Below are 144,179 nucleotides of genomic sequence, written 5' to 3' on the forward strand. Positions count from 1 at the left end.
TATAGCAAATGTGAATTAGACATGCTGGCACATATCCAGACAAGTCTGGAAGAAAAACCACACTTGCTATTAAGGAATGGTCATTTTTAAGGGGTTGGGACTCTGAATTTTCTAGATAATTCTGATGAGCTAGAACCTTGTTAAACTAAATACATTACTTAAGTTTTTTTATTTCTTATTGAAGTATAGTTGATTTACAATGTTTCAGGTGTACAGCCAAGTTATTCAGTTTCATTTATACGTACGTGTGTGTGTGTGTGTGCACACTCAGTCATGGCTGACTCTTTGCGATCTGATGGACTGTAGCCCACCAGGCTCCTCTGTCTGTGGGATTTTCTAGGCAAGAATATTGGAGAAAGTTGCCATTTCCTTCTCCAGGGGATCTTTCCAACCCAGGGATTGAACCCACATCCCTTGTGTCTCCTGCATTGGCAGGTGAATTCTTTACCAAGGTGCCACCTGGGAAACGCTTATATATGTATTGTTTTCAGTTATTATTAAAAAATGTTTATTTATGTATTTTTGGCTGTGCTGGGTCTTTGTTGCTGCATGGGCTTTTCTCTAGTTGTGGTGAGAGGGGGCTATTTCTACTTGCAGTGCACAAGCTTCTCATTGCTGTAGATTTTCTTGCTGCAGAGCACAGGTTCTAGGGTTCATGGGCTCCAGTATTTGCTGGCACATGGGCTCAGTAGTTGAGGCTCCCAGGCTCTAGAGCACAGGCTCAATAGTTGTGGTGCATGGGCCTGTTTCCCTGCATCATTTGGGATCTTCCCAGATCAGGGATCGAACTCGTGTCTCCTGCATTGGAAGGCTGATTCCTTACCACTAAGCCACCAGAGAAGCCCAACACATTACTTCTTAAACACAGGTTGAAGTTCCTTTTTCCCTTTTAAAAGTGTCATTTGATAAGCTCTTACCCTTGATGTTTTAAAATGGTAATTCATTAGCCACAAGTTTCCAAAAATGGCTATTCATTTGCTTTGTGTATATAGGCTCTCAGGCTTTAAAAACTTAGCTAAATGTACATTTTATAAATATTTTTATATTCCTTGTCATTTTAAGGATCTGAAATTTAAATTCAATAGAAAAGAATTAGAGCTACTGAACTATAAAGATATTCTACTTATTCATTCATACATTCATTAATTGGGCAAATATTTATTGAGCTTCTATTATGTCCAAGGTGCTTGGAAACAGTTAAAAAAACATGCCATCTGTTTTTGGCATGGCACAAACATGTCTCTGTGAGGTTTCTTTTCCAGCTGTGACAGCCATTAAATAAAAGAATCAAAATTAATCAAATTTGGAACCAGACTTGTGAATTGCTGTATCACAGAGTGTTAAACTAAGATTTTAAAAATAAAATATACTCAATAGAATTTATCTTACTAAAATGTTAATATTGTAATAATAATTAGAAATACATTTTAGTAATACAAAAAATAACAAATAAGTATAAGCTCCTGCTATTTAACTTTTTTGTGAATGTTTTTATGTATATGATAAATAGGACAATAATAGGGAGGGGCGGTCCTAAGATGGCAAAGGAATAGGACGGTGAGACCACTTTCTCTCCCACAAATTCATCAAAAGAACACTTAAATGCTGAGTAAATTCCACAAAACAACTTCTGAATGCCGACAGAGGACATCAGGCACCCAGAAAAGCAGCCCATTGTCTTCGAAACAAGGTAGGGAAAAAATATAAAAGATAAAAAATAGAGACAAAAGAGGTAGGGACGGAGCTCCGTCCTGGGAAGGGAGTCTTAAAAAGAGGGAAGTTTCCAAACACCAGGAAACACTCTCACTGCCAAGTCTGTGGTGAGCCTTGGAAGCACAGAGGGCAACATAACAGGGAGGAAAAATAAATAAATAATTAAAACCCACAGATTACAAGCCCAACGGTAACTCCTCCAGCAGGGAAGCAGTGCAGATGCCTGCACCCGCCACCAGCAAGCGGGGGCTGGGCAGGGAGGCGCGGGCTGCATTGCTTAGAGTAAGGACCAGGCCTGAATGCCCCGAGGGCAATCTGAGGGAACTAACTTGAGCTAGCAAACCAGATTGCGGGATGGCTACCTCGCGCAAAGCCAGCCCTAACCTAAGACTCCGACAGGCCCGCGCACAGAACAAAGGACTGAACACAGATAGCCAGCTGCAGACCATCCCCCTCCGGTGACAGGCAGCCAGAGCCGGAAGGGGGCAATCGCAGCCCCAGAGAGATGTTATCTACCAAACTGCAAGCAGGCTTCTTTGCTAACTAAGACTTCTTGGGATTCTGGACAGTCAACATCCGCCTGAGAAGGTGCGCTGGTTGTACACCCAGAAAACCGAGTGGCAGAGATGGGGGAGGCAGTAAGTCGCAGCGACCGCGCTCGCCAAACACATCACCTGAGCTGCTCGGACCTGGGAAGGGCACAAAATGCAGGCCCAACCAAGTCTGCACCTCTGAGGACTACCCGAGCGCCTGACCTGAGAGGCTTAGACCTAGGAGGTGCATGCAGCCCAGGGCTGGCCTCAGATGGTTCCCGGTGGAGCAACCTAGAGCCTGAGCAGTGTGGGCAGGGAGGGTACACGCACCGTGAGCAGGGGCAGGCCCAGTGTGGCTGAGGCACTGCGAGCACACGCCAGTGTTATTTGTTTGCAGCGTCCCTCCCTCCCCACAGCACGACTGACCAAGTGAGCCTAAAAGTGTCCACCACCGCCCCCTTTGTGTCAGGGCAGAAATCAGACACTGAAGAGACCAGCAAACAGAAGAAGCTAAAACAGAAGGAACTGCCTTGGAAGTGACAGGTGCAATAGATTAAAACCCTGTCATTAGTATCAACTACATGGGAAGGGGCCTATAGATCTTGAGAAATATAAGCCGGACCAAGGAACTATCTGAAAATGAACTGACCCCGCAATACCCACAACACCACCAGAGAAAGCCCTAGATATATTTTTACTATTTTTACGATGATTCTTTTTTTTTAATTTTTTAAAAAAAATTTTAAGTCCTCTATTACTCCTTTAAATTTCACTTTTATAACCTACTATTACTTTGCAAAAAAAAAAAAAAAAAAGACCCTATTTTTTAAAAGCAAACTACATATATATATATATATATTCATAATTTTTGTGACTTTGGTTTTTTTTTCTTCTTTTCTTTAATATTGTATTTTTGAAATTCCAAACTCTACTCTAGATTTTTAATCTGTGCTTTTTGGTATTTGTTATCAATTTTGTACCTTTAAGAACCCAATCTTCAGCACCCAATTTTACTTGGGAGTGAGATTACTGGCTTGACTGCTCTCTCCCCCTTTGGAATCTCCTTTTTCTCCACCAGGTTGCCTCTGTCTCCTCCCTATCCCCTCTCTTCTCTACCCAACTCTGTGAATCTCTGTGTGTTCCAGACGGTGGAGAACACTTAGGGAACTGATTACTGGCTGGGTCTGTCTCTCTCCTTTTCATTCCCCCCTTTTATCCTCCTGGCCACCTCTGTCTCCTTCCTCCCTCTTCTCTTCTCTGTATAACACCATGAATATCTCTAAGCGGTCCAGTTGTGCAGTGCACATAAGGAAGTGATTACTGGCTAGCTTGCTCTCTCCTCTATTGATTCTACCTCATCTCATTCGGGTCACCTCTAACTCCCTCCTCCCTCTTCTCTTCTCCATGTAACTCTGTGAACCTCTCTGGGTGTCTCTCACTGTGGAGAAACTTTTCATCTTTAACCTAGATATTTTATCAACGGTGCTGTATAGAAGGAGAAGTCTTGAGACTACTGTAAAAATAAGACTGAAAACCAAAAGCAGGAGGCTTAAGTCAAAACCCTGAGAACACCAGAGAACTCCTGACTCCAGGGAACATTAATTGACAGGAGCTTATCAAATGCCTCCATACCTACACTGAAACCAAGCACCACCCAGAGGCCAACAAGTTCCAGAGCAAGACATACTACTCAAATTCTCCAACAACACAGGAACACAGCCCTGAGTTCCAATATACAGGCTGCCCAAAGTTATTCCAAAACCGTTGACATCTCATAACTCATTACTGGACACTTCATTGCACTCCAGAGAGAAGAAATCCAGCTACACCCACCAGAACACCGACACAAGCTTCCCTAACCAAGAAACCTTGATAAGCCACCTGTACAACCCCACCCACAGTGAGGAAACTCCACAATGAAGAGAACTCCACAAACTTCCAGAATACAGAAAGGCCACCCCAAACTCAGCAGTATAAACAAGATGAAGAGACAGAGGAATACCCAGCAGGTAAAGGAACAGGATAAATGCCCACCAAACCAAAGAGGAAGAGATAGGGAATCTACCTGATAACGAATTCCAAATAATGATAGTGAAAATGGTCCAAAATCTTGAAAGCAAAATGGAATCACAGATAAATAGGCTAGAGACAAGGACTGAGAAGACGCAAGAAAGGTTTAACAAGGACCTAGAAGAAATAAAAAAGAGTCAATATATAATGAATAATGCAATAAATGAGATAAAAAACACTCTGGAGGCAACAAATAGTAGAATAACAGAGGCAGAAGATAGGATTAGTGAATTAGAAGATAGAATGGTAGAAATAAATGAATCAGAGAGGAAAAAAGAAAAACAAATTATAAGAAATGAGGATAATCTCAGAGGCCTCCAGGACAGTGTTAAATGCCCCAACATTCAAATCATAGGAGTCCCAGAAGAAGAAGACAAAAAGAAAGACCATGAGAAAATACTTGAGGAGACAATAGTTGAAAACTTCCGTAAAATGGGGAAGGAAATAATCACCCAAGTCCAAGAAACCCAGAGAGTCCCAAACACTCAAGGCGAAACACCCCAAGACACATATTAATCAAATTAACAAAGATCAAACACAAAGAACAAATATTAAAAGCAGCAAGGGAAAAACAACAAATAACACACAAGGGGATTCCCATAAGGAATAGCTGATCTTTCAATAGAAACTTTTCAGGCCAGAAGGGAATGGCAAGACATACTTAGAGTAATGAAAGAAAATAACCTACAGCCCAGATTACTGTACCCAGCAAGAATCTCATTCAAATATGAAGGAGAAATCAAAAGCTTTACAGACAAGCAAAAACTAAGAGAATTCAGCACCACCAAACCAGCTCTCCAACAAATGCTAAAGGAGATTCTCTAGACAGAAAACACAAAAAGGGTGTATAAACTTGAACCCAAAACAATAAAGTAAATGGCAATGGGATCATACTTATCAATAATTACCTTAAATATAAATGGGTCGAATGCCCCAACCAAAGGACAAAGACTGGCTGAATGGATACAAAAACAAGACCCCTATATATGTTGTCTTCAAGAGACCCACCTCTAAACAGGGGACACATACAGACTGAAAGTGAAGGGCTGGAAAAAGGTATTCCATGCAAATAGAGACCAAAAGAAAGCAGGAGTAGCAATGCTCATATAAGATAAAATAGACTTTAAAACAAAGGCTGTGAAAAGAGACAAAGAAGGACACTACATAATGATCAAAGGATCAATCCAAGAAGATATAACAATTATAAATATATATGCACCCAATATAGGAGCACCACAATAGCTAAGACAAATGCTAACAAGTATGAAAGGGGAAATTAACAATAACACAATAATAGTGGGAGACTTTAATATCCCACTCACACCTATGGATAGATCAACTAAACAGAAAATTAACAAGGAAACACAAACTTTAAATGATACAATTGACCAGTTAGACCTAATTGATATCTATAGGACATTTCATCCCAAAACAATGAATTTCACCTTTTTCTCAAGAGCACATGGAACCTTCTCCAGGATAGATCACATCCTGGGCCATAAATCTAGCCTTGGTAAATTAAAAAAAATTGAAATCACTCCAAGCATCCTTTCTGACCACAATGCAGTAAGATTGGATCTCAATTATAGGAGAAAAACTATTAAAAATTCCAACATATGGAGGCTGAACAACATGCTGCTGAATAACCCACAAATCACAGAAGAAATAAAAAAAGAAATCAAAATATGCATAGAAACGAATGAAAATGAAAACACAACAACCCAAAACCTGTGGGACACTGTAAAAGCAGTGCTAAGGGGAAAGTTCACAGCAATACAAGCATACCTCAAGAAACAAGAAAAAAGTCAAATAAATAACCTAACTCTACACCTAAAACAACTGGAAAAGGAAGAAATGAAGAATCCCAGGGTTAGTAGAAGGAAAGAAATCTTTAAAATTAGGGCAGAAATAAATGCAAAAGAAACAAAAGAGACCATAGCAAAAATCAACAAAGCCAAAAACTGGTTCTTTGAAAGGGTAAATAAAATTGACAAACCATTAGCCAGACTCATCAAGAAACAAAGGGAGAAAAATCAAATCAATAAAATTAGAAATGAAAATGGAGAGATCACAACAGACAACACAGAAATACAAAGGATCATAAGAGACTACTATCAGCAACTATATGCCAATAAAATGGACAACGCGGAAGAAATAGACAAATTCTTAGAAAAGTACAACTTTCCAAAACTGAACCAGGAAGAAAATCTTAACAGACCCATCACAAGCACAGAAATTGAAACTGTAATCAGAAATCTTCCAGCAAACAAAAGCCCAGGTCCAGACGGCTTCACAGCTGAATTCTACCAAAAATTTAGAGAAGAGCTAACATCCATCCTACTCAAACTCTTCCATAAAATTGCAGAGGAAGGCAAACTTCCAAACTCATTCTATGAGGCCACCATCACCCTAATATCAAAACCTGACAAAGATCCCACAAAAAAAGAAAACTACAGGCCAATATCACTGATGAACATAGATGCAAAAATCCTTCACAAAATTCTAGCAATCAGAATCCAATAACACATTAAAAAGATCATACATCATGACCAAGTGGGCTTTATCCCAGGGATGCAAGGATCTTCAATATCTGCAAATCAATCAATGTAATACACCACATTAACAAATTGAAAAATAAAAGCCATATGATTATCTCAATAGATGCAGAGAAAGCCTTTGACAAAATTCAACATCCATTTATGATAAAAACTCTCCAGAAAGCAGGAATAGAAGGAAAATACCTCAACATAATAAATGCTATATATGACAAACCCACAGCAAACATTATCCTCAGTGGTGAAAAATTGAAACCATTTCCCCTGAAGTCAGGAACAAGACAAGGGTGCCCACTTTCACCACTACTATTCAACATAGTTTTGGAAGTTTTGGCCACAGCAATCAGAGCAGAAGAAGAAATAAAAGGAATCCAAATTGGAAACGAAGAAGTAAAAAATCTCACTGTTTGCAGATGACATGATCCTCTACCTAGAAAACCCTAAAGACTCCACTAGAAAATTACTAGAGCTAATCAATGAATATAGTAAAGTTGCAGGATATAAAATCAACACTCAGAAATCCCTTGCATTCCTATACACTAATAATGAGAAAATAGAAAGAGAAATTAAGGAAACAATTTCATTTACCATTGCAATGAAAAGACTAAAATACTTAGGAATATATCTACCTAAAGAAACTAAAGACCTATATATAGAAAACTAAAAAACACTGGTGAAAGAAATCAAAGAGGACACTAATAGATGGAGAAATATACCGTGTTCATGGATTGGAAGAATCAATATAGTGAAAATGAGTATACTACCCAAAGCAATTTATAGATTCAATGCAATCCCTATCAAGCTACCAACAGTATTTTTCACAGAACTAGAACAAATAATTTCACAATTTGTATGGAAATACAAAAAACCCCGAATAGCCAAAGCAATCTTGAGAAAGAAGAATGGAACTGGAGGAATCAACCTGCCTGACTTCAGGCTCTACTACAAAGCCACAGTCATCAAGACAGTATGGTACTGGCACAAAGACAGAAATATAGATCAATGGAACAAAATAGAAAGCCCAGAGATAAATCCACACACCTATGGACACCTTATCTTTGACAAAGGAGGCAAGAATATACAATGGATTTAAGACAATCTCTTTAACAAGTGGTACTGGGAAAACTGGTCAACCACCTGTAAAAGAATGAAACTAGAACACTTTCTAACATCATACACAAAAATAAACTCAAAATGGATTAAAGATCTAAATGTAAGACCAGAAACTATAAAACTCCTAGAGGACAACATAGGCAAAACACTCTCCGACATAAATCATAGCAGGATCCTCTATGACCCACCTCCCAGAATATTGGAAATAAAAGCAAAAATAAACAAATGGGACCTAATTAAACTTAAAAGCTTCTGCACAACAAAGGAAATTATAAGCAAGGTGAAAAGACAGCCTTCAGAATGGGAGAAAATAATAGTAAATGAAGCAACTGACAAACAACTAATATCAAAAATACACAAGCAACTCCTGCAGCTCAATTCCAGAAAAATAAACGACCCAATCAAAAAATGGGTCAAAGAACTAAACAGACATTTCTCCAAAGAAAACATACAGATGGCTAACAAACACATGAAAAGATGCTCAACATCACTCATGATCAGAAAAATGCAAATCAAAACCACAATGAGGTACCATTTCACGCCAGTCAGAATGGCTGCGATCCAAAAGTCTACAAGCAATAAATGCTGGAGAGGGTGTGGAGAAAATGGAACCCTCTTACATTGTTGGTGGGAATGCAAACTTGTACAGCCATTATGGAGAAAAGTGTGGAAATTCCTTAAAAAACTGGAAATAGAACTGCTTTATGACCCAGCAATCCCACTGCTGGGCATACACACTGAGGAAACCAGAATTGAAAGAGACATGTGTACCCCAATGTTCATCGCAGCACTGTTTATAATAGCCAGGACATGGAAGCAACCTAGATGCCCATCAGCAGATGAATGGATAAGAAAGCTATGGTACATATACACAATGGAGTATTACTCAGCCATTAAAAAGAATACATTTGAATCAGTTCTAATGAGGTGGATGAAACTGGAGCCAATTACACAGAGTGAAGTAAGCCAGAAAGAAAACCACCAATACAGTATACTAATGCATATATGTGGAATTTAGAAAGATGGTAACGATAACCCTGTATGCGAGACAGCAAAAGAGACACTGATGTATAGAACAGTCTTTTGGACTCTGTGGGAGAGGGAGAGGGTGAGATGATTTGGGAGAATGGCATTGAAACATGTATAATATCATATATGAAACGAATCACCAGTCCAAGTTCAATGCATGATACTGGTTGCTTGGGGCTGGTGCATTGGGATGATCCAGAGGGATGGTACGGGGAGGGAGGAGGGAGAGGGGTTCGGGATGGGGAACACGTGTATACCTGTGGCAGATTCATGTTGATGTATGGCAAAACCAATACAATATTGTAAAGTAATTAACCTCCAATTAAAATAAATAAATTTATATTAAAAAAATAGGACAATAACACAGATATATTAGTGACAAATATATTGAGGTACATATTATGTTGCAGAAGTAAAATCAAGGTGTCTTTAGCTTCAGTTCAGTTCGGTCGCTCAGTCGTGTCCAACTCTTTGCGACCCCATGAATCGCAGCACGCCAGGCCTCCCTGTCCATCACCAACTCCCGGAGTTCACTCAGACTCAAGTCCATCGAGTCAGTGATGCCATCCAGCCATCTCATTCTCTGTCGTCCCCTTCTCCTCTTGCCACCAATCCCTCCCAGCAGTAGAGTCTTTTCCAATGAGTCAACTCTTCGCATGAGGTGGCCAAAGTACTGGAGTTTCAGCTTTAGCATCATTCCTTCCAAAGAACACCCAGGGCTGATCTCCTTCAGAATGGACTGGTTGGATCTCCGTGCAGTCCCAGGGACTCTCAAGAGTCTTCTCCAACACCACAGTTCAAAAGCATCAAGTCTTTAGGTTACATTAATTAAAAAAATTTTTTTAATATATGTTTTCAGGATGACATATGTTATCAATGCCCTTTGATGAGAACTTTTCCAGAAGTGTGTTATTGGAGGCTCATGCCATCTACGGTCATAAGGAAGAAGGAAAAGGAACAAATGCCATAAGTATTTAGGAGGCGGAGTGACAGGACTGGTGATTATTCCTTTGAAAATGTTTACTGGATCATGTCCATCACTGCTCCTTACTAAAATCCTCCACATGAAGAGGATAGCATCCAAGCAAGGCTCATGTCTTCAGGGGAGCCTCCCCAGATTCCCAGCCCAGTGCGTGTCCCTCTGTTACCCCCAGAGAGTCATGCTGAGGCCTCTCCCTCACAGCACTTCTCTCTATTTACAAACTTCATTCATTGGTGAGATCATTTGCAGAATGTTGGTCCTTCCAAGCTCCATGAAAGACTAGCAGAATGCCTGGCATTTAGTAAATGTTAGTGCAAAGAATGCATCAGTTGGATCTGAAAGGTGAAGGAGACACTAAGATACCCCCCTACCTCTAGCCTGAACAGTTGTGACCATGATGGTACAGTTTCACGAGATGGGGTCTATGGGGGAAGAGGAGGGTTTGGGCTTGGGGGAAAAAGGATGAGTTCAATTTTGGACATGTTACATCTGAATTAAAAACTTGTGGAGTATTTTACTTTAGAAGCACATACATATGTGTGTGTATAGTTAACTAGAAACATATCAATAAACCTCTCAGTAAAATTATCCCATTTGTCATTATGAAATAGCATTGGATGTCTAAAATAAAACTGAATACATAGTCCTTCAAAATCAAGCACACTGAAAATTACTGGGTATTTCCTATTTTAAGAACAATTACTTAAAATAGAAATTTATTTTAGTAAAGTGTGTTACTCTACTCAAGTAATGAATAGGGCTCTTCCCCTTTTATTGCTTGCCAGAAGGAATAGAAAAAAAAGAGACAAAAAAAAAACCCCTTCCTCCCCAAAGCTAACTTCTCAGCAGAAAAGGCAAAACCTATATGGCACCCCACTCCAGTACTTTTGCCTGGAAAATCCCATGGATGGAGGAGCCTGGTAGGCTGCAGTCCATGGGGTCGCTAAGAGTCGGACACGACTGAGCGACTTTGCTTTCACTTTTCACTTTCATGCATTGGAGAAGGAAATGGCAACCCACTCCAGTGTTCTTGCCTGAGAATCCCAGGGACGGGGGAGCCTGACGGCTGCCGTCTATGGGGTCACACAGAGTCAGACACGACTGAAGTGACTTAGCATAGCATATTTCTGCCCAATAAGATTTTAGCATCATATATCCTCCCTCTAACTTCCCGAGATGACCTTGCCCTTGTTCTCACCTGAACTAGCTCATGCTATGCATCTGGGGCTTGTTTCACATTTTCACGCCTTCTGATTTTGTCATTCATTTCCCCATTTTCTTATCTCTATCCTCACTTCCCTTGATACCTCTCATCACTTCCCTACTATTGCTTTCATTTCTCTGGCTCTTGGATGAAGATTCTTTCTCCATTGTATTGCTTTTGGACACCCAAACTGATAAGAAAGTAAGAATGATCATACTGGTTCAGAACTAAGGAACAGTCAGCCCTGTATTCCATTTCTAAAACTATCTCTAAGGGTTTGAGGGTTTAAAGATCTCCCTGAGTCTAGCCACCTGAATATTTAATTTGGACCTATCATTTAAATTTATGTTATCCTTACTTTGAATGAATGCTTTTCAACATGCCTTTTACCTTTACTTGCCTGATTCCAAACCCTGTGCTCTTATCATCTGTGCTATTTGTGAACATCTCTGTGTATTATTTTTAGGATGCAGATTCCCAGAAGTGACACCAATGGGATCTAAGTTCTTCCTATTTATTGCCAAATTATTTTCCAGTAACTAATATTGTTATTAAATACCTAAGATACATTATGACTTACTCGAAATGTTTACACATATTAACAAACATATTTCATATTACCATGTGAGGTAGGTGTTATTATTTCCACTTTAAAGATGAGGAAATTGAGGAACAGAGATGTTAAGCAACTCACCCACGGTCGCAGAGTTATTAGGGTGGAATCAGAATTGGAATTCAGAAAATTTCACTTCAGAGCCCACATTTTTATCACTAAATTAAATGTGATTAAATTTAATTTTATCACAAAAAAGTTATAGTAACTTATACTGGCACCATTAACAAGTGTAGATAATATTCTCAACTTTGGAACACTTCTACTTTTTGATTAGCACATTCATATGTAGAGCTTAACTTCCCTTTGTCACTTTAAAATTAAGGTTTGGAGTGGACATGGAGGACTATTTTCTAATAAATACGTTGTCTCCTTACTCCCATAGTGGGAGAACAGGATCAGAGGTGTTGGTCCGACAGCTATTTCAGTATAGAATGAGCATAATGAAGTACTCATGCCTGTAAGCTGGGGCTTTGAAAATTCATTGCCCTGTGCTTATTTCTGCAAAGCATGCAAGAAAGTAACAGATACCACTTATTGTGCACTTACTGTGTGCCAAGCATTGTGGTGAAGATTCTGGAGACACAGAGTCATTTAAACATCAGACGGGTATCATTACCTCATTCAGTAAGAAGCTAGGGAGATCCAGGCATGTTGATCTGCATAACAATGCACAAAGGTCAGGTAAACAAACCCCTGGGACTGTTCACTGGCTCTGGTTCTTTAGTTTAGCTTCAGTGAATGAGACCATTTTGCCATCCAGTCACAATATGGAACAAACCCTACTGTCTGCTCCCCTAACAGATGAAAATTAAGTGACCCTACAAAGCTAACCTGGGCCAAAATCAGGAACAATAGACATTTTTAAAGAGGACTGCACTGTGATTTTATTTTAAATTCGGTTTAGATTCAGTAGAATTTGTTGACCTCCTGCCAGAGCCAGTTACAGATCTGGAGAGGTAGATTGTCTATTGAGATGCTGGAAGAGATGACAGCAGACCCTGTCAGGCCCAGACGACTGGGACTCTTTTAGGTTACAAAGTTATTCTTTGCTGTGGCTCCTTTGACTAACTCCTATTGTCAAAATACTGTCATCTATGAATGAGATCCAAAGAACATTTTACCAACAGAAGTTGGTAAAATGGGTTAATTAGGCAAAGAAATGTGATTACATCCATCAAAAGAAAAACTAGGTAATTTTAAAGACCATCTGATGTTTTAGACCATATTAGTTGGAGTAAAAGACTGATTTCAGAATAAATAACTTACTTTCTAATGAGGTAAGTTTTTTTTTTCCCATAGATGGCCATATTACTTCTGTTATAAATTGAAGATAATCAGGACACTTATTCTGCAAAAACTGTACCTACTGATCTTTCTATTTTTCATCATTGTCAAAATTCAGACTGTCCTATAACTGATTAAAAAGAGAAAACTATACACATTCAGGAGATAGTTTTGATCCCATTTCAAAATTCACCCACAAGAAATATATATATAGATAGATCTACATACCAATGTATTTGGACAGCTTTGAAAACCCATGGGGGAAAGCACCTTTTCTTTGTAAGTGCACAGCTCTCCTACTAGGCACCCAGACGGGAAGCATGTGCAACCCAGGTGAGTACAGGGTGAAGCTGCGGTGAGGGCAGGTGTTGCTCAAGTTTAGGCTGAATCTTGTTGGGGATGTGATTAATCTTTCTTCAAAAAGCTGCCCCTCCTTCCTGGACCCTTCCAGAAAGGGCCCATGGGAGCTACTAGAAAACTCCCAGGTGACCTGAGGTGATTCAATTCTCTTTTCACACTACAGATTCCTTCTCCAGCCTCACTTTCAGATACAGAAATGTTTATTTTCTCAGTACCATAGGGCAGCCCACTGCATAACCCACTAATATGTCCTGACTACACGAGTATCATTTGGGGAATCTACTCAGTTGCAAAGGTCCACAGTAATTTTAGATACAATCAACAATGCCCTTGGGGCTCATAACTCTGTTACAAAGCAAACTGATTCCTGGGCTGCCTGGAAATAGGGCAGTGATCCCCATGTGAAGGCAGGGGGTCCTTCATCCTCTTGGTCCTCCAAAGGGGTTGTTTCAGCATCAGGGAACATCTTAGAGCCAGGCACAGTAAACTGACTTTGGAATCAGTGCTGGATATAAGACCTAGATATGCCAGTTAGAGCTGAGTGAACTTGGAATAAATTCATTAGACTCTGAATCAGGGGTTATAATGGACTGTACCTTCTAGGAATGATGTGAGGATTAAACGAGAGACCATCTATTAGGTGCTTATGTTGTTGCTTGTCTCTCGAGAGGCACACAGCAAAGAGCAGAGTCATCATCACGATACCCCCTGCTTCCATTTGAGACCACAGCAATTGGGTTTAAATGCTGAGCTACTGAAAGGACCTCTGACAGGAAGTTTCACCTACAAGTGGTGTTGGAGGAAAAGCCACACTGAAGCCACTGGGCACTCTTCCTGAATACCATCCCCATCCTCCTTCCCGGCAATCGTCTCCACAGCAGCTTCTTCACTTCAGCCTCCAAGGGGACATCTACACTGCATTTTCAGATTGCCAACTAAAATCCAGATGAGGGGTGAAGTCTTTCCACACTCAAAGCCCAAGGGTGTCTAGTTGTAAACAGTTGTAGAATCATGGTTAAGTCTGAGCATGGACTTTGAATTAGGGCCTGAACAAGAATTCAAGCCCCCTTTCACCACTTACTGTCTTAATGTGAACTTAGCCTCTTCAAACCTGTTTTCTTGTTTACACACAGGCTAATATGATATTGAGTAATTAAAAGGATAACATGTAATAATATTTACATGTAAAGTGCTTAGCACGGTAGTTGCCAAGGAGTGAAGCCCAGTTCGACTACTGAATTGAGTTTGTAAAATGCTACCTTGATTACTGTGGCCTTGTAGTATAGCCTGAAGTCAAGGAACCTGTTTCCTCCAGCTCTGCTTTTCGTTCTCAAGATTGCCTTGGCTGTTCAGGGTCTTGTGTTTCTAAACAAATTGAAAATTTTTTTGCTTTACTTCTGTGAAAAATGCCATTGGTAATTTAATAGGATTGCACTGAATCTGTAAATTGCCTTGGATAGGATAGTCATTTTCACAGTATTGATCCTTCCAAACCAAGAACATGGTATATCTCTCCATCTGTTTGTGTCCTCTTTATTTCAGTATCTGAACAGTTTTCTGAGTCGAGGTCTTTTGCCTCCTTAGGTAGGTTTGTTCCTAAGTATTTGATTCTTTTTGTTAAAATGGTGAATGGGATTGTTTTCTTAATTTCTCTTTCCAGTCTTTTGTTGCTAGTGTATAAGAATACAAGAGATTTCTGTCCATTAATGTTGTATCCTGCAACTTTACCAAATTCATTGATTGGCACCAGTAGTTATTACTCAGCCATAAAAAGTAATGAAATTGTGCCATTTGCAGAGATGTGGATGGACGTAGAGACTATCATTCAGAGTGAAGTCAAAAAGAAAAAAACAAACATTGAATATTAACACACATATCTAGAAAAATGGTACAGATGAACCTGTTTACAAAGCAGAAATACAGACACAGATGCAGAGGAGACAGAAGTATGGACAGAAAGGGGGAAAAGGGGAAGTGGGATCAATTGCGAGATTGAGACTGACATATATACACTGCTGCTGCTGCTGCTAAGTTGCTTGAGTCGTGTCTGACTCTGTGCGACCCCATAGACAGCAGCCCACCAGGCTCCCCCATCCCTGGGATTCTCCAGGCAAGAACACTGGAGTGGGTTGCCATTTCCTTCTCCAATGCATGAAAGTGAAGAGTGAAAGCCAAGTAGCTCAGTCATGTCCGACTCTTAGCGACCCCATGGACTGCAGCCTACCAGGCTCCTCCGTCCATGGGATTTTCCAGGCAAAAGTACTGGAGTGGGGTGCCGTTGCCTTCTCCACTATGTATAAAATAGATAACTAATGAGAGTCACTGGGAGAACAGGGAGGGGGAAAAAAAGGTACAATCTGTTTATAGGACATAAATTAACCTTAAAAAATGCGTTACAATATATATTAAGAGCAGACAAATACTGCTTGATTCCACTTATACAAGGTAGCTACAACAGCTGTCAGAAAGTACTTTGGGGGTGGGGTGGAAAGGGAATGGGGAATTAAGTGTTTAAGGGGAACAGAGTTTCAGTATAGGAAGCTGAAAAATTCAGAAGATGGATGATGGTGAGAGTCGAAAAACAATATGAATGTACTTAGTGTCACTGAACTATACAGTTAAATAGTTAAAATAGTATGTTTATATTATATGATTTTTACCACAATTTAAAAAAAAATTTAAATGCTACCTAACTGCAGCCTTAGGTGCACAGAAATAAGTTAAAACCCTAATCAAAAGATAAGCTTTCCATCAGACAATCAGACATGCTCTCTAAACACTGGGGAATATACCAGTGATGATAAGGTAACCAGCTGATGGAGCCATGCTCCGTCTATCATTTTGCATGTTCAGATTTCCTACCTTATTCATAAGCATTATCCCTGCCAGGCAAAGGGCACACTACTTATAATTAGCAATTTCATTCTAAATTAGCTTCCTCTAGAAAGGGAGGGGGGAGAAAAACCAACTTTTTGGCGACGTGTATAATATTATTATGATATGGGTACTACTAACTGTCTTGTTGTTGTTGTTGTTTTTACAAACTTGGGAACAAAACTAAGGACAAACGTTAAGCAGGCGAGGGAAGCAGTGTCAGAGGCAGAATTTGATCGCAGGTCTGTTTGAGCGAGGCTCCCCATCCATCATCTTCCCCTTTCTGTTTGCACTGCCTTTCAGTTTCTCCGGTTTATTCAAGAGCTGGCCTTCTGAACAGGATTCTCAGACAGCCATTACTAACCAAGACCGATTTCTGCCACTCGACGGAACAAATATTCTAGTTATGAGGCGTTTGGTTTTCCTCTCGCTTTTCCAGCAGTGACTAAAAAGCCATAGCCACTCCATCAGAGGCTATTCCGTCTGCCCTTTTGAAATGCGCCTGGTAGATTAATTTTTGAAAGATGATTCACCTTCCTTTTCCTGTTTTGATGGAACACGGAGACGCAACCATTCCTGTCAATAGAAGGCTCGAGTTTCCACCGCGCAAATTCGCGCGCCGCTGACTGTCTCATTGGCTGACGCGCAGGTGGGATTTCCTGTCGCCATTTTAAGGAAACACACTGCCCGGCAAGGAAGTGCCCAGTCAGTTCAGAGGGTCTGTGCCCGGAACAAAGAGAGAGCAAAAGAAAGGGAAACGGGCCCAGCGGCCCCAGACCCCTCCATCCTGTGCCCTCGCTCCCCGCTGACCCCAGATTTCGAGCGCCCGGCTTCTTGATCCCCGACGCGCCACGCCCGGGGCTCGATCACGTGGGGTCTCCTCCCAGCCCAGAGCGCGCCCCAGCTCAGCAAAACCACCCAGTTCCCCCAACGGAGCCCCTCAGCATAGATCTCGGGGTGCGGGTTGGCCGGGACTGCGGGTGCTGTGGATCCGGAAGAGGGGAGGCACCTCCCACTGCGGGTGACGGACAAAGGCTTTCCAGAGGTGCTCGCGCTCCGGCCGATCCCGGCCTCCTCCGCGCCGTCCCTAGGGAGCCTCCACGCCGCTCCCTTGCTGCCAGCGGCTCCCACGCTGTTTGCAGGGTTGTGAGCTGACCAGCCACTCCGGCGGCCATCCTCACTCGGCGCCCTTCCCACAATGCAACTCCCCTCGCTCACGCGCCCCGGTCCGGCTCCGGCGTACCCTCAATGCACCCCCAGCTCCCCATCGCACAGTCCTCCTCGCCTCCTTCCGTGCCCTCCAAGCCACCTCCCCTCTCCATCTCCGAGGGCTCTCAGTCTCCGGCCACCGCTGCAGCTGGGCTCTGGGCTCGTCGCAGGGCACCAGGAGGGCGTGGGGCAGGTGTCCAGGCTGCGCGCACACTCCGCTCCCGGTGCCACCGCCGGCGCTCCCGGCACACAAGCGCCCCGCAACCCCTCCCTCGCTCCCTCTCTCTTTCCGATGCTCAACGTTCGCCGGCCGCGGTCGCCGCATCCTCGGCGGACGGCGACACGGAGGCAGCCAGGGGCGGCCGCCTAGGCAAGAGACACCATGTGACGGGCACCGCTCAGTGACACGCAGCTTCGGTTAAAGAGCGGACGCGCAGGAGGGGAGGCGACGGCACGCGAGACGCGGATAAATAGCCTGAACAGCTAAACCATCGCGAGCCATGGATGCGCAAGGGCGACGCGTCCCCTAGTAGGAGAATGACTGTGATTTGATTCGAGACCCTCTGCGGCCGAGCGAGCGGATGTGAGTGCGAGGCTGGCGAGCACCGTGTGGGTAAGGGTTGCTGGTGGGGGGAGCTTCTGATGCAATCGGCCCCGAAAGGAGGAGGAGAGCCAGGAGTGCGCGGGCTGGGGCGGCACGCCGCTCCGCCTGAAGGTCGCCGCCCTTCACCTTCCTCGGAAATCCGCCACGCCACGCCGAGCCTTCCCGCCCAGTCCTCGCTGACGGAGGGCACCTTTCATCCGCCAAGGCAGCCAGACCTTGACACAAAGGACATCGCAAGGCTGGGGGAAAATCCGGGAAGGGCGGATACCACTTTCCCCCCCTTTTTTTTGGCCCAAGGTAAGAGGATTTCCCTTTCCCAGGGAGAGCTGAGGGAGCAGCGGTGGGGAGGAAAGGGACGTTTTAGATGTGAGAGGAGGCGGTAACGCAGAAGTCATCCATGCGAGCGTAAAAGGAAGGAGTGCGCGGCTGAGCCGGATGCGTTCGCATTTTGCTTTTACCAAGAGAAAAGTCAGATCCACGGTTCTGCTGACCGCCTGCGGCAGTGTAAAGAGGCGCGGAGCCCCTGGTTTTAGCGTTGCGTGGGCTGCGGCTTACTTTTGGGGTCTGTTTTCTTAGTGGCAGATTGTGGTGCCAGATCTGGTTAAATCATTCGTGGGTTAGGGACCACGCGGGTCTAGAGAGCGCGCCGAGGTGAGGGCTCCACTGCATTCCCGAGGAGTGGTTGAGTGCTGGGCATTTGCGGGGAATTTCCTGTGTCTTAGGAGCCCCAAGAAAGGCATGTGATGTGCCCGGGGTTGAGTATGCGGCCGGCTGGGTCTCGAGGACTGGCCACGAAGCCCGAGTAAACAGGAACACGCTCGCCGGCCCTTCTCGAGCTCTGCCCGGCTCTCAGTAACGGAGAGGATGCGGGCTATGAGGTTGGGGGACGAGGGGTGAGGGGGATTATTAAGCGATGCTGGCAGTGACTCACTGCCCTTTCCCTCCCCGAAGAGGTTCTTTCCCAAAGGAAGGAGAGAAAGAGAGAAGTGCCGTTCTGAAAGCTAGGAACCGGTGGAGCTGGCGAACAAAAGGGCACCGATTGCGCGGGGCCCGAGCGCCGAGTGTCCTCCCCAGCACTCCCACATCTTCCCCCCACCCCCGAATCACCCTCGCGTCCCTAAATGTTACCACAATAGGCCTTTAACCTCGCCGGGCGGGTGCCCGGAGGAAAGTGCTCCTTCGCCCCGGTGCACGCCCCCACCACCGTCATTCCCCTCCCGGAGCTTCGGGGTCCTCAGCACCCACTGGTACCCCCAGGCTACAGGGCTGACTGGGCGCCACTTCCCTGTTGAAGTGCCCAGCCCTGGGTTTGGACTGAACTGTAGTTAGAAGGTACAAGTACATATGGCGGCAAAAGGAATTTCGCGGTAACCGCGTCCCGGCGTTTCGGCGGTGCCTTTCACAGGCTGTCTTCGGCTTGGGAAGGTGGTGCTGCAATTGTGAATCCTTTGTGTCTGACCTGGTTTTTCTTGCTCTGGTTCTCTGGTGAAAACCTAATTGCCACCAGTATCACATACTTTTGCGGACGAATCCCTGGTGATGTATTTCATGAGTTGAAAAAGACCCGAGAGCTAGGAAACCGTATTTATTTGCGTTTGGAAAAGGATCTGACATCTCTGCCGTGGGTTTAAGACTTTTTAATATAAGGGGAAGGAAAGAATAAATCATCGTTTGCAGACTCCAGGGCCCAACAAGACTGTAATTTGTCACCTTGATAGAAGAAACTGCGGCAACTCGTGCTTTTTCTGACGTCAGAACGACGACGGAAAATAAAACCTGAGCTAGGTGGCTGGCTGGCCTCATTGTTAAATGAATCTCTCACCGGCTGGGTATTGCTGAAATTTTTCAGACAAGTCAGGGCTCTGATGATGGTAGGATTTCAGTTTGGGCCCCAACCTCAAATTGGCTTTACTCCTCAGAGTTACTCAGTTCTCAGTAGTTCCTTAGACACCACTAAACTCACCTGGTTTGGCTTAAGGTCTTAACCTTGATGAGATGAATTCACTTTTTTCCCCCTAAACATATTCAATGAGTGTTTCCTACTGAGAGTTTATGTGGCAGTTAGCAACTACAAGATAAAAGTCCTATTTCTGTGAGCTGTCCCTCCTCCTGGGGGGAAACAGACAATAAATACACCTATAAATGAATGTTGGAGATTTGTTCTTGCAGTGAACGAATAAAACCAGGTCAATCTTGTGAGGAAGGCTGATGCCTGAGATAGATGACCTTCTAGGTGGGTCTTGTAAGAGGGTACATTTGTCCTGAGACTAAGAGACCAGACACCTGATTATTGCTAGACTGCCTTTTTCTTTCCCTGGGTGATGCATGAGCGCAAAATTAGTTTTACTTACCATTGTTTCCCTAATGCCCAGCACAGAATAACTGCTTAATAAATGCCTGTTGGATTGAGATCTTAGTCAAAACATCTTGTTCACCACTTAGTGCTACTGTTGACCATCCCTTTCTCTAGATCTCATTATTTGTTCCTCTGCTAAGTTGAAGCATCGGAGTCTCTTTCTACTCTGCTTCTTCTCTCGCCTTCTCTCCATTTTTGAGCAGTTACCAGGAACCTGCAAATGATGCATAAACCTGTTTTTTCATCTCCATTCCCACTGCCCAGGTTCAGGTCTCTATCACTTGATTTAGACAGGGCAATTTAAGGAGTTTATTGGGATTCAAAAATGGTGAAACAGACATGGAGGTGCCCTGAAGAAACCAGCACTCACGGGAGCAGATGCAAGCACGGTGAAGGGTAAAGAGTAAAGTAGCCAGCAAAGGAGGCGTAATGGGCTTCTAGTTGGTCTCCTGGGTATCAAGTTCTGCTCCCCTAATTCAGTCTCAACACTTCCATGGGATCTGCATTTTTTTAACTAATTTTTAACTAATCTTTCTTTTGAAAACCTTCAGTGGTTTTCAAAAACCACTGTTTTTCAAAATCAGTTGCCTACAATTAAAGTCTAAATTCCTTAGTCAGGCACCTGGGACCTTCCACAACCTGTTCCTCACCTCTTTCCATCACTTTCTCCCAGTTCACCCTATGTCCTCCCTGTCACTTTCTGCCTCAATATTGATGCTGATTCCAAACTGGAATGCCTGCTGAAATCCTATATATTTGTAAAAGACTTAGCCCAAATACTACTTTCTGCCTCTTCAAGTAAGTGTTCACTGATTACCTCCTAGCCTTTTCATATTGATCTTTCACATTTTGCACCATCAGTCCAGGTGATGGAAGGTGAAGTAAGGACAGATACTTTGAGTCAAATGTAAATGCCCAGTCTCAACTTATCAGCCTAGACATCTTGGGTAAGTTGTTTAGCATCTCTGAGCCTCAGTTCCCCACCCCCCACCTTTGTTAAATGATAGTGATGGTGGTGATGATAGTGGTACTTACTGAGTTATCCTGAAGGGTTAGTGAGGATAATAGATGTGAAGAGCTTGGCACACTGTTAGTACTCCATAGGTACTGAATTAAGAGAGACTTCAGGTTTCTCATCTATCAGAGGAGGTGGGGGAAGTTGATCAGGAAAGTTCCCCTTACCTCTAATGTTCAATGAATATTTAATCATTTAAAAATATTTTTCTGAAAATGTCTTAATGGAAACTACCAGAAACTTTTCAGTCCCTGGGCGAATGTGCATCTGTGAAAGGTAGTATGGAGGTGGGGGAAGCAAGTGCATAGAAGGAAGTGAAATCCAAATAGCATCATAGACTTTAGAGAAGGACATCTTAGAACACTGGCCCTAAATTGAATCTTTTTAAAAAAACTTATATCTGGAAGTTGATCACATTTTAGTCATTGGTTTTCAGCTCACCACCTGTGTGTTAGGGTTACTTACTAAGCATAAAGGAATCCAGTCATAGGAAAGCACCATGGTTTGGGTAAACTTTGCAAGCACCCAGGTTGCTGTCACGGAACTCTGCCTCAGGTAATGCTATAGTGTATCTTTGCCTGTAACTAACTGGGTCCCCTTGGGTAACTCAGCTAGCATTTTTAATGCCTCCTTTTCTCATCCGTATGATGCTAATGACAGTGTCTGAGCTGTGAAGGTACAATGAGAACAGAGCTGAGAATATGCTTGAACAAGTTCAGACTCTTGGTAATCTGCAGGTTTAGGAGATAGATCAAGATTAATGATTCTCAAAGCAGGCTTCACACCAGATTCACCAAAAGTCTCTTAAAAGCTACCAATGCCCAGACTCTGTTTCCAGAGATTCAGATTTAGTTGGCCTGGCATAGAGCTCAGACAGGGGAATTTTTTAAAAACAATACTGGGGTAATTTTTATAAGTGATTTAGATTTAAAAACAAAACAAAAACAGAAATTAAATGACGACTTCCATATATTGTTTGTTTGATAAACCTTTTGGTAATATGAAGTTATGAGCTTGATTGGCTTTTCCCCCGACTTCACGAAACCAACTGGTTGTTGACATCATGGAGTCACAGCCTCAGGTTACAGTTTATAACTTGAATTTTCCCAGGTAGAGAAGCCCGTCAGAGTGATGCAGCCAGGGCCACATAAAGATTTAATGTGTGGATCTCAGTTTCCATCTCTTAGGAGTGATGGAAGACAAAGAAGATGGGAAAAGAAGGGAGCAATGGAAAGGAAAAGGAAAGGGAGAGTTTATGGCCCGAGGTCTCGGAGGAGGGGGCTTTGAGTTGGGAGAATGTCAGGACAGAACACAGAGGAAAAGTTGGGCTTGATTTATTGAACTGGTTTTGTTATGTTGGTGACTATAGAACCAAATGAAACCTGTGGGTGTATTTTGTAGGACTTGTTCTCTTAAAATTGTTTGGAATTAGCTGTCAACATTTAAGTATCTGAATTTCACTTAAAACTTGATTTCTGGCATTTCTTGAAAAGAAATAAAAAGATTTGTCTTATTTTTACTGAAATAGATGAGACACATGTTCTCCAGTTTCTTGTATCCAATCTGCTTTGCTTATTTGTCTTACCTACTTGGGCTCCAGCTACATTTGTTTTTAGCTTTTAATATAATCTGCAGATCTTACTATTGGCAACACATTAGAATCTTCTCAAAGCATTTAAAACATCCATGCTTAGATTCCATTCTAGATGAACTGAATCAGAAACTGGTGTGTGTTAGGGGGCATGTTATCACTATTATTTTTCCAAACCTCCCAAGGTGATTTCTATGTGTAGTTAGAACTGAGGACTACTAGTGTGAGTCGGACATGACTGAAGTGACTTAGCAGTAGCAGCAGTCTGAGTCACCTATTGCAACCCACTCCAGTACTCTTGCCTGGAAAATCCCATGGACGGAGGAGCCTGGTAGGCTGCAGTCCATGGGGTCGCTAAGAGTCGAGCACTGAGCGACTTCACTTTCACTTTTCACTTTCATGCATTGGAGAAGGAAATGGCAACCCACTCCAGTATTCTTGCCTGGAGAATCCCAGGGACAGAGGAGCCTAGTGGGCTGGCGTCTATGGGGTCGCACAGAGTTGGACACGACTGAAGTGTCTTAGCAGTAGCAGCAGTCTGAGTCACCTATTCAAAAGACTTGTCTACAAGCCCATCTTATCTCTGCAAATGATTCATCAAGAAACGGTATATAGAATCATAAATTCAGAGGATTTTAGAACCAGGAGAGATCTTTGAGAGCGCATCTGTTAATCTGAACTTCAGATTCTGCCTGAGAAAAAGTCCAAAAAGAAAAAAAGCTTGTTCAAAGACTGTAAACATCATTTAGTATGAATTATGGTGTTTTATTATATTTTCTCTTTTCAAATAAAGGTATATTTTTAAATGTTTATAAGTGATCCTCTTTACATGCACTAAAAAGCCTCTTGATGAAAGTGAAAGTGGAGAGTGAAAATGTTGGCTTAAAGCTCAACATTCAGAAAATGAAGATCATGGCATCTGGTCCCATCACTTCATGGGAAATAGATGGGGAAACAGTGGAAACAGTGTCAGACTTTATTTTTTGGGGCTCCAAAATCACTGCAGGTGGTGATTGTAGCCATGAAATTAAAAGACGCTTACTCCTTGGAAGGAAAGCTATGTCCAACCTAGATAGCATATTCAAAAGCAGAGACATTACTCTGCCAACAAAGATTCGTCTAGTCAAGGCTATGGTTTTTCCAGTGGTCATGTATGGATGTGAGAGTTGGACTGTGAAGAAAGCTGAGCGCTGAAGAATCGATGCTTTTGAACTGTGGTGTTGGAGAAGACTCTTGAGAGTCCCTTGGACTGCAAGGAGATCCAACCAGTCCATTCTGAAGGAGATCAGTCCTGGGATTTCTTTGGAAAGAATAATGCTAAAGCTGAAACTCCAGTACTTTGGCCACCTCATGCGAAGAGTTGACTCATTGGAAAAGACCCTAATGCTAGGAGGGATTGGGGACAGGAGGAGAAGGGGATGACAGAGGATGAGATGGCTGGATGGCATCACTGAATCAATGGACGTGAGTCTCAGTGAACTCCGGGGCTTGGTGATGGACAGGGAGGCCTGGCGTGCTGTGATTTGTAGGGTCGCAAAGAGTTGGACACGACTGAGTGACTGAACTGAACTGAACTGAACTGAACTTACATACACCACTCTGTTGTGCTTTCAATTTGTCATGATTTCTATTTTTCCTAGAGTATTTTGTTTGGAGTTAGCTAGAACTTAAAAAAAAAAAAAAGTTGCCATTCACTGTTTTTAGTCCAGCAGTAATTCTTGATCAGAGGTATTGCTAGAGCAAAAAGTACATGTGCAGAGAAAGAGACTTTTTCAAAGGCTATAGGAATATATTTTGGGTTGTTTTTGAACTCTGTACATAATTATTTAAATCTATTAATTTTCAGTTGATGAGAAAGATTTTTACTTTTGTGTATTCACACTGCTCAAAGACACTCACTGTTTAAAGTTAAATTTTTAAATGTAATATACAATACAATCTGTCCTCCTGTATCCAGAGTTGCAGGTTAACTTCATTAACTTCTAAAGTTTATTAGTATTTTCTCTCTTTGAGAAATCAGAATAATTGCAAAACATCTCAATGGGAAGGTTAACTCCTAGACATCTTAGGCTGGGCATGTTAATAAGAACATTTGAAAAATTCAGCTAGATGAGTCAAAGATTTTAATGTAAAAAATAAAATTGTGAAAGTTATAGAATAAAACATGGGAGGGAGCTTTTGGGGAGATAGGCAGTGAAGGCTCTGGAGTAGGAAATGGGAGCCACTCCAGTATTCTTGCCTGGAAAATTCCATGGACAGAGGAGCCTGGCGGGCTACCGTCCATGGAGTCGCAGAGTTTGACGAAACTGAGCACACAGCACAGCAATGAAGGAGGCTTTTCTCACTGTAGACGCTTTCGTACTGTATGAATGGTGTACTGTGTATATGTATTACCTAGTCAAATATTTTATAATAAAATGAAATAGTTAAATACAAAAATAAAAATAAAACATCATCTAGGAACCTGAACAAAGTTCTTGTGGAGCAGGTGTCAGGATACTGTAAACAAGACAGGACCAGGGGTCCATCATTTCAAGGCAGTGAGCTGTTCCTCTCTGCCCCCCGCAGGAGTGGTCAGTCCTTACTCCCCTGTGAGCTTCCTGTAGCACAGGGCTTCTCATCCCCAGTGCTCCTGGCCTTTGGACCAGATAAAGCTTTGATGTGAATACCTGTCCTGTGTATTGTATGATGTTTAGCAGCACCTCTGACCTCTCTCTGCTAGAAGCCTACAATACCCCCTCACTTGTGACAGCCAAAAATGCCTCCAGGCATGGCCAATGTCCACTGAGGGCGGGGGCCAAAATGGTCCCTAGTTGAGAACCACTACTTTAATATAACCCTTTCTGTGGGCTTGTAGAAATCATACCAAGAATTCTTAAACATTCCAGCCATAGTGACTGTGTTGTTAATGATAGATACCTTTCATTAATAGAGTACTTTACAATTTTAAACATATTATCACATACTTTGTGCATGCTCAGATCAAAAGTAAAATACAGTGGCAGAGTTAATGAAAACTATGTGGAGCAGCTGTACATGTTGCTTCTTTTAACTTCTAATCTTTGTTTTGTTTTCCTAAGAAATTGTGTTTGTGAGAATTATGCTGTATTGTCTGCAGGCAGATGATCAGTTGAGTCATCATTATTGTTAACGTTTTTACTATCACTGTGTATTGAGCTAAGAGGTCTGTGCTCCCTGTCCTCGAGAAGTTGAGAATGTACTTAGGAAGGAGGATAACTCCATAAAGAGATCATGAAAACATATAAGACCCCTTCCTATAATCCAATGAGTATACAAAAGTGCTATGAGAAGTCATCACAGGTAAATAATCACAATTGGTCACTGGAGGAAGACCTTATAGAGAAGATTGGCTTGAAATAATCTTTTTTTTTAAAAACCACACAAGCCAGCAAGCTGGGCTTTTTGAAAGAAATGTACTTAGTGGGCACTGGCTCAATGGGAAAGGAAGTGGCTGAGAAGTATGTTCAGGGCCAAGGTGGGGGGCGGTGGGAGGAAAGCCGAAAACTGCAAAGCAGATCCATTACAGAAGTGAAAGGTTCAGAAGGAACATCCTGGGAGAGAAATTTAAAGCGTTAAGAGGGGACTTCCCTGATGATCCAGTGGCTAAGACTCCACGCTCCCAAGGAGGCCTGAATTCTATACCTGGTCAGGGGTCCCACATGCCGCAACTAAGGCCCAGCACAGCCAAATAACTAAGTAAATATTCAGGGGAAAAGAGGAGTTAAGGGCAATCTTGGCTTTGAATTTGCTGTTCCAGGGGTTCGACTAGTAGAAACACTTAGGACTGGCAAGGGGAAAAGAGGAATACGCCAAGACATGGATTTTCAGGAAGAATCTGCCTCTGTAAATGGAGTGGGCTGGGCTCAGTAGGCAGCACGGGGGGAAGCGACCAGCCAGGCTACGATTGTGGAGCCAGAAGGAACAAGAGGAAGGAAGGGATGGTATGAAGTGTTGATAGGACTCAGAGACTGATTAGATACCCGAGTTCCAAGTCTGAGTGATGAGGGGAACCAACATTATCGTGAACAGAAATAGAAAAGCTGATGTGTGAGGTCAGATGGTATGTTCAGTGGGGCACGTTGAGTTGGAGGTCACGACAAACATTCACGTGAAGAGGTCTCCCAGGCAGCTGGGATCTGAAAAGAATTTGTGAAAATTTTTCTGAGCAGGAGGAGGGAACCTGAGAGATTGTCTCTCCCCTCCAGCTTTCTCACTTTACAGATAAAGAAATACGTGGCATGTTAAGTGACGTGATCATCAGCAAGTAGGAAGTATGACAGAGATCCTGTCTCCTAATTTCTAGAGGAATTCTAGTTTTGTAAAACGAAAAGCCCTGGGGAAAAGAGATCTGAAAGGCACCCTTGTGGGATGAAGACTGACACTTCAGGCTTGAAACTTACAAAGGAAAGAGTTTGGAGTGTATGAAGGGAAGCGGGGTGGGGGTAGGGCTGCCCCCACACAGAGCACAGAGGATGGGAGGAGAACAGGAGTTGGCAGTGGAGGCTGAAAACAGTTCCTCTGAGAATGCGGATGCTTGCAGATGCAGTGAGAAGCAAGGTGGTGGGGTTCAGGAAACAGTGTCCCTCCTTCGTGGGGAGGTGAAAGGTTGAGAACTGAGAAAAGGCCACTTGCCTTGATTAGGAAGAGGCAGCAATAGTAGCTGTGACAGTCGCCCTCGCTTACCAGAACCAGGGCAGGTACGGACCCAGTTGTAGAAGCTTTATAGCGACTCTGTGAGGTAGATACTGCTTCATCTCCTTTTTACAGATGACAAAACTGAGACAAAGAGATATTAACCTACTTGCCCAGAGTCAGCACAGCTCCTGAGGGGTGGAGCCAGGATTTGCCAGTGGAACTAGGGTTCAAGGGAGTGATGAGAACAGGGGTAAGCTGTTTAGATTGTTGGCCATAGAGACAGGAGCAGGCTGATTGTTCAAAGTCACTTTGCAAATATGGAGCTGAGCGGGATTGACAGAAGTTGGGGGAGCCACCAGAGGGAGAGTGGGAGGCCAGGTCCTAGCAGAGCTGAGACCAGGAGCACTGGCTAAGTCATGAGTTTTGAGTAAGAAGAGAGAAAACACCGTCTCTTCTGAGACTGCTTACTGGATCCCAGTCTTTCATTACCCAAGGTCATTCCCCACTTCCCAAGGACCCTGGGTTTTCAAAGATTGTATCCACTCTAAGTTTTTATTTTAGTTGAAGTATAATTTATATGCAGTGCAACAGCTGGATCTTAAGCATACTGTTTAGAGAGTTTTGACTATAACTTGAATTATATTAATTCACTTCCCACTTTTGGTACTCTAAGATATATTACACTGCCAGTCAGAATCTAGGATTATCACACCAAGTTAAGGCAATCTTGCCAAAACTAAGGACTCATGACATTTTAATTAACCTGTTTAGCCTGTTTGAGGCCTTTCGAAATATAGTGAAGCAGCTCACAGATCATATTATTACCATCTGAGAGTCCGGTGAGCCAGGGACCTCCAGTATGTAAATAGACTCAGTTGGTTGTGGGAAGAGATGTCGTGGGAAGAGTTATCAGGAAGACAGAACCATAACTGGCCTTATACCTAACACATTCTCAAAACCACTGACCTAGCTGTCATAATTCATTCCCAGGAGCTGAACTAGGAGAGGTAGATCTTATTCTTAATCACCAATAATCATTCATAGCAGTTTTGAAGTTATGTGTACCTGACTGGATATTTGGCTTGCCAGGTGGTGCTAGTGGTAAAGAACCTGCCTGCCAATGCAGGAGATGTAAGACTCAGGTTTGATCCCCAAGTCAGGGAAGATCTCCTGGAGGAAGGCATGGCAACCCACTTCAGTATTCTTGCTTGGAGAATCCCATGAACAAAGGAGCCTGGCAGGCTACAGTACATAGTGTTCCAGAATCGGACATGACTGAAGTGACTTAGCACACGTGCATGACTGGCTATTTAATGTCATTTAGGGATTCTTGTTAGGAGAAGGCAATGGCAACCCACTCCAGTACTCTTGCCTGAAAAATTCCATGGACAGAGGAGCCTGGTAGGTTGCAGTCCATGGGGTCGAAAAGAGTCGGACACGACTGAGTGACTTTGCTTTCACATTTCACTTTCATGCATTGGAGAAGGAAATGGCAATCCACTCCAGTGTTCTTGCCTGGAGAATCCCAAGGACGATGGAGCCTGGTGGGCTGCGGTCTATGGGGTCACACACAGTCAGACACGACTGAAGTGACTTAGCAGCAGCAGCAGGGATTCTTGTTATGTTTTAGATGTGATTGTGATATGGTGGTATTGTTTTAAAAATGGATCTGACTTTTTAGAAATATGTATTGAAGTATTTACAGGTGATATCTGGAATGTCTTGTAAAATAATTCTAGGTAATACTGGGAGTAAAACTTCAACAAGACTGGCCTGAAATGATCATTATTGAAGTTGGTACATGGGGGTTCATTATTATGTTATGTTCACTTTTGTATATGTTTAAAAGTTCTCATAATAAAAATTTTCAGAGGTTGAAAAAAATAAAATTAAGAATATCAGTCAGGGTTTAACTGCATATAAACAGAGATCTCTTGTATGTTAAGCAAAAGGGATTGAATACAGGGAATTAAAGCCTGTAAAATTGCTAGAAAAGATGGCAGACCAGGCTTTGGGCTCAGTCTCTAGGAATAAACACAGAGTACCACCACTCAGCTCGCCTAAGGGTCTTCTCTTATGCCTTCATCAGGAAGCCAGCTTCTCATTGTTTGAACTGCATCCTCTGCGAACACATCACTGAGGCCAAATCTGATGGTCAGGAATTCACCACCACAGTTGTTGGCTGCACTGTAGCACCTGCTAAAATTGTACCAGTGAAATGGATGTTTGGTCCCCACCACTTTGCTCTCTATTGCGTGAGTGCTAAGTCGCTTCAGTTGTGTCCAATTTTTGTGACCCTATAGGCTGTAGTCCACCAGGCTCCTCTGTCCATGGGATTTCCCAAGCAAGAATACTGGAGTGGGTTGCCAATTCCTACTCCAGGGAATCTTCCTGACCTAGGGATTGAACCTGGATCTCCCACATTTACAGGCAAATTCTTTATTGTTTAAGCCACCTGGAAATCCCACCCTGCTAATCAGTAGATTGGGGGATTAGTTCAGTTCAGTTCAGTCACTCAGTCGTGTCCGACTTTTTGCAACCCCATGGACTGTAGCACGCCAGGATTTCTTGTCCATCACCAACTCCCAGAGTTCACTCAAACTCATGTTCATTGAGTCAGTGATGCCATCCAGTCATCTCATCCTCTGTCATCCCCGTCTCCTCCTGCCTTCAATCTTTCCCAGCATCAGAGTCTTTTCAAATGAGTCAGTTCTTTGCATCAGGTGGCCAGAGTATTGGAGTTTCAGCTTCAACATCTGTCCTTCCAATGAACACTCAGGACTGATCTCCTTTAGGATGGACTGGCTGGATCTCCCTGCAGTCCAAGGGACTCTCAAGAGTCTTCTCCAACACCACAGTTCAAAAGCATCAGTTCTTTGGTGCTCAGCTTTCTTTATGGTCCAACTCTCACGTCTATACATGACCACTGGAAAAACTGTAGCCTTGAATAGACGGACCTTTGTTGGCAAAGTAACGTCTCTGCTTTTTAATATGTTGTCTATTGGTCATAACTTTCTTTCCAATTTGGGGGATTAATTAACAAACTACAATTTCAGTTGCTAAGAAACTTTGTGACAGATTGGCCCAGTCAGTGTTTGTTCCCACTTCTTTCTAGTCCAGTTCTGCAAGGATGAAAAATTGAAAACTACATTTCCCACATTCATTTGCAGCTACGCTTCTAGAGAGGATTTAGATTCTACCAATTTTTCTTTCTGTTAGTGGAATCTAAGTGTATTTTTGCTTATTTATCCCCCAAAGTAATTTTGGACAATGTTTAAATTATAGTATATTCTTTGGTTTGGGTTCCTCTCTACAGTTTTTAACCAGCTTCTACCAAACCAGTATAAACTCTTCCTACTCAAGAATGTGTTCTTTGATCTCTCTGCTTCGGCTAGATTCATCTGAATGGGTGTTCTATGCACACTTGGCCACCATGTCTTTGCCTGTGCTGTTTCTAGTGCAAGGAATGCCTTCCCTGCTGCTGCTACTGCTGCTGCTAAGCCTGTGCGACCCCATAAACGGCAGCCCACCAGGCTCCTCCGTCCCTGGGATTCTCCAGGCAAGAACACTGGAGTGGGTTGCCATTTCCTTCTCCAATGCATGAAAGTGAAAAGTGAAAGTGAAGTCTCTCAGTCGTGTCTGACTCCTAGTGACCCCATGGACTGCAGCCTACCAGGCTCCTCCGTCCATGGGACTTTCCAGACAAGAGTACTGGAGTAGGGTGCCATTGCCTTCTCCGAATGCCTTCCCTACTCCAGTCTAAATCCTATTTTTAAGCATAGTTCATATCCTAACTATTTGTAAAATCTTACCTGATTTCTCCAGGCTCCAACTTCCTTCCTTCCCTCTTTCCTTCCCATGTGTACATATGTATGTCTCTGAAATCTTTCTGGACTTATCTTTGTTTTACTATACAGTTGGTCTCTATCATGCAAGTGTTTTATTGTTGTTACTTTATATGAAAAGGTCTTGCTTGTTTCAGTAGGCTGTATGTGCTTAGTCCTCATTCATGTCCAACTTTTTGTGACCCCATGGACTGCAGCCTTCTAGGCTCCTCTGTCCATGGGCATTCTCCAGGCAAGAATACTGGAGTGGGTTGCCATGCCCTTCTCCAGGGAATCTTCCTAATCCAGGGATCAAACCCAGGTCTCCCACATTGCAGGTGTATTCTTTACCATCTAAGCCACCAGGGAAGCCCAAGAATACTGGAGTGGGTAGCCTATCCCTTTTCTAGGGGATCTTCCTGACCCAGGAATCAAACCGAGATTTCCTGCATCACAGGCAGATTCTTTACCAGCTGAGCTACCAAGGAAGCCTGTAAGCAATGTTAAATTCTCTGTATAACCTCTTTTTTGATCTGTATCACCATGAAGAGTTAGAGAAGTTTGTGTTTTTTACATGGGTACTGTTAGTAAAATGTACCAATAAGCATACCAAGATAATACTGCTTCTTAAGAATATCTCTGAATTTTGTAGTGAAGGATCAGAAATGTTCTGTGCTTAGTAAACTGTCATTTGTAACCTGTTATAGACGCTGGGGGATAGTCATTGTTGTTGGGTTAACATCAAGATCTTCACATGATGATCTCATTCAATCTTGTAATTAACTGTACAGTTTGATAATTGCTTCTGTCCTTCAGTGAAACTATAATTCTTTTGTTTCTTAAACTTGACCTGCACTTCCTGTCTCTTTGTCATGGGCCATGTTCCCCTTCATTGAGAAGTCTCAGCTTAGGGCCCGTCTCCACCTATTGTCTCCCATCCCCCGGGCACTGCGACTGGCCTGCTGTAGCAGGCTGGATGTCAATTTATGGCAAGTCAAGAAGTTAAGGAGCATTTTCAGTAATGATGTAGAACTGTGTTATGGACATAACTCAGGATGGGAGACTATATCTTGTTAAGTGAAAAAATACGTCTTAAAAACTCTGTGGTATGATTTCCATTTTTGTAAATGTATACATATTTTTTAAAAATCTATACTTATTCCTTTCATTTAACAGATACTTATCAAGTGTCTACTGTGTGCCAGGCACTGTATCTGTGTGCATAGAAAAACCCCTGAAGCTGATACTCCAATATACATATACAGTGATCATCTCTGCTTGCTGAGATAACAGGTGACTTTTTTCTTTTTATTTGTTTTTTCCTTCATTTGCAAGCTTGTGTTTTCTAATTTTTCTACACTTATATTATTTGTTAATATGGAACTAACACATTTTTTAAAAAACATGTCTGTTCTTCAAACGTGTACTGTGTAGTATTACATGAAAAACAATAGACTAAAAACACTAAAATTCCAAAGTTAATAAAAGAGAGCTAAAAAGGAAGACAGAAAGGAAAAGAAAAAGGAGAAAAGAAGGGAAGAAGAAGCACGTTAAACTTTAACACTGGCCCATTTTGGGTGTTGGGTTTCTTGTACAATGTTTGTTCTAAAGATTCTGCAATGGGTATGTATTAGCTTTAGAACCAGAACTTTTTTTTTCCCCTTTTTAAATAGCCAGTTCAAATGTGACTTTTCTGTGAAACTGCCTCAGATCCCTGAATTTGACCTTTTCAAGCTTTTAAAGTCCTTTTATCACCTAGCACTCAATAAATATATGACAAATTGAATGGGTAGTATTTTCTAAGTATGGCCTTAACTTTCATAGTGATGAATGTCACTAATTTTGTTACTTTTCCGCATTTTTCCAGTTTTTGTTTTCAAGAAAAAGTTAGATTTCAGATAGGCTATTTCACAACAATAAAAATGTATTCTTTAAAAAAAAAAATAGGAGATTACAACCTAGACAAAACAGAGACTGACAAAAAGCCATGTGAGGCGAGAACAAGAAGATGCGATCTGTAAGGCAAGGAGAGAGGCCTCAGAAGAAACAAAACTTGCCAGCATCTGATTTTGCACTTCTGGAACTGTGAAAAAATGAATTTCTCTTTAAGCCAAAGGCAAAAATAAATGTATCCTATGTGATTAACTTAGTAGTGGCATTTGCCTAATACTGACATAATTTTAATGGCCAGAACTTCATCTATTCTTTCTGTTCTTTTCCTCTTTTGTCCATTGCATGTGTGTGTGTGTGTGTGTGTGTGTACATAGTATATATTTGTATACACACTTGTATATTAATATAAAAGTTTGAATACAAACAGTAGACTCAAATCTGTTGTTAGTCACCTTTTCCTCTCCTTAGAAATTTTTTGTCTAGTACCCTATTTCCTACAAGTTTATGGAGAGAAAAGGACTCCTTAGCTCAGATTGGAAATGCCATCCACTGAGTGAACTTTCTAGAAGCTCTGCAGGATCGCTTCAGTAGCCTCTGAGGGAGTCATTTAGGTGAAAGCCAGGGTGGCAAGACTCCTAGGAATGACCCAGTCTGGTCCACTTGTGTGGCTTTCTTTAGAGGGGGCCAAAAGGTGATGGGGGCTTCAGCCTTTTTAATGCACTTCAACTTTTGCAAAGAAAACACAGGCTGTAGACATTGCTGCTGTGTGAAGGCACTAAAAGCAATTAGTCATGGCCCAAGCTCCAGCACTGCCACCCTGGCTGGAAGAATCAGCTTGGAGCTGCCAGGTTGGCTTTAGATCAGGAGTTCAAGGAGCTTCGGTCTCTTGTCCCTGCTTCCTGGTTTCCAGAAGAGGCCTTGCTCTGCAGAAAGGGTGAGCCTTCTGGAACCTGAGATAGTAGACAGTATTTATCTTGTGGAAGCTTTAAAGGATCATGGAACCAGGGAAGTCTCGTTCTAAATGTGTGAATGAAAAGGAGTAACGTGTGGCCTAGCTGTTGGGAAAAGAAGAAAGAAATTATTGAAGAATTATCATTCCAGAGTACTTTCTGAGGGTCCAGAAAATATTATCATATTTTTACTGTTTTAAATATTACATATTTTAAATATTACTTCCTGGGTATTGTAGGATGTTTACATTGGCACATTGGAGTTTTCACTCTTAACTAGGTTACAGTTGTGGAATTCAGGGTCAGACAAAACATCAAAACATCATCCAAGGGGGTTTACCATTGGAGGTGAAAAAAAAAATCTTAATGACATTCTGCTTCATCCCTTGGTCCTGAGACTCACTGAGGACTCCCTTGGTCCTGAGACATCACCTCACTGAGATTATCCAAGTGAGGCTCCCATACCTTTATAGGCCTGACTTTGAAAGTTGCATTTCCCTCTTGAAAGGATTCCTGGACCCAGTACCAACATGTGCATGTGCGTGGGTGTGCGTGTGTGTAGGCTTCCCCATACCAACAATTGTCGACCCAATTCTGACATTATCTACCAGTAGCTAGAATGAGATTCTACAGGTCAAGGTCTTCATCCCATGAAACTGCCCTCCACTTCAGATGCCATCACAAGTCCGAGTTGTTACCTGTGCTGCTGACTGACTGGCCATAAATCAGAGGTTTTCATGACCTCCTCATTGGGTTCCAATAATCTTCCAGAAGAGCTCACAGAACTCATGAAAACCTGTTTACTCACTTGGTTACCCATTTATTACAAAGGATATCAAAGGATACAAGTGAAGTGAAAGTGAAGGTCACTCAGTGGTGTCTGACTCTTTGGGACCCATGGACTATACAGTCCATGGAATTCTCCAGGCCAGAATACTGGAGTGAGTAGCCTTTCCCTTCTCCAGGGGATCTTCCCAACCCAGGGATCGAACCCAGGTCTCCCACAATGCAGGCAGATTCTTTACTAGCTGAGCCACCAGGGAAGCCCAAAAAGATACAGACCAACAGCCAAATGTAGCAGTACAGTGGCGAGGTCCTCAACAAAAGAGCTTCTGTCCTTGTGAAGTGTGGGGTTCAGGATGTGGGGAGTTCTGGGTCCCTAGTACGAATACTCTCCGAATCTCCTTTATTAATTTTTTTTCGCGGCTTCATTATATAGGCATCACTGATGAACTCATAGGCCATGAGTGATTGACTGAAGTTCTCTCCTCTTCCCGGAAATCATGGATAGGACGGAAAATTCCAGTCCTCTAATCAAGTGTTTGACTCCACTGGCAACCAGCCCCCATCCTTAGGTGCTTTCCCAGAGTTGGGTCATTAACATAACAAAAGACATTTATCACTCTTACAGTGTGTGTAAGTCGCTCAGTCATGGCCAACTCTTTGCAACCGCATGGGGTTTGTAGCCCACCAAGCTCCTCTGTCCATGGAATTCTCCAGGCAAGAATACTGGAGTGAGTTGCCATTCACTTCTCCAGGAGATCTTGCCGACCCAGGGATCGAACCTGGGTCTCCCTCATTACAGGCAGATTCTTAACTATATAAGCTCTAAGGGTTTGGTGAGCTGTGAGCCAGAAGTAGGAACGAAGACCAAGTATGTATTCTTTATAACAAATCGGGGCTTCCCTGATAGCTTAGTTGGTAAAGAATCCATTTGCAATGAAGGAGACCCTGGTTTGATTCCTGGGTTGGGAAGATCCACTGAAGAAGGGATAGGCTACCCATTCTAGTATTCTTGGGCTTCCCTTATGGCTCAGCTGGTAAAGAATCTGCCTGCAATGTGGGAGACCTGAGTTCAATCCCTGGGTTGGGAAGATCCCCTGGAGAAGGGAAAGTGACAGTCATAAAATGAAAGTCACTCAGTCATGTGTGACTGTGACCCATGGACTATCGAGTCAGACATGATTGAGTGACTTTCACTTTATGATAAATCACAGTACCACACCTCTGTGGCCACCTGCTTTTTGATTTGTGATGCTGTGTGTCTAAAACTCTGTAGTGATAGTGCTCAGTTGCTAAGCCTAACTTGTGTCTGACTCTTTGCAACCCTATGAACTATAGCCTGTCAGGCTCCCCTGTCCATGGAATTGCCCAGGCAAGTATACTAGAGTGAGCTGCCATTTCCTCCTCCAGGGGATCTTCCCAACTGAGGCATGGAACTCTCATCCTCTGTGTCTTCTTCACTGGCAGGTCTTTACCACTGAGCCACCTGGGAAGCCTGAAACTCTTATATATTAATGGTGACCCCTTTGAAATTTAAATCACAATCATCCATGTAGGGGAAAATGTGAACTCGGCAAGTCTTTCATTTCTGTGAGGAAATATAGTTTCAGGTGGATTAACCTAAATCCCCAGAGTATGAGTTTTTAATTCCCTAATTCCCTGACATGGAGTGATTTCATTGAAGAGATTGATTTAATCTCTTGCAGTTGATGGATAAACTGCTAAATTTCAAAACACAGATTTGTCCTTTGCTGCTTGACCTCCAGGTTGGGTGGTTGATCCTGCATGATGCCATTTATTGAGGATTTGCATTTTTATTAAATGGGGATTGCTAAATCAGAGGTGCTTTTGTGTCCGTTCAATCTGTACCCAGCTATGTGTGTGCCCTGTGGTCTGACGCATTAAAACAACTGAATCGCTTTCCTTTTAAACTTACTGCTTCATAAAAGGGCATCTCTATTGACTAAAGATGACATGGTATTTCTATAAACGTGGACATAAAGATTATGGGACATGACTCCTTTTATAGTTAAAAGTGTAGGGAGATTTATGAAAGACATAAAATGTACAGTCTCTATAATTTGATGTACCAAGATTGCTTTAATACATTGAATAACAAAATGTAAAAGTTATCAGTAAATTGTTTGTGTGTAATAGTTTATTTTTAATCAGTGGTATTTGTATGTTTAATTATTTTTCCTTGTGTTGTATTTTAGGGGTGTCAACCTTATATTTTTGCTGCTATCCTTTTGTAAATACTCTCAGAAAAAGAGAATTTGGACCCATTTTTTGACGACAGGTAGTTTCTAAACATGATGCATTTCAAAAGTGGACTTGAGCTAACTGAGTTGCAGAACATGACAGTGCCCGAAGATGATAACATCAGCAATGATTCCAATGATTTCACTGAAGTGGAAAATGGTCAGATAAATAGGTGAGTATTTTTCCACTAACACTTTCTCTCCAATGAAAGAAAGGTCTCTAAAATATTATTCTGGTTTTTCAGTTATTCTCTTGAATTATTCATTACTAAAGTTATGCTCCATTTGAAGATGTAATTTGAATTTCATATGTGACATCTGTTGGGCATAGTCTGCAATAGCAGATGAAGCAAATAGGAAAGGAATTTATTCATCCTTTCGCATCTTTCAATTGAGTCTAATAAAAATGTATAAATACATTGGACCCCAACCAGCCCTAACTTTTCAAAAGCTTTATGCTTATGAATTAGACCAACTGTTGGAATTTAGCTGCACGCCATATCTGAATGTGTACTACAGTCATCTGGCTTCGCCCACATTTTAATCAAGAAATGGTCAAAGTCGCGCTTGCCGACGTTCACATGTTAAAACGACAAATACGTCATTATAAGCATCATTTGTAACATGGATTTTGAGTAATAATAACATAGGGCTAAATGCCTCTGTGAGAAACTAGAGAAATAGTACATGAAACAGAGAGAAATGAAGAGATACTGTGAGTGAGGGAAGGTAGGGGGCAGATAGGAAGAATGCTGGCCTGGCAGCTCTCAGCCTCAGCTGTGACCACAAGTCCTTCCAACCCTTGGGTCCTGTGTTTCTTAAGTTACAAGAATAGGACTAAACTTAAATATATATATGTATGTATATTTTAATGATTCGGGGCATTATCTGACCTGATTTTATTTTTTTTAATTTATTGAAGTGTAGTTGATTTATATATTGTGTTAGTTTCTGGTGTATGACAGAGTGATTCAGTTTTGCATGTATATACACTCTTTTTCATATTGTCTTCTAGTATGGTTTATCATAGGATAAATTGAATATATTGATATTGAGTATATTGATAATTCCCTGTGCTATCCAGTAGGACCTTGTGTTTATCCATGCTATGTATAGTAGCTTGCACTTGCTAACTTAAAACTCCCAGTCCTCCTCTCCCCCACCCCCTTCCCACTGACAGCCACAAGTCTGTTCTCTATGTCTGTGAGTCTGTTTCCATCTCATAGATAAGTTCGCTTGTGTCATATTTTTAGATTCCACACATAAGCGATATCGTATGGAATTTATCTTTCTCTGCCTGACTTACTTCACTTAGTATGATTATCTCTAGGTTCATCCACATGGCTGCCAACTTACGTAGATCCCTATCGGAAAGTTTTTCAGCTTGGGAGTTTGTGTGTGGTTTGTTTGGAGTTGAGGCCTCCTAAAAGGCTGGGAGAAAAGTGAAATATGTGGGGACTACTTATTAGAACATAGACATGCTGCACTTGGGAGGGCAGGGTCAAAAGGAAATTGGGAGGAAGGAGGATGAAAACATTTGGTCAGCTAACCAGGCATCTCTGCAGCAATCCTTTCTGATAATCTCTGCATTCTGATACAATGTGTAATTGAAAGTCAGGGGTAGGATTGGGCTGCCCTCATTTACATACACTCAGAAGTTTCAGCCCCCTCTCCTCCTTATTCTCTTCCTTAAATGTTCTCAGAGATTAAGTCTCCAACCCAAATACTTCCTCACTACCATCCAAGTATCATTTACCGTGTGGTGATATTTCTTATTGTTGGACCCAAGTTTGCTTCTTTGACCTTTCCTGTGTAATTATTAAGAATAACTGCCATTTCTTGAGTGCCAGTTGTGATTTTATATTACATATATCCTTATAACAATCCTTAAAATATCATGCAATGTATTCTTTTGCAAATAAGGAAATTTAAAAATTTAGTATACCAATAAGAACGTGGAAGCTCAGAGAAATAAATAACTTGCTCAAGGGCACATACAGGTCTGTAAGAAATCTGTGTCTTTCTACCCTCTTCTGCTACCTCTGTTTAAAATGCTCCAGCATGAATGAAAAGGATAGTTCCTACTCTCAGTTTGAACCCTGCTAAACTCTACTAGTGCTGTTTTCTGCTCTGGGTTCCTGGGGTGTTCTGTAGTCACTACTGATTTCCACTGAACAATGGATGGGACATCCATCAGCTGTTTCACAAGTGCAAATTTTGGGTTTGTAACAACTTCATTCCCAAATCAGTGTAAGCCTTGAGGACCTTAAAACTAGAGTCCTTTATAATATTCAGTTCAGGCTCTGAACTTGATCTTTAAGGGTTTTACTATGAAAAAGTATTGTTTTGGAGGCGATAACCCCTTGCAATAAGAGAAGGCACTGCTTCTCACCCCTTTGGGTGCCTGCCAAGAGAGCCCACTTGCTTACTAGGCATGGGCTGTACAGCCTCATATTTTTTGGAATTTTATTCCACTGTTGCAGATGCAGTGTGATGCATTTATTTGTCCCCTCTTTGGTTGACATGGTTTATGAATCTTGCTTCACTTCTGGCTCTAGACCAATAAAAATTAAAAATAACATATTACAGCATGAAGCCCAAAAGGTAAATAATAATCAGAAAAGAGCCCCCACCCCCATGATTTCTGCAAAGCTACACCTGAGTACCTCTGACTCTTCTGGTAGCTTTTTCACATTCGTGGGAAGAAGGTAGGCCTGATTATATGAATCTAAGAGAATCCTCTCCCAGAGCAGTGAACTTCTAGGTAACAGTGCATCTTTGTAAGGAAGCTAGAGAAAATGTTGAAAGCAAATGTTGAACCCTGATTACCTGGCGTCCAGCTGATAGCCTTGCCTGGAAACTTCTCCCCCTAGGATACTTTAAGAAGCATTTTTTAAAGTTTAGTTAAAAAACAGAGTAGAGCCCTTTGGGTATTAGGACTCCTGCCCATCTTCCAGTTCAGTTGTTTTATTTCATGCCCTAATTTTTTGGGTGGTAGTCATAGAAATCGTGCCTAACTCTCTTATGATCCCATGGACTGTAGCCTTCCAGGCTCCACTGTCCACGGAATTCTTCAGGCAAGAGTACTGGAGTGGGTAGCCATTCCTTTCTCCAGGGGATCTCCCCTACTCAGGAATGGAACCTGGGTTCTCTGCCTTACAGGAGAGTTCTTTACTGTCTGAGCCAGACAGCAGAAGCCCTGCAGTCATAGAAGCCTACCCCTGGAACAGCAAAACCTTTTGAAATGTCCACTGGGCCAGTATTGCTGACATTTTAATGTGCATTTGAAACACCTGGAGAACTTGTTAACATGCAGATTCTGACTCAGTAGCTCTGGAACTGGGCTTGAAATTCTGACTTCCTGCAAGCTCCCAGGTGATGCTGGACCTCATTTTGGGTAAGGAGCTCTAGACACTCCTCTAGATGTGATCTTCTGGAGAGGAGGAACCATCCTAACCGTCTTTATATCTCTTATACCTTGTTATCATACTATAATGGTGCCCGGTACAGGGCAAACATCTCAAAGCATTTGTTAACTGAAAGTGACAGAGACAGAGAGAGCTCTTACGTACATGGTTTGAATTTCAACTTGTATTGAACGCTGGCTCTATCCACAGGTCTTGTGTGATCTTGTGCTTTGAGCCTTAGTCCCATCTCTATAACACAAGCATGAAAATAATACCTGACCTCCTGGGATTGCTGGGGAGTATTAAACACAACGCTGCTTGTAGGTTAAGGACTCAAGCTGTACTATCAGCCAGCTTCAGTTCAAATCCTGGCTCAATGGGTTAGTTATTAGTAATCTAACTTTAGTCAAATTACTTAATTTCCCTAAAATGGAGCTAATTATTGTGAAAAGAGATGAGAAAACTCATATAAAGTACTTGGCACAGGGTCTGGCAAGATATGGGAAAGTCTCTAACAAAAGTACAGACCTCTTTCTTTGGCAAGCACATCTTTCTTCTCCACCCAAGGACTAACAAAACTGTTTTAGGTTTGGGGTGATTGTTGGTTATTGTTATCCTAAAGTTGTTGAAATATTCATAGATGATACTAACTGTGTCCAGGCAAATATTCACATATTTTCATATTTATATACTGTTCTCATCTCCATGTATAGTTATTGTTGTTATGACCCAGGAAGCTTGTAACAAAATCTGAGAGTCTCCTTAAGATTTTCCTTAATGAGAAACTCGTCACTACACACTCGAGTCAGCCTTTTTCCTCTCGGTCCCTTATCTTTCAGAGTTGATGAACTACGTTTGTATCATTGGGAGGACTCTTGAAAAGTCATCACTTCTTTTCTTCTAATGTCTTTTCTGTACCTTTGGGAAGAAGAGGCCGTAACTTTTTCTTACATTCAGTTTTAATGTTGGAAAATTCTTCCCTCGCTTTAATCGCTCCTGCTCCAACAGAAGTCTGTTTTCTCCTATTTTCAGTAGAGTTTATCCACCAAATAAGGCTTTGTTCACCTCTCAGTATTCTCTTTAAATACCTACTGTTTCTTTAATTCATTCATGTTTTCCAGTCTCTTTCATAGATGCTTTTTGCTCCTTTTCTCTTTCCTTCATATAGAATGTAGTGTTTCAGGGGAGGAGCTAGGAAAGGTTATTTAAGTTCAGCTATTCATCTCTTTTGTGTTATAAATCCTCCAGTGAAACACTATAATCTAGTAAGTAACCTGATTGGTGGAGATTAAAATAGGAAGATATTTTCCCATTGTACAACCCATCCTTAATTGGATTGTTGTTGTTGGTTTATTTTTGGTTTTAAATAACTGCTCTATATTGCTTGCCTCCTTCACATACCTCAGTATAATGCCTCCTTTTTTAAGGCTTTGTCTATTGAAGGTCAGCATGACAGCCACTGTAGATTTTTGTTTTGTTTTGTTCACAGAACAGTTGTCTACCTAAGAGTTGATCGAATTCTGCTTTATGGGTACAGACCGACCCAGCGAAAACTCTTTCTTAATAATACTCTTATCATCCTGAGACCACATGTCAAAGACATCTTCTCCAATAGCCCATTTTTAAGTCAATAAAGAGGTCTTTGCCAGAGGTCAGTGCTTTTTTAACAGGCAACTGCATTTTTAAAATGGTGAGATTACAGAAACTTGTGATAAGCTGCTGACCTAGTTACTGTAAACGGACTTTTCCATCACACAAAAAAGATTGTTTTTGTTGTATGCGTGTGTGTGTTTAAGTTTGCAGCAATATAAAGCAAAGATTGAAAAATAAAAGAGAAGAAAATGTGGAAACACCATAAAGAAAACACAGAGGCTTTCTTTGAGTACTTCATTCTTACCGAGCAAGATTTCCCTGTAGCCTAGGCCAGTCTAGTTCCTCAATGGAAGAGGAGCCTTAGGTTTATGAAGGGTTCCTCTGAGTTGCTGATGAGAAGGGCAGGTACATAGAAGGAGTGAGAACATGACGCCACCACTCTGAATGCAAGATTAGTGCTTAGTGCCACAGTTGGAGCCACAGAAAAATCGTAAATAGGTCAGAGTCAGAAGAGTCTGTTCAATCTAGAGTATCCAGCACACACACGGAGGATGAGGGTCGTGCACCAGGCAGGAAAGCACTGGCTTAGAGGAGAATGGAGGGTCTCTTGAGGGGAGAGTGCATTCCTAGTAGCACTGTTTTTCAGTCCCTGTTCTCCGAATGCCCTGGTCTTATCTCCGTCCTCACCGCCTCTTGGGAAGACCATTCGGAAGAGCAGGGGGAGCTAAGGTTGAACGAGGCCAAATCAAATTCAGCGGTACCTGGAATTTGCAGGCCAAGCAATTTGTACTGAAAACTTTTTCATTAGGAGCGCTAGTAAAGATTTTTGGGAAAACCTATTAAGCTTGGCTGCATAAAGTAGACGGAAAGAGGCAGAATCGGGAGGCACTTGAGGCACAGTGTGTTTTAATAAGCTTTTTATGGTTACTCATCACAGCAGCTCTGCAAGTCCCTTGCATTATTTTCCTCCTATGGAAGCGTTGCAGCAGGGAGCCAGCAGGCATGCAGGGGTTGTCTTCCTCCCCTCCCATTGCAGCCTCTGATCCTGCGAAATGCCCCTGCATCCTGGTGCCTTGATCCATTTTTCTCTGTCAGCTTTCTTCCCCAAGTCTGGGGTGCACTGGCAGGCCAGGAGCTTAGAACTGCCATAACAGGAGGCTTATGGTGTTTGGTTTAGTTGATTTGAAAATGTTGGGGATTTTCCCCTTTATTTAAAAATAATGAAAATTCTCTTTGGAAAGCAAGTCCCTCCACAAGAAAGGCAAATGGGACTTTCTGGATAATGATTTGGCTCACTTAAGTTGGTTGTTAAAATTAATCTAATTCCATACAGTCTTTTATTTAACAGCAGCACTCAGTATGAGTCCATTTCATTTTGGCAAGTGCAGCACCCCCGTTTCCTTGGGCTGCCAGGATGAAAAGGAAGGTTGCGCTCCCTGGTCCCTCTCCAGCCAGATCTGTAAACCTCAGTTCTGTGGAAAGATTTAAAATGTTAAGGGTAAAAGAAGGGCCAGGGTTAGAGTACTGTCAGATGGGTCTCCAGAGAAGTGGCTTTCATTATGTCATTCTCTTGCTAAGACCCTGCCATGCTATTTCCCAGACCTCAGCCTTTAAGATTCCTCTGGCTAATCCCACCCAATAATGGTTTTTCCTTTTCTGGCTTCCTTATCTCATCTCCGTTTTGCATGGTCTGATGTTCCTATTCTGGTGTTTTGGTTTGTTGTCGTTCAGTCGCTATGTTGTCGTTAAGTTGTTTCCAACTCTTTGTGACCCATGGACTGCAGCACGCTAGGCTTCCCTGTCCTTTACTGTCAGAGTTGACTCAGACTCACGTCCACTGAGTCAGTGATGCCATCCAGCATTCTCATCCTCTGCCTCTCCCTTCTCCTGCCTCAATCTTTCCCAGTATCAGGGTCTTTTCCAATGGGTTGGCTCTTTGCATCAGGTAACCAAAGTGTTGGAGCTTCAGCTTCAGCATCAGTCCCTCCACTGAACTGGTTTGATCTCCTTGCTGTCCAAGGGACTCTCAAGGGTCTTCTGCAGCACCGCAACTTGAAATCATCAATTCTTCATCACTCAGCCTTCTTTATGGTCTCACATCCGTACAGGACTACAAGAAATGCTCCTCAACTGGAAAGTCACCTCCTGTGTTTCAGGAGACCAAGGTTTTCTTCACTTCCTTTTCATTTCTGACAGTCACTGGAAAGGTTCTAGGCAAATGCAGATGCTGAAGGAAATAAACCACAGATTGTGTTGCTCACACCAGGTGGTGGCCTTAGGGGAGGTTCGTAGTTCATATGTTGCCTGCCTTTGGTTTATCCAGGTGAAAAAAAGCAAACCTGAAGAATATGGATTCAAGATGAAAGAGGTAGATAAATAAAACCAACATTGATGATGTGTATCTTTCATTAAAAAATGGTTTATTGTGAAATACAGCTTCGTTCAGAAAAGCATCTGAAAATGTATAGTTCAAAAATACGTGCTTCTTTAAAATAGTCTAGTTCAAGTGTCTTTATATTTATTAGGGAAAAATTTATGAATTAGTTCTTACTAAAACCAGATAATTAAATTTCCAGAAAAGCCAAAAAGAATTCCTATTTTACTATTACATGTAGCAGTTTACTTATGGATGGACTTTTCCTTGTCAATAGAACTTCTTTTTTTAATGGGAAATTTTTTAAATTAGAAATTTAGGCCATAAAGTTCTAATGTTAATCCCAATAATATATTTACTGGTTCTTAGAGCATTCTGATTGCCTCCTTCGGTATGTTTTGTATATACTTGACTCTACTCAGCCTGTCTGAATCTTCCCCAGATTCAGAAAGTGTTCCTTTCATTTTGTGCCTGGAGCTGTATTGGTATTTTACATGTGCTCTTATTTAACTGTCCCAGTAACACTGTGAGATAATGCAATAGCATCATTCCCATTTCACAGATGAGGAAACTGGGGTCGCATACTCATGCCCTCAGAATAAGTAAGAATTGAGCCCAAGTTCTGAATCCCTTTAAGCCCTAGCTCTGCCCCTGACCATGGACCATATGCCCCTCCTCCTCTACCATAATTTCCTCATCTGAACTCCTATGGGCTAGTGTCTACATCACTTATGACACACTTCCATGCCTCCCACGTTGCCCATATATAAGCAGGTGCTAAAGTAATATTTCATGGGGAGAGAGTTATTTTCCATTTTTGCAGGGGTGAGAAGAGGGTAAACCTATGTAATAACTTTGTACTCCAAGAATGTGAGCTTATAAAGAGTCCTGTCTCCAGTATTCTTTTTAAATGCCAGCCTTATAGTATTTTTGACCTTATCTAATGTTCCATTAGAGAAAAATCTATATAAAAGTTAACTTGCATTGCATATAGTGTTTTAATTCATTGGTATTAAAATTACTCAAAATCTATAGCTCTTTTTGACATAGAGTTGTCTTTTGTTTCCTCTCAAGATGAGCATTGTTTGGTACTAAGTAGCAATACATGACCCTTGAACTTTCAGATGTTCAAGCTGGTTTTAGAAAAGGCAGAGGAACCAGAGATCAAAATGCCAACGTCCAATGGGTCATCGAAAAAGCAAGAGAGTTCCAGAAAAACATCTATTTCTGCTTTATTGACTATGCCAAAGCCTTTGACTGTGTGGATCACAATAAACTGTGGAAAATTCTGAAAGAGATGGGAATACCAGACCACCTGACCTGCCTTTTGAGAAACCTATATGCAGGTCAGGAAGCAACAGTTAAAACTGGACATGGAACAACAGACTGGTTCCAAATAGGAAAAGGAGTACGTCAAGGCTGTATATTGTCACCTTGCTTATTTAACTTCTATGCAGAGTACATCATGAGAAACCCTGGGCTGGAAGAAGCACAAGCTGGAATCAAGATTGCTGGAAGAAATATCAATAACCTCAGATATGCAGATGACACCACCCTTATGGCAGAAAGTGAAGAAGAACAAAAGAGCCTCTTGATGAAAGTGAAAGAGGAGAGTGAAAAAGTTGACTTAAAGCTCAACATTCAGAAAACTAAGATCATGGCATCTGGTCCCATCACTTTATGGGAAATAGATGGGGAAACAGTGGAAACAGTGGAAACAGTGTCAGACTTTATTTTTGGGGGCTCCAAAATCACTGCAGATGGTGACTGCAGTCATGAAATTAAAAGACGCTTCCTCCTTGGAAGGAAAATTATGACCAACCTAGATAGCATATTCAAAAGCAGAGCTATTACTTTGCCAACAAAGGTCCGTCTAGTCAAGGCTATGGTTTTTCCAGTGGTCATGTATGGATGTGAGAGTTGGACTGTGAAGAAGGCTGAGCGCCGAAGAATCGATGCTTTTAAACTGTGGTGTTGGAGAAGACTCTTGAGAGTTCCTTGGACTGCAAGGAGATCCAACCAGTCCATCCTAAAGGAGATCAGTCCTGGGTGTTCATTGGAAGGACTGATGCTGAAGCTGAAACTCCAGAACTTTGGCCACCTCATGCGAAGAGTTGACTCATTGGAAAAGACCCTGATGCTGGGAGGGATTGGGGACAGGAGGAGAAGGGGACGACAGAGGATGAGATGGCTGGATGGCATCACCATCTTGATGGATATGCGTTTGAGTGAACTCCGGGAGTTGGTGATGGACAGGAGGCCTGGTGTGCTGCGATTCATGGGGTCGCAAAGAGTCGGACATGACTGAACAACTGAACTGAACTGAGAGTGAGGGATGTAAAAAGGAATAAGGCAAAGTGTCTGCCCTTGGAGCACTTTTAGTTTATTAGGTAAAACAAGAATATGAGCAACTAATCCTGACAAAAATTAAAAGCAGCCATGAAATTAAAAGATGCTTGCTCCTTGGAAGAAAAGCTATGACAAATCTAGACAGCGTATTAAAAAGCAGAGACATCACTTTACTGACAAAGACCATAATGTCAAAGCTATGGTTTTTCCAGTAGTCATATACAGATGTGAAAGTTGGACCATAAAGAAGGCTGAGCACTGAAGAATTGATGCTTTTGAATTGTGGTGCTGGAAAAGACTCTTGAGTGTCCCTCGGGCAGCAAAGAGATCAAGCCAGTCAATACTAAAGGAAATCAAGCCTGAATATTCATTGGAAGGACTGATGCTGAAGCTGAAGCTCCAGTACTTTGGCCACCTTATATGAAGAGCTGACTTATTGGAAAAGACTCTGATGCTGGGAAAGATTGAGTGCAGGAGGAGAAAGGAACAACAGAGGATGAAATGGTTAGATGGCATCAACAACTCAATGGGTATGAGTTTGAGCAAACTCCAGGAGATAGTGAAGAACAGGGAAGCCTAGTGTGCTGCAGTCCATGGGGTCACAAAGAATGGACACAACTTAGTGACTGAACAACAAGAACAGTCGTGACTGAAAAAAAACGAAAATAAGTCAGTGAGAGCAGCTGGGTAGGACTATAAACTCTTAGCTAACTGATTGATAACTTTTCATGCATGATGTTTTGGTAAATAATAAATCATTCAGTCATGATGTTAAGCTCCAAGTCATTATAATGAGATTAAATCATTATGCCTCTCTTTACAGCAAGTTTATTTCTGATCGTGAAAGTAGAAGAAGTCTCACCAACAGCCACTTGGAAAAAAAGAAATGTGATGACTATGTAAGTGTCATTTTAATAAAGTTTGCTTATTTTTTAAATTACAATAATTGCAACAGATGTTTTTAATTCATCCAGCATGGTACCAAAAGCATAGCTGTTTACTCACCAAGACTTTCCTTGGAACCTGTGTATTGTCTCCTGAAACCGCTTTGAAAAAATAAGTAGACCACGAAGAAAGAATTCATTGAGTTTCATTTCCCTGTTGGTTCCTGATAGTGCTTTAAAGGCTTTGGAGTGATGATCTTTATGGAGGACTGTTTTGTTTAGTGTGACTGTGTCTCTGTTCAGATTCCAGGAACAACCTCCTTGGGGATGTCTGTTTTTAACCTAAGCAACGCCATTATGGGCAGTGGGATTTTAGGACTCGCCTTCGCCCTGGCAAACACTGGAATCCTACTTTTTCTGTGAGTGTTGACACAGCCATACTTTCCATTTAAAAACTGTATTTTCTGTATGTTTCTGTTCATACCCAGAAGACACTGGAAATACTTTTAAATGGTTCTTACTTCTTTTTATGTTTTACTAGTGTGACTATTTTATAGTGCATACTTTTGTATTGTTTGTTTGAATGGTTTTTTTCCAAGGAGCACCTAATGTTTGTACAGCTAAAAAAATAGAAAATCATTTTATTAATCAAAAATACCAAAATAAGTACTTGTGAAAAGGATAAAAGATTTGAAAATAGCACTTGTATTTTTGGACTCTTGACTTGTCACTTTAAATCTCAGCTAAATGGTGAAAATATTAAGAGGTGTTTAATCCATCCAGTCACCACTTTGGTATTTGAATTGCTGTGGGATATAAACTATATCCAAAGGTAACTGCAAATTTGTTTGTAAGAAACGTTCAAGAAGCAAAGAAGTTTTCAGTGTTTTAAAGATGAGAAAATAGGGTGTACTTTCTCCCTGAGATTCAGTGAAAAGAAAATGGGCAGTTTTCTTTCACAATAAGTTCATCTCAAACTGTTGAAGAAGACTTTCTGCAAATGTACAGAGGGCTTAATTTCAGTTGGAATGAGATGGCAGATCATTGCAGTCATCGTTCATACGAGGAAAATTCCTACCCAGTCTGATTCCCCTCTCACACCTCAAAGGAGTATCAGTGGTGCTTTGCCTGATGAGGCTGGTACAAAATGCCCTTCTCCTGGGATCTTGCCTTTTTGCCCCTGATGACACTCCCACTCTTCACTGGGTTTGCCCAGTAGTCCTCATTGTTGTATCCATCATTTCTTTGGAAGCAGTTCTGAAAAGACTACTAACCCTGCAAATTGTGTTTATTTCTTTAGAAAGACTTAGAAAACTGACAGAAGTACATTGCTACCCATCCCACACTACTCAGGCATCAGAAATTTCCATCCAGGCTGTGCTGTAGGGATTAATATTCTTACTTTTGTGTGTAAACCCATTAGAGGTGTCCTTCCTAGAATCAGAGAAACTCTGTGTAGGACAGTGAATCTAATATGTTGCCTTCCTTTTGTCAGCCTCTTCTCTTTATTGCCCAGATCGAATCTTTCTGGGTGGTCTTTCTGTGTATGTATATCCTGAGCCAAGTGCTAGGTTTTAAAATGACGGAAGTTGAACAAAATATTTCTATGGTGATATTTTTTTTGTATATGTGAAACTCTGACCCTGTGAGGATGCCATGGATGGAGTTTGAGTAGCTGTTACTTGTGATTTTCAGTGCGTTGGCATGAAACACCTGACTGCTAGTCTCTGCTTCTAAATGGTTATGTAGTCCAGCAAGTAACTTAGCTACTGTGAGCTGGAATTCCCTGTGCTTTGAAGCAAGAAAATTGCACTAGAAAAAAAATCTCACAACCCTATTTACCTCCAGAACCCTATAGTTCTGTGACAATTTTCAGTTATTCCAAAGCTGGAAGTAAGTTTGGTTCAGATGTAAGTGTTTCACATTGATTTCTTTCTTTTTAGCTATTGTAATATACAAAGTGTCAATTCTTTAAGGAGGATAATGAGAAAACTCTTGTGGCTTATACTCTATGCCAGGAACTACTCAGAGTGTTTTAAGCTGAGTCCTGACGAGTCTATGAGGCAGGTACTACTGTCCGTTCCCAGTTTCAGAGATAATGCAACTGGTGCTTGGAGAGTAGACCTTTACTCTGGAATCTCTCTTTGCCACCATCCTGGTAATTCCCTCCTCCTTTCTTCTCTGCTAGATCCTTTGTTCCCTGCATTTTCATTTCTTGCTGTTTCTGGATTTACTTCCTTTTTGCTGCTGAGAAAGGGTAAATAAAAATAAAATTTCTGAGCCCTTCATATCTGAAAAATATTTTTATTCTGCCTTCATCGTTGATTGGTAGTTTGGCTAGATATAAACTCTCTATTGGCAGTCATTTTCCTTCATAACTTGGAAGGCATTGCTTCATTCCTTCCTAGTTTTTTTTCTGTTATGAAGTCAAAATGCTTCTGATTCCGGATCTTTTATATATAGCCAGGGTTTTTGTTTTTACTTTGTCTTTCCTGGAAACTTGCCAAATCTCTTTGTTCCCAATGTTCTGAAGTTTCACAATGATGTATCTTGCTATGTATCTCTTTTCATCCATTGTCTCAGGCAACTGGTACAGCTTTTCTTTTAGAAATTTATGCTCTTCAGTTCTGGAACATCTTCTTACATTGTTGTCTTGATGAATTTCTTCCTGCTCTTTCTCTTTTTCTCTCTTTCTAAAACTGTTACCAAGATTTTAGACCTTCTGGACTAGCCCTCTAACTTTTTATTCTTTTCTTTATTTAATTTGTATACTTTTTCACTGTACTTTCTGGGATATGCCATCAAGTTTTTCTCCAACTCTTTACTGAATGTTTTATTTTTTCTTATTTTTTATTTACAGGAGGTTTTAAACATTCTTTGAATGTTCCTTTTTTTATATTATTTTATTTCTGTTTTATGATTTCATTGTTTTCCCTGAGGATTCTAGTGATCATTTTTCTCAGTTATGGAAAATTTCAAACACCAAGTTCAGTTCAGTTTAGTCGCTCAGTCATGTCCGACTCTTTGTAACCCCATGAATCGCAGCACGCCAGGCCTCCCTGTCCATCACCAACTCCCGGAGTTCACTCAGACTCACATCCATCGAGTCAGTGATGCCATCCAGCCATCTCATCCTCTGTCGTCCCCTTCTCCTCCTGCCCCTAATCCCTCCCAGCATCAGAGTCTTTTCCAATGAGTCACCTCTTCCAATGAGGTGGCCAAACTACTGGAGTTTCAGCTTTAGTATCATTCCTTCCAAAGAACACCCAGGGCTGATCTCCTTCAGAATGGACTGGTTGGATCTCCTTGCAGTCCAAGGGACTCTCAAGAGTCTGCTCCAACACCACAGTTCAAAAGCATCAATTCTTCGGTGCTCAGCCTTCTTCACAGTTCAACTCTCACATCCATACATGACCATAGGAAAAACCATAGCCTTGACTAGATGGACCTTTGTTGGCAAAGTAATGTCTCTGCTTTTCAATATGCTATCTAGGTTGGTCATAACTTTCCTTCCAAGGAGTAAGCGTCTTTTAATTTCATGGCTGCAGTCACCATCTGCAGTGATTTTGGAGCCCCCAAAAATAAAGTCTGACACTGTTTCCACTGTTACCCCATCTATTTCCCATGAAGTGATGGGACCGGATGCCATGATCTTCGTTTAGAGAATCTAAAAGCTTCCCTTCTTCCCTTTATCTCATGACCTTGCTTGTTTAGTCAGCCCCTTTCCCAGGTTGTCTTGAAGCAAATCCAAGACATCATTTCATTCAAAAATATTTCAGTGTATTTCACTAATATATAAGGGCTGTAAAACATAACCATAATATGTCATACCCCCAAAATTAACCATAGTTCCTTAATATCATCAAATATCGAAACTATATTTAAATTGCTCTGATTATCTCATTTTAAAAAAACAATTGGATTGTTCACATCAATACTCAAATAAGGTCCATACAGTATGAGTGTTTGGTATGTGGTTTAAGTCTCTTGAGTCTGTAGGCCCCCCATTCTCTTGTATTCTCTTCTGTGCAATTTATTTGTTCAAGAAACTAGGCCATTTGTCCTACAGAGTTTCTATAATCTGAGTTCTGCTGATGATTGTACTCTTGTGATGCAAGTTGACTTTTCTGTTTTGGACGCTTTCATTTTAGAACCTTTCCTTAGATGTCAGGTTGTCCCTCTCTGTCTGCTGTATTCAAGAATTGCCAGGGGGTGGGGGGAGAACGAGGCTAATTGAAATCTGGTATACATGAGTGGGGCTTGTTGGAAATAGCTTAACTAAAGATGCTGTCAGTAGCCCTTTTCTTGGGGAACCAGCCATGTCAGTTTCTCCTTGGCTGTTCACATCACCCAGAGATCTTCCTGTAAGGCCTGGACGTTGCTGCCGTCTTTCTTGGGACCAAGTAGACGGAAATGGCTTGGGGGAATATCTCTGTGCATGTGCACCCAATCCTGGTTTTCATTGCAGTACCCCTCCCCGACAAGTTGTGCTGGGTCTCTCACTTGGAGACTTACAGTTTATACTCTTCAGAGAATATTTTTTTTGCCTATATGGGAGAGGAACAGTCAGCTCAATTTACAGAGTAGATACCTGGTCTGAGGAATTTGGCTATTTCTTGAAGTTTGACAGATCCTCTTTATTGAAGCTCATCGTGTTCATTGTTGCCCACTTCCAGTAATGCCCCCAGGGCCTTTTGGGAATTCTCTGGTGTAAACTGGCTTGGCTTTCTCCACTGCAAATTTAGCTTTCAGATCTGTCTGCTTTCCAGCTTCTGAAACTTTGTAATTGTCTCTTCTCTCCTATTCTTACTATCCTAGCAGTTTTGTGCCTTTAAAAAAAATCCCTTTACAGGTTTATTGAAGCAGGGGAAGCCTTAGTAAATTCCAGCATTCCATCAACCATTCCTGAAACGTGGTTGATTTTTAGTTACACTGGTTCAGGGAGAAGTCTTGTCTTATGACTCTTCAGTTTCTTATTGAGGCGAAGACTTAGATAACGGTGACTTTTATAGTTGTAGGAAGATCTCCTCTGGATAAAACCATCATAGGTTGGTTGGTTCTTTGCAAGATCCATGAATAGCCAGCACCACACACCAAATCTTCAGGGTAAAGCCCTTGAAGGTAGTTGTATAGAGACCCAAACTTACAAGTTTTTCACAGAAGGCAGAACTCTCCTACCTCAGAACAAGGGTTCACTCTGTGTTGTAAAACCAGCTGCTCCCACAGCTGCTCAAAGCCAAGAAGCAGTTGGCAGGATGAAGATAATTCATGTGGTACAGGGCCCTGTTCCAGACTCTTATTGGCCAACACCGAGAAGGAGTCCAAGCCTGCCCAGGCTTCTTTAGAAAAGCAGCTGGGAAGGCTCCTCTGTGTCTCACTGAGGCTGGGTGCCGGACTCTTCACTGGGGTCATCTGGAAACTTGCTGGGGTGCTTGCTTTTTCTTGGATGAGACTAGGGCTTATTTGGGGGACCTGACTATAATGGCTATCATTCATGTTTAAAGCACATCTGATTCAGTGAATTCTGCCCTATTATAAGAATACTGTGAGGATTTGTGTTATCCAGAGCCTTTCTGAGGCCTTATATTGGCATCTTAAGAAACAGGAAATACGGTCATGGGGACTCTCAGCTTACAGTTGTTCTGAATGTATATGTTCTTTGTTAAAAAAAATAAATAAATAATGGGGCTGTTCCCTGAAGCAGCAATTTGGGGATGTGCTGAGGCACAGCGTCAAAGTGTTAGTTGCTCAGTCGTATCCAACTTTTTGCAACTCCGTGGACTGTAGCCTCTGTCTGTGGAATTCTCCTGGCAAGAATACTGGAGTCATGGCCATTCCCTTCTCCAGGGAATCTTCCCTACTCAGGGACTGAACCCAGAACTCCTACATTGCAGGCAGAATCTTTACCATATGAGCCACCAGGGAAGCCCATCAAAGTAAGGGTGAGATGCTCCTATCTAATCGAGTTTTCCTAAGAGTGGGGTCCAAGGGAAAGGCAATGGATGCTGAAGAAATCTCTCTGCACTGTATCCTCCTCCTCTCTTGCTAATCTCTTTGCACAGCTTCCCCATAAATTCATTATAGCAAAACTAGGAATTAAAAGTAAATATTAGCATGGAAGAATGATGGCTTTTGTTTTGTTTGTTATTTCACATTCAGTTCAGTTCAGTCACTCAGTTGTGTCCAACTCTTTGCGACCCCATGAATTGCAACACACCAGGCCTCCCTGCCCATCCCCAACTCCTCGAGTTTACTCAAACTCACATCCATCCAGTCGGTGATGCCATCCAGCCATCTCATCCTCTGTCATTTCCTCCTGCCCCCAACCTCTCCCACCATCAGAGTCTTTTCCAATGAGTCAACTCTTCCAATGAGGTGGCCAAAGTACTGGAGTTTCAGCTTTAGCATCATTCCTTCCAAAGAAATCCCAGGGCTGATCTCCTTCAGAATGGACTGGTTGGATCTCCTTGCAGTCCAAGGGACTCTCAAGAGTCTTCTCCAACACCACAGTTCAAAAGCATCAATTCTTCAGTGCTCAGCTTTCTTCACAGTCCAACTCTCACATCCATACATGACCACAGGAAAAACCATAGCCTTGACTAGACGGATCTTTGTTGGCAAAGTAGTGTCTCTGCTTTTCAATGTGCTATCTAGGTTGGTCATAACTTTCCTTCCAAGGAGTAAGCACCTTTTAATTTCATGGCTGCAGTCACCATCTGCAGTGATTTTGGAGCCCCAAAAAATGAAGTCTGACACTGTTCCACTGTTTGCCCATCTATTTCCCATGAAATGATGGGACCAGGTGCCATGATCTTTGTTTCTGAATGTTGATCTTTAAGCCAACTTTTTCACTCTTCTCCTTCACTTTCATCAAGAGGCTTTTTAGTTCCTCTTCACTTTCTGCCATAAGGCTGGTGTCATCTGCATATCTGAGGTTACTGAGATTTCTCCCAGCAATCTTGATTCCAGCTTGTGCTTCTTCCAGCCTAGCGTTTCTCATTACCATTTCCCAAAACAGGAAAGTTGCATTTTCTGAAGATTTCTATTAAAGGCCTACATTTTATAGAAAATTAATCTCTAAAGAACATGTCATCTCACTGTGCCAGGTTAATGAGAAGTTAATTACACTATATAGAAGCTGATAAAGTAATAAATGCTTTATATTTTTCCTTAACTTCTTAGCATGTATTATTATTTTAATCATGTAACCTTTAAGTTTAAAACCATGAAAAAGAAGAATGTAATTCATGATATTCCTAGGAGCTCAAAGAGATATCACAGTTTATTGTAAACACTGAGTTTGTAAACTATCTGTTCAAAATGATCGTTGTGAAATAACATTATAATCTGTGTGGAGTAATAATTTAAATTTTATTTTGGTTGATTATTACTCCTGCCTATTTTTGGTGTTTTCCATTTTCTGTCTCACTTAGGTAGTGGTGATGAGAATAAAAAGGATAATGTCTAAAAGCACACTTTGAAAAGTGACATGCAATAAAACATGTATTAATTAGTAATGACCCCATCAGGCTCCTTTAAGAAACTAATGAGTGTGTGTATAGACGAGCAGGAAAGAGAGAGAGAGGGAGATGGAGAGATAACCAGGAGTGGCTGGTACATAGTAACACTATGTACTAAGCATTTGCTAAAGTATTAACTAGGTAGCTACTAAATAGTAGGTAACATTTGTTGAACGGTAACTATATATACCATATTATCTCATCTAATCCCCACAGCAACACTATGAAGTAAATATTACCCCCATTTTAATGATGAAGTAACTGATGTTTAATAACACCTTAGAAAGTAGGGGAGCCAGAGTTGCATTCAGAATCTCTTGACTCTAGAACCTGAGTGACCTAAAACACTGTACTGCCTTTTAGTGATGCCTTCAGAAGCCAAACTTACATTATTAATGTACTTCTTGAGACAAATCTTATTCTTATCAATGGGTACTTGCAAGTTAATCCCTTATCTCTTGAAAAATCAGTAATACAAAAAATCAGTAATACAAAATACCTTGTAAAATCAGTCAGTATTCTTGAACTACTTTACTGCTGTTCCACCAAGAACCATCACCCACCTTTTTTGTAATGGAAATAGTTCAGGAATACCAAGGATACCAAATTGTGTATCAGGGGTGGTCAAGTTCCTGGTCTCAGCAAGTATAATACATGCCTCATGTGTTCAGTCACCTAGTCATATCTGACTCTTTGTGACCCTGTGGACTGTAGGCTGCTAGGCTCCTCTGTCCATGGGATTTCCCAGGCAAGAATTCTGAAATGGGTTACCATTTCCTCCTCCTGGGGATTTTCCCAGTCCTAAGCTGGGTCTCCTGTGGCTCTGTACTGGCAGGGGGATTCTTTACCACATGAGCCGCCTGGGACACCCTATACAAGCCTCAAGTATATTGTAAAACCAGTAGGCTTTGTGAACTGCTTCATATTTGTCTTTATGTGTACTTGCCTTTGCCTCATGTACTATTTAAGATTGCTCACTGCCCTTGAACCTAATTCCTTCCAGGACTTTAACTAAATTTTTTGTAATTAAGAATTGAAAACCAAGAAATAGCAAAGTCAAATAACATCAAGTTCATTATTAGGGAATTGGTTAAATAACCATAATAGTTCCATGAAATGGAATATTCAGTTCAGTTCAGTTCAGTCACTCAGTCGTGTCCGACTCTTTGCGACCCCATGAATCGCAGCACGCCAGGCCTCCCTGTCCATCACCAACTCCTGGAGTTCATCCAGACTCACGTCCATTGAGTCAGTGATGCCATCCAGCCATCTCATCCTCTGTCGTCCCCTTCTCCTCCTGCCCCCAATCCCTCCCAGAATCAGAGTCTTTTCCAATGAATCAACTCTTCGCATGAGGTGGCCAAAGTACTGGAGTTTCAGCTTTAGCATCATTCCTTCCAAAGAAATCCCAGGGCTGATCTCCTTCAGAATGGACTGGTTGGATCTCCTTGCAGTCCAAGGGACTCTCAAGAGTCTTCTCCAACACCACAGTTCAAAAGCATCAATTTTTTGGCACTCAGCCTTCTTCACAGTCCAACTCTCACATCTATACATGACTACAGGAAAAACCATAGCCTTGACTAGACAAACCTTTGTTGGCAAAGTAATGTCTCTGCTTTTGAATATGCTCTCTAGGTTGGACATAACTTTCCTTCCAAGGAGTAAGTGTCTTTTAATTTCATGGCTGCAGTCACTATCTGCAGTGATTTTGGAGCCCCCCAAAATAAAGTCTGACACTGTTTCCACTGTTTGCCCATCTATTTCCCATTAGACTACTATTTATAAGAGTGAAATAGACTTATATGTCCTGCTATGGAGAAATTTTCCAGGGATGTTATTATGTAGAAGCAAACTGAATATTGGGTGGAAGTGAGCATGGGGATAGATTGAGTATATGTACGTATATTACATAGACTTTGTGGGGAAGGTTCACAAGAAAACTGTTGACAGTGGCTACTTTGGGAGTGTGACACAGGGCCTAGGGGTGGAATGGGAGTGGAAAGTTTACACTCCTTAACGTATCTTTTTCACCATATACTTTAGGGGAAGAAATTAGTTAAGAAATTGTTTTTTAAAGAACTTAAAACTACTGCAATGAGACTTTTTCTCTTACCTTCAGAAAACTTGAGAAAAAAAAAAAATTCAGTGTGATTATTTAGACCACAAGAGCTAGAATGAGCCATCAGTACAGTGCCACCTGCTCCAATCTGCATTTTCCCTTCATCTCCCTGCAGACTGCCTCTGCATCAGCCACAGAGGCCACCGGGACTGTGCGTATCATCTCGGCCTTTCCACTACCCAGTGGGGGCCACCCCACTCCCGTACCATCCCTGTGCTTCTGAATCCTGACATTCCTCTAAGACCCAGGCCAGATGCCATCTCCAAAAAGGTTTCTCTGATCCTCCAAGATAGAGGGAAGGATCTCCCTTTCTTCTTTTTTTGGTGTAGCCTTTATAGCAAATAGCACTTCCATTATTTAGGGCTTCTCAGGTGACGCAGTGGTAAAGAGTCTGCCTGCCAGTGTTAGAGACACAAGAAATATGGGTTCAATCCCTGGATTGAGAAGATCCCCTGGAGTAGAAAATGGAAGCTCACTCCAGTATTGCCTAGAAAATGGACAGAGGAGCCTGGTGGGCTACCATCCATGGGCTCTCCCAAGAGTTGGACATGACTTAGCAACTCAGCACAGCACACATACTTCCATTATTTAGGCATATACTGTTTCCTGTTGAGCACTGATCCCTACAAGGGCAGGATTAATGTCTAATTCTTCCTTATTCTCCCCCTCACCACAAAATCCAAAACAGTGCTTGCCTATAGCTGATCTCAATAAAGTTTTCCTGAAATGAATGAATGACTATGTGAGAATTAGCTTAGTCTTACAAAGGCTTTAGGGCAAACAATGTCCCTTATAATTTTGCAAACTTATCAGAAGGAAAAAAGTCAACTATGAGATTTAGTTCACCCTCCAATTTTAAGTAGGCTGTGGAGATGTAATGAAAATTAGAGAAGGTTAGCAAGGGACTCACCACCCTTTGGTTACTTTCCTGGGAATGCCTCTTTCATTTGAAAAATCAAAATAGAGACTGTTAAGAATTACTATGAGGTTAGCACTGCATTGCTAAAAGGGCATTTATTGCTAAATTGCTGTTTGCAGAAAGGACAGTAATTTTCATTGTTAGTTTACAGCAATTACCTTCACTTTGTGGTGGATTGTTTGTTCCAATTGTAGGTAAAGTCCCTCTCTTAATATTTACCTTTGTAGATGGTTATCACTATCCTACCACCAAAAAGATGCAATACCGTATTGCCTATAATCACAGTGTTTGCAAACAAATCAGTAAATAGCCATTCAGTAAAGATAAATCTAAAAAATGAGGAATGCTATAAGCCAAGATCAGACTACCAGATGCCTTCTCTAGTGTTTTACAATTCAGCCTGCATAAGGGGTAGGCAGAAATGGAATTAGAACAACAGACTCATCAACACATTGCCCTAAATCCTGTTCATATATTACGGTTATTTGATCATTACTGTCGTGTCACAAATATGGGCTTCTTGTTCTATCAGGAGATTTGCTGTCTTAAACAACTGCCTCAGCATAGCTCTCTGGAGTCTCTCAATCTTTTTCTGCAAATTTTACCAAATTGGAGTGAGGTTGCAGTGTACCTTTGCAAATATTCTGCATGGTCTCGAACTTTCATTGCTTTATTACTTTAGATACATTCCTAAAAGTTTGAATCATACCCACCAAAGATGATAATTTTCCTCTTAGCCATAACAAAGAGGGTCTGTGTGATATTTATCAAATCATTCCTGGTAAATGTTGAGTTGTCTTCTCTAGGGGCTCTGAAGCAGGCAGTTCTTGGCCTCCTAAGGAAAGACCAAATTGGATGTTGTGATATCAAAACAGGCACAATAAAGAGGAAGTCAATAGGAAATGCTGCTCTTCTGATGATCCTAGGAGGTCCCTGGGTAGAGGCTCACTCATCTTCCATCTTGTCAGTCACTTACTTGTTTTCAAAATTCTTTGAGTTATGGTCTCCGTTCCTTGGAAATGATTTGAAGAGAAAATTGTTATCCTTCAGCTGGCAGCAAATATCATTGGCCTCAGAGTCTCTTGTTTGGGAATAATGATACTGGAAGGGGAGCAGTGGTACATTCAGGCTTGCCAGCATTTGGAATACATGTAGAAAGGACAGTAGTAGTGCCCTTGAACTCTATTGAAATTCACTGGATGAGGAAGCTTTTCAGAAATGGGGAAATAGGAAAGGGGTTAGTGTTGTGCTAAAAATGAGTGCCTATTTTGTAAACAGAAGGAGTTGGCAAGTGTAAGAGATCGGTCCCACCCACTGTTTTTAAAAATTGAGCAGTTATGCTTCGTTGATGAATCATCTGAGATGTGTCTGATAAGGGCTTCCAAGAAGTCGATGCTCTTGGCCCCAGAGGTATAGGAGTGGTGTGCGTGTGAGTGTGCACGTGTGCATAAACACGCAGTACGTACACTGAGTCTTCACTCAGGTCTTCCTATGCTGAGTTGCATCCAGGGCCCTGGTGCTACCCAAGGGCAGCAGTGTGGCCCCATTTTGGAGCCCTGTGTTTTTCTTAGTCTGCATGAAGCAGCTTAACTAAACTGTCTGAGGTTTTAACAGTACTATTCATGGCCATGATGCATAGAATGCCTTTAACGTTTACTCTTCTGGGTTACAGTAAGACAGATGTGTCACACAGTAGGTCCACACAGTCCAGAAATTTGGATTTTCCAGAGTAGCTTGAACTCACAGAGTAGCAGGCAGTTTAGTAGATTGGAAAACTGCCCTGGCGTGGGCCAGTTAGTCTGGCTTTGTTCTATGGCCCCAGGCTTCACCTTTGGTCAGGCACACTGTATCAGTGATCTACATCTGTATCAGGGTCAGCAAACTATAGTCCACAGACAAAAGCCACCTGCAGCCTCTATTTGTATGGCTTGCTAGACGAGAATGGCTTAAATTTTTTTTTTAAGGGTTAAAAAATGAAGATACCTATAAAGTATGCATTGTTTCATGGAGTCTTTATAACAATTCTATTTAGCATCCCATTTTACAAATAAAGAAGCTAAGAGTTACAGAGGCTAAGTAACTTGCCCAGGATGACACCAGTTGGGAGTGGGAGAGGGGACGGGAGGGCAATGATGATGTATTCCTCTTAACTCACCTTAAGTGTATGGGTTGTTACCTTGGAAACAGAAAAAGTGTGAATTGAGCCTGTATTCCACTATTCCTACTGGAATGGAAGTCCACACAGCCCATCAAGTATAGCAGATTCCTTTACCTAATGGTTATATGGAATTCTTTTGTCACTCAGGGGTCACATCTTTAGAGTGTAATAAAGGAGGCATCATTTTGAAAGGTAAGGATATAGTTTTGAGGAGAAGGGAAGCCACAAGGAAGTGATCCTTGTGGAATGGAAGGAGGCCATTTCTCAAGTTAAAAATGGAGCGCTCACAAAACCCACAACCTTCTATCAATAACTATAGTCAAAAAACAGGAAGTGGTGGCACATGGCTTTCTTGCTGATACAACTTCCTCATTTAAACTCAGACCTCCTCCTAACTTTCTTAGCTTCTCAAAAGCATCAACTAAACTGATAAACTCTATTTCTATCTACGTAAAAACTTCTCTCTCTTTAGGATTATATTAGATATTGTTTGATTTGATCACCGGTGAAATACATTCCTTGCCTTAGACAAAACAAATGACCTAATCAACAGTGACCAGTACTTTGTTTTGTCTAAGGCAAGGAGTGTATATCACTGGTGATCAAATCAAACAATATCTAATATAATCCTAAAGAGAAAGAAGTTTTTAAAAGAGATACACAGATAGAAATAGAGTTTATCAGTTTAGTTGATGCTTTTGAGAAGCTAAGAAACTTAGGAGGAGGTCTGAGTTTAAATGAGGAAGTTGTATCCACAAGAAAGAAAGCCTGTGTCGCCACTTCGTGTTTTTTTTGCCTATAGTTGTAACCAGTCCATTCTGAAGGAGGTCAGCCCAGGATTTCTTTGGAAGGAATGATGCTGAAGCTGAAACTCCAGTACTTTGACCACCTCATGTGAAGAGTTGACTCATTGGAAAAAACTCTGATGCTGGGAGGGATTAGGGGCAGGAGGAGAAGGGGACGACAAAGGATGAGATGGCTGGATGGCATCACTGACTTGATGGACGTGAGTCTGAGTGAACTCCAGGAGTTGGTGATGGACAGGGAGGCCTGGCGTGCTGTGGTTCATGGGGTCGCAAAGAGTCGGACACGACTGAGCGACTGAACTGAACTGAATCAACAGTGAGGCTAGTTTAAGAGAATCTTTGCACCACAGAATTTAGATTTGCCTACAAGAGAAGTAATGGAATTGTACAAATAATTGATCCTCACCTGTTCCCTGTCCAGCCTTTAAAAACCATCCCTTTAATTCTCTTGTTCACTTTGTAAATATTACAAATAATCACATGCTACTAGATCCTAGTGTGCTGGTCTTCTGACCCTCAGAATGTTGAAATTTAATCAGGGTGTAGTGACTAAGAAGTCCATTTTGGGACTGAATAACTAGATGTTTCTGCTCTTTTCCATAAGTATTTCATGAGTTCCTTAAATTAAATGGGAATTATATTAATAAGCTTTGGGCTTAAACAGATACATACCTCCCAAAAAAGGGTTTGGAATAATGATGCTGGCATTTGAAAGATTCTTTATATTTTTTGTTTTAATACTACTATTGTAAAAGTAAGATAATCATTAAGGCCATTTTGAAAATGTATAAAATATTAAAAAATCACTCAAAGTCTGTTAAAACAAGCTCAATTACTAATACTTGGATATATTTTAATCTAAGTTTTTTGTCTTCTGTTAGGCTCTTGCTTTTCACACTGGTATTCTTCTGTGGACATTTGACTTTGGCAGACAGTAAAGTACGGTGGATAAAGACTCTGGAGTTCAACTGCCAGAGTTTGAGGGCTACGATGCTGGCTTTGTGACCTTGGATAAAATATTCAACCTCTCTGAACTTTAGTTTCCTTATCTGTAAAATAGGTAGTAATAGTACTATTCATAAGTAAAATACTGTTAAAAGTGTTTAGTGTGGGCCTGACAGAGTGAATATTTAAATTTATTGTTCTGTTCAGTTCAGTTGCTCAGTCGTATCCGACTCTGTGACCCCATGGACTGTAGCACACCAGGCCTCCCTGTCCATCACCAACTGCCAGAGCTTGCTCAAACTCATGTCCATTGAATTGGTGATGCCATCCAACCATCTCATCCTCTGTCATCCCCTTCTCCTCCTGCCTTTAATCTTTCCCAGCATCAGGGTCTTATTGTTAATATAAATTTATTGTTAGCAGTGATCAACAAAGTGCTTAATTATACCGAATTCTCATTGAAGTAAATGAAAGCTCTAGGAGGTGCATTTGTTATGTAAAAAATAATTTTGAATTTTTCAAAATATTTAAAATTTCCTCATGAATTAGAACAGCTTGTCCCTCTCTCCTAATTTTCAGGCGTGTGTTCTTCCATTTAAGCTCTCATCAAAAAATACTTCTTCTGTGTGCCCTTTCCTCTCCACTTAAGCCTCTCCCACTGGCATCACTACCCAGACCAGAAACTATACTGCACCACCCACTTTGCACGTACCCGCTAGACACCCTGCTCCAGACCACAGCCTCCTCTACTTCCCTCCAAGGGCTTCCCTTTGGATACTCCCAACTGTGCCTTGTATGTCTTTTAAAACCTCTGTGCTTCCTTCCCTGTCCAGCTTAGATGTCACAGCCCTTCACTTAAACTCCTCACTTCCCCACACCTGAAATTCCCTTCCTCCACTGGTGCTGTATCACAGTATCCTGGAAAAGCCCTGAACCTGAGCTCCCTGACCACACAGATGAATGACATTTCAAATTCACCTCATTGGGCTCTCCAGCCCTTCCTTCATCCCCAGCAGGCACTCTGCTCTCTTCAGCAGTATTTTAAAATATGGATGTGAGAGTTGGACTATAAAGAAAGCTGAGCACAGAAGAATTGATGCTTTTGAACTGTGGTGTTAGAGAAGACTCTTGAGAGTCCCTTGGACTGCAAGGAGATCCAACCAGTCCATCCTAAAGGAGATCAGTCCTGGGTGTTCATTGGAGGGACTGATGTTGAAGCTGAAAGTCCAATACTTTGGCCACCTGATCTGGAGAGCTGACTCATTTGAAAAGACCCTGATTGTTGGGAAAGATTGAGGGCAGGAGGAGAAGGGGACGACAGAGAATGAGATGGTTGGATGGCATCACCGACACAATGGACATGAGTTTGGGTGGACTCCGGGAGTTGGTGGTGGACAGGGAGGCCTGGCATGGTGCTGTTCATGGGGTCGCAAAGAGTCGGACAGGACTGAGTGACTGAACTGAATTCACGTCATAGAGAGATTTCTTATATGAAGAGTTGAGGGTGGAGTGAAAGAGTGGGGAGAGTCAGTGGAGATGAGAGGTGAATGAGAAAATGGGGAAGGTGGAGACAGCCTGGAAATGTGGAAGAAAGGTGGGAGGTAGAAGAGAGCTTGGCAGAGGCCAGCATCACAGGGAAGGACTGGAGAAAGATGATTGGCCAGGAGACAGAGCTTTTCCTACACTTTGTTCAATTCCCTTGTCCTCGGGTTTTACATTTTCTTGCACATATTCTGCCTCAATCAGCATCTCTGTCTATGAGTCCACATAGACAGTGGACTGTCTATGATAGTGAGGGGCTGCAGTTTGGGGGGACACGATGTTAGATAAAAGCAGGATGAGTAATAAAGACCACTTTCTCTCCAGCGAAGGAGTTTTCATGTGGACTATTCTAATGATGAGGATGGCAAAAGTTTTATATTTTTTAAGGAAATAATTCATTTATTCATCAAATATTTATTGGTATATTTTATGTGCCAGACACTCTCCCAGGCACTGGGGATATCAAAGGATATAGAAACAGAGATATCTGCATGATAAAATAACGTTAGCATGTCAGAGTATTTTTCAATTCAAGAAAGCTTTTGTGAGCACCAAGCCACAGAGCACTGGTGCTCTCGCTGCACCTCAGGTGCCAGCACTCTTGCACAGAGCCCCACGGCTCAGAGACACATGCAGGCAGAGCAGAGAGGCGTCCGCAGCCGCCTGAGGCCTTAGCATAGGGATGCTAGTAAGATCATTCTTTCCTGAGTGACTTGGTCTGAGAGAAAAACACCAGCTTGTCATTCGGTTCTTAGGCAGGGGCTCTCCAGATCTCACAGGAAGCTGGTGTTCTTTTCTGGTGAGGAAAGAAGAGGAGCTACAGTAATGATTCAACTAGTAATTGCTTACTTTCACGGCCTCCCTTGTGGTAAGAAAGAGCTGTTCATTCCTCCCTTCTAGCTCTTCTTCCTTGACCTTGATGTTCTCCCAGCCTCTGCCTTCTCAGATGAACAGCCCCTACTAGTGTAGAATGTGGTTAGTGAATTCTTCCTCTTGGACACCCTTCCAGGAAGGTGCCCTGGCCCTGTGTTCCCAGAGGAGCACTTCGGGCCAATGCAGACACGACTCTGCGTGGCTCTGGGCCTTGGGCCGCCGGAGCTCTGCCGAGATGCCTGTGTCCACCCTTGGTTACCCCTATGTTCCCTTTTCTTCTCAAAGCAGAACTGAAAAGAGACAGGAGATTACCAGAAACCTAGCTTTTTCCTAAGAATCTGCAGAAAGGGCAATGCCCTAAGGTTGGGAGTGCAGGCGGAGGACAGGTCAGCTGAAAATAGGCCCCAGATCCACTTTCCTAGGACCAGCTCAGCTCCTTGTTTGGGCTGAAGTGACTACAAAAAGGAAGATAGTAACTGTGCTCTTAAGGTTTGGGTTGGAGGACTGGGCCTAGGAATTGACAGGCTGATAACAGGGTTTCAGCCTGTCTCAGCCAGGTGTCAGGGTCTCTCAAACAATCTCAGGCCTAGCCCTTGTCTCCAGTCACAGCACCCTGACAGCCAAGACCTTTACTTGGAAAATCCAGCTTCGCACCCCCATCCCCGATCCCCACACCCACACCCACCCCCCACAGTTAGGTGTGGACACCACTGCTCCTTGCTGAGCTGGCTTGTGGATTTGTACTTCAGAGGTACAAAAGTAGTTGATATAATAGGTCACCAGCCTGAAATGCCATCACTTGGTAAGAAATAAAACAGGCATCTCTGGACATTATTTTTTTAAAAGGTTTTATACTCTCATCCAGGTTTAGATAGAAGAGGGGGGATTATATAGTATGGTCAACCTCGGGGCCCCTTTGGAGGAAAGGACATGGCAGTTGGGGAGGGGTGTGAAGTTAAAAATAATTTAAAATATATGTATCCTAGTGAAGTAAGTCATGCCCTAATACCCTTAGGAAGTCAACCAAAGGAAACAGACAGGACTCACTTTCACACTGAGAGTCGGTCAGGGTCCCACAGGAATGGCATTGGTTCAGCTGTAAATGCTTCCCTTCAGCCCAGTCTCACCTGGACAGTGGTGGGGTCTGTGTCCCAGGTAATCACCCTGAACACCTGCAGACAGTGTGGAAGGTGATGTGGTGGCGCTGGTCCAGAGGTTGTGAGACATAAACACTGAGACGGACATGCCAGGGGACCAGAGCTCGTAGCTTTACATCCTGGCTACTCTAGGTGCAGTTCATGGACCAGCGGCATCAGCTTACCTGGGAGCTTGGGAAACATACAGAATCTGACGTCCCATCCCAGACCTGCTGACTGAGAATCTTCATTTTAACAAGAACCTAAGGAAATTCAGCGGAGAAGGCAATGGCACCCCACTCCAGTACTCTTGCCTGGAAAATCCCATGGATGGAGGAGCCTGGTAGGCTGCAGTCCATGGGGTGGCAAAGAGTTGGACACAACTGAGCGACTTCACTTTCACTTTTCGCTTTCCTGCATTGGAGAAGGAAATGGCAACCCACTCCAATATTCTTGCCTTGAGAATCCCAGGGACGGGGGAGTCTGGTGGGCTGCCGTCTATGGGGTCGCACAGAGTCGGACATGACTGAAGCGACTTAGCAGCAGCAGCAGCAGCAGCAAGGAGATTCAGATAGACTCAAAGCTTGAGAATAATTGCTTTAAACTCAGGCAAGGGAGAGGACAGGGAGAGTCATGCTGGGAGGGTCAGTAAGGGTTCTGTCTTTTTTGAGAGAAGTGGGGCCTGGATGAGTTGAAAGCCCTCACCTGTGTGGCAGCCTTGAACACCCCCATCTGAGCTATTTCTAGATCCACAGTGGTGATGGCTGCTTCATCTTCACCTCTTTCAAGGGCTCTGATGCTCGGTTGGAGGATGTCATATGATTTCTTGTTATATAGCTGGGCTGTTAAAAAGATAGTTTCATCTGCCTTAAAGTGTTGTTAGGTTGGGTTTTATTCTTTTTTCTTTTTTTTGAAGGTATAACTTATAAAATTCCTAATTCAAGTTAAAGGATGTAGGATTGGATGAATTTACTCAAATACAGTTGTGAAATCACCACTACAGCCATGGTATAGAACATTTCAATCATCTTAAGTGTTGGTTCCATTTATTGTCACAGCTTTCTATTTCATTAGCATAACATACTTTTAAAAATGAAAAATTTTAAAACATTAGCCATATAATCTTTGTATATATTATAGAAGAATAAAGAATCACAGTCCTATAAATGTTTCAAACAATGACAGATAAATGTTTTTAAAATAGACGTTTAGGTGTTCATTGTTTAATGTATGAGACAAAATTTTCTTGCAGCAAATAGAGGAAAAACGTCTCTGAATATATTGCCAGAGGACTGAAAATGGACAAATGTCATCCCAGGTTTCAAAAGTGGTAAAAAGTAGAGCCCAAACATCATTCCAGTACTCTTGCCTGGAAAATCCCATGGACGGAGGAGCCTGGTGGGCTGCAGTCCATAGGGTCGCTGAGGGTTGGACACGACTGAGCGACTTCACTTTCACTTTTCACTTTCCTGCATTGGAGAAGGAGGTGGCGGCCCACTCCAGTTTTCTTGCCTGGAGAATCCCAGGGACGGGGGAGCCTGGTGGGCTGCCGTCTGTGGGATCACACAGAGTAGGACACGACTGAAGCGACTTAGCAGCAGCAGCAAACATCATTCCAGAGCAGATTACTAAATAGCTTATTTATGTGCAATTACTGCAGAAAATATTGCTCCTTGGGCCAAATAAGTATGTCCTAAATAGTCATGCTTAACTAACTTATCTTTTGAAGAATGAACTGGTAACACAGGGAATACTTCTCAGTACTCTGTAATGACTTACAAGGAAAAGAATCTTAAAGAGTGGATATATGTATATGTATAACTGATTCACTTTGCTGTACAGTGGAAATTAACACAGCATTGTAAATCAACTATACGCCAATAAAAATTTTCAGAAGAGTGAACTGGCAGGTCACAGGACTGGCTTAAACAGAGTGTACTTTGATTTTTGTAAGATATTTGGCAGAATCTCATGTGACTTAAAAATGAGATTCTAACCTTTGTAAAGTCACTTTTTCTTAGGTAAGAGTCTGCTATGTCCTGTGTTTGATATTATAAGTATAGGAAATAGGACAGGCCATGAGTGCATGCTTAGTCACTCACTCGTGTCTGACTCTTAGTGACCCCATGGATTGTGGTCTGTCGTGCTTCTCTGTCCATGGAATTATCCAGGCAAGAATACTGGAGTGGATAGCCATTCCCTTCGCCAGAGGATCTTCCCAACCCAGGGATTGAACCCATGTCTCCAGCATTGCAGGTGAATTCTTTACCATCTGAGCCACCAGGGAAGCCCTAGGACAGGCCATGGCTGTGAATTAAACCATCAAGGCCTGTCCTGCAGTCCAGGAGTGGAGACATATAGTAAAGCAATAAAACAGATTCCTCTGGCTGCTGGGTCCAAGAAAATCAAGAAAAAAGAGACATAGAGATTATCCCAGCTGCCCAGAAATTAAAGAAGATAGTGGCTTGGATTTGAGTAGTGGATGTGGAGATAGGAAAAAAAAAAAAAAAAAAGAAGTGTATGGATTGGGGTTATATTTTGGAGGCATAAATGATCAGACACTTGCCAATAAATTAGACATGAGGGACGAGAGAGTTAACGAGAAGTCAGAGGTGATGTCTACTTGGAGCAGTTGTCTGGACAAGGGGCCACTTTCCAGACGGTCTTGTTCCATTCAGCGTTAGACCCACACTCAGGATGAAGCTTGAGTCTTCTTGGGTGAAGACTTGGATGAAGGTAGACTCAAGATAGGAAGCTGGATGAGGTAATTGATACATAAGTAAAAAGGATCAGCAATTAAAAAAATATTGGGAGACTGGAAAGATAAAAGGTAATGAAAATAAGTGCAGACCCTTATACTTGACTTTTCAAAAAGTGCACAGGATGGAACCAGGAAGATTGGCCTAACAGCAGTTCCTACCAGAAACTCAATAAGAATGAAAAGTGTGACCCGCTCCATGAAAATGAAAACCAAAATAGGTCGCCTTAAAAGAAGCAGGGTGTACAACACAAATTAATCATCTTATTGTGCTTTGCACTTTTTGAACCAAAACTAATGTGAGACCATCATGCACACAGCCATTAAAAGGGATGGATGAACAGCTGAAAGTACTAGAGATGTTCAAGTCAACGAGCACCGTCTTAAAATGAGCATTGTAAAATGAGCACCATCAGATGGACTTTGAGGTGGAAGAGGGGATAGATTTCAAGTAGATTCAAGTCGGTCCGGAGGGTAAAATAAGGACCCAGGATGAAAATAGCAGCACTGCTTTCAGCTCAGCCTCAGTTCCACTGCACAGCACTTTCCAGAATCAGGATGGGTTGTACTTGTGTCTCCTGACAGGAGACCTGGCAGACCTACAAGCCTTTGTGTTGGCACAGAGCAGAGAGGTTTCCCATCCTGCCTGAAAAGCTGGGCAGGGTAGTCTCTCAAGGTCTCTCCCGAGTCCAGGAGTCTAGAATTCTGTTTCCTAACCAGAGTTCCAGGAAAATATCTATTTCTGCTTTATTGACTATGCCAAAGCCTTTGACTGTGTGGATCACAATAAACTGTGCAAAATTCTGAAAGAGATGGGAATACCAGACCACCTGACCTGCCTTTTGAGAAATCTGTACGCAGGTCAGGAAGCAACAGTTAGAACTGAACATGGAACAACAGACTGGTTCCAAATAGGAAAAGGAGTACGTCAAGGCTGTATATTGTCACCCTGCTTATTTAACTGCTATGCAGAGTACATCATGAGAAACGCTGGGCTGGAAGAAGCACAAGCTGGAATCAAGATTGCTGGAAGAAATATCAATAACCTCAGATATGCAGATGACACCACCCTTATGGCAGAAAGTGAAGAGGAACTCAAAAGCCTCTTAATGAAAGAGAGAGTGAAAATGTTGGCTTAAAGCTCAACATTCAGAAAACGAAGATTATAGCATCTGGTCCCATCACTTCATGGGAAATAGATGGGGAAACAGTGGAAATAGTCTCAGACTTTATTTTTCTGGGCTCCAAAATCACTGCAGATGGTGATTGCAGCCATGAAATTAAAAGATGCTTACTCCTTGAAAGAAAAGTTATGACCAACCTAGATAGCATATTGAAAAGCAGAGACATTACTTTGCCAACAAAGGTCTGTCTAGTCAAGGCTATGGTTTTTCCAGTGGTCATGTATGGATGTGAGAGTTGGACTGTAAAGAAAGCTGAGCGCCAAAGAATTGATGCTTTTGAACTGTGGTGTTGGAGAAGACTCTTGAGAGTCCCTTGGACTGCAAGGAGATCCAACCAGTCCATTCTGAAGGGGATCAGCCCTGGGATTTCTTTGGAAGGACTGATGTTAAAGCTGAAACTCCAGTACTTTGGCCACCTCATTGGAAGAGTTGACTCATTGGAAAAGACTCTGATGCTGGGAGGGATTGGGGGCAGGAGGAGAAGCGGACGACAGAGGATGAGATGGTCGGATGGCATCACTGACTCGATGGACGTGAGTCTGAGTGAACTCCGGGAGTTGGTGATGGACAGGGAGACCTGGCATGCCACGGTTCATGGGGTCGCAAAGAGTCGGACACGACTGAGCGACTTATCTGATCTGAACCAGCCTCTTGGTTCTCAGGGGACACAAAATCTAGTGGAATGTCCCTGCACCGTGTTTACAAAGTATGGCTGATGCATGAGGGTTCTCAGAATTCCTGACCACATTCTTCACAAGACTGACCTTGCTCCACTGCTTCCCCAGGGCCTGTGTCCAGTCATGTTCTAGATCCTCTCCTCTTCAAGGCTGAACATCAGTTTGGACTATTCATACCTTGACAGCTGCCTGGTGCTGAGGTTTGCTTCCCATTGAACAGGCCTTTTTCAGTGATTGGCTTTTGCCCCAGCCATATGAAAACTTTTGGTCAGTGGTTAGCAATGTGAAAGGTTTCCCAGGAAGAGCAATGGTAAAGAATCCACCTGCCAGTGCAGGAGATGCAAAAAAACGCAGGTTCAATCCCTGGGTCGGAAAGATTCCCTGGAGTAGGAAATGGCAACCCACTCCAGTATTCTTGCCTGGAAAATTCCATGGGCAGAGGAGCCTTGTGGACTGTAGTCCACAGGGTCTCAAATAGTTGAACACTATTTGAGCGACTGAGCATGCACACACACAGCAGCACGAAAGCTTATATGACAGCCAGATGAAACTGAAGACGTGAGTCATTTCTGTTGCTCTTAGTTCAGGAATACCAGCTTATGTTTCTCCTCCAGGAAACCTAACTATATGTCCAGATGTTTACTTGGACAAATAAGGGCACAGTTATGCTCAAAATAAATGTTCAAATAAGTCATTTTTGTATCTCAAGTCATTCTTCCTGGTCTGTCTTTTAGACGTCAACTCCCACTGGAGCCTCTTAAACTATTCTGGGATCTGTGATAACTAATTAGATACCTTATCACTTCTTCTAAGAATCTAAATAGGGAGGTGAATTTTTCTAAATCTTAGTCCCGTTAGTGCTAGATTCTGTTACAGGCTAAAGCAGTCTTAGAGTTTTAATATACACAGAAGGTACCTCTTAGTGACAACTTAGAAACAGCTTTTTGCTTTATATTAGCTTTCAGTCTTGGAAGGGAAGATGTATGCATTGGAAGGGATGGAGAAAAGGGTCTTCAGGGATTGGCTGTCAGACTTACTATGGGGTCATTTGGTTGGGGGTGTGGCCTGATGGCTCTCAGACATGGGAGCAAGGGGCTTGTCATCACTGTAGGATGACCTCAGTTTGCCATTGTTAAGTGTGGGGAAGAAGATAGCTGAGTTTCCTGCTAAAATCTTCTGTGATCAACCCTTTCCTCCCACTTGGAAAAGAAAAGGAAATGATATGCATGCGTGCATGCTGAGTCACTTCAGTGGTATCTACTCTTTACGACTCTGTGGACTGTAGCCCTCTAGGCTCCTCTGTCCATGGGATTTCCCAGGCAAGAATACTACAGTGGGTTGCCATTTCCTTCTCCAGGGGATCTTCCCGACTCAGGGATCGAACCCAAGACTCTTGAATGTCCTACACTGGCAGATGGGTTCTTTACCACTGGTGCCACCAGGGGAAGCCCTGATACAAGTGCATCATCTCCAAAGAAAGTCCACCCAAAAGAAAGGCAAAGAGGCTTCTGGTACGAGAATACCACGTGGTCCTAGCTGGGGGAAAGATGTTTCCTTAGAATCTTTCTTTTGCTACTGAAGACCCAGTTCTTCCGGGCTGAGGGCCTTTGGTTAACCATTAGGTTCAGTTCAGTTCAGTCGCTCAGTCGTGTCCGACTCTTTGCGACCCCATGAATCGCAGCACACCAGGCCTCCCTGTCCATCACCAACCCCAGGAGTTCACTCAGACTCACATCCATCGAGTCAGTGATGCCATCCAACCATCTCATCCTCTGTCGTCCGCTTCTCCTCCTGCCCCTAATCCCTCCCAGAATCAGAGTCTTTTCCAATGAGTCACCTCTTCGCATGAGGTGGCCAAAGTACTGGAGTTTCAGCTTTAGCATCAGTCCTTCCAAAGAAATCCCAGGGCTGATCCCCTTCAGAATGGACTGGTTGGATCTCCTTGCAGTCCAAGGGACTCTCAAGAGTCTTCTCCAACATCACAGTTCAAAAGCATCAATTTTTTGGCACTCAGCCTTCTTCACAGTCCAACTCTCACATCCATACATGACCACAGGAAAAACCATAGCCTTGACTAGATGGACCTTTGTTGACAAAGTAATGTCTCTGCTTTTCAATATGCTATCTAGGTTGGTCATAACTTTCCTTCCAAGGAGGAAGCGTCTTTTAATTTCATGGCTGCAATCACCCTCTGCAGTGATTTTGGAGCCCAAAAAAATAAAGTCTGACACTGTTTCCACTGTTTCCCCATCTATTTCCCATGAAGCGATGGGACCAGATGGCATGATCTTTGTTTTCCGAATGTTGAGCTTTAAGCCAACTTTTTCACTCTCCACTTTTACTTTCATCAAGAGGCTTTTTAGTTCCTCTTCACTTTCTGCCATAAGGGTGGTGTCATCTGCATGTCTGAGGTTATTGATATTTCTCCCTGCAATCTTGATTCCAGCTTGTGCTTCTTCCAGTCCAACATTTCTCATGATGTACTCTGCATAGAAGTTAAATAAGCAAGGTGACAATATACAGCCTTGACGTACTCCTTTTCCTATTTGGAACCAGTCTGTTGTTCCATGTCCAGTTCTAACTGTTGCTTCCTGACCTGCATACAGATTTCTCAAAAGGCAGGTCAGGTGGTCTGGTATTCCCCTCTCTTTCAGAATTTTGCACAGTTTATTGTGATCCACACAGTCAAAGGCTTTGGCATAGTCAATAAAGCAGAAATAGATTTTTTTCTGGAACTCTCTTGCTTTTTCCATGATCCAGTGGATGTTGGCAATTAGGTAGACATTAGTAATTATCCCTCCTACAAGGTATGTATTTTGAAAGGTCATACTCTTTACTCAATAGCTCGGGGCCAGTGGTAATATGCACTCTTCTCCCCAGCTCAGTCCCAAGAGAGTCAATTGAGCAGAGAACAAAGTTGCTCCAGAAGAGCACATGGCTAATCCTCAAGTTCCGCCCACTCAGCCCCCAGTTGGGAAGCCCAAGCTGTCCGTGCCACACAGAAATAAATCCCCTGTGGCCTGGCACAGGCACATGTGGAAATTGCCGTTTAGGCTTCAGTGTCACCGTGAGTGAACTCTGAGTGAAACTCAAAGCCTGCTTCCTCAACATAAATATTATCTTACAAGATGAAAGAGAAATCATTGCACAGTTGTGTCCTGTGTCTTACTCTGTGGCATATCAAGTCATGTTCCACTGCTTATCTCAGAACTGCTCCATTGCTTAATAAAAGCTTGCTCTCAGCTTTTCATGTCCCTCAACCAGAATAAGTAATAAGGGACTTACCCTCTTATTCACCCTCTTCCTCCGAGATCTGAGTCAATACATATCCAGATGCCCTTCCTTACAGTCATACATACATTCCCCTTTATTAGCTGGTCAGTTGTAACTTCACCCAAAGGGTTAGGTTTTCTGATCTTTCTCCCAGTATTTGTTTTACCTCTTCTGAGCCCTGTCACTCTCTTATGTTTCCTGGCCAGTCTCTGGCCATTCATCTTCTCTGCCCTTGACTGTCTTTGCTCCCCCATTTATCTCCCCGTGGTTGAAACATAGGCGAAACAAAATGCTGCAAGACAGGGGAAAGCTAAGAAGCTGTCTTTCTGCCTGGGGCAAGGGAAGGCCCCTGAGGAGATGGCAGTTGAGCAGGGGTTCAGCAGGCGCGTGGGATGTGGGGAGGTCTGGGAGGAGCCCCTTGCAGAGAGAACTGCACAAGGTGCCAAGCACTGCCCAACAGTCCTTGCCAGAAAAATAATTGCCTTAACTACTCAGACATGGAATCAATTGCACAAATGCCTTGTTTCCGGGACATTTTTCCCAACATCAGGAAGTGAATGGTTTCATCTAGGAGACTGGAATTTTGTTCTTATTAATAAATAAGCTTTATTTTCAATTCTTATGTCTGTTTTAACCAAATGATTCCGAACTGTGTCATCTCCCCCATCGTTTTTAACTGTGCTTTTTCTTGAGGAAGGTTCGGCAATGGGCCAGATGTACTAAAACAAAAACATGAGTTCATCATTCAACAAAGTCTTTTCATTACAGATGATTGTCAGAATTTTCCCATCCATTAAAGGAGGTTCTTTTAAGAGACACTGGGAGCAAAAAAAAAAAAGTGAATTATCTCAGTGGTTTAATTTATTTATTCAAAAATAGCCATAGAATAAATAGATGGAAAGAACCCTAGACACCATTTGCCTTTATATTATAGGCAAGGAGTCTAGGAATGAGAGACCTCAAGAAAGGTGCCCAAAGTCATGTGACTGACCTAAAGGTCGCTTCATGCCTTCCTGTCCCAGCCCCCACCGCTCCCTTCTCACACCTCCTCACTCAGATGTCACAGAACGTGTACCATAGACCACAAAAGCTTTCTTTCACAGTGTTGTTTTAAAAGTCGCCTCAATTGAAATGATTCCAGAGTGCCATTTATATTTAAGCTTAGAATTACGTAAAAGATTTGAATTCTTGGAGTTACAGTCCAATGAGCAATTCTTTACTCGGTAGAACATTTTTATTGAAGATGTTAAGGAGGGTGTGACTAGTAGGTTCCAGTATTTGGATTCTATCACTGAGTAGTGTTAACCTATTAATCAGCCTTGGCCTTTCTACATTTTAAGGTCAGAGTCTTTATAGTTATCACAAGACTTATTTTCTTTGCTTTAGGGTACTTTTGACTTCAGTAACACTGCTGTCTATATATTCAATCAACCTGCTGTTGATCTGTTCAAAGGAAACAGGTAAGCTGTTTGTAAAGCCAAAGTGATAAATTCTCACAGTGACATTTTGAACAAATGATACTCTCCCTGTTCAACAACTTGTTTATTAAAGAAAAGCAGTACTTTGACCTGTTGTCGCTGGAAGACCTATAGTGGTATTTACTTAGTAGATACAGGAACATATAAATGAGCTTGTTATGAATAGTAAGCAAATAACATTGCAATTTAAAGAGAACCCTCAAATATACTTGCTTTTCTAGTTTAAGATGACTTCATTTTAAAGACCTTGGTTTTTCCTCAAGTGTTTATAAATTCAGACCAAGGATCCCATGCTTTTATATTATAGGCTCCGAGGTTTTAAAAGTAAACAGAGCTTTCATTCTCTTTTGTGCATATTCCAAGGAGAAAATGTGACTCCCAAGCGATGTGGGCGTCAGTGCGCTGTGAAAAGACCTTAAGTTCTCTGGGCAGTGTAATACCTGACGTGTTTATTTTCTATTCCTGGGACACTGGATTATGTTTGTAATACTTTGACTTTTACGTTAGCTAAAACCACATTGGCCAACCATTACTGTATATAGATGACTCCATTTAACTGGAACATTTTGTAATAAACTGTGGATCTAACCATTGTCTAGTTTAAACATCAGTCTTATGAAAGAATAAACAGAAGTTTAATTATAGTCTAGCCCAATTTCTTTCTGTGAACCTTTTGAAAAATGTGAGCTGAACTGTTACAAAAGAAGCATAAACCCATTTTTTTAATGAATGGTTTAACATTTTAGTATTTGTTGAGATGAGCCAGTTGAAGACTTTAGAATTTTGCTATAGCCAAATTATTCTCTCGAAAGAATTATCTGCTGCTTTTTTTTGTGAGTGTCAAATCTCTGAAATAAAGATCAAAATTCTAATGTCGTGGTTATTACATGTTTTTATGTTATTATATTTAGAACCCACAAGGCATTGTTGGAATATTATTATTCCTTGTTAGCCTCATCAGTTCAGGTAATTCATTCAAAAGAAACCTTTCTTCCCAGCCATCAGGGTTTTTATTTTTAAAACAAATTTTTATTTTAATGATATACACCAGACCTGAGAATAAAATTAGAGTGGGACTTTCCCCCCAAGTAAAGTAGGGAAATTTTTGAGATAATTAAAATAAAAATAAGGCTTATGACCTAATCATTTACTTGTAATGTTTTGTAGCCAACCTGAAAAAAAAAATGGTGCTCATGTCTGACATTTTTAAAAGTCAACAAGTTGTTTTTGTTTTGTAATGAGAATGCCTTAATCCTTACAAAGCCAAGAAGACTATGTATATGATTTTTGATAAAGACACAGTAACTTGGGGAATATTCAAGAGAATGGTGAAATCTTGGCTATTTTTAATGTAGGGAACTCATCACTTTTTCTTTTCTCAACTATGGTTTTTTAAACAGGCTGCATGGTTTATGAAAAGCTGGGAGAACAGGTCTTTGGTACCACAGGGAAACTTGTCATCTTTGGAGCCACCTCCCTACAGAACACTGGAGGTAAAAAGATTGTTTTTTCTATACATTAAAGTTGTGAATGTTATTACTATTTTTTCTAATCTTAGTGGTTGGGTGGCCACATGAATTTTAACACAATTCAATTTTAACACAATTTAGCAATTCTCATTGCTAAAATTGTGCAATGAAAGTGAAGCAGAGACAGTAGTCACTTACAACCAGTTACACTTACAACCAGGGTACTTGGACAGTGTCTACAGCCATCTTTATGTCCTACTGAAGGTTAGTCTAGAGACAGTCTGGTCACCTTTGTATAGCTTGCAACATGAGCCTCGGTATCTCCTTTCTAAAAATGTTCTCATTTTCTTCTAGCAATGCTGAGCTACCTCTTCATAGTAAAAAATGAGCTACCTTCTGCCATAAAATTTCTAATGGGAAAAGAAGAGGAATTTTCGTAAGTTAGACTGTTGTTTAAAAGATAACTAAAATGTTTTTAATTGAAATGAGGGCTAATAACCTAAGTTTTTGTTTTATGAAGACTGCAGGAACAGAATTTTCCCTAGGCTGTTTTTTCTTGGTTTGTTGTTTCTAGGGGTTTATAAATGAAGGAAGCAAGGAGAACCGTTTGAATCTGAGCATTTAAAAGATAGATTCATCAGCCGTGCTACAGACGCTAAGTCCTGCAACTTCCCAAGAGCTTGAAATCGACATCTAGTTTCTCTGAAATAGAACAGATACGGAGTATTTCTAATGCAGAAATAGAACATGCAAAATTAAGACCCAAAATTCTTCCTTAAAGAAGAGACAGAACATTTTGGGAGCAGAATTGACATGAGCCAACCTCGTTAAAGATGTAGCCAACCTTGGAAAATGTTGCCTCTGCATTTGGCACACTGCTGTGTTTTGACTACCTCTTGTTCAACAGTTCTTGTTAGTCTTAGTTTCTCTGTCTTCTTTCAAGGGAGAATTGTAGAAACCAGAGTGCCTAGTGTTCTAGCATCAGGATTCAAGGTCAAATACAAGCGATTAGGGAGTAAGCAATGCCTACCTGTGGTGACTTATTTTTTGACGATATTCACCAAGCCAAGCAAAAAGGAACTTTCTCTTTAAATAATTGATAAGACAAGTTGTAATTTGACAAAACGTAATGTGTGCATTCAGCTTTGAAGTCATATAAATAATTCAGAGGAATGGCACACATAGCCAGTGGGGGAGAGCAGGGGGAAAGAAGTATCTCTTCCTCGGTCACATGGAGAGACAGATGATAGTAAATGATTAGTGGTTGGCTTAAAGTGTTTGGATAAAATCGAATAATAATTACCATTTAAAAAAATTTTTTTTTAATTTTTAAAAATATTGTGAAATTTTCCTTGTGAGAAAAAAAAGTCGCTTTCTAAGAAAATATGGCTATCTGCTTCAATGCCTTCCAGAGCCTGGTACGTGGATGGCCGCCTGCTGGTGGTGGTAGTTACCTTTGGCATAATTCTCCCTCTGTGTCTCTTGAAGAACTTAGGTAAGATCTTGCTTGTATCACAGTCTCTATAGCACTCAGATGAATCAGAAACCTAATAAAAACAAACAACTTTGCTCCCTACTTTGACTTGCAGGGTAAAGATTGAATAATAAATTGTAAGTATTAATGAGGCATGACTTTAATAGGGGATTAAAAACACTGGCTCATATGTGACTTTGTAAGCAGTCCCTCTTCTAAGCCATGGAAGGGTAAAGGGGGTCCTGGGGCCAGCAGCAGAAAATGCTCTGTCTAAAAGCCCAAAGTCCAAAAAATGGAATTCTCCTCATAGAAGGTCTTACACATTCTGATTGTTTAGATGGACAGAATTTCATAGCTAATACCAAGACAGAAAGTGGCTTATATTTTTACCCAGAGGAGAAGGGGACCACAGAGGACAAGATGGGTGGATGGCATCCCCAACTCAACGGACATGAGCTTGAGCAAGCTCCAGGAGATGGTGAAGGACAGGGAAGCCTGGCAGTCCATGGGGTTGCAAAGAGTCAGTCAGGACTGAGTACTGAACAGGCAAAAATTGATATTATGAATCAGTCTTAAACGATCAGAGTCTAACCAGTCTCAATGATTTGCCTCACTGAAGGGAGAGAGAGAAGTGAAAAGTGGTAGATGATCACTAAGCCATATCCACTTGGCTTTGACATTTTTGCATGTGTGCTTATATTTGGAGACAAGAATCCCTGATGTTATGAAAATTTCATGTGTGAAATAATGCAGCCAGACCTCTATCCAGTCCAATGCCACTGAAATGCATTTCCTTATAATTCTGGGCTCATTCGAGGCAGACATCTCAAGTTCTTACCACACCTCTGTAGCTGTTCTTTTAGACCTATAAGTGGATTTTTTCTTTAAAGCTACTTAATTTTCTGGTTTCTGAGTCTCTGTTTAAGCTTTTCTGTGCATACATAGCTCTTTTTCATGCTAGTGGAGAAGGACTCTTCTCCCCCAGAGGTGAGCACCGTGCAGCCCCCAGAGACCACTTAACTCTGCCTTTCTGGAGCTTATGGTGCTCAGAGATCTCCCAGGCATTCTAAGGGGAACAAGGTCGAGTGCCTTGGGTGCTCAGTTTATCCCTAGAAATCACTTCATCTCTTCTGTGCATATTCAGTATGTACACAATGGGTACATAATCAAGAACTATTGAGTGGATCAAGGAGTAAATGGATTTGGCTATAGGAATTCATTAGAATACGGCAGCAGAGACCTATAGCCAAATTTGGGAGGCTCTTTTCCCCTGGACTCTGAAAATCTGCATTCTCTAGTGGGTCAGGAAGAACTGGAATCAAAGCACATACTACTGTATTGTTTTAATTTAAAGTCACCATTTTTTGCCAAATAAGATAGCCCTATCAAATAGAAAATCTTATATTCATATTAGCATGTATGGATATTATTGGAACCCTAAACTGTGCTTGAAATAATGCATTGAAAGAGGTGATGGATAAAATAATAATTCTTTAAACTCTTTTTAGGTTATCTTGGCTATACTAGTGGATTTTCCTTGAGCTGTATGGTTTTTTTCCTAATTGTGGTAAGTGCTGGTTGAAATGGTTGGCCTGGTTTTGCCATAGTACGATGCTACGTAATAATTATGCATTATTGGGCTTTATTTGACAAAGTTTGATTGTTTCTCCTTTATTTTTTTTTAATGCCAGGTTATCTACAAGAAATTTAAAATTACCTGTTCTGTTCCAGAGCTAAATTCAACAATTCCTAATTCAACAAATCCAGACATGTGTACACCAAAATATGTTACCTTTAATTCAAAGGTAAGTTTCTTGTCCTTTAGATATAAAAATAGGGGTGTTTTTACAAAGGACATTGTGTTTCTTAAACTTGTTTTAATTAAACTGTCTTTGATGCATTGATTCTCAAAGGAACAGGGTACCACAGGTTTCAAATGACACAGTCCATTTAATGACCTTGAAGAAATATACAGATAGTATACTTCATGCTCCCCTTTACCCAGTTTAGTGTAGGACAACCTAAAGTATTCTCTGTGAAAAGCTCTTTCTGCACAATTATCTCAGCTCTGCTATTTCTTATAGTTCTTTAAAAACAAATGAATAACATCCTTAGCCCACTGTTTCTTCTTTTCTTAAAACTAATTTTTTAATAGGAGGATACTTCCTTTACAATGTTGTGTGGATTTCTGCCGTACAACTTGAATCAGTCCTGATATGTGTCTACCCCTTCCGTTTGAGCCCCCCTCCCACCCATCCCCATCCCACAGCTCACTGCTTCTGTCTCGTGCTGACAGAAAGGAACACCTCAAACTTCCCCAGCTTGCACAGTTGAAATATAGACCCCACCATAAATTGGCACTTCAGGAACATTCATACGACATATTGGGGAAGGGTAGACTATGGAGACAGTCAGGATTGGATTTGAATTCTCAGGCAAATTGTCAACCCCATTTGTAAAATGATGACTCTATTGTGTATCTTACAGGGTTTCTTAGAATGTGCCTGATACCTTGCTTGGGCAAAATTATAGCATGAGAAATGTTACTTTTCCCTTCTTCTCTGCCAGCTTCTTTTTGCATAAGAAGTTACTATATTGAATTATCTTTTTCTATTAAACTAATTTAGTTTGATCTGTCACCTGCTGTCTTTAAACCCTGAAAGGTACCCTAAAGTAGTGAAGTAGTTTTCTTTTAAGAAAGTCATTTTCTTTTTAGATCCATATTTAAGTCTGACTGATGCACCCCTTATAAAGCAGAGAGCAGTGAAACGAAGGTGCATGTTCTGGCTGTGTTGCCTTGCCTGTCTTGGAGGGAGCCAGGAGAACAGTGCTGGTCTGTCTCAGGATTGTGGGGACTCAGTGAAATAACAGAGGAAAGTGCTTGTAACCAGCTAGTGCCACATTAATACAGGTGATGCAACGCCTGGGGAACATAAAATACAGCGTAGGTGAGCCTGGCTGTAAAACCCCTCTCTGCCAAGTGCATAATATCTCAAGCTAGATAAGCTGTCTTAGAAAAGCTGCTCCTATTTTAGATACCAAAGCTCCCCTAATAACCAAATAATGCAAGGATTCTGAAGGGCTGTCAGATAAAAAGACAGCTCAGAAATACTGGAGCAATACAGTTTTTATGGTAAAAATGCCTTTCCGTAACGTTTATTTTTTCCTCCCAAATAGACCGTGTACGCTTTACCAACAATTGCGTTTGCTTTTGTCTGCCACCCGTCGGTCCTGCCAATTTACAGTGAACTTAAAGAGTAAGAGATTTAATTTTTTTTTTCAAACTGAATCATTTTACAGCCCCTCGTTAATAGGCAAGTGCTGTATCAAAATAAATGGACTCATATCATGAACTTCCATAGCCCAGCTTCAACATTTACTTTGTCATTCTTGAGCAAGACACAAACCTGCAGTATGTTTTGTCCATAAATGTATGAAAAGCATTTATTATGTGGGCTTTTTCTTATTAATTTGGTTTTTCAAATACTGTGTTACTCAAGAGAGTTCAAGTGTTTGTGTTGCTTTATATCACTTGTGATTAGTTTGCAAATGAATAATGGTAATCTTCAGATTCATCTGTGAACCACTGAATACATTGTATATGATTTGCCTTTTGGTTTAGTTGGAGGCTGGTAAAACAGGCATGAAGAAATGAATGTTAAGACCACAAACTGGACAGAAGAATATTGTTGTTCATTTTCAACTATTACAGTGATTATGGATTTGTTTTTGATTGCTCTTCTAAAGAAAATGGAAGGACTGCTTATGAATTCCCTAATGGGTTCTCTTCTTAGCCTCTCTTATTATCAGACTTTCTACATAAAAATATTTATCATGTCATAGTCTCTTTTTTGAGATAACTGGTTTACAACTTATATAGGTTTCATGTGTACAACCTGATATTTCTACTTCCATACACACTACGTCCTGCTCACAAAAATATAGTTTCCATCCGTCACCATACAGTGGATCTCCTTTACCCATTTCGTCCTCCCTCTTCCCTTTCCCTGCTGGTAACCACGACTCTATTCTCTGTAGCTACATCCTTGTAAATTTACTCCTAGATATTTTATTCTTTTTGTTGCATTTATAAGTGGATTGTTTTCTTAATTTCTCTTTCTGTTCTCTCATTGTTAGCATATAGAAACATGGCAGATTTTTGTGTGATTTTTGTACCTTGCAACTTTACTGTACTTGTTTATTATCTCTAATAGTTTTTTGGTGGAGTCTTCAGGGTTTTCGGTGTATAAAATATGTCACAGAGCAAATAGTGACAGTTTTACTTTCTTCTTTCCAATTTGGATGCTTTTTATTTTTTTTCTTCCCTAATTGCTCTGGCTAGGACTTCTGCTATTAGGCTGAATAAGAGTGGTAAGAGTGGGCATCCTTGTCCTCTTCCTCATTTAGAGGGATAGCTTCCATTTTTCATCATTTAGAGTGATGTTTGCTGTCGGTTTGTCATTGCTGATATTTTGTTGAGGATTTTTACATCTATATTCATCAGAGATATTAGCCAGCAATTTTCCTTTTTTGTGTTTTCTTTGTCTGGTTTTGGTATCACAAAGATTTTGGCCTCATAACATGTTACGAACCATTCCCTCCTCTTCAGATTTTTGGAAGAGTTTGCAAAGGATAGGTATTAAATCTTTGAATGTTTGGTAGAATTCACCAGTGAAGTCCTCTGGTCCTAGACTTCTGTTCTTCCAGAGGTTTTTGAAGACCGCTTCAGTCTCTGTACTAGTGATGGGTCTATTCATATTTTCCGTTTCTTCATGATTCAGTCTTGAAAGGTTATATGATTCTAAGCGTTTGTCCGTTTCTTCTAGGTTGTCCAGTGTGTTGGCATATAACTTTCATAATACTCCCTTGTAGTCTCTTGTATTTCGATGGTGTCTGTTGGTACTTACTCTCTTCTGTGTCTGATTTTATTTATCAGGGCCTTCTGTCTTTTTTTCTCTGTAAGCCTAGCTAAAGGTTTGTCAATTGTGTTTGTCTTTTCAAAGAATCAGTTCTTAGTTTCATTGATCCTTTCTGTTATCTTTTTAGTTTCTATTTTATTTATTCCACTCATTTTTATTTCCTTTCTTATACTGACTTTGGACTTTGTTCTTCTTTTTCTAGTTTCTTTAGGTGTCAGGGTAGATTGACATTTTTCTTGTTTCTTGAAATAGGCATCATGGCATAGTCTTAAGCTCAGAAAAGATATACAATATAGTTATCTATTTCCATTTTGAAAGAAAGATGATGTTACTCAGGATTGAATTCACTCATGATTGTTCCTCTTTCATTTTAAATTGATTCATGACTAAGTTTTGAAGTATTTACATCTACCTATCTTTGCATACATTAGTCCTACTTTATGATCTTATATTTAAGATATTTAAACATAAGATAATTAAAAGATATCTTTGGCATCTTTTAAACTTAATAGTTCTGCTTTTAGTTTGTAGTTGTCTTATGTGGGTACTTCTCAATTTGTCTTGTGTTCCATACTTCCTGTTATGACACAGTCAAATGTCCTGCTTCTTGGTGGCCTACTCTTGAGTACAAGTCTTGGAGATTAATTGTTTGGGCAGCTAAAGAAACTTAGAGGTTCATGCAAACTCCCAAGATAAACTTGACCTAGGAGAGAAAGAGAGAGCGTTTCATTATCCCAGCTGTGAGTTTCTAGGCACTCATTGCTGTGAAGACATACAGGCTTCCCTGAGGCTGTGTGAGTGCATGCGTGCTTAGTCGCTTCAGTCAAGTCTGACTCCTTGCATCCCCGTGGACTTCAGTCTGCAGGCTTCTCTGTCTATGGGATTTTCCAGACAAGAATACTGGAGCGGGTGGCCATGCCCTCCTCCAGGGGATCTTCCCGACCCAGGGATGGAACCAGTATCTCCTGCATTGCAGGTGAATTCTTTACCCACTGAGCCACCTGGGAAACCCTCCCTGAGGCTATTCAATGGGAAAATCAGACCTTAAATAGCAGCTTTAGTGACAGAACTCCCAGTCAAATTCTAGCTCAGTGCCTGATCTCTGGAGCCAAGGAAACAGCATTGGAACTTATTCTGCCTTTTTCCTGTGCGTCCTGAGTGTGGAGATAGTATCAAACAAATGTTAAAAAAACACTCTCTGCCCTTCAGGTGAGAACTCAATATTCTTCCAAAAGAATGAGGAAGAACATTCAAGGCATTGTTTGTTCCATGGCTCTTTCTCTCTCAATACCCAATCAGTGTAAAGAAAGTTATTGGAAACTGGCATATTTGCTGTAATTACTGGGGGTAATTATAGCAGCTCAAGTCAGCCCAAGCCTGTTAGAAAGAAAGTTAAGTTCCATTCTTCAGGGTTAATATTTGTGTTTACATTCAATAACATGGTTTTTAATTTTTCAAATTTCTTTTTCTTTGTTTTTAGTCGATCACAGAAAAAGATGCAGATGGTTTCAAATATCTCCTTTTTCGCCATGTTTGTTATGTATTTCTTGACTGCCATTTTTGGCTACTTGACATTCTATGGTAAGTACCTTCTGTCAGTACCTAAATATAGGTATTAGTAAGTAAATTAGTAAAAATCAGTATCAAAATATGTACTGATATTTCAATGTGATAACCCCCAAAAGCAACAAATCTATCCATTGATTTTACTGATCTTTTCTTCTGCTTAAAGCAAATGGCTATGGTTCCTTTACATATTCATGCTGACTATGCAGTAGAATAATTACCATAATTTTTTCTCCTAATACTGTCCTTAAAAAAAATGCATTTTATAAGCATGTCACCTTTACTAAGGAAGGTTTAGAACTGTATCAGTGAAGGCTTTCCTAATTGCTGTTGTGAACTGGGTCATTTTCCATTAATAGAAAAGAGAGACAGAGATAGATTTGGAAAGTGAGAAGGAGTAGAGTGCTACACTCATGACACTGTGCGTTAATTAATAATAAAACACCTGATTGTTCAGCAGCAGGTGGAGCTTTGCTTTAATATGAAGCAATGACAGAGTTAAATGAAATCTGAAAAAGAACAAAGTTTCATTTGTAACTTTTATTGACCCTGTATGAATAGTCTACCTTACTGCTCCTTCATCCTCTTCTATTCCAATCATCCTGCAATTTTATTTAACATCTTTCATTATCATTACAGTTTGGGAGCTGTTTTAAATTTGAATACGTAAATTTCACATTACATTCTCTATGAAATAACATTTCTTGGGGGCACTTTTTTTCATAAACACAAATGTCTCAAAATTTAAACACATTTGAGATGATTAATTCGGCCTGGAAAGGCTTCCCTGATTATACAGTTGTATTATTACCATTACCACAAGCCTCACAGCTTGTGAGACCGTAGTTCCCCCACCAGAGATTGAACCCAGCCTTTGGTAGTGAAAGCACTGACTCCTAACCACTGGACCTTCAGGGAATTCCCTAATTACCATTTTCACAAGCAATGGAGAAGAGCATTGTCTAATGAATCCATAAATACCACATTTAATTTCTGCATAAGGACGGTGTTCTCAAGTTTCCTGAAGAGTTGCAGGGCTTGGGGGTGGGTAAAGGGAGGGAAAGAGAGAGAGAGCCTAATATTAGTTGACTGGTCTCACTGTTGCCTTGTTTAAGCTATGATTTTTTTGTGGCAAATCCATTTTTTTCCCACATAGAATAGAATATCAAAACCTTTCAATACTCTTGCTGCTGCTGATGCTGCTGCTAAGTCGCTTCAGTCGTGTCCGACTCTGTGCGACCCCAGAGACGGCAGCGAGAAAAAAAGCTCAGCTACTTTTAGATGGTTATGAATTTTGAATCAAGGAAATTAGAACTAAGGAGATTTTTATTATAATCTAGGATCCTTTTTCTAAAATTGAGACCTATCTCTGGCCCAGACTGTTAAATGGAACTGGAATTCCACACCCTGAACCTTGAGATGGGAAGGGAACTATCTCTTGTCAAAGGAGTGGATTTTTGAGTTGGAGACAAAATGGCAGAGTAGAAGGACCTTGAGCTTAGCTCCTCTCCAGAGCACATCCAAATTACAACTAACTGCTGTATAGTCATTGATTAAAAAAAAACAGGAGTGGGCCTTCCTCGGTGGTCCAGTGGCTAAGACTCCATGCTCCCAATGAAGGGGGCCTGGGTTTGATCCCTGGTCTGGGAACTAAGTCCCACATGCCACAACTAAAGATTCTACACACAGCAACTAAGACCTGACATAGTCAAATAAATAAATAAAAATAAATATTTAAAAAACAGCAATTATTCTTTAAAAAAGGGCAGGAGTGAGCTTTTTCTTGCTCAGTGACTGCTTTTCTAGCTTTGCTTGTCTTTGAAGTGACACTTTCTAAAGTTCAGTGTTAAGAAAAAGTTCAAAGTGGTATATAAGCTTTATGAGGAAAATGTATCTGGAAGAGGAGAATGCGTTCCTTGCAGCAGTGAAGTTCCATGGGCACTTCTGCTTGGACGTTGAGTGATAACAGAAGTCTTTGAAAGAGGCTGGAGGTGGCCTGCAGCCCACTCAGCGAGACTGAGGCTGATGGGCATTGTTGGATGAGTGGCACCAAGTTGAAGAGAATCTAGATGAAGAAGGGCTTTGTGTTTCAGCCATATGGTATGCCTAACCTCAGCTCACTCCTAGGTTTAGTTTAGTGTAAATTACTCTCTGTGTAATTTCTGGTGATTACTCTTACACTCCTTTTTGCTGCAGGTATGGACAGGTGGGGCATGTCTCACATGGGGGACTTTGCTCTCCAACTTTATAAATTGTTGAATAGACACTTCAGTTCCCAGAGCATTGCTTTCCTTGCCTTCTTTAGTTTACAGATCCTTTGTGGTTCAGGAAACCCATCACTCCATGATAATTCTTTTGTCTTGTTTTAATGCCTTTTCACATTCCGCCTCATTTTAGAAAGCGTGCAGTCCGACCTCCTCCACAAGTACCAGAGCAAGAACGACATCCTTATCCTGACGGTACGGCTGGCAGTCATCATGGCCGTCATCCTCACCGTGCCCGTGTTATTTTTCACGGTGAGTAAAAGGCCTCAGTGCAGCCTGACTAAAAGCTGAGGGCTCCTCATCTGTGCTGCCTTCAGGAGCCACTTGCAGATCAAGGCTGCTGTGGGGAATTCCTGCATCATTGAAACTGCCTCAGGGAAGGATCTCAAAGGTCTTTGGAAAGAAAGTGGTATCGGTGAGTTAGGGTAGCTTTCTGACGGATGAGTCAGTTCTGATTAGTCTATCCCTCTTCCTTACAGAGAAATGTAGGTAGACTATTTGACTCCCAGTCATCCAAGACAGGGCAATATAGAAGGACCAGAAGAGAGTGCTCAGTCACAGATTAAATAGAAACTGTCCCCCACCCCCCGCCCCCTGCAAAAGAAAACTACCTACTCATAAAGAAAAGGACTTTCCATCTTATGTCCAGCCCCCTGGTTTGTCAGACGTTTAAGCCATCTATAAACTCATGAGGTGTGGACTGACCATGTCCAAATGCCTACGCCCCAATCCGTCCATAACTGATGAGAAACACGAAAGGCATCAAGCTGGAGGCATGACAGGACCTTTTGCTTTCTTTTTCTGCAGGTTCGATCTTCTTTATTTGAACTGGCTAAGAAAACAAAGTTTAATTTATGTCGTCATGTCTTGGTGACCATCCTACTCCTGGTTATTATCAACTTGTTGGTGATCTTCATACCCTCCATGAAGGATATTTTTGGAGTCGTTGGTATGGCTTTCTGACCTGCTGCTTATTCTATGATAGCTGTTTAGAAAGTTAAACTTTCACAATGATAACCTCGATTTTTCTTATTTTCCAGGCGTTACATCTGCTAATATGCTTATTTTCATTCTTCCTTCATCTCTTTATTTAAAAATCACAAGCCAAGATGGAGACAAGGGAACTCAACAAATTTGGGTATGTCTCATGCCAGCCACTCTCATTTTTCTGGTTTGTTTTTCATTGAACTATGCCAGGTAAATAGTCCATCTCCATCATCTAGTACTTACAGTGACCTCAGAAGGAGGCAACCATACTAGTGTTTGCCCATTTGGGAGATTTAAAATGTCATATCAGGATCTTCTCCATTCCCTCAAAACATCTTCAGGTTCTGCTCCTTCTCCTTTTGTGTCAGAGTGGCCAGCCAAGAAATTAGACATTGATCATCCTGTGTCTCTCCAGGGTGATGCCTTGTCATTAGCAAGATCTGAAGTGGAAAGGGACTCAAAAATTTTCTGCAGTCCACTGTTTCTGTATAGTCCCTGGTCCTGTAACTCCATCCTTCAGCCCAGGGAACCTGCAGTGCCTTAATTGAAACAGCTGAGTTAGCATTGAGTCTTTTTATAATTTGACAGAAATGCTTTGGAGCAACAGACCTGGATTCAGAAACTACCTTTCTATATTGGAATTCTTGTTTCCAGGTCTGGTGAAGTTCAAGGGCATCTTGAAGGTGGTGCACTTGGAGACAGTGAGGGAAGCAGGGGTGAAGTGGCTGCTACATGAGTACCTTCTGGAGCACCATTATGTTTGGCCTCGGAGAAGGCTTCTCAGCCGCCCTCCCAGATAGTGTGAGCACTCCAATCACAAACGTTACCTGAGTCAGCAGACCCCAGTGAGGGGTGTAGGCACGGGGGAACATCCCTGTGTATTTAGAGGAAGCATCGTTGATGCCACCGGAGCATCTGCTTCCCCAAAAGGACTATCTCTAAAGCCGTAAATCTCAAATCCTTCTAAATCTGACCAGTGGGGGCTTCATGAGGATAGAGAGGAAGGAGCCGTCTTCTGGTCCTGAACTTTTGTTTTTTGGGGAGGTTTTTGACTAAATTTTGGCAGTTAGCTTAAGATTCAATCTGACAGTGGTGGAGACCTACTGATCACCAATCTCTGGGCCTCTCCAACCTTGCTCCTGTTATAAAACCACTGGGAGGATCTACCAAATAGCATTAAACAAGAGATCCAGTCTATGTAAGGGCTCACTGGGAGTTACACCAGACCGCTGATGGTGAGCCTGGATGCAACCCTCTCAACCCTACTCTCCACCCCCTCCCCTTCCCATAACTCTGTCTCCTCCTCCAGACTCCAGTCTAGCCCGCCCTGGCTGTCTTGACACTTCATCCTTCTCCATGAATTTCAGCTCTCATTGGAAACTCTGAACACCAAACAATTTAAAAGCTTGTGTTCTCCAGATTTTAGATTTAGTAATCTGCCCCCTGGGCCTTCATCAACCCTTGAAAGCACTTAATTTTGTATACTCATTTCCTGTCTCACTTGATCAAATCTACTCTGCTTTTAGATATCCTTTTAACACTTTTTCAAACAGAAATGTTTACCTGCCAGTGATAAACTAGGCTGGCTGATGACATGACCTGTATGTTGTCGAAGGATGATCTTTTTCCTTCGTTCCATGAAGTCAAAGAGCAGAATACAGAGGATGGTTGTGCACAGCTAGTTTTTCTTAGTTGCCCATCCTTGGAGAATCAGGTACACACAACTTTAGAAAGAATCTCACAGTTCAGTAATAGATGTAACCAACCAAATAAAATATGAGGGGACATGAAAAGAGAGGGAAATCATTTTTGTTTTTCCCGGGTATACATGGGAAATGTTTGCTTCCCTGAAAATAACCCTTGCCTTTCTGTTACTCCAGGCTGCCCTTTTCTTGGGTCTGGGAGTGTTGTTTTCCCTGGTAAGCATTCCCTTGGTCATCTACGACTGGGCCTACTCATCAAGTGGTGACGAAGGCCACTGAGACCAGCTGAGAAAAGCAGTCAAGTTATCACGCATCAGCAACCCTTCATCACTTCCTCTGCAAGTTTACAGAAGCAAACAGAAATTTACAAGATACACAATGAAATAATACTTTGGTAGCAAAACAAGAGACCTGTTTCTATCATGGTTCATCCTTCTCCAGGATTGGGGATCAATTTTAAGATTGTCGATTTTTTTGGTTCCAAATTTCATGCAATCATATTTTCCAGTACTTTTCACAGTTGATTGTTTTTCACTCTACTAACTCTATTTTTTTGTGATTTCATCATCTTAGAACTCTGAAGACGTGATCATCCATCATGTTTATTTATTGTACATCCAGATTCTGAAATAATTTTCCTACTGATGTTCAGCTTATATCTGTATCTTTTTAGCAGAGAAAAGAATCTTGAATTGTATATATTTATTTTGCTTTACAGAAAAAAATGGTTTCGTAAATAATTTGCCTATTTTGGTTAAAATAGCACATAGGGATAATCAGATGAGAGTCACAGGGCACATACCCTTGTTGGATCAGAGAATGCCCAATATTTGAGGCAGTTCTGATCACCTGGCAGGCGAGCTTCAGCAGCTCATGGCCTCGCTGGCATTCCATCCACTCTGTGCAGAGACCTTCTCTGGTGAGTGTTCTCAGCTCAGAAAGGGGTGGGAATGATTCTTACCTTGGTAAATATACTGAACTACACATCTGGGTTATCTAGCAAATGAAGTTTTGTTTCCCTCTTTGTGTCAAAGTTACTCTATATAATCTGAGTCAGCCTTTGTTGGGGAAGACCCACGACACCTTTATAACAAATTGAGAAACAAAAGTCCTACAAAAAGATTGTCCAAAATGTATGAGGAAATATTTTTCAGATGCAGATAACCTTCAGCCCAACATCTGTATTGTTGAAGGGGGAAAAACATTGTCTTAAATTATAAACCCAGCAGCTTCTACTCATGTCCATCAGCTTTTTGCACAGAAAATCATGTGTATCTAACCAAGGATGATCTAGGGAAAGTAAGTCCTGTTTTATATTAGGTACTTTAGGGGGGTCTTTAAAAAATTTGTTTTATATCTATGAAAGTGAAAGTGTTAGTTGCTCAATTGTGTCCACCTCTTTGCAACCTCATGAACTGTAGCCTGCCAGGCTCCTTTGTTCATGGACTTCTCCAGGCAAGAAGACTGGAGTGGGTAGCCATTCCCTTCTCTAGGGGATCTTCCCGACCCAGGGATCGAACTGGTGTCTCCTGCATTGCAGGCAGATTCCTTACTGTCTGAGCCACCAAGGGAACCCAATCTGCCTGCAGTGCAGAAGACCCTGGTTCCATCTCTGGGTTGGGACGATCCCCTGGAGAAGGGAATGGCTACCCACTCCAGTATTCTTGCCTGGAGAAGTCCATGGACAGAGGAGTCGGGTGGACTATAGTCCATGAGGTTGCAAAGAGGTGAACACAACTGAGTGACTAACACTTTGTATCTATAAATTTAGGTTATTGCAAATACAAGATTTTTGTACCTTAAATAAGCCTCATTCCTATTTCTTCTCTACTAGCCATCCATCCAGTCTTGAAAAAAGAGCCTTCAGAGATGATTTTGAGGACAGCGTGTGATGAAAGCACTGTGTACCTTTCTCCCCCAAGATGGGGACTTTGGTGGCAGTGCTATCCCTCTCCTCATCCCTGGTCAAGGGTGGGCTGTCATTGCCCACTGATGTGACCCACATAGGGGACAGAGTTGCTGACACTCTTACCCCAGCCCCTCTCCTAAAAGCCAGTGAAGGAAATTCCCGAGAGACTGTAAAAGCAGAGAAGTATGGGGCACGGTAGCTTGAAAAGGCACTGGGGACAGGATAGAAACCCAGTACCACGTTCCCCCTGTGCTGGGCTATCGCCTGTGCGTGGATTGTCTGTATCACACAATGAGAAGCATGTGACCCTGTGAGCTAGTCTCTTGAAACAGGGCTTGTGTTATATCTACATCCTGGTTGAATTCAACAAACACATCAATTCACTGAACAGATTTCTTATCCAGAGATAAGTAGCCTCTAACCATAGGCTCTTGGCAGAGTTTTGAGGCACTTAACTCTGGGCTCTGTTCCTCCCGCACTGAGATCCCTGGAGCCTCCATATTTACCAGGAGTAACACGGAACTGCCCCCTCCCCTTTACAGACTAATATCCCATACAGAAAGCAAGCATCAGGATCATTCCTGACCCTCTTGGGGGAAAAGGAAAGATTATTTTCTGCCTGTCTTAGTAGTATCATCATAGGTTCTAATGTCATGCTCCAGAATTACATCCACAGAGATTAGAGTTCAGGTATTTAGAAATGAGTACCTACCTATGTATAAATTCCTAACCCAGTGAAACCCACAGCCATTTCTGTCCTTCTCAGCAGTCTTCCATAGATAAGCAGAAGAGAAACTCAACCAAACAAGATGCCTGGCCCTTGGAGCTTGTCCGGGGACACCCAATCATGTAATAGCTAGATAGTGGATGACCCTCCATTAAAAAAATACAAATTTCATTTGCAAGCTATATTAGGCTACTTCCCATTTTCTTCATTAACTTATAAAAATTCACTTTCTGCCCATACAGTTTAGAAGATTATCATTAGCTCTTGGGATGTATAGTGATATTTTTGGATCTTTGGAATTTATGTGTCAGAACAGGGGATTTTTTAAATTATTTAAAATATGCTTATTTAGAGGAGGCTTGGGATGTGTAATGATATTTTTGGATGTCTGGATTTTATGTGTCAGAATGGGATTTTTTTTTATTACTTAAAATATGCTTAGAGGAGGCACTTGTTGATGTCTGCACTACTACAGGGTTTTAAAACCTTTGTACGTTTATTTAAGTTTATTGTTGACTGAATATAATAGACCCTACTGTAATTTGTCAGTGATTAATTTCATCATTTGCAGTCCATGGGGTCGCTAAGAGTCGGATATGACTGAGCGACTTCACTTTCACTTTTCACTTTCCTGCATTGGAGAAGGAAGTGGCAACCCACTCCAGTGTTCTTGCCTGGAGAATCCCAGAGACGGGGGAGCCTGGTGGGCTGCCGTCTCTGGGATCGCACAGAGTCGGACACAACTGAAGCGACTTAGCAGCAGCAGCAGCAGCTGTAAAGTGTACTGTTCTTATTCTTCTTGTTCAGAGTAGTGAACCCGTAGCCAAAAATACATGTACCACAGATGTTAGGTAGAATTTAAATCACACAGTCAAGTGCTGTACAAGTTTTTCTGCTATGTGAGTAGACTAACGAATTTGATACCTTAAGCCTTTGGGAGCAGCACGCTTTCCTTGGGTAGATGGGATCTCAGCACCAGTGAACAGTGCTAGGTTCATGCTTTGGGGCATGAACTGTTCTCTAGTTGTAAGAACATAGCACACTGCAAATCCCCAATTTCCTTCATGTTACTTACTGGAAGTGAGGACAGCAGCATATGTACAGGAAAGAAATTTAGTCTTGTTCATCATAGGCAGTCCCCAATTTATAAGCTAGTGCAGAACCCCAACTTATAGGCAGAGCATAGTGCAGAACTGTCGGTTGGTTGTTTGCAACCTGGAATGTATTTTCCTTCAGAAACCAAGTTATACATAATGGTTAGGCCCCCAGACCAACTAGAAAAGATGATCTAAACTCATAGTTCAGCTGAAATAGGGTACTATATTAACAAGATTGCTAAAGAATCTAAGCAATGAATATGATTTTGTTTCTAGCAGATGTTTGCTCAGAGTTGCCGAGAATCCATCCCTCATGTTGTTAGTGGAATCTGGATCAACCACTCCAATCTCACACTGCCTGCTGGGTGGTGGCACCAGAGTAGCCACCAATTAGAAGTGCCCAGAGTGGCCTACAGCTGGGTCCCCAGCAAAGGAAGGGGACCAGGTCCAGGGCAACCAGAGACCTCATAGGAGGAAGAGGGTTAAGAAGGATGAGGGGTCCTCTGATGGGCCATACATCACCAGGGACATTCTCCGCTGCTACCCCTTCTTTTCTCTGGAGGCTCAGGCCTGGCCTGCCTGCTTCTGTTTGTAGGACCTTTTGCTCCTGGAGTTTATCTCCTTCTCTCCCACTACCATAAATGATGTCACTGTGCAGCTTCTCCTGCATGCCAGTCGCTGAAGCCAGCACACAGCACTTTTAATGGATTTAGTGCTAGGAAACCATAGTTTAACTGCCCAATAGTCAAAGAGGGGTAAAAACCTCTCTACCCACTTTTCCTCTTATATTTGCAGACTCTGTTGAGAAAGACATACATGGGTGATGGCCATGGAGTTTGGGGTGGACTAATGGCTGTGATAAGGTGTCATGGTATTTCAGAGGACACCTCAGACAGTCACCCCAGAATTAGCTTCTTTCTAGAGTTGGATTCAAGCCTCCAAGTCAGTGTTCCTCAAAGTGGGGATCCCCAGATCAGCAGCATCAGCATCACCTGGGAACTCGATGGGGTGCATGTACTCAGGCCTCAGCCCAGACCAAATAAGATCAGAAACTTTGGGGGTGGAGGTCCAGCAAACTGTATTTTATAATCACTCCCAGTGATCTTGGCACAGGTCAAGTTAGAGACCCACATTGAGCCAATTCATCTCACCTTTTTCTCCCCAGTAGTCCTATCTGTCATTCTCAGACAGTGGTTCCTGGGACTTGAGGGATAAGAGTGGGAACCAGGACTTAGGGAGGGGAGAAATGCAGCCCCCTTCCTACTGGAAATGCTGGTACAGGTGCATCATTGCAAATAAGGCTGCCTGCACGTGGCCTGAGACACAGTAAGGTTAGAGTTTTGGCAGCTGTGAAGAAATGAAAATGAGGTGTTTCGGATTTTTTTTTTTTTTAAAGCAATTAAAATATCTACCTTTTGTTAGAGGAAATACTGAATTTAGGTCAGAAGTTTCTCTAGAATGTTTGGGTTCGTCATGTGATGATCAATCCTATCCTCCCTTTAAAGGGAGTTCTCTGCTGAGAGAGGCTACAGAAAAGCCTTTGAAAAGGTTAGTGCTCCACTCTTTCAGCAGATCAGAGTGCTGGATGGCACATCTTGTTGGGTTGGGGGTGGGGAGGAGATCGGTGAAATGATCAGGTATTTGATTTTATGCCTTTAGTGCAAAAGCCATCAGTTTCCCTCTGTTTTTCAATGTAAGTTGGCTTGAGGCTTAGGATGTAAACCTTAAGAATATAATTCCTGCATTCTAGTTCATGGTAAACTTCTATCCACTTTCAAATTAAAGACTGAGATTTTATCATTTGAGGATGTTAATGTTTTCCTTAGAAATGGCAAATCTGAGAATCTTTTAGCAACACCATTCCTGTAAAATACAGTGAATTATTTATAATGATCTAAGGTTTTCAGATACAAATTTGGGGACGGGGTGGCTAACAACTGAAAGATACCACTAAATCTTAAAGGAAAAGTTATTGAAAAGCATGTAAAATTCACAGGGCTCAGACCTCCTTCTTTAGAGTTTTCTGTAAGGAAGGACTGTGAAGCTGGGCCTATATGCATACAGGCTTGAATTCGTGTTTTTTAAAGGAAGAATCTATGCAGTTGAGGCTTATTGTAGGAAATACTTCATTTGTATGTAAATACATTGTAAATAAATAGGAGGCTGTATATTTTTGAAGTTGTTGATCCACATTGAAATAGAAGTTGCTAGTATCTGCATATCAAGAATAAATGTCTTCATTGATACTAGTGGTTTTGTTTGGGAATTAGAAAAATTTACATTCTCTCCCAGGTAACATAGTTCTCTTAATGTAAACTTGGAACCTACAAATCTTACTTGTTTAGAGAGAGAAATGTCTGAGAAATAGTTAACGTTGATTTCTTATACTGGTATTAAGATTAATTATTTCAAAGCTAGTCCTCTGAGCTACAAATAAAAAGGAACATTTTAGACCCAAATTATTGCCGTATAGAAATAGAATACCCAAAATAACAAGTTGTTTCTTTGCAATACTGTTTCACTGTTAACACTGATACTACTACACAGTATTTATGAAAACAGATGTTGGGGAGGAGGAATTTTTTTTTTTTTTCCAAAATTGAATTTCTGTTTCCCAAACTTTGGTCCCTTTGAAAGGGAAAGAGCTGAATATTAGACCTGAATATTAACTGTGAGCACAAATTTGAAAGAAAGAAGAAAAGAACTATTATTTATCAAGCTTTTGAAAGTCTTGCATGTTTGCCTTTCAGTGTCCACGCCAACATAGGATGTCTTAAGTAATTTTTTTTTTCCCAAAAGACTTGAGTCTTGATCGCTGGTATGTAATCTACTCTCTAGAGTTCAGTGTATTCTAGACTTCATCTACCTGTAGCACACCACTGGTGTACTAATGTAAAACCTTGTCAGTGAGTTTCAGATGGATGATTTAAGTGAGTCACATGTCACAAAACTTTGTAATTCATGGTTGATTAAACACAGTTTTGTTTTTTCCCCCCAGGATGTGGTGTAAATAAAGACATGTAAGAAGTTCTATTGTATAACTTCTCTGTTAACATAGTTTTTAAACATTAAAATGTGGAATAAAGCATTTATGAATTTTTGTGTTCATTCTTCTAAGGTACAATACTGAGGTGGCTCAATGGCTAAGAATCTGCCTGCAATGCGGGAGACACGGGTTCGATCCCTAGGTTGGGAAGATCCCCTGGAGGAGGAAATGGTAATCCCCTCCAGTATTCTTGCCTGGATAATCCCATGGACAGAGGAGCCTGATGGGGAGCCATGGGGTTGCAAAGAGTTGGACCTGAGTGACTGAACACGCACACACACACACTAACTAAAAGGGCCTGGGGGTAATTGGGTTCTTGCTACACTCACTAGTTGGGATTGTTGGAGACAGATTGGCCACACTTGTCAGTGTTTTGGGACACTGAGAGTTCATGGAACCTTATATTCAAGTGTCCAAACTTTAAAAAATGCTTCCAGTTCTACTAGTAAGCAGAAATGCATGTTTGTTTATGGCTTTAAAAATAATCTTGTTCCTGTGACAATGTTATTCCAACCAACTGAGTTATTTACAGAAAATTGAGCATGTAATAGTTCTTCATTACTGATCGGGACATAGACTTGGATTACTGTGATATTGAATGGTTTGCCTTGGAAATGAACAGAGATCGTTCTGTTGTTTTTGAGATTGCACCCAACAACTGCATTTCGGACTCTTTTGTTGACTATGAGGGCTACTCCATTTCTTCTAAGGGATTCTTGCCCACAGTAGTAGATATAATGGTCATATGAGTTAAATTCACCCATTCCAGTCCATTTTAGTTCACTGATTCCTAAAATGTTGATGTTCACTCTTGCTATCTCCTGTTTGACCACTTCCAATTTATCTTGATTCATGGATCTAACATTCCAGGTTTCTATGCAGTGTTGTTCTTTACAGCATCCACTTTGCTTCCATCACCAGTCACATCCACATCTGGGCATTGTTTTTGCTTTGGCTCCATCTCTTTATTCTTTCTGGACTTAGTTCTCCACTAGCATATTGGACACCTACCAACCTGGGGAGTTCAACTTTCAGTGTCATAATTTTTGCATTTTTCATACAGTTCATGGGGTTCTCCAGGCAAGAATACTAAAGTGGTTTGCCATTCCCTTCTCCAGTAGACCACGTTTGGTCAAAAAACTAAGATCCTGGCATCCAGTCCCATCACTTCATGGCAAATAGATGGGGAAACAATGGAAACAGCGAGAGACTTTATTTTCAGTTTCAGTTCAGTTGAGTCGCTCAGTTGTGTCCGACTCTTTGTGACCCCATGAACCACAGCAGCCAGGCCTCCCTGTCCATCACCAACTCCCAGAGTCCACCCAAACCCATGTCCATTGAGTCAGTGATACTATCCAACCATCTCATCCTCTGATGTCCCCTTCTCCTCCTGCCCTCAATTTTTCCCAGCATCAGTCTTTTCAAATGAGTCAGCTCTTTGCATCAGGTGGCCAAAGTATTGGAGTTCCAGCTTCAACATCAGTCCTTCCAACAAACACCCAGGACTGATCTCCTTTGTCCAAGGGACTCTCAAGATTCTTCTCCAGTACCACAGTTCAAAAGCATCAATTCTTCTGTGCTCAGCTTTCTTCACAGTCCAACTCTCACATCCATACATTACCACTGGAAAAACCATAGCCTTGACTAGACAGACCTTTGTTGGCAAAGTAATGTCTCTGCTTTTTAATATGCTGTCTAGGTTGGTCATAGCTTTCCTTCCAAGGAGCACACGTCTTTTAATTTCATGGCTGCAGTCACCATCTGCAGTGATTTTGGAGCCCGAAAAAATAAAGTCAGCCACCGTTTCCACTGTTTCCCCATCTATTTGCCATGAAGTGATGGGACCAGATGCCATGATTTTAGTTTTCTGAATGTTGAGTTTTAAGCCAACTTTTTCACTCTCCTCTTTCACTTTCATCAAGAGGCTCTTTAGTTCTTCTTCACTTTCTGCCATAAGGGTGGTGTCATCTGCATATCTGAGGTTATTGATATTTCTCCCGGCAATCTTGATTCCAGCTTGTGTTTCTTCCAGCCCAGCGTTTCTCAGGATGTACTCTGCATAGAAGTTAAATAAGCAGAGTGACAATACACAGCCTTGACATACTCCTTTTCCTATTTGGAACCAGTCTGTTGTTCCATGTCCAGTTCTAACTGTTGCTTCCTGACTTTGCACACAGGTTTCTCAAGAGGCAGATCAGGTGGTCTGGTATTCCCATCTCTTTCAGAATTTTCCACAGTTTATTGTGATCCACACAGTCAAAGGCTTTGGCATAGTCAATAAAGCAGAAATAGATGTTTTTCTGGAACTCTCTTGCTTTTTTGATGACCCATTGGACGTTGGCAATTTGATCTCTGGTTCCTCTGCCTTTTCTAAAACCAGCTTGAACATCTAGAAGTTCACAGTTCACGTATTGCTGAAGCCTGGCTTGGAGAATTTTGAGCATTACTTTACTAGCGTGTGAGATGAGTGCAATTGTGTGGTAGTTTGACTATTTTGGGGGGCTCCAAAATCACTGCAGATGGTGACTGCAGCCATGAGATTGAAAGATGCTTGCTCCTTGGAAGAAAGCTATGACCAATCTAGACAGCATATTAAAAAGCAGAAACATTACTTTGCCAACAAAGGTCTGTCTAATCAAGGCTATGGTTTTTCCAGTGGTCATGTATGGATGTGAGAGTTGGACTATTAAGAAAGCTGAATACCAAAGAATTTATGCTTTTGAACTGTGGTGTTGAAGAAGACTCTTGAGAGTCCCTTGGATTGCAAGGAGATCAAATCAGTCAATCCTCAAGGAAATCAGTGCTGAATACTCATTGGAAGGACTTGATGCTAAAGCTGAAACTCCAATATTTGGTCATCTGATGAGAAGAAATGGCTCATTGGAAAAGACCCTGATGCTGGGAAAGATTGAAGGCAGGAGGAGAAGGGGACAACAGAGGATGAGATTTTAGATAGCATCACCGACTGGATGGACATGAGTTTGGGCAAACTCCAGGAGTTGGTGATGGACAGGGAGGCCTGGCGTGCTACAGTCCATAGGGTCACGTGACTGAGTGATGGAACTGAACTGAACAGTTCTTTGTGTACCAGTAAGAACTGGCGCCCCCAAACCTCAGTTCACTGCATTGTTCTAAGATTATTTGTAAAAGCTAAAACTCAGTGATTAAAGACAAATGAGAATTCTAAAAAAAAGAAAAATTCTTCCAATAGGAATCTCTCTGATCTGAAGCATATTACAATTCTCCAATCCTTAATAATCAGAGTAGGTTGAACATAATATTTTCTTCTTAAACTCAAGATCATCTTTATGAGTATCAGTTTCTGTGCCATCTTGTTTGAGGGACTCTAGTCTTTCTCTGCCCACATTGTAACCACTCATAAAATAGGAAATCCTATCAATACTTCCATTTCTCCAGGAACTATTGAAGGGAAAGCTCCTATAGCCTGATTTTTCCCTTGTCCATAATTGGCTCCTCCCCATGATTTTAGGAAAGTTTATCCAACCAAGATGGCAAGATGGCCATAGTCTGATGTCTGCATTTATCTGTGGACAGGGTTAGTGCAGGAACAACCTGCACCTCAAGGTATGACTGGGTGTGAGGCTGCTCTTGACCCTCACTGGGCTGCCCTGGAGATAGCTTATTCTGCAGGGCCACCTTCTTGCCCATGTGGATCTCAAGGTGGAAATTTGGAGCCAGGAGTCCAAGCTGTGGACTCCAACCTAGCTTCATTAGCAAGAAGGCTGATACTTTTATCCTTATGTGCCTCCTGTTTCTGTTTCTTAATCAAAACCCCAGGGATAAAGGGTGTGAGTCATTTCACTTTCAAACTCAAGCAGTTGTAAAAGTGTGTTAGAATTGAGCAGGTTTTGTTATGAATCAAAAGGTCTGGTCCTATTGTACTTTTAATGGCTCTGACTGCTTCCACTACCATTCCATGCTAATGTGTATTCTGCCCTATTTGACATATAATTGTTTGGATTTGGGGAGAATAACCCATAATGAAATAAACTATGGACTTCCAAAATGGAATAAACTATGGACTTACTGATTACCTTGCAACTCAGAAGACCTGCTTGCTTACCTTCTAGATTTATAATTACATTCTGTCTCATTAGCATTGTCTGAGAAGGAGTTGATGAGACCCAAATAACTGAGCCATTTTTTGTATACCAGTGTTTTATCATTCATTATTTCTAATTTTAGACTAATCCAAATTGGCAGGACAATCTGTTCTTCAGTAGTTAGTGCAACATTAAAATAACCTGCCAAATTATCAAAATGCATTATAAAGCAATGGCATTTAAAACGGACTTATGATGTGGAAATAAATAGATCATAATAGAGAACACAAATAACATCAGAAAAGTAGCCTTTCCAAATTAATGGGGAAAATAAGGGATACTCAATAAATGGTGAAAAAAATGACTTAGTTTTATGAAGATAATAAAGCTATATCCTTATATTGCCCCTTATATCTTAAAAAAATGCTCATCTAAAGACTTTAAAACACACAGGTAAATATGTCTTTTTTTTTTTTTTTACAAATGTAGTGCTATGATTCTCATATAAACTAGTCAAGTGTCAAAATGTTTATCTAGCTCATTATTAATAAAGGAACAAATAAGATGTTTTAAAATGGTTCCAGGGAGAATTCAAAGAAAAGACACATACATGAGCAACCAGAGATGCTGAAATGAATTTGCTAAAAGATGCAAAACTGGCTCTTTCCCAGGGAGAAATCAATTACATCTCCATCGGACAGAATTCATTTGCTTCTTTGGGCAATAATCATTTTGGTTTCTATCAGCTTTCTACAATTTACAGCATTATGAAACAACTCAAAGACAAAAAAATGAGCAAAATTCATTTGGAATCAGAACTCAGAAGGGACATCTAGTATTACACAGAAAACCTACTAATTTTTTCTACTCCTTTTTAAAACTTCAAATTCTTTCCAATTTTATTAATATCTTTCCCTTTTTTGACCATAAAAGTCTCTAAGATTATTTTTGGTCATTAAAAAAAGATGGCCTCATTCAGTGTGACCTGATAATTCACATAGGTGCAGTGTCAGTTAACCAAGTAGGCTTTCTTGGGGCCTCCCTGGTGGTTCAGTGATAAAGAACATGCCTGCCAATGCAGGAGACTCGGGTTCGATCCCTGGGTCTGAAAGACTCCCCTGGAGGATAAAAATGGCAACCCACTCCAGTATTCTTGCCTCTGAAATCCTATGGACAGAGGAGCCTGTTGGGCTACAGTCCATGGGGTCACAAAAGAGTGGCACATGACTCAGCTACTAAACAACAACAGGCCTTTCTTGGGTTTGTGTTGTACAACCACTGGAGCTCTCAAGTGCACTTTTAAAAGTCTCTATTATTTGCCAGCTCAAGTCTAGGAAGGGCTTCCCTGGTGGCTCTCCTGCAATGCGGGAGACCTGGCTTTGATTCCTGGGTTGGGAAGACCCCCTGGAAAAGGGAATGGCTACCCCCTTCAGTATACTTGCCTGGAGAACTCCATGGACAGAGGAGCCTGGAGGGCTGCAATCCATGGGATCACAAAGAGTTGGACACAACTGAGTGACTTTCACTTTCAAGGCTAGGAAATCAAGCCCAAGAAATTCCACCATACTTTGCCCATGTTGCCTATAAATCTGAATGAATTCCTCTCTATGTGAGTTCCCAAATTTGCTAAGGAGCCTGGTCTTCTAGAAAGTGCCCTTTCTCACAATCTATAAGGATGCTACAAGAACTGGCTTTCCTGGGATGGCTTTGCTGGCACTGGCTTCATAAGTAAAATCAACCTGTGTTCACTAGAGATATTCAATTAAATGAACATCCTTCACAAATACAACATTCCCAGAAATTGATATACAATTTTTTTCAATTATATACTAGTAGAAAGGAAGCTATGCAAATAACTATACATTGCTATGAAGGAGAAAAGAACTTGGAGCTTCTTAATTTATTGATGGTGGGAAAATCAATGAGTTTAACTTCATTTTACAAAAGCAGAGTCTAGTGAATCAATGTAGATTAAAGATAGCTTAAAAAGAAATAGAAATGGCTTCCTTGTTTATCTGGAAAAGAGTATTAAAACAGTCTCAACAGAACCACAGAAAACTTTCCCTCATTAACGCCTTCCATCCTGTGGAATTCTGCTCTGCTGGATCTTGGTTTAAGGTTCTGCTGACATAAACTTACCTGCTTCTGGACTAAAAGGAGTCATGGAAAGTCAGACTCACTTCACAGGTACAGCTTGAAAGTTATCTAAGTAACATCAGCCCAGAAACATGACCCAAAAGTCTATGCTATGAAGTATCAGTAGTTTAATATACTTGGCAAGTCCTTTTCCAATGGGCCTTTTCCAATGACGCAATGGGCCTCTGTGTCTTTGCTTTGTTGTTGCTGTTCAGCCTCCAAGTCGTGTCTGACTCTGCAACCCCATAAACTGCAGCACTCCAGGCTCACCTGTCCTTCACTATCTCCTGGAGTTTGCTCAAAGTCATGTCCATTGAGTCAGTGATGCTATCTAACCATATTATCCTCTGTCGCCTCCTTCTCATTTTGCCCTCAATATTTCCCAGCATTAGAGTCTGTTCAATGAGTTGGCTCTTTGCATCAGGTGGCCAAAGTATTGGAGCTTCAGCATCAGTCCTTTCGATGAATATTCAGGTTGATTTCCTTTAGGATTGACCAGTGTGATCTCCTTGCAGTCCAAGGGACTCTCAAGAGTCTTGTCTAGCACCACAGTTCAAAAGCATCAATTCTTTAGTGCTCAGATTTGTTTATGGTCCAACTCTCACATCCATACATGACTACTGGAAAAACCACTTTGACTATGCAGACCTTTGTCAGCAAAGTGATGTCTCTGCTTTTTAATATACTGTTTAGGTTTGTCAAAGCTTTCCTTTCAAGGAGCAAGTGTCTTTTAATTTCATGGCTGCAGTCACCATCTGCACTGATTTTGTAGCCCAATAAAATATAACCTATCACTATTTCCACTTTTTCTCCTTCCATTTGCCAAGAAGTGATTGGACTAGATGCCGTGATCTTTGTTTTTTGAACATTGAGCTTTAAGCCAGCTTTTTCACTCTCCTCTTTCACCCTCATCAAGAGGCTCTTTACCAATAGCTGATTCATGTTGATGTTTGGCAGAACCAGCACAACATTATAAAGCAATTATCCTTCAATTGAAAAAATAAATAAATTTTAAACATAAATAAATAAATTTAAAGGTTAAAAATTCTCTTTAGTTCCTCTTCACTTTCTGCCATTAGAGTGGTATCATTTGCATATTTGAGGTTGTCGATATTTCTCCCAGCAATCTTGATTCCCACTTGTGATTCATCCAGCCCTGCATTTTGCATGATGTTCTCTACAGGGTGACAATACACAGCCTTGACAAACTCCTTTCCCAACTTTGAAACAGTCTGTTGTTTCATGTTCAGTTCTAACTGTTGCTTCTTGACCTGCATACAGGTTTCTCAGGAGACAGGTAAGGTGGTCTGGTATTCCCATCTGTTTAAGGATTTTCCAGTTTGTTTTGTGATCAACACAGTCAAAGGCTTTAGCATAGTCAAGCCTAGTCAATGAAGCAGAAGTAGATGTTTTTCTGGAATTTCCTTGCTTTCTCTATGATCCAGTGAATGCTGGAAATTTGATCTCTGATTCCTCTGCTTTTTCTAAGCCCATTTGTGTATCTGGAAGCTCTGAGTTCATGTACTGCTGAAACCTAGCTAAGAAGGATTTTGAGCATAACCTTGCTAGCATGAAAAGTGAGCACAATTGTATGGTAGCTTGAACATTCTTTGGTATTGCCCTTCTTTGGGATTGGCATAAAAGCTGACGTTTTCCAGTCCTATGGCCATTGCTGAGTTTTCCAACTTTGCTGACATATTGCCTACCATACTTGGATTTTAAAACTTCAGCTGGAATCCCATCACCTCCACTAGCTTTTTTTTTTTTTTTTTTTTGTAGAAATGCTTCCTAAGGCTTACTTGAACTCACACTCCGAGATGCCTGGCTCTAGGTGAGTGAGTATACTATAGTGAATATTCTGGTCATTAAGACCTTTTTGTGTAGTTCTTCCATGTTTTCTTGCCACTTCTTATTAATCTCTTCTGCTTCTGTTAGGTCCTTACTGTTGCTGTCCTTTATCATGCCCATCCTTGCATGAAATGTTCCCTTGATATCTCCAATTTTCTTGAAGATATCTCTAGTTTTTCCCAGTCTATGGTTTTCCTCTATTTCTTTGCATTATTCATTTAAGAAGGCCTTCTATCTCTCCTTGCTATTCTCTGGAACTCTGCATTCAGTTTGGTATGTCTTTCCCTTTCTCCCTTGCCTTTTGCTTCTCTTCTTTCCTCAGATATTTATAAAGCCTCCTTGAACAACCACTTTGCTTCTTGCATTTCTTTTTCTTGGGTGTGGTTTTGGTCACTGCCTCCTGTACAGTGTTATGAGCCTCCATTCATGGTTCTTCAGCCACTCTGTGTACTGAGTCTAATCCCTTTAATCTATCTGTCACTTCCACTGTATAATCATACGGGATTTTATTTAGGTCATACATGAATGGCCTAGTGGTTTTCACTATTTTCTTCAATGTCTGCTAAAGATCCAGACTTTGACCTGCAGCTTATAGCAGGACCTCAGACAACTTTCAAGAATCATAGAACCTGTTGAATAACGAGACTGAAAAGCTGTGGTTAATTTCCTAGGTAACTAATGGTTTCCACTCTATCTTAATTATTCTTCCAGAAAACCTTAAAGAGCCATGTAGTATTCCACTGAAAGGATACCCAGTAATCTTTTTTGCCTATTCCAAAGCCTTTCAGAGTTTTCCTATCACTATCTATATATCTGTGGGACTTCCCTATAGTTCAGATAGTAAAGAATCTGCCTGCAATGCAGGAGACCCGGGTTCAATCCCTGGGTCAGTAACATCCCCTGGAGAAGGAAATGGCCACCCACTCCAGTATTCTTGCCTGGAGAATTCCATGGACAGAGTAGCCTGGTGGGTACAGTCCATGGGGTCACAAAGAGTTGGACATGACTAAACAATACACAGATATCCGTATCTTATATATACATTATCTTGGAGAGGGGAAGGCCTTTCTGCATACAAAATGCAGAGGTCACAAAGAAAGTAATTGAGCTATAAATATTTTTAAACTCTCTATGACTTACAAAGTAACAAAGTGCAGAAAAAAAAATTTCAAATAGATGAAACTAACATTTGCTACACCCCAGTTGCGACTACTATGACCTGACTCTCAAATTTGAGGTGGAAATTATTCAAAGTATTCCCTTAATCATATTACCAGGATGCTCCATGCTTCCTTCTTGATCGTCCCCATTCCAAATTGTCCAAGAACTCTTGAGGCATTTAGCTCCAGAAGTGCCTGCTTCCAAACTCCAGGCAAAAGCGAACTTCCAAGTGAATTGAATCAGTTCACAGCAGGCTTTCATCCCACTGCCGTGCAGTTTCTGTTGCTGCCATACAGTGTTACTGTTGAACACGCACTGCAGTTTGTTAATTTGCCTCTGCTGTTAACCATGGTGCACTGGCTGGTCCACAACTCATCCAGGGTTGAAGCCACAGAGAAAGGATGACTAGTGCAGGCAGTGCTGTGGTGACTGCCGCCTTGGGAGCCCAAGCAAAGAAGAGCAGTTTGCCAAAGCTTGTTCCCAACTCATGCCCTCCAGGCTGTCTGACTTAGGCAGGACTCCAGTTACAGCTGCACATGGTATCAACTCTTTCCCTTCCCCCTCCACCCCGCTGGGTATTTAAACCTGATACTGATGCCAGATCTCCATTCTGTATGTCCCTCTTGGTGAGTTGCCCTTTAGGGAATCTATGCTACTGCTAAGTCGCTTCAGTTGTGTCCGACTCAGTGTGAGCCCATAGACAGCAGCCCACCGGGCTCCCCCGTCCCTGGGATTCTCCAGGCAAGAACACTGGAGTGGGTTGCCATTTCCTTCTCCAATGTATGAAAGTGAAAAGTGAAAGGGAAGTCGCTCAGTCATGTCCGACTCTTAGCGACCCCATGGACTGCAGCCTACCAGGCTCCTCCGTCCATGGGATTTGCCAGGCAAGAGTACTGGAGTGGGGTGCCATCACCTTCTCCGAGGGAATCTATGAGAGAGGTTCTAAAAGTAGTAAAATTCAAAAGAGAAGGTACTGGTAGCAGAATTAATCCTATCTTTGTGATGTCTTTGCAAATTTGCCTGACTTTCCAACTGTCATTGTTTCAATACCTCGAGGGATGTTTGGCTTCAAACGGTCACACTAAACCACAAAAATATTTCTGGTTACAGTTCTCCCTTGAGGGGATGCCTGTATGTTTGGCTCCTATTTAGAACTTTAAGAGAGGCCATTCCATTGACTTTTTCTTGTTTGAAAGTTGCTAAACTATATTCACAAAGAAACAGTTTAAAGTTCTGCCTACCCAGTCCTTGGCTACATAGCAGAGAGCTAATCTCCTTAATGAATCAAAAGCTTTTAAAAATCAGTAAGAAAAAAATTTAAATCCCTCTGAAAAATGGGCTACAAAAATGTAAAAAGGAGCTACCAGAAAAAGAAATAAACATTTGAAATGGTACCCAATCTAATAATCCAACTCATAGGTAAAAATGTTTTAATTGGAGGCTAATTACTTTACAATATTGTATTGATTTTGCCATACATCATCATGAATCCGCCACAATAAATGTAGTTTAGAACATTTATATAACTTTAAAATTTTTACTTTCATCCTGGCAAAGATTAAAGCAGTTGCTAATGTAATTCTGGTAAGGATGTAAGAAACAGCCATTCTGATATGCAACTGATGACAGTATAAACTGTTGCAAACTTTTTAGAGATAAATTTGGCAATATCTATTAATACTCTTAACTTTTGCCCATCAATTCCACATCTGTGAATTTTTCTAACTCACAAGAAGGTACAAAAATAAATGTGTAATATACTATCAGATCCTCATCGATTCATCTCAATTCATATTCCTGTCTCTCTTTTTTCACTGCTTCTGCTTCCCTTAGGCTGTTTCTTTGTCTCTTTATACCATACTCTTGAACAGTCCTTATGTTACCACTTCTCCACAAGTAAACCCAGCCCCACCTCCCTATTTTTCATATTCAGGCTCCCAGTTAGCCTAGCTCCACATCCCAGATAGAAATTAGAAACATTTTCTCATCTTATGCATCAGAAAATTTTAATTGGAAGATTCTTGTTCAACCACAGCTTGATTTTTCATAGCTAGTTCCAAAACAGGATGGGTAGCTTTTATATATTTTGTGAATTTGTTGTTGGTGTTGTTTAGTTGCTAAGTCTTGTCAGAGTCTTTTGCAGCACCATGGACTGTAGCCTGCCAGGCTTCTCTGTCCATGGGATTTCCCAGGCAACAGTGGGTTGCCATTTCCTTCTCTAGAGGATTTATGCTAGAGTCTGTCTTCAGGCCAATTTAATCATAAAATCTATAGTGGTATAACCAGAGATATTTTCAAAATTATCCAAAACTTAAAAATAAGACAAAGAAAAGAAAGACATAATATCGAACTGGGACATTATTTATCAGTGCCACCCACAGATTATTTAATCATCTATAGGAATGTGTACTCCTGACTATGTGTGTTAGTCGGTCAGTCGTGTCCAGCTGTTTTTGTGACCCCATGAACTGTAGCCTGTCAAGCTCCTCTGTCCATAGAATTGTCCAGGCCAGATTGCTGGAGTACGTAGCCATTCCCTTCTCCAGGAGATCTTCCCAACCCAAGGATCAAACCTGGGTCTCCTGCATTACAGGCAGTTTCTTTACCATCTGAGCCACTAGGGAAATCCACTACTGACTATATAGGCCCAGATTTTGTGGTAGTCCATAGCTTATAATATTACAACATACATAATTACATTTGTAATATTTAAATGTAATGTGTAATTATATATTTACATATGTAATTTGTAATGTGTAATTGCATATTTATATATGAAATGCATAATTTTTATATATAATGTGTAAATACTGGAAATCGTAATTTTAAATATCACATGTTAAGTGTTAATTTATAGATTTTTCTCTGAGAAGCAAATTACTTCTACCCAGTCAAAATAAAACTTCAAAAGCTTTGTATTTAGTTTAGCTATCTTATTCTATCATTCTTTTCTGTTATTATTGTTCAGTCCCAAATTGTGTCCAACTATTTGCGACCCCATGAACTGTAGCATGCCAGGCTTCTCTGTCTTTCACTATCTCCCTGAGTTTGCTCAGATTCATATCCATTGAGTCAGTGATGCCATTCACCCATTTCATCCTACATCACCCCCTTCTCCTCTTGTCCTCAATCTTTCTTCAGATCAGGGTCCCTTTCAATGAGTCAGCTCTTTGCATCAAGTGGTCAAAGTATTGGAGCTTCAGCTTCAGCCTCAGTCCTTCCAATGAATATTGGGGTTGATTTCCTTTAGGATTGACTGGTTGGAGCTCCTTGCTGTCCAAGGGACTCTGAAGAGTCTTCTCCTGCATCACAGCTTGAAAGCATCAATTCTTCAGCGATCTGCCTTCTTTATAGTCCAACTCTCACATCCATACAGGACTACGGGAAAAACCATTGCTTTGACTGTATCAAACGTTGTCAGTAAAGTGATATCTCTGATTTTTAATACACTATCTAGGTTTGTCATAGATTTTCTTCCAAGGAGCAAGTGTCTTTTAATTTTGTGGCTGCAGTCACCATCTGAATTGTTTCTACATTTTCCCCATCTATTTGCCATAAAGTGATAGGACCAGATGCCATGATCTTAGGTTTTTGAATGTTGAGTTTTAATTCAGCTTTTTCACTCTCCTCTTTCACCTTCATCAAGAGACTCTTTAGTTCCTCTTCCCTTTCTGCCACTTAAGTGGCATATATATCATCTGCATATATGTGGTTGTTGGTATTTCTTCTGGCAATCTTGATACCAGCTTGTAATTCATCCAGCCTGGCATTTCATATGATGTACTCTGCATATAAGTTAAATAAGCAGAGTGACAACACACAGCCTTGATGTACTCCTTTCCCAATTTTGAACCAGTCTGTTATTCCATGTCCAGTTCTAACTGTTGCTTCTTGTCCTGCATACAGGTTTCTCAGAAGGCAGGTGAGAGGCAGGCAGGTGAGAGTCCCAGCTCTTCAAGAAGTTTCCACAGTTTATTGTGATCCACACAGTCAATAGCTTTAGCATGGTCAATGAAGCAGAGTAGATTTTTTTTTTTTTAATTCCCTTGCTTTTTCTATGATCCAGCATATGTTGGCAATTTGACCTCTGGTTCCTCTGTCTTTTTTAAATCCAGCTTGTACATCTGGAATTTCTCAGTTCATATACTGCTGAAGCCTAGCTTGAAGGATTTTGAGCATAATCTTGCTGGTATGTGAAATGAGTGCAATTGTACAGTAATTTGAACATTCTTTGGCATTGCCTTTCTTTGGGATTTGGAATGAAAACCGACCTTTTCCAGTCCTATAGCCACTGCTGAGTTTTTCAAATTTGCTGGCATAATGAGTGAAGCACTTTAACAGTATCATCTTTTAGGATTTGAAATAGCTCAGCTGGAATTCCATCACCTCCATTAATTTTGTTCATAGTATGCTACCGAAGGCCCACTTGACTTCACGCTCCAGGATGTCTGGCTCTAGGTGAGTGACCACATCTTCACGGTTATCTGGGTCATGAAGATCTTTTCTGTACAGTTCTTCTGTGTATTCTTGCCACCTTTTCATTCTTTTTAAAATGCTGATAAACAACCAGTCCCTAAAAATGCCTTTCAAGCTGGTTTTACTATCTTACTTCAGATTGGCTGTGTATTACCTTGAGCTTATTACTTCTATTAAGAAAATTCTAAGATGTGAAATTCCTACCACTGTTATGATATTTTATGTTACCATATTCACTGTCCCCTCAAGCATAGATAATTTTTTTATCTTTGATTATCAACTTCTTGTTCATAATATGAACACTCTGGACACAAAATAATTTTTGATACTTTTTTTGTGGGCAAAATTTTTGGTACTTTTTTATGGACAAATATTGAAAGTCCAATTTTTAAACATATTACACACATCAAACAAAACACATCTGAGAGCGAGATAGGTCTCTGACCACTAGCTGGTGCCTATTTCCTTCTTAGGCTTTGGAAACAAACTAGGTCTATATGACTATCTCAGCACTTGGAAACTGGGTGTCAGAGGAAGTAGTATGTACTGTCCCTGCCTGTTGAGAAGATGGCTCTTCTCAGTAGTTGAGAAGCAGTCTTTTCAGCTCAGGGAAGCAGCTTACTTTTCACTTTTCACACATGAAAGTTTACATCTGAGGTATACGTGTGTTTTCCTGTAGAAAAGCATGAAGGTTTGGAAGAGTGGAAAGGAACGTGTGAAATCTAGTTTTCATTCAAAGCTTCCAAAGATCCCTTTGGCACACAATGTCTTTATTCCTGTATCTTTTCTCTTAGAGACTTGCCAGTGGAGCCCTCTGTGTGGCCCACATGCCTGAGGAGGCAGAATCTCCCCATTTTCCACAGCATATGAGCAATGACTGACAGGTGTGACCTACCACAGCTTGGTAACCTTGTGGAATCAGATGCCTGATGTGGATGCCTGCTGTCTGCATAGCTCCTCTGGGGGCCAGGGCAGTTTTCCTTCAGAAATCCACGACCAATTCTGCCCAATTCCTTGCCTGGCTCCTTCCCTTCCCAGTCCTACTCCCTGACCCTCCTGAGGGTTCTTCTTAGGAATACTTCTTAATAAAGCATTCTTACACAAATTCTGCTTAGAATTTGCTTCTAGGGAACCCGACCTAAGACACTAAGTTTGCCTCAGCTTCCCAGGTGGCACTAGTGGTAAAGAACTCTCCTGCCAATGCAGGAGCCATAAGAGATGTGGGTTTGATCCCTGGGTTGGGAAGATCCCACGGAGGAGGGCATGGCAACCCATTCCAATATTCTTGCCTAGAGAATCCTATGGACAGAGGAGCCTGCAGGCTACTGTCCACTGGGTCGCAGAGTCGGACGTGACTGAAGTGACTTAACACACACACACACTTTATAAAATAAATGATCTGAGCTTTTTGAGCTTTCTAACAAATCAAAATCCTGGGGATTTTGTGTTTTTTTGGGTTTTGAGTGGGGGGGAGTAGTGCAGTCCTTGGGACCTTCTTCCCCTTATTCAAAGTCAAAAAACAACAATCCTTCTGGAATGAAATATCCTTATCAATTTTCCAGAGTTTCTTTTCTCTGAACAAGATAACCACAAAACAAACGACAGAGAACAGCACGTTTTCTAACAAAGGGCCCACACAGATGACAACACGATTTCCAAGTACCCCCAGCAAGCCCACTCAGGCCCCTCTCAGAATCCCCTGGAAACCCTCCTAGGCCACATCCTCTTTTCACATAAGGCCCTTGTGGGAGACACTGCAGTGTTTGCATGTGTTATGTGGAGTGATTGGCAAATACTGTACTGCCTTCAAACTGAAATGGCCAACTAAATATCCTTCAGATCATAAGTTAATGAATGACCTATCACAGTTCAGTTCAGTAGCTCAGTCTTGTCTGACTTTTTGCAACCCCATGGACTGCAGCATGCCAGGCTTCCCTGTCCATCACCAGCTACTGGAGCTTGCTTAAACTCATGTCCATAGAGTTGGTGATGCCATCCAACCATCTCATCCTCTGTCATCCTCTCCTCCTGCCTTCAATCTTTCCCAGCATCAGGGTCTTTTCCAGTGAGTCAGTTCTTCGCATCAGGTGGCCAAAGTATTGAAGTTGCAGCTGTCACATCAGTGTTTAAAATCCTCCAGTGGCTTCCTGTATTACTCACAGAAAAAGCTGAAGTCCTTCTCTACATGGGGTGTTTCCATGGTATTTCAAAATTTTATCTATCCACCCCAATCTGGCCTCCCTGTTCCTTGAACATACCAAGCATGCTCTAACCTCAGGGCCTTTGCACTTGTTATCCTTTCTCTTGATGAAAGTGAAAGAGGAGAGTGAAAAAGCTGGCTTAAAACAACATACAAAAAACTAAGATCATGGCATCCAGTCCCATCACTTCATGACAAATAGATGGGGAAACAATGGAAACAGTGAGAGACTTTATTTTCTTGGGCTCTAAAATCACTGCAGATGGTGACTACAGCCATGAAATTAAAAGACTCTTGCTCCTTGGAAGAAAAGCTATGACCAACCTAGACAACCTACTAAAAAGCAGAGACATTACTTTGCCAACAAAGGTCCGTTTAGTCAAAGATGGTTTTCCCAGCAGTCATGTATGGATGTGAGAATTGGACCATAAAGAAAGCTGAGCACCCAAGAATTAATGCTTTTGAACTGTGGTGTTGGAGAAGACTCTCGAGAGTCCCTTCGACACAAGGAGATCAAAGCAGTGCATCCTAAAGGAGATCAGTCCTGGGTGTTCATTGGAATGACTGATGCTGAAGCTGAAACTCCAATGTGTTGTCCACCTGATGCAAAGAACTAACTCACTGGAAAAGACCCTGATGCTGAAAATGATTGAAGGCAGGAGGAGAAGGGGACAACAGAGGATGAGATGGCTGGATGGCATCACCGACTGGATGGACATGAGTTTGAGCAAGCTCCGGGAGTGGGTGATGGACAGGGAGGCCTGGTGTGCTGCAGTCCATGGGGTCACAAAGAATCAGACATGACTGAGTGACTGAACATAACCGAACTGAACTGATTCTTTCTCTTGTTATCCTTTTCTCATAGTTATCCGCATGGCAGTTAACCTCTTTGCTTTCAGATTTCTTTCTCTAAGACCCTCTCTGACCATTCAATTTAAAAAATAGCAACTCATCTAAGACTCATACCTCACTCTATATTGTTGTTCAGTCACTAAGTCGCATCTGACTCTTTGCAACCCCATGAACTGCAGCATACCAGGCTTCCCTGTCTTTCACTGTCTCTCAGAGTTTGTTCAAATTCATGTCCATTGTGTCAGTGATGCTGTCTAACCATCTCATCTTCTGCCTCCCTCTTCACCTTTTGCCTTCAGTCTTTCCCAGCATCATGGTCTTTTCCAATGAGTTAGCTCTTCACATGATGTGGCCAAAGTATTGGAGGTTTGACTTCACCAATAGACTTCCAGTGACTATTCAAGATTGATTTCCTTTAGGATTGACTGGTTTAAGCTCTTTGCAGTCCAAGGGACTCTCAAGAGTCTTCTCCAGCACCATAATTCAAAAGCAGCAATTCTTCAGCACTCAGCCTTCTTTATGGTCCAACTCTCACATCTGTACATGACTACTGGAAAAACCATAGCTTTGACTATACAGACCTCTGTCAGCAAAGTGATGTCTCTGCTTTTTAATATGCTGTCTATGTTTTTCATAGCTTTTCTTCCAAGGAGCAAACGTCTTTCAATTTCATGGCTACAGTCACCATCCACAGTGATTTTGAAGCCCAGGAAATGAAAATCTGTCTCTGCTTCTATTTTTTCCCCTTCTATTTGCCATGAAGTGATGGGACCAGACACCCTGATCTTAGTTTTTTGAATGTTGAGTTTTAAGTCAGCTTTTTCACTCTCCTCTTTCACCCTCATCAAGAGGCTAATTCTTCATTTTCTGCAGAGGAAATACCTTAAAGTGGTATCATCTGCATATCTGAGGTTGTTGATATTTCTCCCTGAAATCTTGATTCCAGCCTGTGATTCATTCAGCCAGGCATTTCATGTGATGTACTCTGCATATAAGTTTAACAAACAGGGCTGTAACAATATACAGCCTTTCATACTCCTTTCCCAGTTTTGAAGCAATTCATCGTTCCATGTCTAGTTCTAACTTGATTCTTGACCTGCATACATGTTTCTCAGGTGACAGGTAAGGTGTTCTGGTATTCCCATCTCATTAAGAACTTTCCACAGTTCATTGTGATCTGCACAATCAAAGGCTTTCGTGTAGTTAATGAAGCAGAAGTAGATATTTTTCTGGAATTCCCTTGCTTTCTCTATGATCCAAAGAATGTTGGCAATTTGATCTGTGGTTCCTCTGCCTTTTCAAAACCCAAGTTTGTAATCTGGAAGTTCTCAGTTCATATACTACTGAAGGATTTTGAGCGTGATCTTACTACCATGCAAAATGAGTACAGTTATATGGTAGTTTGAACATTCTTTGGCATTGCCCTACATCACTTATCTTATTTTCTTTTTGTTGCTAGAATTCTTATCTCCATCTGAAATGCTTTATTTTGTTCATTTATTTAAAATATGTCTGTCCCTATCTGAACTGTAACTCATAGAGGGCAGTGCGAGTATACTCAGTTGCTCAGTCATGTCCAACTCTATGAGACCCAATGGACTATAGCCCACCAGGCTCCTCTGTCCATGGGATTTTCCATGCAAGAATACTGGAACCGGTTGCCATTTCCTCCTCCATGGCATAGAAGCAGGGTTATGTCTATTTCATTCATTGCTATAATCCCAGCAACTGGAACAGGGTTCAGTTCAGTTCAGTTGTTCAGCCGTGTCCGACTCTTTGCGACCCCATGAATTGCAGCACGCCAGGCCTCCCTGTCCAACAGGGTAGGTGTTCAATAAATATTTGTTGAGTAAATTAAGGTGTTTACATTAAGTCATTTTCCTCCTTAAAGTGTGATAATCAGATTCAGCATTCAATATTATGCTTCCAGATTTGTTTTTCTCCCCCTTTACAAAATTTTTAAGTTTAATTTAAAATATGTTTATAGGTATTTTAAAAATTATAAGCATCTCCTTGCAACAAGGCAAACTTTGTACAGATGCATTAAGAAGTAATTAATAATCTCTTATAATCTGTTTTCTGAGGCAGTAGTAATTAATACCTTTTTCCTTACACTCATACAGATCTCAAATAGATGTGGGGCTGAATTTGTTTTTAGACCACTAGACTAGTAATAAACATGAGAAATAAAAATTTAAGTATGGTGGTTACATACATAGATTCCAAATATATGTATTGGCTCTGAAAGCTCAGACATGTTACTTAATATTTTGATGCTTGGTTTTGCCTTTGTGGTAGTAATAACAGAACCATTCCATAGGCTTGCTGGGGAATTCAATGACTTCATTAAAACAACAACCAAAACTTAGAATAGTATATATTGTACTGTAAGTACAAAGTACATGATCTAATTTTTTTCCCCCACTTAACAGTAGAGCTTGGATATCCCTTTAACAAAGTACCTATAGATTTAACTCATTCTGTGAATAGTTTCAAGCATTTCCCGGTATGGAAAAGCCAGAGAAATAATTTTTTTTCAGTCTTTCCCCTAATGATGGACATACAGATTTTTACAGTTTTTACCAGTATATTACAAGACTACAGTAAATATGTAAGACTGCAGGTCCTTGAAAATTGATGTATTATTTCTTTAGGATAAAAATTTCAAAGGTGAGATTGCTGGGCTAAAAGGTCTATGCTTATTTATTTTTAATAGAAATTGAAAAATTACTCTCTAAATTGTTATAATAATCCACTTCCTCACAAATAATATATATCTGCCCCTTTTCTGCATCTTCACTAGAACTGGATACTGGGACACTTTTTGAAATATATATATTTAGTTCACTGGGCTGGGTCTTCACTGCAGCATGCTGGCTCTTAGGTAGTTCCCTAACCAGGGATCTAGTTCCCTGACCGGGGATCAAACCTGGGTCCTCTGCATTGGGAACTCAGAGGTGTAGCCACTGGACCCAGGGGAGTCTGACACTGGGACACTTATGAAGTTTTGCCAAGTTGTAACCAATAAATAGGATCTTGTTTTCATTTTAAATTTCTAAACTGTTCATCAGATTGATTATTTTTTCATATATTAGCAGTTCTCATTTCCTTTTTAATGAAATGCCTATTCATATTTTTTATTAATTGTCCACTAAGATTTTAAAAATTGATTCCTATAAAAAGGGACAAAGGAACACTTTATTACACGCATTGTAAAATATTTACTTTTTCCCAGTCTGCTGTGTTTGTTTTTGGACTTTGTGATATATTGAATCCTTTTATTTTCTGCTTTCATATAATCAAATATAGCGATTTTTACTAGATGGCTTTAGGTTTTTCTGTATTTCTAGACTTTATAAAGAAATTCTTTCTTAGTACCAAGTAATAAAAATATCTTCTTAAAATTTCATCTAATGTGTTTGTTATTATTTTGTTTAGAATATTTAAGGTCTTCAACCCATATGAAATAAATTTGTGTGTGTGAGAGGTGGAGATATAACTTTCCGTATAGGTTAATGGTTTGGTAAGTCAGTACCACTTATCATATAAACCACTCTGTCCACTTTTTGTTAAGTTTTCAAGTATATTTTGATCTGTTCCTGGGCTTTCTATTCTTCCCATCAATTCTTCTAGTCCAATGCTGCTGCTGCTGCTAAGTCGCTTCACTTGGTCCGACTCTGTGCGACCCCATAGACGGCAGCCCACCAGGCTCCCCCATCCCTGGAATTCTCCAGGCAAGGACACTGGAGTGGGTTGCCATTTCCTTCTCCGATGCATGAACGTGAAAAGTGAAAGTGAAGTCGCTCAGTCGTGTCCGACTCTTCTCGACCCCATGGACTGCAGCCCACCAGGCTGCTCCTCCTCCATCCATGGGATTTTCCAGGCAAGAGTACTGGAGTGGGGTGCCATTGCCTTCTCTGCTAGTCCAATGCTAAAGCCATCTAATTTACAATTGTTTTCTCTAATTTACCATCTTAACCATTTTTTAATTTTTTAAATATTTTTATTTATTTTGCTGCATCTAGTCTTAGTTGCATCTTAGTCTTAGTTGGGATCTTTAGTTGTGGCATGCAGGCATGAGGACTCTTAGTTGCAGCATGTGGGATCTACTTTCCCAACCAGGGATCAAAGCTGGGCCCCCTGTACTGGGAGGATTGAGTCTTAGCCACTAGACCACCAGGGAAGTCCCAGTTGTTTTATTTTTTATTTTAAAAACATTTTGAATTTACTTATGACATTTTTCCTTTTTTAGCTTTATTGAACTATAATTGACAAATAAAATGTAATATATCTAAAGTGTAACATCATGAGTAAACATATATGTACATTGCAAAAATTCTTCTCATTTAGTAAATTAACACGCTCATCACCTCAAATATTTATCCTTTTGTGTGTGTGAGAGAGAAAACGGATAAGTTCTACTCTCTTGGTGAATTTCAATTACACAACACAGTGCTATCAACTATAGTTACAGTCATTTCATGCTTCAATAATTGGGAAGGCAAGCCCCTCTTAATCCTTCTTTTAAAAAAGTATTGGTTACTTTTAGATATTTAATCTTGCCTCTTGATTCTAAAATAAATTTTCCTAGATTTTTTAAAGCCTTTTGGAATTCATGATGGAACGGCAGTACACTAATCTTATTTATTAGAGTATTAAGAATAGACTTTAAAATGTTGAGTCTTCAGTTCAGTCACTCAGTCGTGTCTGACTCTGCAATCCTATGGACTGCAGCACACCAGACTTCTCTGTCCATCACCAACTCCTTTCTCAAACTCATCCATTGAGTTGGTGATGCCATCCAACCATCTCATCCTCTGTCATCCCCTTCTCTTCCTGCTTTCAATCTTTCCCAGCATCAGGGTCTTTTCCAATGAGTCAGCTCTTCGAATCAGGTGGCCAAAGTATTGAAGCTTCAGCTTCAGCATCAGTTCTTCCAACGAATGTTCAGGACTGAGTAGGATTTACTAGTTTGATCTGCTTGCAGTCCAAGGAACTCTCAAGAGTCTTCTCCAACACCACAGTCCAAAAACATCAATTCTTGGGCTCTCCGCTTTCTTTACATCCAACTCTCACATCCATACATACTGGAAAACTGTAGCTTTGACTAGATGGACCTTTGTAGGCAAAGTAATGTCTCTGCTTTTTAACATGCTGTCTAGGTTTGTCACAGTTTTTCTAAAAAGGAGCGAGCATCTTTTAATTTCATGGCTGCAGTCACCATCTGCAGTGATTTTGGAGCCCAAGAATTCTTCCCATCAAAAACAAAAATATCTCTCAATTTATGAAGATCTTATTGTATATCTTTCAGGAAGATTTTACAATCTGCTTCATATAGGTTCTCTGCTGCTGCTGCTGCTGCTAAGTCGCTTCAGTCGATCTGACTCTCTGCGACCCCATAAATGGCAGCCTACCAGGCTCCCCTGTCCCTGGGATTCTCCAGGCAAGAACACTGGAGTGGGTTGCTATTTTCTTCTCCAATGCATGAAAGTGAAAATTGAAAGTGAAGTCGCTCAGTCGTGTCTTTTGGTTGGAGTATTTAATCTGTTTACATTTAAAGTAATTATTGATATACGTGTTCCTATTGCCATTGTCTTAATTGTTTGGGGTTGATTTTGTAGATGTTTTTTCTTCTCTTGTGTTTCTTGACTATATAAGTCTGTTAAACATTTGTTGTAAATCTAGTTTGGTGGTACTGAATTCTCTAAACTTTTGCTTGTCTGAAAAGTTTTTTATTTCTCTATCAATTTTGAATGAGAACCTTGCCTGGTACAGTAGTCTTGGTTGTAGATTTTTTTCCCTTTCAGTATTTTAAATATATCCTGCCATTCCCTTTTGGCCTGCAGAGTTTCTGCTGAAAGATCAACTGTTAAGCGTATGGGGTTTCCTTTGTATGTTACTTGTTGCTTCGCCCTTGCTGATTTTAATATTCTTTATTTGTGTTTAGTCTTTGTTAGTTTGATTAGTATGTGTCTTGGCATGTTTCTCCTTGGGTGTATCTTATATGGGACTCTTTGTGCCTCTTGGATTTGATTAACTATTTCCTTTTCCATGTTGGGGACATTTTCAACTATAATCTCTTCAAAAATTTTCTCATACCTTTTCTTTTTCTCTTCTTCTGGGACCCCTATAATTCAAATGTTGGTACATTTGATATTGTCCCAGAGGTCTCTGAGACTATCCTCAGTTCTTTTCATTCTTTTTACTTTATTCTGCTCTTCAGAAGTTATTTCCACCATTTAATCTTCCAGCTCACTGATTCATTCTTCTGCTTCAGATATTTTGCTATTGATACCTTCTAGAGTATTTTTAATTTCAGTAATTGTTTTGTTTGTCTCTGTATGTTTATTCTTTCATTCTTTTAGGCCTTTGTTAATTGATTTTTGCATTTTCTCCATTTTGTTTTCAAGGTTTTTGATCATCTTTACTATCATTATTCTGAATTCTTTTTCAGACAGTTTGCCTATTTCCTTTTCCTTTATTTGGACTTCTGTGTTTCTAGTTTGTTCCTTCATTTGTGTAGTATTTCTCTGCTTTTTCATTATTTTTTTTTTTAACTTATTGTGTTTGAGGTATTTCCCCAGGTTTCAAGGTTGAATTCTTTCTTCCTTTTGGTTTCTGCCCTCCTAAGGTTGGTCCAGTGGTTTGTGTAAACTTCATATAGGGCGAGATTTGTCCTGAGTTTTTGCTTGTTTGTTTGTTTTCCCTCTGATGGGCAAGGCTGAGTGAGGTGGTTATCCTGTCTGATGATGACTGGGTTTGTCTTTTTGTTTTGTTTGTTGTTTAGATGAGGCATCCTGCACAGGGTGCTACTGGTGGTTTGGTGATGCCAGTCCTGCATTCAAGTGGTTTCCTTTGTGTGAGTTCTCACTATTTGATACTCCCTAGGGTTAGTTCTCTGGTAGTCTAGGGTCTTGGAGTCAGTGCTCCCACTCCAAAGGCTCAGGGCTTGATCTCTGGTCAGGAACAAACATTCCACAAGTGGTTTGTTATGGCATTAAGTGAGATTAAAACAAATGTCCAAAAACAAGAAACCAAAGATGAACCCCAGAAAAATGGCAGTTACAAAATCAGGTAAATGACAATTAAAATAATGGAATATACACGTATACATATACACCCATGAGCAAAGTCAAAACAATCCAACAAAAACAAAGTACAGGATATTGACCTGGCAAACAAAGGAAATAAAAAATTTTATTTACCAGTTAAGAACAAAACTAATTTAAGCACAAACTGGAAAACAAAACTAAAGCAAGATGCCAAGTGGGGAATAAAGCAATGAAAACAAAACTATGACAGCAATGAAAAATGTGACTGAGAAAAAATAAAAGCAAAGCTCAAAAGCTTAATTAGACTTCATAGTGCCAATAAAATCAACAACTACACCAGAGGGGGGAAAAAAGGAAACAAAAGGGAAAAAAAATCCAAAAGAATCTACAGAACAAGTCAAAACATAAGAATAATAAATGTTTTTCTTGAATCACTGCTGTCAGAGTCCTTTCCCTCGCTGGGAGTCACAGTCCACCTCACCTCCCTAGGATGCCCTCCAAAGCTTTGCTGATCTCTGGACCTGCTGTGTGGGCAGCTCAGATTCTAATTTGGTCCTACTCCTGTGTGTTCTTGCCTCCAATGTCCACAGCTATCAGAACTACTGCATCTTTTGTGGGAGTTCTCAATGACCTTTTATATATTCCATATATGCCTAGTTGATTGTGTGGACTGTGTGATTTTAATCTGTAGCTTGTACAGCTGGTGGGAAGGTTTTGGGTCTTCTTCCTTAGCCACACTGTCCCTCGGTTTCAACTGTGGTTTTATTTCTACCTCTGCATGTGGGTCGTCCATTGGGGTTTGCTCCTGAGGCTGCCCTGGAGGACTTGGGTTTGCCCCTGTGAGGGCCAGCTATGGAGGTGGTACAGTTGCTTGGGTTGCAGGGCTTCTGGCAGCACCAGGTACTCTGGGGAGTGGCGGCTAGGGCAGCAGGAACTATAGTGCTCTAGTAGAGTATGTCAACCAGTATTGGCCAATATGCTCCACTATTCTTGCCTGGAGAACCCCCCACCCCCACCCCCACCCCAACAGAGAAGCCTGGCAGGCCACAGTCTACAGGGCTGCAAAGAGTTGGACACTACCCAAGCGACCCTGTGCATACAGACGCTTGATATTTTTTGCCTGTGGCAGCTCTGCCCTAGTGAGAATTGAGCGTGAGGGTGGTGCAGCTGCTTGGCTTGCAGAGACCCTCGCCAAGAGTGCAGGGACACGGAGTGCCTTCACCACAGGACTTAAGGCATCATCAGTCTTTTGTCGAGCCTCTTATAGCTGGCCATCAGAAGGCCTATTTGGCCAGTCTTTCTCCATAGCTCCACATTTCAGGCACTAAGATGGCTCCCTTGCCTGAGGTCCTTCTCTGTTGTTCCTCACGTCAGGCACATAGAGGGCCCCCCTGGTTGGGGTCCTACTCTGTAGTTCAGTGCATCAAGCATTTGATGGGTCAGCCTCTCTATTGTTGAGCTGCTGATGTTGGTGTGTGGGAAGAGAGAGGCTATGATGATTGCTCCACCCCCTACACGTGACTCAGCAATATCGCCTTGCTTCCATGGCTATGGGGCTTTTCTCCACAGGCATTTCCCACCACAATCTCCTCCCTCACATTCTCTCGCTCCCTCTCTCCGCAGTCAACAGCAGCCCTCACCCTGAGATTGCTCCACAATCCCTAAACTCCACCTCCCAGCTGCTGCGCCTTCTAGGCGACCTGTGTCCCTGTCCAGGGTATGTATGGCTGTGGCAAGGACTGTCTGGTTCTCATTCCATTTAGGCTGCCACAGACCAGCTGTTTCACTCTTAAATGTTTCTCCTCTGACTCAGACAATTGTCCCGATGTGAGGATCCGACCCCTGCTTCAGTTCCCCCACCCACCAAGGGCAGATCCAGTCTAACTAACACTCCTGTTTTTCCCACTAGCTCCTTCATCCTACCAAGTTTTGTGTGGTTATAGGTATTCTTTTCCACTGGTCAGGTACTACCGTCTGTTCTTAGCTGGTGTTCTGTATTCACTTCTGAGTCTGAAGTTGTATTCCTGATGTATCCAAGGAGAGAGATGTATTCCACGTCCATTGACTCCTCTGCCGTCTTGTTCAACCTCTGAAATAATGGCAATGCTTTCGTTTTTCACCCTAACCCAGCCACTCACTCACATCATAATATCAAGAATTTGTTGTCATCAGTAACTGCATCTCCTGCATAATCTCAATTCCAAGAACTTTCCCGGTGGCCCACTGACTAAGAATCCACAGTGCAACAGAGGGGATGCAGGGTCTATCCCTGGTCAGGAACTAAGATCCCACTTACCATACAGCAACTAAGCCTGCACACCACCAGCTAAGCCCAGGTGCCACCAACTACTGAGCTGGTAGACCACAATTAGATCCATGCACCATAAGGAAGATCCCATGTGCCACAACTAAATAAATAAATAAATAAATAATTTTTAAAAATCTCAATTCCATCCATCTCACTTTTTGACCATCACCTCCTGCTTTAACCTCCTATCATCACTCCTCGTGCTACCTGAATGACAACTATCTTCTCCCTCACCAGATGGCGATTCTTTTTGTATTCTCACTGTCCCTCATGCCATTCACGTCCCCTTGTCCTTCTTTACCTGTTTGAATCCAACAGTTCAGTTCAGTTCAGTCACTGAGTCATGTCTGACTCTTTCTGACCCCATGTACTGCAGCACGTTAGGCCTCCCTGTTGGTCACCAACTCCCAGAGTTAACTCAAACTCATGTCCATTGAGTCAGTGATGCCATCCAACCAACTCATCCTCTGTTGTTCCCTTCTCCTCCTGCCTTCAATTGTTCCCAGCATCAGGGTCTTTTCCAATGAGGCAGTTCTTCCCATTAGGTGTCCAAAGTATTGAAGTTTCATCTTCAGCATCAGTCCTTCCAATGAAATATTCAGGACTGATTTCCTTTAGGATTGACTGGTTGGATCTCCTTGCAGTCCAAGGGACTCTCAAGAGTCTTCTCCAACACCACAGTTCAAAAGCATCAATTCCTCAGCACTCAGCTTTCTTTATAGTCCAACTCCCACATCCATACATGATTACTGGGAAAACCATACCCTTGACTAGACAGACCTCTGTTGGCAAAGTAATGTCTGTGCTTTTTAATATGCTATCTAGGTTGGTCATAACTTTTCTTCCAAGGAGCAAGCATCTTTTAATTTCATGGCTGCAATCACCATCTGCAGTGATTTTGGAGCCCACAAAATAAAGTCTGTCACTGTTTACACTCTTTCCCCATCTATTTGCCATGAACTGATGGGACCAGATGCCATGATCTTAGTTTTCTGAATGTTGAGTTTTAAGCCAACTTTTTCACTCTCCTCAACCTTTCATCAAGAGGTTGTTAGGTCTTCTTCACTTCCTGCCATAAGGGTGGTGTCATCCTTATATCTGAGGTTTTGATATTTTTCCCAGCAATCTTGATTCCAGCTTGTACTTTATCTGGCCCAGCGTTTCTCGAGATGTACTCTGCATATAAGTTAAATAAGCAGGGTGACAATATACAGCCTTGATGTGCTCCTTTCCCAATTTGGAAACAGTTCGTTGTTTCATGTCCAGTTCTTTTTTTTTTTTTCTGGAACTCTCTTGCTTTTTTATTTTTTTTAAATTTAATTTTATTTAACTTTACAATATTGTAAAATTGTACAATTTTACAAAATTAGTTTTGCCATATATCAAAATGAATCTGCCCCAGGTATACATGTGTTCCCCATCCTGAACCCTCCTCCCTCCTCCCTCCCCATACCATCCCTCTGGGTCGTCCCAGTTCACCAGCCCCAAGCATCCAGTATCGTGCATTGAACCTGGACTGGCGACTCGTTTCATATATGATATTATACATATTTCAATGCCATTCTCCCAAATCATCCCACCCTCTCCCTCTCCCACAGAGTCCAAACTGTTGCTTCCTGACCTGTATACAGATTTCTCAAGAGGCAGTTCAGGTGGTCTGGTATTCCCATCTCTTTCAGAATTTTCCACAGTTTATTGTGATCCACACAGTCAAAGGCTTTGGTATAGTCAATAAGGCAGAAATAGATGTTTTCCTGGAACTCTCTTGCTTTTTCCCTGATCCAGCGGATGTTGGCAATTTGATCTCTGGTTCCTCTGCCTTTTCTAAAACCGGCTTGAACATTAGGAAGTTCACGGTTCACATATTGCTGAAGCCTGGTTTGGAGAATTTTGAGCATTACTTTGCTCATGTGGGAGTTGAATGCAATTGTGCAGTTGTGCAGTAGTTTGAGCATTCTTTGGCATTGCCATTCTTTGGGATTGGAATGAAAACTGACCTTTTCCAGTCCTGTGGCCGTTGCTGAGGTTTCCAAATTTGATGGCATATTGAGTGCAGCACTTTCATAGCATCATCTTTTAGGATTTGAAATAGCTCAACTGGAATTCCATTACCCCCACTAGCCTTGTTTGTAGTGATGCTTCCTAAGGCCCACTTGACTTCAAATTCCAGAATGCCTGGCTCTAGGTCAGTGATCACACCATCGTGATTATCTGGGTTATGAAGATCTTTTTGGTACAGTTCTTCTGTGTATTCTTGCCAACTCTTCTTAATATCTTCTGCTTCTGTTAGGTCCATATCATTTCTGTCCTTTATTGAGCCCATCTTTGCATGAAATGTTCCCTTGGTATCTTTAATTTTCTTATAGAGATCTATAGTCTTTCCCATTCTATTGTTTCCCTCTATTTCTTTGTACTGATCACTGAAGAAGGCTTTCTTATCTCTCCTTGCTATTCTTTGGAACTCTGCATTCCAAGGGTTATATCTTCCCTTTTCTCCTTTGCCTTTCACTTCTCTTCTATTCACAACTTTTTGTAATGCCTCCTCAGACAATCATTTTGCCTTTTTGCATTTCTTTTTCTTGGGGATGGTCTTGATCCCCACCTCCTGTACAATGTCATGAAGCTCTGTCCATAGTTCTTCAGGTACTCTGTCTATCAGAGCTAACCTTGAATCTATTTGTCACTTCCAATGTATAATGGTAAGGGATTTGTTTTAGGTTATACCTGAATCCCACATTCAACCATTATAATGACTCCTGTGCATATTGACTTGCCTCCCTTGCTCTTTCTCACTTCAGGGCCCTCATCTGGCAGAAGCACAACTCTGATCAGACTGGGTACTCTCCTAGGTTTGCTCCTGCAGATCCCCTCTGCATCCTTCTGCACTCTGCTCTGGGCACTGGGAGCTGCCCTTTATAGATGCTTCAACATGGCTTCCTCACCCTTTAGCTACCAGTTAGGTTTAGCCAATGAGAGGCACTGGCAAGAGAATGGAAGGCAGGAGAAAGAGAAGTAGGGGTATTAATTCCCTGCTCCCTTTGTAACAGTCTGCAGCTCTGCAGTGGCTAAGTTTCTCTTAGGCCACAGCTCCAGATCAGCAGGCCTTTTCCCTGCAGCCCTACTGCTCAGAAAGATCTGATGACTATTATTCCTCTTGCCCTTTCAGCGTTGGGGTGGTAACAGCTCTCTGCTGTTGCTATCCCTAGGATGCTTCTGCACTGTTGTTGGTTCCCTTCATGTTGCGCTTACCTTTCAAGACTGTCCCACCATTTAATTGTCCTCAATCACTCCTCTTGAGAGTCACTTCACTTTTCTCCCTCAGTTAAATCCAGCTGTGCCTGCACCTGTGCCTGCACCTGTGTATGTAACTCAATATGACTGGAGAAAAACCACAAACTCTTGACAAGTTGCACTTTAAATTCATGACCAGGAATCACAACTGGGTCCCTACTGGCTACAGGCAATCATAACTTTTATTACAAGTTCACTCATTCTCCCACTCTCTCAAGCAAAATTTTCACACCTTCTCTCTTCTAAAACCCCAAAACCTCATCCTCTTCTTCAATCTCAAGGGAATATTTTATTTCCTACTGCACTGAGATAATTGAAGCATCAGAAGAGAACTTCCCTAGACTCACACCATCTCTTGTAGCCTCCAACCAGCATCATTTCCCAGATATTCAGCTTTCCTGCTTGTTACCATGACAAACTATCTGAACACTGTACAAAGCCAGTCCCTGTACTTGAGGGACCCACCCTCCTTCATCTAATCAAGGATATTGCTCTAGCAATTTTCCTTTGTCTCTTCCGTACTATTGATCTTCCTCTCTATTGGATCATTCTTAATAGATGTAGTAGCATGTTTATACTTCTCCCATTTAAAACTCAGCCATAAAAGTGGAAGTGAAAGTGTCTGTAACTTAGTTGTGTCCAACTCTTTGCAACCTCATGGACTGTAGCCCTCCAGGCTCCTCTGTCCATGGGATTTTCCAGGCAAGAATACTGGAGTGGGTTGCCATTCCCTTCTCCAGGGGATCTTCCTGATCCTGAGATTGAACCCAGGTCTCCCTTATTGCAGGCAGATTCTTTACCATCTTAGCCACCAGGGAAGCCTATGACACAATGACAGCTGTAAAAACACCTCTTTTAACTCTTTATTAGCAACTGCCTCTTTTCTTTTCCTTTCCCTTTGTAGCAAGGTTCCTAGAAATAATTGTCTATATTTACTGTCTCCAACTATGTTCCTTTGATTCCCCTTAAACCTGCTTTAGGCTTTAACCCCATTATTCCACCAAAATTGCTTTTGTCAAAGTGAAAGTGAAAGTCACTCAGTTGTGTTCAACTCTTTGTGATCCCATGGATTATACAGTCCATGGAATTCTCCAGGCCAGAATAGTGGAGTGGGTAGCTGTTCCCATCTCTAGGGGATCTTCCCAACCCAGGGATCAAACCCAGGTCTCCTGCTTTGCAAGCAGATTCTTTACCAGCTGAGCCACTAGGAAAGCCCAAGAATACTGGAGTAGGTAGCCTATCCCTTCTCCAGTGGCTCTTCCTGACCCAGGAATTGAACCAGGGTCTCCTGCATTACACATGGATTCTTTACCAGCTGAGCTCACTGGTATTAATTACAATGGTCAGACCTCAGGCCTCAACCTGTCAGCAGCTTGACCTGCCTACCTCTCCCTCATACTCTCCAGCATGTCACATTCTCTTACTTTTCATACTATTCTGGTTGTTTCTTCTCAGTTTCTTCTGCTAGTTGGTTCTCTTAATTTATCCTATTAACTTTAGAGTACTGCAGAGATCAGGTTTTGAATCTTATCTTCATCTACATCTTGATAACCTCAAGCAGCCCCATATATTTAAATAAAATCTATATGTTGACAACTCCCATATTTTATATCTCTCTTGAACTCCAAGCTCATATACTCAAGTGCCTACCCAGCATCTCCAAAACAAACCTCTTGATTTCCGCTCATTCCCTAAACTTGCTCCATGCCTCCTCCTTCCCTCAGTTGATGTCAACACCAATCTCCTGATAACTCAGACAAAAAATTTGAATATATTCCTGATTTTCTCCATTATTACCTCTTGTTTTATCCTCTTCTATTATCCAACTGTTCAATTTGTTCCAGCTACACTGGCTTCCTGACTGCTCTTTGAACACACACGTCATATCTGTGTCATAGGGTTTTTGCTCCTTGCAGTTCTTCCCATAAATTTCCTCTGGCTAACTCCCTCTCATCCTTTTAATCCTTGCACAAGTCTCACTTTCTTAGTAAGGCTTACTCTGACCACTCTTATGTAATCCCACCACTCACACACATACATATACATAAATGTCCCTTGCCCTTGTTTTTTGTTTCCTCTTAACAGTTGCTATCTAAGTAAAGTTTATTGCTTGTTGACTGTCTCCCTACTGGAAGATAAGCTTTGCAAGGTCAGGAGCCTTTCTATTGTGTTCACAGATGTATCCCAGTCTTAAAACTGTATCTGTCACCTAGTAGGCACTCAAATACTGAGTAGCACTCAAATTACAATGAGTGAATGGAAGGTGATTTAAGTATTAAATTCTGCTGGTTTAAGGTAGGAATCTAAATCTGTTCACATCCTGCTAATTTCAAAAAAAAAATGGGGTCAAGGCTGGACCAGATTAGAGCTTATAGATATCGTCTACCTCAAAGGATTTCGATAGGAGAGTCTGGTCAAAGCAGAGGTAGGTGAAAGGAAAGGGAGAAAAGGCCAGCAGCTTCTCTCAGTCTTGTTGGGGCAGTGTAAGGCTCAACTGAAAGTCCTTCGTCAGTTCTCGAGTTTGGACTGTTCTATACATTCTGGACGGAGAAGGCAATGGCACCCCACTCCAGTACTCTTGCCTGGAAAATCCCATGGACAGAGGAGCCTGGAGGGCTGCAGTCCATGGGGTCGCTAAGAGTCAGACACGACTGAGCGACTTCACTTTCACTTTTCACTTTCATGGATTGGAAAAGGAAATGGCAACCCACTCCAGTATTCTTGCCTGGAGGATCCCAGGGCCGGGGGAGCCTGGTGGGCTGCCGTCTATGGGGTCACACAGAGTTGGACACGACTGAAGCGACTTAGCAGTAGCAGTAGCAGTATACATTCTGGATGTGAAGAAAGTAAGAAAGGTCAAAGGTTTATTTATGGACATTTCCCCTACTAATGAGGAAATAAGCATCTCAGAATATATTTGTAGAAGATATTTAGTTTAGAAATTATAGATGTGCATGTGTGTGGAGTGTTGTTGCTGCTCTCTACTTTTCCTGAATATAATTTTTATAAGTCAGAAGGAACAAAACAATACACAAATACAAGTTTTAGTCAACAAATGGGTTCTAAAGTTTCTGTGTTCAGGTTTGTCTTTCCAACTTCCAAAAGTTTCACTGTCTGAAGAAATGCTGGATTAGCATCTGCCAACATTAATCCCCTCTTGTATTTCCCCTTCATTGTCTTTCAAAGCATGATCTCTGGACTACCTGAATGAGAATAGTTGGATGTCTCTTAAAAATGCAGATTTCTGAGTCTTCCCAAGATCTATTAAGCCATGTGGTGGGGCCAGGAATCTGCATGCTCAATAAACTCCCTAGAGAGTTCTGGTGGATGTTAAAGTTTGAAAATCCTATTTATCATAGGTGAAGGGACTTACTTTGCCCTAGTTTAATTTGTCTATACTATTTCATCTTTTATTCTGTGTCTCATCTTTTTAATGTCATTCTTTAAAAACATAAAAAGAAGATTTTATTCTGAAAATAATCCATATTCAAGACTGACAAGGAGTCATGGATGACATTTACTTGGTTCAACAATTTCTTTGACCAATTTTATTTTACTTCACTTACTTTTAGGTATAGGATAAGAGTCACCCATCCATATCCTAACCAGGCATACAAATTGCACTTTTCTCCTGGCTGTGACTTTGCTGAACTTTTAAACTGCCTGCTTCCAACTTCAGAATAACAAGCCTTTAAAATTTAAGAATTGCCTCTGGAGAAAATGGATAGTTTCACACTAAGTTTACAAACAGGAACACAGCAGAACTTATAGCTAAAATATGACTAAATACCAATTAACTCAAGACCAAATCATGTTAGGCAGACTATCATCTATAACACTATTTAGAACAATGTATTCATGAACTGCAGTGCTTCCCTAGTAACTCAGTTGGTAAAGAATCCACCTGCAATGCAGTAGACCTCGGTTTGATTCCTGGGTTAGGAAGATCCCCTGGAGAAGGGATAAGCTACACCCTCCAGTATTGTTGGGCTTCTCTGGTGGCTCAGATGGTAAAGAATCCTCCCGTATTGCTGTAGTTTCTGGGTTCAAACCCTGGGTTGGAAAGATCCCCTGGAGGAGGGCATGGCAATCCAGTCCAGTATTCTTGCTGGAGAATCCCCATGAACAGAGGTTCCGGGTGGGCTACAGTCCATGAGGTTGCAAAGAGTTGGACACAACTGAGTGTCCAACTAAACACAGCACAGCATTGAAGAACTGCAGTCTTTGACTATAGTTTCCTTTGTTAACCAACAAACACAGAAGGCTACAAATAAGAAAAGAGCTTATTTTGGGTCTTAAGAATTGCAATTCAAGAGACACAGATTTGGATTAAAACCTTAAGAGTATTCTGGGAAAGAGTAAGTATCAGGGGCTTCAGGGGCTTATAAAGGCAACAGCTATGAAGTTGTAATCTGACACAAGAAAGAAAATATTTCTCCTTGAGGAATAGGCTGTCATGAGTTATTTAGGGTAAGGGTCCAATAAGCATCTTGAGTTTCTGGAACATTGTTTTGGATGCCTGCTGCTGTTGCTGCTGCTGCTAAGTCGCTTCAGTCGTGTCCGACTCTGTGTGACCCCATAGACGGCAGCCCACCAGGCTCCCCCAGCCCTGGGATTCTCCAGGCAAGAACACTGGAGTGGGTTGCCATTTCCTTCTCCAATGCATGAAAGTGAAAAGTGAAGGTGAAGTTGCTCAGTCGTGTCCGACTCTTAGCAACCCCATGGACTGCAGCCCACCAGGCTCCTCCATCCATGGGATTTTCCAGGCAAGAGTATTGGATGCCTATGTTAAGACAAAAAGTGTTCAAAAAATGAGGTTCCATCAGACTGAGATGTGTGCATAAGTCACATGTCCTTGATGGCCTCCTAGATGAATTTTAGAAGGCTCTCTTAGCAATACTGACTCCAGCGTTATTTTCCTTTCACATTTCTCCCTTTTGATTAAAATCTTTCTTTAGAAAGCATTGATGATCAACCATTTCGTTATTTGGCATCTAATTCGCAACACTGAGAAGGTTCATTCCCAGAGAATCATATACCATGGAGGAGAGAAAGAGTTGGCTGTGTGAAAGCTTTGCTGTTAGAGAGTTTATGGCCACAGATGAGCAACAAGGAACCATCCAGGAAGTGAGTCTTAGCCAGCACTCAAAATAGGAGTAGTTCATAAATCTTGGTCAGGAGGAATCTCATAGGAGTAGTTAATCATCTCCAGACACTGAGTTATCATTATTCTTGTGGAGGGCATCATAGTACAGCAACATGAGAGATAAAATAACAACATTTTAACAAACAAATTAGAATTATTATCAGTATAATTAGTTGCAATCTAGATCTCAATAAGATACCAAGTCCAACAGGGGAAAAGATCCCTAAATGTCAAGTTCAAAGCATCTTTTGCAGTTTTAAATGTCTCTGATGATGTCATTGGGTGTTTAGGTAAACTTTCTGAATGTCTCATGTAGCAAGAGTCATGAGGATTGTCTATGCATGTAGACAGTGACAGTGATTTCTCTGGGGTTTATATCAAATTGTGTAATTTTAGCTTGGATGTGAGAGTTGGACTGTGAAGAAGGCTGAGCACCGAAGAATTGATTCTTTTGAACTGTGGTGTTGGAGAAGACTCTTGAGAGTCCCTTGGACTGCAAGGAGATCCAACCAGTCCATTCTGAAGATCAGCCCTGGGATTTCTTTGGAAGGATGATGCTAAAGCTGAAACTCCAGTACTTTGGCCACCTCATGTGAAGAGTTGACTCATTGGAAAAGACTCTGATGCTGGGAGGGATTGGGGGCAGGAGGAGAAGGGGACGACAGAGGATGAGGTGGCTGGATGGCATCACTGACTCGATGGACGTGAGTCTGAGTGAACTCCAGGAGTTAGTGATGGACAGGGAGGCCTGGCGTACTGTGATTCATGGGGTTGAAAAGAGTCCGACAAGACTGAGCGACTGAACTGAATTGATGGCTTTGGGGAAAAGGCAATATTAGTTCTCAGTGATTTCAAGGAGAAAAACTAGAAACATTAGTTTGGAGAGTCACAGCCACATATTGGAAGTAACTAGAAGAATTTAGGATCTAGTCCAGTTTAGGTAAATACCAAAACCTCAGAGACAATTAATAGCACTAAAATCTAATATCCACAAATGCATATTACTGAAACATAATTTTTCTCTCAAAAATAATGCTAACTTCTACCAAATGTAGCCAAATTAAGACTACTTTGCTTACAAAATAAGTTTGTTTTCAATAAACTTGGCCTGATTATTTATATAAGTGTACCAAGAACAATGATTGATCATATAGACTCTTAAATCTGCTTTATTGGAGATTTTCTTAAAGAATATTAGATTCAATTTTTAATAATCTCTTGGAGAAGGAAATGGCAACCCACTCCAGTATTCTTGCCTGGAGAATCCCACGGATAGAGGAGCCTGGTGGGCTACAGTCCATGGGATCACAAAGAGTCGGACATGTCTGAGCAACTTCACTTTCTTTCTTTCACTTGAGGCCAGGAAAACCAATCCAAGTACTTTCCATCAGATTTCATTCGAAATATCTGTAGAATTGAGTGAATTACTCTCTTCTCGTGTGCTTAGTCACTCAGTCATGTCCAACTGTTTGTGACCTCGTGGACTGCAGCCTGCCAGGCTCCTCTGTCCATGGGGATTCCTCAGGCAAGAATACTGGAGTGGGTTGCGATGCCCTCCTCCAGAGGATCTTCCCAACCCAGGGATCAAATCCAGGTCTCCTGCATTGCAGGTGGATTCTTTACCATATGAGTCACCAGGGAAGTCCACTCTCTTCTTGAGGTATCCCAAATATTTGAGATTCCTCCATCTGCCAGGAAGTGACCTTCCTTCCTCACCTAGTTAGAATGCCAGGAATCTTGCAAGCAAGCAGCCAGGCTGCCCTTCCAAGGGGCTTTTTTAGTTCTACAAAGTCAATCTTAGTTCCTTAAAGCCACATGATCATATCTGAGTTTATGTTTAAAGGCAAGGCCTTAGTAATATAGTCAATGTTTCTGACCATGTCAGATTGGGTAATGTTATTCATTATAAGGAGAATGGATTTTTGTTTTACTTCTACAAATACTATATTGCCATTAAAATAAGAGTAGTTAACAGCTTCTGAATTCTGGAGGGGTCAGGTGGTAAGAAAAAGATAAATGCTTCAGCTTTGTTTACAAAGGTATACTGTACCAAACTGCTGCAAATCATAGATAGTTTGAAAGAAAAAGATTCCTTAAATCTAGAAAAGCAAAACACAAAAGAACCAGCAATGTTTAAAACAAAAAATCATTGTAGTTATAATTACTTCTTGACCTTGACCTTTTGTTAGCAGTTTTTTGAAGCCACCAGTTTTCCCGTTAGACATATATAGTTATTTTTACCCAGTTTGATCTGGTATGATCTGAAAATTATCAGAAACTTATATTTATCAAAAAGTCCTTTCTATGAATTTTCTCAAAGATGAAGCATTTTTGCAAAAGCATCAGAATAAAACAATAACTGCTTATATATGCTAAAAGACTTAAAAAGGCACAGTTAAAGATCTGGTTACAGTGCAATTGACAGGAAATTTTAATTATTTCTGTGGTATACAACATTTAAAAATAACAACTAGAATTGTAGCTGGTAATATTGTATCAGGACTTATCAGGTTTTTAGGAATTTCACATAGTTCCTGAAACAGTAATATACCTTTACATACACAACATAAAGAAGGCTTAGTATTATTTCTAATTTGACAAGGCTTTCCATGTAATTTAACATATCAAATAAGCCTAATCAATTTAAAATCTCTCTTTTCATAAAAAGAGAGCAATCTTTGAGATATTTCCAGAGCCCTCTGAAACATCTCATATCTCAAAATTAGTTCTAAGTCAAAAGGACTTCATTTAGAATTCGATTTGAGGACATTTGTCAAAAATATCTAAAGTTTTAAAAAACACTTGGTCAAATAGGATCACAGATCACTGTGAAACAATGCTTAGTTATCTGTTTAACCAAAATAACAATTAAAGACCTCATAGACAAATATAGAAAGTTCAAAATACAGTTCTGAGGAAATTTTAGCTCTTTCAATATCAAGAGGACAAAGTTTACTAAAGTAGTCATAGACCTGATAAAGAACATAGAACATAAGAGATTAACTTGACAAGATATAAAATCTTTGCTGTTTCTTTCTTTCTTTCTTTCTTTCTTTTTTTTTTTGATATATTACTCAAAGGGAGGGGGGAAACCTTTCATAATTTCTTGTTGTCAAAAGCAGGCCAATATGAAAAAAAAAAAGATAAAAATCAAATTTAAGGTCCATACCTGCTTACTTTTGATATTAAAACTCTTTTACTGCATTAAATTTATTCTGATTTTAGCCAGTTCTGACTACACACAAAATTCCTCTCTAAAGATTCCTTTCTTTTCCCCCAAATCTTTCCCAACTTTCTCTGGCCATTTATTTTCCCTTGGTTTCTTTCCCATTTCGAATTTACCAGCTTTGGGACAAATTTACCTTCTTTTCCTTTAATAAAATCAGTTTCCATTCCTTATACCTTTAAAAAATTTTCCTTGCCTGGAAGATTTTTCTTATTAATTCTAATAGCTTTAATTACCTATATTAATTAAGAATCTTAATCCTTTGAAATCTTACTTTATTTGTGAAAATAAAGAAGCAAACATTTGTTAATGTATTAACATTTTGTGACTTGGAGAACTTATAAATTTTATACTTTTTAGAAACGTATGCTGCTTCACACTACAATCTTTCAATAATGCACAAGATATACATGTTTATTGGAGAAGGAAAAGGCAACCAACTCCAATATTCTTGCCATTAAATCCTATAGACAGAGGAGCCTGATGAGCTACAGTCCATGGGGTTGCAAAGGGTCAGACATGACTGAGTACACATAATAAACACATGTAAATGTGTCTACACACGTTTACTAATAGACCCATGCATATTCAGCCTTTATGAAATAAGAGGTCAAAAGTAGATAACCTTAGACTTGTTTACCAATTAATATTTCAGCATTTTATCTTATTTGGAAATGATCTAGATAATCAATGAATTCCCATCATTTATCTTAACTTAGCAAAACTCTGAAGCTTAAAAGTTACCAAAAAGATTTGGGAAAACTATTTTTAAGTAGACATATAATAAAACATAATTGTCGTTAAAGAGTTCATTTGAAAGTTCTTATCCATTTAATTTGCCTATGTAATTCATCATACCAAGTTATTTTTCTTGTAGACAAATTTTATAAAAGATAATATAAACTTGTTTGACTTTTAGTAAACCTAGGTAAAAATCAAAGTATTATACTTAATGTTGATAATTCTAAAGATATGTCTGTATTAATTAAACCAACAAACTTACTAATTTTAATATCAAATACTTTCCTAGATCACATTAACCTGAAATTCATTTGAGTTAGTTTCTATAATGTTTCTGAGAGTTTTATATAGGCTCTTGCTTTTTTAAGCCAATTAACTAGAGCTCTTTCACAAATTAATTTTAGCAATACCATCCAGAGACAGAAAAATACCATATCTATAATGTGCATACATAGACCTACATACATACAGGTAAACACAAAGATATAGTAATTTTCATTTTAAAACTTTATTCATGAATCAGATATAACATAAAACTCATTAGCTTATAAGAAACAAATGGAACAAATCAAGACTACTCACTCAGGAGATTTTTAATATCTGTATTGACCCTTGACAAGAAATTTAAGAAAGCTGTTTGAGCAAGGGAGTCCTTTTAGCAATTTGTGATTAAAGGGGGCTCTTATCTTTCTTTCTTTCTTTCTTTTCTTTCTTTCTTTCTTTTTTGTCTTAGGGATTGGAAATGATCTAGATCAGAGTTCCCAGACAGGTTTACAATTTTTTTTTTAGATAAATAGGGGAGGTATGGGATCTATGTAAAGGAATGAGTCGAATTTGAACTGCCTGTAGGGCTGGATTTCCAGTTTTGCAAAGATTTGTAAGGTGTTACCTAAATGACATCACAGGCCAGTCTACCCATCCAGCTATGTTACACCTTATTTTAAAAGAAGCTATCAAAAAAAAAAAAAAAGGCTATCATGGGAGGTGATGAGGTGGGGGTGGCAGCAGGATGACTAGCCTTCTACAGGGGATCAATCTCCATGTTATAAAAAGAAAGTTCAGAGAGAAATGGATAGCAAGGAGAAGAGCATTATAGTAACATTCCAAGGAGAAAGAAGGAACAGAGGCACCTGGAAAGAGAGAGAGTTCTCAGAAGCCTCAGAGGATTTTTCCGATATAGAAATCCTTTGAGATAATTGTGAATTACTTTCTCTAAGGAAGCAACAAGGAGTTCATGATCTGAGCCACAATCAGCTCCTGGTTTTGTTTTTGTTTTTGCTGACTGTATAGAGCTTCTCCATCTTTGGCTGCAAAGAATATAATCAATCTGATTTTGGTGTTGACCATCTGGTGATGCCCATGTGTAGAGTCTTCTCTTGTGTTGTTGGAAGAGAGTCTTTGCTATGACCAGTGTGTTCTCTTAGCAAAACTCTATTAGCCTTTGCCCTGCTTCATTCCGTATTCCAAGGCCAAATCTGCCTGTTACTCTGGGTATTTCTTGACTTCCTACTTTTGCATTCCAGTCCCCTGTAATGAAAAGGACATCTTTTTTGGGTATTAGTTCTAAAAGGTCTTGTAGGTCTTCACAGAACCATTCAACTTCAGCTTCTTCAGCATTAGTGGTTGGGGCATAGGCTATTGAATGATTTGCCTTGGAAATGAACAGAGATCATTCTGTCACTTTTGAGATTGCATCCAAGTACTGCATTTCAGACTCTTTTGTTGACCATGATGGCTACTCCATTTCTTCTAAGGGATTCCTGCCCACAGTAGTAGATATAATGGTCATCTGGGTTAAATTCACCCATTCCAGTCCATTTTAGTTTGCTGATTCCTAGAATGTCGACGTTTACTCTTGCCATCTCCTGTTTGACCACTTCCAATTTGCCTTGATTCATGGACCTAACATTCCAGGTTCCTATGAAATATTGCTCTTGACAGCATTGGACCTTGCTTCTATCACCAGTCGCATCCACAACTGGCTATTGTTTTTGCTTTGGCTCCATCCCTTCATTCTTTCTGGAGTTATTTCTCCACTGATCTCCAGTAGCATATTGGGCACCTACCGACCCAGGGAGTTCCCCTTTCAGTATCCTATCATTTTGCCTTTTCATACTGTTCATTGGGTTCTCAAGGCAAGAATACTGAAGTGGTTTGCCATTCCCTTCTCCAGTGGACCACATTCTGTCAGACCTCTCCACCATGACCCGTCTGTCTTGGGTGGCCCCACATGGCATGGCTTAGTTCCATTGAGTTAGACAAGGCTATGGTCTGTGTGATCAGATTAGCTAGTTTTCTGTGATTATGGTTTTAGTGTCTGCCCTCTGATGCCCTCTTGCAACACCTACTGTCTTACTTGGGTTTCTCTTACCTTGGACGTGGGGTATCTCTTCAGGGCTGCTCCAGCAAAGCATAGCTGCTGCTCCTTACCTTGAACGAGGGGTATCTCCTAATGGCCACCCCTCCTGACCTTGAATGTGGAGTAGCTCCTCTCGGCCCTCCTGTGCTGGTGCAGCCGCTGCTCCTTGGATGTGTGGTAGCTCATCTCGGCCGCTGCCCCTGACCTCAGATGTGGGGTAGCTCCTCTCAGCCACTCCTGTGCCTACATAGCCATATGACCTAAATCAAATCCCTTATGATTATACAGTGGAAGTGAGAAATAGATTTAAGGGACTAGATCTGATAGACAGAGTGCCTGATGAACTATGGACTGAGGTTCGTGACATTGTACAGGAGACAGGGATCAAGACCATCCCCATGGAAAAGAAATGCATAAAAGCAAAATGGCTGTCTGAGGAGCCATGTGAAAAGAAGAGAAGTGAAAAGCAAAGGAGAAAAGGGAAGATATACCCCTTGGAATGCAGAGTTCCAAAGAATAGCAAGGAGAGATAAGAAAGCCTTCCTCAGCAATCAATGCAAAGAAATAGAGGAAAACAACAGAATGGGAAAGACTAGAAATCTCTTCAAGAAAATTAGAGATACCAAGGGAACATTTCATGCAAAGATGGGCTCAATAAAGGACAGAAATGGTATGGACCTAACAAAGCAGAAGATATTAAGAAGAGGTGGCAAGCATACACAGAAAGTGAAGTCGCTCAATCGTATCTGACTCTTTGAGACCCCGTGGACTGTAGCCCACCAGGCTCCTCTGTCTGTGGGATTCTCCAGGCAAGAATACTGGAGTGGGTTGCCATTTCCTTCTCCAGGGGATCTTCCCAACCCAGGGATCAAACCCAGGTCTCCCGCATTGCAGGCAGATGCTTTAACCTCTGAGCCACCAGGGAACCAGAATACACAGAAGAACTGTACAAAAAAGTGCTTCACGACCAAGATAATCATGATGGTGTGATCACTCACCTAGAGCCAGACATCCTGGAATGCGAAGTCAAGTGGGCCTTAGAAAGCATCACTACGAACAAAGCTAGTGGAGGTGATGGAATTCCAGTTGAGCTATTCCAAATCCTGAAAGATGATGCTGTGAAAGTGCTGCACTCAATATGCCAGCAAATTTGGAAAACTCAGCAGTGGCCACAGGACTGGAAAAGGTTAGTTTTCATTCCAATCCCAAAGAAAGGCAATGCCAAAGAATGCTCAAACTACCATACAATCGCACTCATCTCACACGCTAGTAAAGTAATGCTCAAAATTCTCCAAGCCAGGTTTCAGCAGTATATGAACCGTGAACTTTCAGATGTTCAAGCTGGTTTTAGAAAAGGCACAGGAACAAGAGATCAAATTGCCAACATCCACTGGATCATCAAAAAAGCAAGAGAGTTCCAGAAAAACATCTATTTCTGCCTTATTGACTATGCCAAAGCCTTTGACTGTGTGGATCACAATACACTGTGGAAGATTCTTCAAGAGATGGAACTACCAGACCGCCTGACCTGCCTTTGAGAAACCTATATGCAAGTCAGGAAGCAACAGTTAGAACTGCACATGGAACAATAGACTGGTTCCAAATAGGAAAAGGAATACGTCAAGGCTGTGTATTGCTTATTTAACTTATGTGCAGAGTACATCATGAGAAACGCTGGGCTGGATGAAGCACAAGCTGGAATCAAGATTGCCGGAAGAAATATCAATAACCTCAGATGTGCAGATGACACAACCCTTATTGAAGAAAGTGAAGAGGAACTAAAAAGCCTCTTGATGAAAGTGAAAGAGGAGAGTGAAAAAGTTGGCTTAAAGCTCAACATTCAGAAAATGAAGATCATGGCATCTGGTCCCATCACTTCATGGAAAATAGATGGCGAAACAGTGAAAACAGTGTCAGACTTTATTTTGCAGGGCTCCAAAATCTCTGCAGATGGTGATTGCAGCCATGAAATTAAAAGATGCTTACTCCTTGGGAGAGAAGTTATGACCAACCTAGATAGCATACTGAAAAGCAGAGACAGTACTTTGCCCACAAAGGTCCGTCTAGTCAAGGCTATGGTTTTTCCAGTGGTTATGTATGGATGTGAGATTTGGACTGTGAAGAAAGCTGAGCACCGAAGAATTGATGCTTTTGAATTGTGGTGTTGGAGAATACTCTTGAGAGACCCTTGGACTGCAAAGAGATCCATCCAGTCCATTCTAATGGAGATCAGTCCTGGATGTTCATTGGAAGGACTGATGCTGAAGCTGAAACTCCAATACTTTGGCCACCTCATGCGAAGAGTTGACTCATTGGAAAAGACCCTGATGCTAGGAGGGATTGGGGGCAGGAGGTAAGGGGACGACAGAGGATGAGATGGCTGGATGACATCACCGACTTGAAGGACATGAATTTGAGTGAATTCTGGGAGTGGTGATGGGCAAGGAGGCCTGGCGTGCTGTGATTCATGGGGTCGCAAATAGTTGGACACGACTGAGCGACTGCACTGAACTGAAAGGAGCAATAGTGGATTAATTATTATGTTTGGAGGCTTCAAAATACCATTTGACATATGTTTCTCATTCTTGTTTTCTTACAACTTTTGCTAACTGAATAGACAGACTAATTTTGGAATTACAGAGGAACCCCAAGTTGGCCAACTTAACTGTAAATCATTCCAGGTAATCATAGTTCAGCGAGACAAATATTTACAAGAGGAGGGCTGGTCTATAGTTCTTATACATAAAGTCATCAGAAGTTCCAGAAGGGAGCTGCTCTGTCAACTTATCCTTAAAAAGTACATCTCCCACTATTCTCAGACTAAGTACTCACCAGAACAAAATGGGAAATGAAATCCTAAGAACAGAATCTTCAACAGAGGACACTCAAATGAACTATAACTTCTACTGAGACAAATTTTGGAGTACAGCAGGACTCACCACCTTGACCTGGAGCCACCCATGAGACAACAGAGCACAATGAATTTTTGTAGATACCTTACTTAAATTTGTGACAGTGCTGGATGAGGGGGTTGGTCATTCCGTATCCCATTTGTCTGACACCACATAATGTTGTCCAAGAAAAACAAAGGCTGCAAATAAGAAAAGAGTTTATTTTAAGTCTTAATAACTGCAATTTGGAAGACAGATTCAAGTAAAACTGAAAGAATATTCAGAAAAAGAGAAAGAGTCAGGGCCTTATAAAGGCAAAAACCATGTGACTGTTTTCTGTCACAGAAAGGAAGTATTTGCCCTGAAGGGATAGGCTGGGGTGAGCTATTTTAGGGTCAGGGTCCAATAAGTATCTTGTTTCTGGAACATTGGGCAGATGTTCTGGGTGCCTGAATTAAGACAATAAGTGGTCACAAGGTCAGATTCCATTCGTGCTGAGATGTGCATAAATTATACTTCCTCAATGACCTCAGGCTCCATTTTAGAGAGCTGTCTTGGCCACACTGTCTCCATTTTGATTTTCTGTTTACACCTTGCAGACCAAGCCACTGACTAAGCAGCAAACAGGTATAAGCTCATATCTAAGGAAATTCCTCCAAAAGTTAGAACTATATTTGATTTTGACAAATAACTGGATAATTTTAAGATCTTCTAAAACATGTATTAAAGAGGTTCAATAGAGGAAATTTAGGTAATAAAATTTATATCATTCCAGCTTCTCTCTAAAATAAAGTGATTCCACTTTCATGGACGTGTACTTCAAAGGAAGCTCTTTGCACCTACTTCATCTCTCTTATCATTGAGGCCAATTCTAAACAGACACTTTTCCAGTGTTAAATTATCTCTCTTTCTAAAATAATATCCAACTACCTCGGGCCATCAAGCAGAATTCCAAAACTCTCCCAAAGAACAAGAAAATTTCACCACATCCTGTCTCTTCAGACCTCACTGGCTTTTAGAAGGAAGAGCTCTCCTTGACATCATTTTAGAGGGCTATGCTGAAATGTTTGTTATTTTGGCATTTCTATTTATTCTGTATTGGATTTTAGTTTTGTGTTCTCAAAATATCTAAAAAGATGTGAATCTTTATATTTAGAGTTTATTCATACACCCTTATATAAATGAAGCAGGAAAATGTTCACCCAGTGAATGTCCTCAAGCTAGGCTGGGAGAATCTTCATTGTATCTAATGGTGCTTGTATACAGGTGGAGATTAAAGCAAGCACCTAATTTGATCTACTCTTCAGCTGCCTTAGGTAACAACATCAAAATCATCTTAGATTTCAGAAGAACAAAATAAGGAAAAATTAATTTACAGTTTTTCCAATAGTCATGTATGGATGTGAGAGTTGGGCCATAAAGAAGGCTGAGTGCCAAAAATTTGATGCTTTTGAATTGTAGTGTTGGAGAAGACTCTTGAGAGTCCCTTGGACTGCAAGGAGATCAAGCCAGTCAATTCTAAAGGAGATCAGTCCTGAAGGTTCACTGAAAGGACTGATGCTGAAGCTGAAGTTCCAATACTTTGGCCACCTGGTGCAAAGAACCAACTCATTAGAAAAGACCCTCATGCTGGGAAATATTGAAGACAGAAGGAGAAAGGGATGAAAGAGGATGAGATGGCTGGATGGCATCATTGACTCAATGGACATGAGTTTGAACAAGCTCTGGGAGTTGGTGATGGACAGGGAAGCCTGGTGTGCTGCAGTCCATGGTGTCACAGAGTCAGACATGACTGAGAGACTGAACAACAACAACCATAAATCTATTTGCTATTGTTGTTTAGTCACCAAGTTATGTCCTACTCTTTTGCAACCCCATAGGGCTTCCCTGGTAGCTCAGCTGGTTAAGAATCCATCTGCAATGCAGGAGACCCCAGTTCAATTCCTGAGTTGGGAAGATATTCTGGAGAAAGGATAGGTTACCCACTTCAGTATTCTTGGGCTTCCCTGGTGGCTCAGGCAGTAAAGAATCTGCCCACAGTGCAGGAGACCTGAGTTCAATCCCTAGGTTGGGAAGATCCCCTGGAGGAAGGAATGGCAACCCACTCCAGTATTCTTGCCTGGAGAATCCCCATGGACAGAGGTTCCTGGCAGGCTACAGTTCATGGGGTTGTAAAGAGTCAGACACAACTGTGCAACTAAGCATAGCACACTGTACTGTACTGTGAAAGTTAAAGTTGCTCAGCTGTGTCTGACTCTTTGCAACCCCATCTTCCCTCCAGGAAGATCCCCTGGAGAAGGGAATGGCTGCCCACTCCAGTATTCTGGCCTGGAGATTTCCATGGACTTTATAATTCACGGGGTCGCAAAGAGTTGGATGTGACTGAGCAACTTTCACTTTCATAGTACAGTGTGCTGTGCTTAGTTGCTCAGACAGGTCTGGCTCTCTGAGACCCCATGAACTGTAGTCTGCCGGGAACCTCTGTCCATGGGGATTCTCCAGGCAAGAATACTGGAGTGGGTTGCCATCCCTTCCTCCAGGAGATCTTCCAAACTTAAGGATTGAACTCAGGTCTCCCAAATTGCACAGTTCAGACCAAACTGGTTAATCAAAAGTGACTGTAAAGATCTTTTAGAAAATTTGCACCAAATGACTGTTTTGCTATAAAAAATCATATCTAACATAGTACTTAGTATGTAATTGGAGCTCAATAAATACTTGTTGGATGAATGAAAAAAAACAAGTAGAAATGGCTACTTGTCCAATTTTCCTGACTTTGGTTGGGGGAGAGACTGCTTTGAAAACTTATTAAATGTAGACTGAAACTTCACAACATTCTTTACTACAGAGAGGAATTTGGTAAGGAGGGTCCGTCTTATATGTCAAGTGGGTAAGTGAGGCCATCACTGACAAAGGAGTCTGTCCTCTTAAGGAAGTTTCTCTTACACACCAGAGCTACAGCATTGCCTGCAAGCCAATGGCTGGAAGCCAGGATGTCTTCCATCCTGTCCAAAGAGGCATCCATCATGCCCTGCCTTTACGGTGCTGTCTTGGCCTCTCTTTTGGAGAGTGGTCCTTAGGTGTTTGGGGTAGAGGCAAAGTTCCTTTCTTGAGTTGGAGAATTGGCCTGAACAAAACTGCTCAGTAGTGCTGCCCATCACCATGTGAGGCATCAAGGAAGAGCTGTGTCTTGGAGAGACCTGGTGCACTAAGCAGAGCACAGACGCCCTTCAGTCAGCTCTACAAGCACTAATCCCTTGTCTGATTGGGAGCAAAGCTAGACTACAGGGTGTGTGTGTGTGTGTGTGTGTGTGTGTGTGTGCACATGCATGCACATAATGCCTGGTCTTCTCTTCCAGAATTCTCCACATGATCCAAGGACAAATGGCTTGTCTAGGAGAAAGTACAAAAATGTAGGAACACGGCTTTGGACTCAGACTAACCTATGCTGGAAGTGTCTTTGGGCAGGTTTTCTTCATCTTTATCAGGTTCAGTTTGCTTGATCATAAAAATGGAAATGATAACAACCATCCCATAGAGTGGTTGGGGATGAATATATGGGACAGCACATTATAAATCACTTAGCACAGTGAGCCTGGAATCCAGGTTACTGGCTATCATGATGGTGATCTAACCTGTGGGCCCATAGTCCAAGTTGCCTCTGAGTTGACAACAGAAATGGGCGAGAAAACTCTACTCAGTACAAGATCACTGTTTATACCAGGTTTGAAAGTGAAAGAGTTGTGTCCGACTCTTTGTGACCCCATAGACTGTAGCCCACCAGGCTCCTCGGTCCA

General features: G+C 41.2%; 1 protein-coding gene across 2 annotated transcripts; it reads left to right on the forward strand.

The window, feature by feature from the left end:
• The first annotated feature begins 16,982 nt into the window (after nt 1–16,982).
• On the forward strand, nt 16,983–96,673 carry SLC38A1 (solute carrier family 38 member 1). 2 transcript variants are annotated; one of them, XR_015163742.1, is made up of 18 exons: nt 16,983–18,443; nt 32,765–32,881; nt 37,431–37,648; nt 48,022–48,097; nt 48,386–48,501; nt 75,379–75,452; nt 76,871–76,963; nt 77,294–77,375; nt 78,352–78,434; nt 79,922–79,980; nt 80,105–80,218; nt 81,591–81,670; nt 84,813–84,913; nt 87,296–87,414; nt 87,970–88,111; nt 88,203–88,300; nt 90,030–91,229; nt 91,569–96,673. XR_015163742.1 is itself a non-coding variant. In XM_086399792.1 (17 exons), the coding sequence occupies exons 3-17, from the start codon at nt 37,527–37,529 to the stop codon at nt 90,129–90,131; spliced, it is 1,461 nt and encodes a 486-aa protein (XP_086255918.1). In that variant the 5' UTR covers nt 16,983–18,443; nt 32,765–32,881; nt 37,431–37,526; the 3' UTR covers nt 90,132–96,673. The 2 variants fall into 2 exon arrangements, 1 of the variants encoding a protein (XP_086255918.1); XM_086399792.1 differs by having other exon boundaries at nt 90,030–96,673.
• The last annotated feature ends 47,506 nt before the right edge of the window (nt 96,674–144,179 follow it).

Source organism: Bos grunniens, chromosome 5 (genome assembly GCF_055505025.1).
Source record: "Bos grunniens cultivar Pamir isolate PY7600 chromosome 5, Bosgru_T2T1.0, whole genome shotgun sequence".
Lineage (NCBI taxonomy): Eukaryota > Metazoa > Chordata > Mammalia > Artiodactyla > Bovidae > Bos > Bos grunniens.

Excerpts from the sequence above, each read along its gene's own strand:
- SLC38A1 (XM_086399792.1), top strand. The coding sequence starts at position 37,527 with ATGATGCATTTCAAAAGTGGACTTGAGCTAACTGAGTTGCAGAACATG. Across the intron at positions 78,435-79,921 it reads GTGTCTCTTGAAGAACTTAG|GTTATCTTGGCTATACTAGT; the intron begins GTAAGATCTTGC and ends AACTCTTTTTAG. Across the intron at positions 79,981-80,104 it reads TGGTTTTTTTCCTAATTGTG|GTTATCTACAAGAAATTTAA; the intron begins GTAAGTGCTGGT and ends TTTTAATGCCAG.